The sequence below is a fragment of the Mauremys mutica genome, chromosome 3 (genome assembly GCF_020497125.1).
Source record: "Mauremys mutica isolate MM-2020 ecotype Southern chromosome 3, ASM2049712v1, whole genome shotgun sequence".
Classification (NCBI taxonomy): Eukaryota; Metazoa; Chordata; order Testudines; family Geoemydidae; genus Mauremys; species Mauremys mutica.
Genome location: NC_059074.1, coordinates 145,482,762 through 145,603,997, shown reverse-complemented (window position 1 = coordinate 145,603,997; position 121,236 = coordinate 145,482,762). Strand labels below are relative to the sequence as shown.

The following is a 121,236-nucleotide window of genomic DNA, read 5'->3' as shown; positions in this document are numbered from 1 at the left end:
TGGCTCCCTGTTCAATACCAAATGCAAGATATACAAAGTATTAGTACTGAAAGTCAAAGACGCCCATGGGAGTGGAGCTAACTATCTAAGGGCTTGTCTACATACAAACATGCACTGAAATAACTAACTCCATCACCTCTCCAACTGTGATCATGACCTTCCACAACAGCTATGCTCCATTGGAACAACAAAACCAGGAAAGGCTCTCTCACGAGCAAGGCAATAGTCTAAACCTTACTATCAGTAGAATATACTACTTTCATAAATAAGAATGAACCACAGATCTCAGTACATTCAAAATTATAAATGCAAAATTCATTTCCTTGAATTCCCTCAATAAGCTCTATATATACACACACGCAAATTCAATTATTTATTCAAATTGTTAGTTCTACAAATGGGGACAAAACAGAGAGGGTGCTTTTGGGTGATTTTCTGAACACTTGGGAAATGTTCTGATATTATTGTGATGGGAGATAGATAGAATCACTACAGATATTTCAGAGATGAGCAGATGTTTTAGTGCATGGACCTTTGTTATCTTTTGAAACCCCACAGTAACTTTCTCTTTGCCTCTGATTTCAGAATCCAGTGCTATAATTAAATACACATATTTATTCATTTTATTTTAATCCATTTACCACATGGATCTTATTTTATACAAGGAGTATTAGCTGTTTTTATAGGGAGATTACTCCTGTGATGTGTGTTCTTTGGCTCCGGATGCAAGATGCCACGGATATGACTCAGGAACTAGAAAAAAATCATTTTAGAGATATTTTAAATTTTGCAGCATTGTATTAATAGATGACTTAATAAAAAAGGGCTTTACAAAATCCACATATAAGAATTAATAGGCATACAAGTGACTGACTCTAGAACTGTCCATTAGCTATAATTACTTGTACTTTGTTCTTTGTCTTGTCATTCTGTTGACACCGAGTTCTTGGAAGCAAATTAGAGTCACTTAGTTTAGGGTTCCTGAAATGATTGTTCTTGGCTTTTTTTAACCGCATCAAAAAAAATTAAGCTAAAAAACCCTAAACTGAGCTGCAGTAAAGCAAATAAACAGGGCTGGCCTTACAATTCATGAGGCTGGCTATAATTCATGAGGTTCCAAGGATGGATGGGGCCCTAAGCTGCTAGAAAGGGGAAATCAGGTCATTGGTGGACTTCTCTTCCAGTTCTATTGCTGGGGGAGGCGAAGGGAATCTCTAAAGTAGGTATGTTGTTTCCTTCCCATCCAGTCCTAGGAGGGACAGAGGGATGCCCCATGGATTGCAGAGCTTCGATGAAATGCAGAGGCCCAACTTGTGTTTATGGGCTGGTTTGGCCTGTAAGGACTGAGACCTCTGCACTATTCTTAAATAGATAAAGAAAAACAGTACTTTAGAACCAATATCATTTAAGATCAGGTTCAATTTTTCTTTTTGAAAATTCTTATATTTTGCTCAACTATTGGAGTAAGTCCTCACACAGGCAGTCTCTAAAAGAATGTTTTACACTCTCCTTCAGTATACTTAGCTAGCCAGTAATTTTATACACAACAGCTTAGCTGTTATGTATAAACTATAGTGGGCCAAATTCATCCCTGGTGTAATTCCACTGATGTCAGGGTGGACTTGAGGCCCATTGGCTCTAGCTCTGCAGACAGGACGGTGGGGGGCAAGTGATCCTATAAATTAAGAATTAAAGATTTATTAAATGATCTTGTAATTCCCTCAACATAAACATCAGGAATAAATTACCAGAGAAAACAATTGAAATGCCAGGTATATCTGAGTTCAAGAGGCACCCATCCCATGCTAGAATCCTGTCAGGGCTGGATTTCAGATCAGCAATCACATTGGGCTGGGCTGAGGCAGTACATGGCTGGGAGAACTCCGAGGGCCACTTATATATAACTAGAAATACTACTGATGAGTGCATAGGTGGCACTCTGATACAGTATTAACTTTTCTCTGCAGTGCACTCCTCAGTGCTGTGGAAAGCTCCTGGGGCAGTGGCTAGGGATGGCCTTTGCAGCAGTGCTCTCCTGCAATGAAGTTGCCATGGAGCTTAGAGATCAGCCAACAACTCCTGAGACAATATAGAAACTCACAGGGTACGTTTACAATGTAATTAGACATCTGCAGCTGGCCCATACCAGCTGACTTGGGCTTGTGGGGCAGACATTTGGGCTTGGGCTGGAGACTGGCTTCTGGGACTCTAAGAGCTCAGGCTCTAACCCAAGCCTGAACATCTATACTGCAATTAAACTGCCCCTTAGCCTGAGACCCATTTGCAGTGTAGACATACCCAGTCCTCACAGAGCACTTCTCTGTGGAGAGACCTGGTTTCTGATGGGTCCACTGAGATCTGAACCACCCCCACATTTTGGGATGAAACTTCTCTATGCATTCCACAAGGGCCAAACCTTACCCCAATGGGGAAAAGATTGCAAGGATACTATACAGGGAAAACTTCACAGAGGGCCATTCACTTCAAAGAGCTTTGGATCAGGTTGAGAATTTCCAGTCTATTACAGAGCTTTAGAGTTTAGGAGACAATCTGGGCCTAAATTAGTGGAATCTACCTGATACTGAGGCAGATCCTCACTTGTACAAATTGTCACAAGTCCATTGATGGACCTGTGTCAATTTACACCAACTGAGGATCTGACCCGCTTTCTTTTTTTCCTTTTCTTTTAATAATTTGGACATTTGATTTAATTTTAAGGAAATACACAAACACTAATATAATGAGAAAAAAGAACCATCACAATTGTCATAGTTTATTTTCTAAAACATTTTTCTATAGGAGCAGTGATTAATTCCTGATTTGTCCAGTTTCTGAATGTCCAGCATCTTTGGTAATATTTTCCTTATAGTACAATTTTCTTTTAGGGATAACCCCCACCTACCCAACAATATCTTTTTAACTTTCTTCTATCATATACATACCCCTAATTAGAGAAAGCACTTAACAGCACTGGGAAGATTAGGTCAATGGAAAAGAAGATTTCAGTATAGAAAATCTCCTCAAGTGGATTACTCAGTGAGTCACTGAAGGGGAAAGTTAAAATTGAAGATTATAGATTAATGTGTGGCTGCCCTACATCAAATCTATCATCTGCAGACTTTTTGCTTATACAAGTGAAAAGATTTGGTTGAGCTGGAAAGCTGGGATATGGCAGGTGATAATTTTATTATAAACTTCTTTGTGGCAGAGCTCACAAAGCATATTGAATTTCAGCTAGCAGGTAGAGTATACAGCAACCGTCACACATCCACCTCCCATGAATGAAGACTAATGGTATTCTGCATTGTAAATTGATTTTTTCCCCTAAAAGGAAACTGTTTATAGAAATAGCCATGTACAAGCACAATTGTACACATCACTGCTTGACAATGAAGAATATTTGTTGAGTCAGTTTAAATTAAAGACATTTCCTAAAAAGGAAGTGACAGAACTGCCCACAGTGGATTGAAAGAATCCTTAAAAAATGTGAACAAACATTTAAAAATTGAGCAGTTATTAGCATTAGGTAGCATACATTTTAATGTCAACGTGCTGGGCCAAACTCTGGATTTCTTTACACTCCACACAACTTCAGTGAGGGGTATAGATTAGTACAGTATATACACACACACACACACAAAATAGCCCTAGCGTGAAAGATCCCAGCCTTCTGCAGATTCTGGGAGAGCTACAGAATTTGGGTGTCTGAACCACTGCTTGTTCCATATGGAGTCAAATAAACCCCTTCCCCTGCTACTGAAATGATTTTTGGGAAAAGGTTCTAGTTCCACCCCATCCAGAAACTCCATAGCAGAAGTTTTACTCCCTTCATCATTTTCCCTCCCAAGAGTACTTCAACAGCAGGGGCAATCCGGACTACTGTCAGAATAAAATTTTTTTTTTACAGATTCATTTTTATGACTGAATGGTAATTGTAAGGGTGTCTGTGTCAAGCAGTCTGGTTCATTAAAGTCTCTGTTGTCACAGGATGGTTTAAAGTTACACACAATGATAGGAGAGAATCCCACAAACCCTATTAGAGTGGCTTACCCAGACAGCTATTTCATGGTGGTCTGGAGGCACCTGTTCACACTTAATTGAATCAGCCGAAATTTGACCTTTCCCTGACATCTGTGTTTGCATTCAGAGCACAGGGAGTATCACACTGTTACTGTGTTGAAAAGACCAGTATTGGGCATTTATTTTATTATTTGGATTGCAGGAGCACCCAGGGCATGCTAACTGCATTCCAAACACATACACCGCTATCCTGATATAACACGGTCCTCGGGAGACAAAAAAATCTCACCGTGTTATAGGTGAGACCGCGTTATATCAAACTTGCTTGGCGCCCCCATTCCTTGTTCCCTGACTGCCCCCTCCAGAGACCCCCCATCGCTAATCAACCCCAGGACCCCACCCCCTACCCCATCCCCCTGTCCCCTGACTGCTCCAACCCCTATCCACACCCCCACACCCTCTGACAGGCACTCACCAGCAGCGTCAGGAAGCGGAGCAGCCTGGCCCCAGTCTGCTCCACTCCGCCAGCTCCCAGCGCCACAGCTCTCCGCTTCCCACCGTCGCTGAGTGCGGTGAGATTGGGGAAAGGATGCCTCCATGCACTCACCTGTGGCGGGAAGCGGACCAACATGGCCCCAGCCCACTCCACTTTCCTTGCCCCAGCCTCAGCTGTGTTGCTGAAGGGTGGCTGGGGAAAGGTCCTGCACTCACCTGCGGCGGGAAGCGGATCATCACGGCTGGGAGCTGGCGGAGTGGAGCTGGCTGGGGCTGGGCTGCTCCGCTTCCCACCACCGGTGAGTGTGGGGAGGTTGGGGAAAGGACGCCCCTCATACTCACCTGCGGTGGGAAGCAGAGCGCTGCGGCTGGGAGCTGGCGGAGTGGAGCAGGCTGGGGCCAGGCTGCTCCGCTTCCGCCGCTGCTGGTGAGTGCAGGAGGGATCCCTTCCCCCAAATCCCCTCCCCTGAGTGACACGGCTGGGGCCGGGGTGAAGGAAGCAGAGCGGGCTTCTCCCGGCCCCCCGCTAATCCCCTGGGCCACTCTGGGACTGTGGGCCCCCCAAAAGTGCCCTCCCACAGCTCCTGCCCCCCAGACCCTGTTGGGGGGAAGCCACTGACCACCCCTGAGACCCTCTGCCCCTTATCGAACCCCTCAGCCCCGGCCTGGCTTGGTTCCCTAAACACGCTGCTTAGAGCAGCGTGTCAGAGCTTTACCGCCTTGTATGCGAACCCGCCTTATATCGGGTCGTGTTATATCGGGTTAGAGGTGTACAATGAGACAATCCCTGTCCCCAACAGCATACCATCGAAAAAAGACACACAGTAATAGACAGATGGGCAAACTGTTACAAGGTACATGCCTTATAAACAACTGAGATTTTCCCAACCATGGCCATCCCTTCTTCTCCTCTTTTCAGGTGACTTTATCATCCCCACCCCACCAAAAACTGAGGATAATGCTGCTGGTTGATCAACATTAGCATTTCCAGCAGGGATAGAGTCAGTGGTGGGAGATTTCCCAAACACTGCTGGAGGAGACGGGGGTCATTTAAGCAGGCCGTTTAACATTTCACCTAGTTGTAGTTTGAGCTTGAATGAAAAAAATAATTTCATAAATCAAAAACAATAAAAACTTCTTGTAGCACTGAGGAAGTTGAAGATCAGCATTTAAATTCTAACTTGTCGTGTCATTTTGTCTCCATCTGAATTTTTCTAGGCTACAGCAATTCAGATAAAATAACAACTGACTTGAAGCTTTTCTGCATTTAGAAAATGTTTGGTGATTAAACAAATATATAAACCATCAAGTGTACATGTATATGGATATTAGCCAGGACAGGAAATACCAAGAATAAGGCTATTCTCGTGGTATTTCCAACCCAGCAGATACCATCAAATACTGGAAATCATGGGGAGAAAAAAAAGTCTGTTTTTGCAAGGTTTTTCCACCCCTGCATTCCTGAAGCAGCCTGCCTTCTTAGGGAAGAAAAGAGAGCCATTTCTCTGAGTGATAAAGAGAATGTCAAGTTGGATCAGTTGGCCACAGAAGATGAGATTCACAAAGAGATAGGTGCCTAAATACTTTTGTGAATCCCACCCAGAGCCACTTACTGCACCTCTAAGTAGCCTTTAAAGGGACTAAGGATCTCTAATGTTAGAAAAAATAGAACAAAAACAATAAAAATGTTAGGGTAGCACGTCTGGTGAAGATGCTCTATGCCGACAGGAGAGAGCATTCTGGTTGGCATAAAAACCCCACCTCTGCGTGCGGCATAAGCTATGTCAGCGGGAGAAGCTCTCCCGCTGACATAGCACTGTGCATGCAATTGCCTATGTCATCTAACTTATGTTGCTCTGGGGGGGGTAGGGGATGGAATATTTACACACGTGAGAGACATAAGTTTTGCAGACATAGGTTGTAGCAGTAGCTGTAGCCTTAAATTATTTAAAAAAAAAAGAGTAGGAGGGCAGTAGCCATTTAACTGTTCGTAGTTAAAAAGGTTGTTTCCGAGCCTGACATCTCCCACCTGGCATTCGATGAATTGATAAAGAGCAGTTTAACGAATGGAGTAAAAGTGCAAATGCTTTCAGTGAAGCAACTGTCTCCTTCAGTTGCCCAAACACTGGCCATATATGAAGAACATAGGACTTGCCATACTGTATTATTATGATCACCATAATTTGTATGATCATAGTGCCCGGGGACCCTACTGTGCGAGGCACTGTACAAATAGAACAAAAGGATGGTCCCTGCCCCCTGGAGCTTACAATCTAAGTACTGTATAAGACAAGAGACAACTGATGGATAGACAGATGGGAGAGTATAAGTAAATAATGAGATAATATTGGTCAGCGTGATAGGCAGTGGTCTCTGATCCGCCTATCATGTATTAAATCTAATACCAACTAGCCTATATTCAATACAAGTGGGCATGACCCTCTCTATCTCTGGGATCATTTAAACAAAACGGAACTCTCAGAGAGAGACAATATTATTAATACTTTGCACTTCATAGCATAGTCTTTCCAAGGGGCTCAGAGTGCTTCATAAATATTCATGAACTTAGACTCACAATACTCTTGTGAGGCGGGTAAGTAGCATTATCTCTGTGATGGAGCAAACTACTGTAGAGAGCATAGTAACTCAAGAGGTAGAGCTGTTGAAGGATTAATTAATAAATAGTAGCTAAAACGGTCTGTTATTTGCATTTAAAGCTCATAGTGACTTATATGCTGTATCTCAAGGGGAAGTGAGAGAAGGAGAACCCAATTGCAGGGTGAATTCTGCAGAGTTGGTGTCTTTCTTTTTCCAGTTGCCCATACTTCAAAAAGGAGAGAGTTGGGAATTCTGACCTTAGGGCAATAATTTTGGCAAGGTTTCTCTGGAACTGGAAGAAGCTGCAGTGGTGACCCCTAACTTTCCCCTTGCCAGAGGAAAGTAAGGTGGAAAGTGGAAACACATACACAAATAAGAGAGAGAAGGTGGGAGGGGAAATTTTCAACATCATGGGGAGGTGGATTCAGGAACTTTCTGCTTAGGGCTTAGTCCTTAGTCCTGGTTAGATCTTAAGGTAAGTGTTTCACCCAGATGCCATCTTGCCCTTAAAAGTGGATTTTATGGAAACGGTGATTTTCATAGGATTGGAACATTGTAAATCAAATTAATGTAACACTATTCCTGAATTCTTTCCGCCCTTCCTCCCATCACTGTTTCCGTGTGTCCACAGTCCAAAAGTCCCATGTGACAACTGTAGGGTGTCAATGCACAGTTAACAGGCGGTGAAACAGTCAGACTAAAGATTATACAGGCACCACATAAATCAAGTCAAAAGAAAAGAAAAATATATTGCAACTGAAAATAATCTCCCTGAAGGTAGGGCTGGTCATTCGGGAATTCACCTGGTGTAATGGGCTCTCTGTGTGGTGGGCTGGGGGTAGTGACCCTGTTACACCCTTCTCACAGCTGTTAGCATAAGGGCCAAGTGGTGGAGGGGAAGGCGGCATGGCTGCACTCCTTCTATTCCCAGCTGCTGCAACAGCCCCTGGGAGCCACAGTCTGCTGGTTGCAAGTCCAGTCTCAGAATAGGGAAGGCACAAAGTTGGCGCAGTCACCTGTGCTCTCCCCACTTAGGACCTGTGCCAAAAGGAGCTCAGTTGTACCTGATAATCAATCCTCATGTCTCTGTACTCCATTATTTGTATTCCTGTAGCACCGAGGAGCCCCACAGTGCTGGGTGCTGTACAAACACGAAACGAAAAAGCTGGTGCTGTCTGCAGCCCGATGGCAGAACATCTCTGCAGGAGCTCAATTTCTAACTACTCAGCCAATATGACAGAGCAGTCCCTCTGGGGAGGGAGTGGGAAAAGGTTCAACAGCATGCAAATAGTCCACAGAAAATAAATATTGATTAATAATAAATATTGGTGGCAAGGAGAATGCCTTTGGAGTTGATGGAGGGACAACTCATGGAGAGGACCTCGCTCTCCAATCCCAGATTCAGTTCCCTGTGGATGGGTTTTTGCAGGGTCTGGAGGAAGGCAATAACGCTGCAGCGGTGACACTCCATGGTCATCCCCCTTGTCTGCAGAGAAAAGACAAGGAGCTCTTTTAGTGTTTGATTTCTCTTTGTAATTAGATGTAATGATTCCACGAATGTGAACGTACCCACGGGGGTATACGGTACTCATGGATACATGAATAAAGCAAGTAGGATTTGTCCCAAGGTTTTCATCGTTTGTGAGTCAGCCAGATTCTGTCAGATACTCACATGCAATTCCCACTGGCTTCAATGGAATTCATTTCTAAGTAATTGAAGGCAGAAGTTGGCTCAGTGTTCTTTCATAATGAGAAGTCTGATTCACAAAAATCTACCAGAGTCTGTACTCAAGTACAGTCCATTTCTTGGGAGTTGGGATAAGATTCATGAAGCAGAGGAGACTATATGAAATAAAAAAAAATCACATATAACTTGTACACCCCAGATTGTACAGAGCTCTCGAGGTCCCTTCCAGTCCTATAATTCTATGATTCCTGAAGTTTTTGAGTCTCAAGAACTGCAAATTAAAATAGATTTTTCCCATTTTTCCCATTTTCTTTGAGACAGCCATACAGCCAGAAAAAAAAATCAAGTAGAGAATATTAATGGTGGTACACATCAACAGTCTGCACCAGATCCTCAGATTATGTAAATCAGTATTCATTGATTTCTATGGAGTTATGCTGATTTACATCAGCTGGTGATCCAGCCCATTTCCCCCTTAATTTTAGAGATGAAAATAATCTCCTGTAGCTAAAAAAGTAGATAGAAAACATTAAGTTCTACTTACGTGTAACACATTCAGGGTTACCCAAGAGGTACAGGGTGAATTGCTACCAGCTGCTTATAGTGCAAGGGAGCCTTGTCTGTGCCCTTTGGGGGAACTCACCCAACACCGTCGGCTGCCGGCAACATAAGCACCCCACTTCTGGCTCCGCAAGCCATGCTCTTTCCCTCTACAGGCTAGCAACTTGCACACCCCAGCTCTTAGGCTCTTCCTTGAAGTGGAACAGAGATAACTTGGGCCTAACTTTATGAAGAGAGAGAGAGAGCCTCCAGAGTTCTGCTCCCGTCGCCAGGCACAGGTCCCTCCAACCTATCTGTACACCAGGGCACCAGAATAGGGGGGTCAGAGGGCCATGGTCCCATCACTTTTTACCTGCCTTAAAGGCGAGCGATGGGAGTGGGAGGGGCGGAGAGGAGCAAACAGGGGACGGGGCCTTAGGGGAAGAGGTGGTGCGAGGGTGGGGCTTTTGGGGAAAAGAGGTGGTTTGGGAGGGTAGGGCCACGGTTTGGCTGCCAGTGGCCACCTCACTTCTAGAGAGCTTCTGGCGCTGCTGCACCCCAGGTCACTAGCTTCACCTCAGTTCAACACTCATCTTAGCACACAGCATGTGCATATGTCTATAGTAAAACCCTATAGAACAGGGGTCTCAAAGTCCCGACCAACGGGACATCTGCAGCCCAAGAATTTCCCCAATGTGTCCCGTGGGGCTCCAGCAATTTTGGGGCCATCTCTCCCTTGGCCCCAACTGCTGCCCTGGGCACTCCCCCACTGCACACCCCCGGGCGATTTAAAATGGCCCGAGGCCCCGCCCACCACTGGCAGCACAGCAGAGCTGAGCGGCTTCCTGCGGTTGCTCCACGTGGCTGCTGGCCCCTCCCTGTAGCCCCAGGACAGGGCTGTGCCTCCGCATGCTGCCCCCGCCCCAAGCGCCCCTGCAGCCAATGGGAAGCTGCGGGGGTGGTGCCTGGGGGCAACAGCGTGCAGAGGCCCCCCGGCCCACCCCGCCTTGAAGCCCCAGGTAAGCGCTGCACCCCACCCCCTCCCCACATACCCCCTCCTGCCCCCAAACTCTCTCCCAGAGCCTGCACCCCCTTCCCACACACCTCCTCCCGCCCCCATACTCCCTCCCAGAGCCTGCACTCCCTCCCTCCTGTCCCCAAACTCCCTCCCAGAGCCTGCACCCCTTCCCACAAACCCCCATCCCACCCCTAAACTCCCTCCCAGAGCCTGCACCCCCTTCCCCCACACCTCCTCCCGCCCCCATACTCCCTCCCAGAGCCTGCACCCCCTTCCCCCACACCTCCTCCCGCCCCCATACTCCCTCCCAGAGCCTGCACTCCCTCCCTCCTGTCCCCAAACTCCCTCCCAGAGCCTGCACCCCTTCCCACAAACCCCCATCCCACCTCCAAACTCCCTCCCAGAGCCTGCACTTGTCCTGCATCCCCCACCCCCTGCCCCAGCCCAGAACCTGCACCCAGCACCCAAACTCCATTGCAGAGCCTGCATCTCATAACCCCTCCCCCACCCAAACTCCCTCCCAGAGCCCAACCTCTCACCCCTCTGCACCCAAACTCCCTGCCAGAGCCTGCACCCTGCACCCCAATCCCCTCCCCCAGACCTCTTCCCCGACCCAAACTCCCTCCCAGAGCCTTAGGCAGGTAGGGGGCAGAGTTTTGGGGGAGGCAATTGGGGGGGGCTGGCTCTGGGCAGCATGAGTTACATTATTGGCATGCTGGGAGGATTTGAGGACTGGCACTGGCCCTAAGGTAAACTGAGTTTGAGACCCCTGCTATAGAAGGTTATTTGACAACGCACAAGATAAAGATTCAAATAGAGGTAAGTATAAGGATTGGAAACATACGGTTACAGATGAAAAACATAAAAATGCAATTTAGAGCCAAACTTAATAACAAATTCCTTTCCTGTCTGATTTATCACCCAATGGTCAGTCCACACAGGTCTTGTCCAGTCAAAAGAGCTGGAAAGGATCCACTTTTCATGAGACACTCATGCTGGCAGAGTGTCACTGATGTACTGGATACCATCTTGTGCCTTTCTTTCTCCATTTGTACAGTTCCATATCTTTTGTCTCTTTTCAAAACCAGGGCATTTTGTTTGCTCTGTTGACAGCCCTATTCATGTTCTTGGGCTCATTTATAAAGGCCCAAGCCTGCACCTTGTCTAGACTGTAAACACTTGGTTGGGCTGGGTTAAAAGATGTCAATTGTTCTCACTCTTGATTAAGTCAGCTCTAAGAGCCATCCAGCCCCAGGGGACCAGTTTCACATCCAGCAGTTTTGGAACACAATACTCTACATAGTACATAACTCTTAAAATATTTTCCATACTTATATCCCACAATAACCATGACAGTCAGTGAGTTCTTAGCTTTCGGCAGAGACCACACAGGGCCCCCTTCGGCGAAATATCACAAAGATGGTGATCACAGGGGAAACAGTCCCATTTGGGCATGTCTAGCCAGGCCCTGGGATATAGACTTGTATCTGCTGCCAACATGGGTCACCTGGGTCACATTAAGATTTCTGGCACTTTTAAAATTGCAACTAGAGAGAAGCAATGAGTGAGTGATAGAGCCTTGATTTTGGACTCAGGAAGCCCCCGCCCCTTAAAAAAATATAAAATGAAAAAACACTTATTGGAAACAGATGTACTAACATATCTAATGTTCATATGAAAAGTGAATGGAAGCAGACAAAGCAAGTTAGGTCACAGCTATTCAATTAATTTGCTTACAAAAGACTGCTAATTGCTTTCCTTGGACCCAGTTCTGAAAGTTTAGTGTGCATCCAACTCTGCCATCCTTCACATCATCTTAGTTTTATTTGGCTTTGTGATACATAGAACAACAGTTTGTTATGTTTACAGCAGGATTATTTATATTTGCAATGTCAAAGGACTAATTCCCCTACAGATGGTTTTCTACCTTCTCAAAAAGCAGCAAAGAATCCTGTGGCACCTTATAGACTAACACGTTTTGGAGCATGAGCTTTCGTGGGTGAATACCCACTTCATTGTTTGCATCCGACGAAGTGGGTATTCACCCACGAAAGGTCATGCTCCAAAAGGTCTGTTAGTCTATAAGGTGCCACAGGATTCTTTGCTGCTTTTACAGATTCAGACTAACACGGCTACCCCTCTGATACTTCTCAAAAAAGTAGTCCACCTAAGACCTCCCCCTGGTAACATTTAGGGTATGTCTACATGGGCAGAGTTATACCGCCGGCAGTTACAGCGGCGCTCAGAGAGCGCTGAAGGGAAATCACTGTTGTGTGTTCACACTGTCAGCTGCCTGCACTATAGTGTGTTCACCCTTGTGGCACTTTCAGCGGTATTCAGAGCAGTGCACTCTGGGCAGCTATCCCACAGAGCATCTCTTCCTTTTCTGCTGCTCAGAGTTGTGGGAAGGCGGAGGAGGTCGCAGAACATCCTGGGTCCTGTTCCAATGCCTCGTGATGCATTGCTTTGCATCCCAGCAATCCCTGTGCTTCCGTGCACATTTGGTGTCATCTTTCAACGGTTTGTGTACCGTGTGCTCTGCCTCTTCGGTCTGCTGGCATGGATCCCGCACTGTTGACCAATATGCTGCTCGCTTTCACTAACAAGTCATGAGTGGCAGAGGAGTTATTCCTTAAACTACAAAGGCAAGAGGAGTACAACATCGCCATGTGTAGTAGCTACGACACAAGATTGCTTGTGGAATTCATGGAGGTGCTGACCATAGTGTAACACCGCTTTTGGGCTCAGGGAAACAAGCACTGAGTGGTGGGATCACCTCATGATGCATGGCTGGGATGACAAGCAGTGGCTGCAGAACTTTTAGATGAGGAAAGCCATATTCATGGGACTGTGTGATGAGCTTGCCCCAACCCTGAGGCACAAGAACACAAGAATGAGAGCTGCCCTGTCATTGGAAAAGTGCATGGCAATTGCACTGTGGAAACTGGCTACTCCAGACTGCTATTGATCAGTTGCTAACCAGTTCAGAGTGGGAAAGTTGACCATTGGACTCGTGTTGATGGAATTGTGCAGGGCCATTAATCGCATTGTGCTCTGAAAGACTGTGACTCTGGGCAACATGCGTGACATTGTGGATGGCTTTGCACAAATGGGCTTCCCTAACTGCAGAGGGATGATAGATGGCACCCATATTCCAATTCTAGCACCAGCCCATCTAACCACGGAGTACATTGATCAGAAGGGGTATTTTTGTATGGTTCTCCAAGTGCCTGTGGCTCACCGTGGGCATTTCATGGAAATTAACGCAGGCTGGTCCAGAAAAGTGCGTGACACATGCATCTTTCGGAACATTGGCCTGTTCAGCAAGCTGCTAGCAGAGACTTTCTTCCCAGACCAGAAGATCACCATAGGGGAAGTTGAAATGTCCATTTTGATCCTGGGAGACCCTGTCTACCCGTTAATGCCGTGGCTTATGAAGCCATACATGGGAAACCTTGACAGCAGCAAGGAGCGGTTCAACAACAGGCTGAGCAAGGGAAGAATGACTTTTGAGTGTGCTTTTGGCCATTTAAAGGCCCGCTGGTGCTGCCTATATAGGAGGCTGGACCTGGCCAATGATAATATTCCTATGCTTATAGCTGCATGCTATACACTGCATAATATTTGTGAAGGGAAGGACGAAAGCTTCACTCAGGGCTGGACTGCTACGGCTCAGTGCCTGGAGGCTGAATTTGAACAGCCAGAGACCAGACTATTAGAGGGGCACAGGAGGGGGCCATAAGGATCAGGGATACCTTGAGGCAGCACTTTGAAGCTAAAAGTCACTAACATTTGTTGCTATGCTCAGGAGTGCAATGCTTGTAATAGTAGGAAGTGATTGTGATTGGTGGAGACTATGGACTATGAAGGTTTAAGACAACTGCCTGTTGCTTTGCAGGGCTCTGTTTGCTTTCAATTAATGGAATTGTAGTGGGGTGGTCATCCCGCTCCTTCCCTGAAGGGCTTAAAACAGCCCTAGGAGAGGGCTGTGGCAGGGGAAGAGCTGGGCTGATTGGGGGAAGCAGCCCAATCAGACCACAGCTGGGCCTATAAGAGGGCTGAGGGCCAGAGACTGAGACAGACACTCTCTCTAGTTTCCCTGAGAGAGAAGGACTTGGCTGCCTGGGACCAGAGCAGGGTACCTGAGGTGGAGCAGTGCTGGGGAAGGGCAGAGGGAGCTGGGGAGCTCCAGCCTAGCAAAGCCCCAGGCTGCAGGCTGAGTTAAGGGCCCACAAAGGTACTGGGACTGCAGAGAGGCAGCCTAGATATAGGCAGAGGCAGCTGGTCCAACCCCTCTTGCCAATGATGAGTGGTTTATAGACTGCAGTTTGCCCTGGGGACAGATGATGATGATTGGCAGTAGCCACTGAAGCAAGGTGGGGATAGGAGGTTGGGGGTCCCCTGGGGTGGAGAGGCCCAAATTGCAGGTTACTGCTGGGGACAGAACCCTAACATAGAGGGGTAATGGGGTCTGGAAGGGACACGGGGGCCAGTGACAGGTGAGACATCAGCCGGCAGAGGGCGCTCTGGAGCTGGAAAAGAGCTAATTCCCTGGAGAACCAGCAGGAGGCGCCGTGCTGGTGAGTCTCACCCCATCACAGGAATAAAGATTGCTTTCAAAGCAAAACAATTATTTTATTAAAAAACAACAAAAATACACATCAGCACTGTGGGGGGATGACGGAAAGGAGAGTCCCAGGAGGAGGTGGGGTCCTGGGACAGTCAAAGATTTGTGTATGTCCAGGTATCATATGCAACCTTGTCCTTTGGAGTACAGTGCACTGTGGGTACTGTTCTGCAGAGGGCCGAGTGTAGAGTGCAGTGGATAGTGGGAGTCCGCAGAGCTGGGCTGTGACAGGGCAGGAGTGGAATGCAGTGGGTATAGACTGGAGCCAGGAGGTTGATAAAAGTGTGTTGGCAGTATCTGGGGGTGCATGGGAAAGAGTTCTGTGACAGAGGCATGGAGCTGCTTGGTTTGCAGTGCTAGTAGAGCCCGGAGCACACCATAATGTTTAAAAGCCGCTCCATGGCTTCGTTCTGGCACACCACATTCTCCTTTCGGTTCCTGTTCTTGCTGTCCCACCACTCCTTTGGTTCTTGTTTTTTGGCTGCGGGGCGCATAATGACCTCATGCAGAAAGTCCTCTTCAGTTCTTCTTGGCCGCTTTCTAATTCTGTGCAGCCGTTCAGCTGGTGATAACAAAGAGGGAGGCTGGGCTTCCAAGGTCATATCTGTGAAGCCGAAATGCAACATTTTACAGAAGCAATATTGTTTGCCCACTGATTTAAAACACAGCCACTGTTCACATACCTGTCACTAACTGGCTGACCCCAGGCAAGCACACATGAGCCACAAGACCCCCACAATGGTGAGTAACTGCAGGGCAGAGGAAATCAGTGTTCCAGGACCATACTGTTCACCGGGCATGTGGCTCTTGGGGAGAGCCAGCACTGGGGTGGGAGGGGGCTTATATTCATTCCTGTCCCCACATTGTCCACAGGCTGTGTTCATTTTGGAAGATACGTTGCTGCTGAGGGTGAGCAGGGAATCAAGGGAGACTGTGGCTTCTGCCCTGGCCCTTATGCGGCTCACCTGTGTGCAGCAATGGTCCCCTCTCCAGTGATGGCAGAGTGGTGCAGGAGTTACACTTAATGGGGCATGAAACAAAGCAGCTCTGCCAAAGAACCTGCAGCAGCAGATTGCCCAGTATCTCCATGAGAGTTTTGTGGAGTTCTCTGAGGCAAATTCCTGTGAAGTGAGGGAGCCAATCAACACCCTGTTCCGCCGCTCAGACTAGGCATGTGGTGGTACGCGCATCATACAGATACAAGCCTGCTTTCTGCAACCCTCCTGTCCCTAACAATTCGCTTCAGCAATTCCCAAAATCAAAGCCACTTACCAGGGGCCTCCTCTCCTGTTTGCACTTTGCCAAGCTCCAACAGCTGTGACTGGCTAGCCTCCTCCAGGATAAAGAAGAGCTCCTGGCTGCATGCATCTCTGACCTCTGAGTCATCCTCTGCCTCTGGTCCCCCTCCCCGTTCCTCGTCCAAGATTTCCTCCTTCTGCCTCGGTCCATTCTCGACTGGCACATGAGCCACCGAAGTATCCACAGCTCTTTGTAGAACCAGCAGCTTGTGGGTGCAGCACTGGAGCGGTGGTTTGCCTCCCGTGCCTTGTTGTAGGCTCCTTCACTTTGACCCTGCACTGCAGTGTTTCCTGGTCATGGCCCCTTTCTGTCACGCATCGTGAAATCTGTCTGTAGGTATCCTTCGGCTGGAGCACAGCTGGAACTGGACAGCCTCCTCTCCCCAAATACTGATGAGGTCCAGCATTGCTCCAAGCGGGGGATTGCCTGGTGCGTGGAGCAAGCATGGCCACCTGGAGAGATGTGCCGAGACCACTGCAAGCGTCACCGAGGAAATGGCAAGGGGGCTTTCAAAATTTCCAAGGAATTTAAGGGGTGGGGCTCATGGTTGGTCACCTGAGGGCAGGGCAGTAGAGTTCAAACCATGACCAGAGAGGTGAGAACAAGCATTGTGGGACACCTCCCGGAGGCCAATTACAGCGCTGTAATCAACCAAGATGTCTACACTGGCACCGCAGCGCTGTAGCCCTGGCGCAGAAAGCTGTACAGCTCTCGTTGGGGTGGCTTGTTTTCAGCGCTGCAACTGTGCAGCTTCTGCACACTAAGTGGCTTGGTGGTGTGTACACCTCCGGAATTATGCCATTCAAAGCTGCTTCACTGGCAAGTTTCTGCGCAGTATAGACAAAGCCTTACTAACCTACCTCACATATTCCAGCAGTGACATATTCCCTTGAACCAACTCACATCCCATCTGCCAAAGTATGTTGTATTTCTTTGCCTAGATCTACCCCCCCCACAAAAAAAATGGGCGGCAGGGGTTAAGAGAGGTGTTTTAAACTCAGGTTAGCCAAACCAGATTACAATATCAGTGAAGACACAGCAACTCTGCTTTTAACTCATGTTAGCAGCTGGATTTAAAACCTAAATGTTGCATCTCATTCTTTTCACCTAGTGATAGCTTCCAGCACATGCTAGAGTAAATCTTCCCAATCCTAACCCCTACAGCCAAACTACTTTGCTGACACCTACCAATGCAAATAGTAGAAGGACTATGAAGCTAATTCTCTGCTCAGATCTAGTGTCATGTGTATCTTGAGTCATCCATCACTGCAGTACTAGTTTTCTAGATAGTCTGGGCCTAGTTCTGCATTACCCTGTTCTGTTAGAGGCCTTTTTTTGCCAGTCACTTACTACATAAAAAATGGTAGTTCTCAGCATCCACTTTGTACCGGTATCAGTGGCTACACAAGGGGCAGGGCAGAGCAATGGAAAATCAGGCCCACTATGTACCAAACATTAAAATGGAGCAGCATGAGTTCAAACATCACTGACAATCACTATCAAGCGGAGTGCTCCAAAGGTTGGTCCTGGGGCTGGTTTTGTTCAATATTTTCATTAATGATCTGGAGGGTGGCATGGATTGCACCTTCAGCAGGTTTGCAGATGACACTAAACTGGGAGGAGTGGTAGATATGCTGGAGGGTAGGGACAGGATATAGAGGATCCTAGACAAATTAGAGGATTGGGCCAAAAGAAATCTGATGAGGTTCAACAAAGACAAGTGCAGAGTCTTGCACTTAGGACGGAATAATCCCATGCACTGCTACAGACTAGGGACCGAATGGCTAGGCAGCAGTTCTGCAGAAAAGGACACAGGGGTTACAGTGGACGAGAAGCTGGATATGAGTCGACAGTGTGCCTTTGTTGCCAAGAAGGCTAATGGCATTTTGGGCTGTATAAATAGGGCCATTGCCAGCAGATTGAGGGACGTGATCATTCGCCTCTAGTCAACATTGGTGAGGCCTCATCTGGAGTACTGTGTCCAATTTTGGGCCCCACACTAAAAGGAGGATGTGGACAAATTGGAAAGAGTCCAGCGGAGGGCAACAAAAATTATTAGCGGGCTGGAGCACATAACTTACGAGGAGAAGCTGAGGGAACTGGGACTGTTTAGTCTGCAGAAGAGAAGAATGAGGGGGGATTTAATAGCTGCTTTCAACTACCTGAAAGGGGGTTCCAAAGAGGATGGATCTAGAGTGTTCTCAGTGGTACCAGATGACAGAATAAGGAGTAATGGTCTCAAGCTGCACTGGGAGAAGTTTAGGTTGGATATTAGGAAAAACTTTTTCACTAGGAGGGCGGTGAGGCACTGGAATGGGTTACCTAGGGAGGTGGTGGAATCTCCTTCCTTAGAGGTTTAAAAGGTCAGGCTTGAAAAAGCCCTGGCTAGGATGATTGAGTTGTGGATTGGTACTGCTATGAGCAGGGAGTTGGACTAGAGGACCTTCTGAAGTCCCTTCAAACTCTGATGTTCTATGACAAAGCACATACAAACACTAACCCTAGCTCCAAGTGCCCTACCCTTAGGAACCCTAACCCTAGGGCGGGAAGCCCTACCCATAGGAACTCTAACCCTAGCTCCAAGTGCCCTCCTGATAGGAACCCTAACACTAGCTCCAGGAGCCCTACCCATAGGAACCCTAACCCTAGCTCCAAGTGCCCCACACATAGTAACCCTAACATTAGCTCCAAGTTCCCTAACCATAGGAACCCTAACCCTAGGGAGGGAAGCCCTACCCATAGGAACCCTAACCCTAGGGCGGGAAGCCCTACCCATAGGAAACCTAACCCTAGCTCCAAGTGCCCTACCCATAGGAACCCTAAAACTAGCTCCAAGTGCCCTACCAATAGGACTCCTAACCCTAGCTCCAAGTGCCCTACCCATAGGAACCCCAATCCTAGTTCCAAGTGCCCTACCTATAGGAATCCTAACCCTAGCTCTAAGTGACCTACCCATAGGAACCCTAACCCTAGCTCCAAGTGCCCTATACATAGGAACTGTAACCCTAGGGCGGGAAACGCTACCCATAGGAACCCTAAACCTAGGGAGGTAAGCCCTACCCATAGGAACCCTAACCCTAGGGTGGGAAGCCCTATGCATAGGAACCCTAACCTTAGCTCCAAGTGCCCTACCCATAGGAACCCTAACCCTAGCTCCATGTGTCCTACACATAGGAATGCTAACGCTAGGGCGGGAAGCCCTTCCCACAGGAACCGTAACCCTAGGTCGACAAGCCCTACCCATAGGAACCCTAACCCTATCTCCAAGTGACCTACCCATAGGAACTCTAACTCTAGCTCCAAGTGTCCTACCCATAGGAACCCTAACTCTAGCTCCAAGTGCCCTAACCATAGTAACCCTAACCGTAGGGCTGGAAGCCCTACCCATAGGAACCCTAACCTTAGCTTCAAGTGCCCTAACCATAGGAACCCTAACCCTAACTCCAAATGCCCTACCCATAGGAACCCTAACCCTAGCTCCAAGTGTCCTACCCATATGAACGCTAACCCTAACTCCAAGTGCCCTACCCGTAGGAACCCTAACCCTTGGGCAGGAAGCCCTACTCATAGTAACCCTAACCCTAGGGCGGGGAGCTCTACCCATAGGAAACGTAACCATAGCTCCAAATGCCCTACCCATTGGAACCCTAAGCCTAGCTCCAAGTGCCATACCCATAGGAACCCTAACTCTAGGGCGGAAAGCCCTACCCATAGGAACCCTAACCCTAGGGCGGGAAGCCCTATCCATAGGAACCCTAACCCTAGCTCCAAGTGCCATACCCATAGGAACCCTAACCCTAGGGCGGGAAGCCCTACCCATAGGATCCCTAACCCTAGTTCCAAGTGCCCTTCCCATACGAACGCTAATCCTAGCTCCAAGTGCCCTACCCATAGGAACCCAAACCCTAGGGCAGGAAGCCCTACCCAGAGGAACCCTAACCCTAGGGCCGGAAGCCCTACCTATAGGAACCCTATCCGTAGGGCCGGAAGCCGTACCCATAGGAACTCTAACCCTAGATCCAAGTGCCCCACCCATAGGAACCCTAACCCTAGCTCTAAGTTCCCTATATAAAGGCAGTGGTGAGCTGGAGTCGGTTCCCACTGGTTAACGCGAACTGGTTGTTAAATTTAGAAGCCCTTGTCGAGCCGGTGGTCCCGCGAGGGACAACTGGTTCGAAAATTGTTTTTAAATTTAACAAAAGCCCCAGCAGCTCTCTGCCCTTCCCCCGTCCCCAGCTTATCTCACTCTGCCTGTTCCTCCTCTCCTGAACGCTTCCGAGGCTTCTCCTTCCCCTTCCCGGCTTCCCGCAAATCAGCTGTTAGCACGGGAAGCCTGGGAGTGCTGAGAATGAAGCAGCGGCTTCCCGCAGGTTTGCTGGGGTAGGGAGGTAGGGGTGCGAGGAGGGTTGCAGGCGCTGCACGGCTCCGGACTGGCCCCCGACCCCATCCCCGGGCAGCGCGGCTCCGGCCCGGTCCCGGCCCCGGCCAGCTGAGCGTCCTGACTCCTGCCCCAGCCCCAACCCCGGCCGAGCGGCCCAGCCCGGCCTGGCCCCCATCTCCATGCAGCGCGGTAAGGGGGCAGGTAGCATGGAGGGGGTGTTGGATAGAGGGGAGGGGAGTTGGGGGGGTGGATTAGTGTCGGGGCGGTCAGAGGGCAGGGAACAGGGGGATTGAATGGGGGCAAGGGTCCCGGGGGGGCAGTCAGGAAGGAGCAGGGGTTGGATGGGGCGGCAGGGGGCAGTCAGGGGACAGGGAAGGGGGGTGGATGGGGCAGAGGTCCAGGGGGGGCTGTCAAGGAACGTGGGAGGTTGGATGGGGCAGGAGTCCCAAGGGGGCATGACCCCCTCATGGGGTGAGGAGGAGGGAACTGGTTGTTATAATTTTGGCAGCTCATCACTGTGCACATCGTGACAGCTACAATGTCAGATGAGGCTAGACCGAGCTGGGTAAAACAGAAAGGTGTTTTACAGAAGTGTGCATTTTAAAAATTATGTTAGATCAGAATCCAGTTCAGTTTTTTAAATGTGCTGTAAATCTTACATGTATGCTTGGCAAACCTAAGCTTATTCACAGATCCAGCATGTGCTATTAGGGAAACTTTCATGCTGGGGGAACTTGGAAAAAAGAAACATTTATACATGATGCAACTTATTTTGCCACTAACTTCCTTTACCTTCTGCTTCAGTTGCAAATGTGCATTTGAAGAGATTTCCATCCTCACCCTCCTTTCTGCCTACAATCAAGGTTGCGGCTTTAGATCAGTCTACTCCACGACAGTGCCTCTAGGGAATATCACTCATTCAGCAGTCTAATTACAAGATCAAATAAAAAGAACTGATGGTTAAGATTAGGCACTGGCTATGTGCCTACTTTGTAATGAAAGAGGTGCCATGGCTCAAGCAATTTTTTTACTTTCATAACTGCCATAGCCAGAGGTGCCAGGGCTATGAACTGCCCAGCCTAGAGGTGCTGAGACTCAGCCCTGGCACAACTTAAGCAATGTACATAGCTGTTTAAACAAAATGAGTTGAGTGTTCAGCAAAATGGGCAGGGGATTTATTAAGAGAACATGAAACATAAAAGGATAAGTCAGTAGTAAGACTAGTTGAAAGCTTAACCTGGAGTGAAAAACAACTTTCTAAAAACCACATTACCTTAAAAGCAGCATAAGAGGCTGATTTTTCTTGAAGAGCGTGAGCCAACTGCCTCACAATTTTTATTTATACAACGAAATCACACTTCTGATCAAATGCAAGCTCTGGAAAGGTTGCAAATCCTGGTTTTATGTGAAGCTGCCCTATACAGAGAAAGAGCAAGTCTGTTATAGAAACTCAAAATCCTTCTTCCATATTCCCCATAGTTTCCACACACACTAGTGCTGAGTCAACTGGTAGGTGAAAAGATTAGAACTACTGAGTTCATGAGAGGTTCCACGATGTTGTGGTCTCTCCTCTCTGCATAATAAACTGGCTTTTCCCCTTCCCACACTGCCAGGCTACAAATGGGAGACTCTCAGTATGTAGCCTGGAAGAACTTTCCTGAATAGCCGTGATGAGACAGGAAGGATGGCCTGTGGTTAGGGCACTAGCCTAGGACTTGAGAGCTCAGGGACCAAGTCCTTGCTCCAACAGACTTCTTGTGTGACCTTGGGCAAGTCACGTAGCCTCTCTGGGCCTCAGTTTTCTCTCTGTACAAATGAGGATAATGGCACTGCCCCACTTCACACGGGTGCTGTCAGAAGTACATCAAAGATTATCAGGTGCTCGACTACTGCAGTCAAGGGGACATTTAAATAGCATAGCTAAAGAAGCAAAGGCAGATTCAGTAGCAGATTTAGGGGGTGGGAGTGAAGGAAAGAAAAGCATGCATTTGATGAAATGGGTTTTAGCCCACAAAAGCTTATGCCCAAATAAATTTGTTAGTCTCTAAAGTGCTGCAAGGTCTCCCCATTGTTTTTGCTGATACAGACTAACACCAATGCCATTCTGAAACTAGGAAAGAACTGTTTTTAAAACTAAACTTGTAGCACAGCTGGAATTAGTAGTGATCCTTATTGGACTTTCTGAGGGTGATAAAATATTTGGATCATCCATGGGCTCTATCACTATTTCCTGGCAGACAGATACAACATATATTCCTGAGGTCAGTTCTAGAGAAGCATCTTATAACAACAGTGTTTATGTGAAATTCTGGCCTCATTGAAGCCTATGGTAAAACTCGCATTGACTTCAACGGGGTAAGGATTTTACCCTTTATGTCCATTAGAGGAAAGGATTTTCCTCAGTGTGATCATGCCAGCACACCCTCCCTTCCTTCCTTCATGTGGGGCTCTCCCACCTACTATCAAACCGTAGGCTGCATATTTCCCCCCCATCCTTCCTGTGATGGGATTCACTCCTCCCTGGGGCACCTCCTTCTAACTGCCTGTGGGGACTAGCTCCTTCCAGATCTAATTCCCCTCTTCCGTCATTCATTCATGTGAGCTGCAGCCTTCTTCTCTCTCTGCATGAAACAGGGTGCTCTTTGTGGCTTAGCCTTCCAGCCAGGTCACTACACTCCTCTGCTTCTGGGGTATAGAAGTCCCACTGGGACATCTGTCTCAGACAATCTTCTGTTCCACTACTCAGCCTGTGCCATTTCCCCACTGGTGGGCAGGGGAACCCAGCCCCACCCACTACTCCATCTTCCAGCCCAGGGATCTTACAAGAAGCAGTGAAGATCTGCACTTTCCCAAACCTTGCTGCAGTTTCCCTGGGCTACTTCCTACTTTGTCTTGATTGGGCTCCTCCACCATCCTCGAGGTATGCCCTTACCTCAGAGCCAGGATCACAGACACCAACTTTTGTCATTTCCGGGGGGGTGCTAGACCCCCGTGCCCCCCCTACCTCTTCCTGCACCCACCCCATCTTGTTCTGCCCTGCCCTCACTTTGTGCCCTCCCCTCCAGCACCTCCTGCATGCAACTGAACAGCTGATTGCAGTGGGCAGGAGGCACTGGGAGGAGCTGATCAGCAGGGCCACTGCTGAGCCCTAGAACACCCAGGGAGTCAGCACCTATGGCCAGGATCCCAGAGCCTCTATGCTCCCCCTGGTTCCTTCCTTTTCTTCTCGAAACTCAGAGTGACTGCAAGCCTTCCCCTCACCCAGCTGTGCTTCATCATCATATTAGACCTGAATCCCCCCCACATGGAACATATCACAGGGTTAATTGGCTCTTTCCCTCTTCTCAGGCTGCCTGGGGTAAGCACCTCATCATAATCTCAACTCCCCCAGGGATCCCTGTAAGCCTGGAAAGTATGGGTGGTGGTACATGCACTCTCCCCACCTAGTCCCACAGAGTTCCCCATACAAATGTAATACAGCTGCAGAGTTCCTGTTCCCAGTTTGTCCTGCAGGAGATGATCAGACACTCCATTTTACTCAGTCCTTGCTTGGGGCAACTCCTGTTGAATCTCAAAGTTGCACAAAAGGAAAAACATGGGTTTAAAAGAAAATCCTCAGAATTTAGTCCATCATCAGTGCTAAGGAAGCCAAAGGCAAAAGGCCAGCCTCAATCTCTCCTCAAGCTAATTTTTGGAAACTGGCCAATAGGGAAGAGAATAGCCCAATCTCATTCTTGAACTGTAATCCTTTTGAAGATTTTCCCCTCAGTCAGCTCAGGGAAGAATGCCCCTCCATAATGGAAGGCTGAATAGGCTCATGGAGTTCTTTATCCAACTAAGAGTTGGACTTCAGTTAGGCCCTATCCAACAATTGGTCTAGGCAGGGTTTGATTCCATGCAGTAGTAACTAGAACTAGTTTAAGCCACCACCACCCACCCACAAAAAAATCCCAGAAAGTATTTTTGCACAATTTTGGTTTTTATGCTCTCTCCCTGCCACAATTTTTTCCCTCTCTCTCTCACACTCACACACACTTACAGCAACCAGAATCCCTGCAGCACCATACCCTTCCTCCCCCAAACTCAAACCCCTACAGGGGGGCTGGGGCTTGCAATGTCTTCAAAAGGAAACTTTATTGGCTGTGTCTGTACTGGAGGAATCCTCCCCATCTGAACATGGGTGTTTAAGGCGCCTTTATACTGCTCTGGCCCTTTTATCCAGCACAAAGGGAGCTGGGTGGAGGATAGAACCTCACCCCTCAGCTGCAATTAAAAACTCTTTTCATCTGCATTAGTTTTCTTTTAATTAGCTTAGAAAGACTTGACCTTTTAGTAAAACTTCTATCTACTTTTAACTTTGGGGAGACTAACATTTAATTAAAGATAATGGGGCTGACTCTGTCTCTTGCATGACTCATTTTCCACTAATGTTGCTCCATGCAGAGGACAATCAGCCCTCCGGTTGCCAATCCTCCAGGATTGTCCTGGAGTCTCCAGGAATTAAAAAGTAATCTTTAATTAGAGAAGTCATGTGATGAAAACTCCAGGAATACACTCATCCAAAACTGACAAGCCTAAATCAGGCCCAATATTTCATGTGAGAGCTATGTATTTAATCACAAAGAGACAAGGGAATTTAAACATTTATTCTTTATTGTATTGCTCAGAGTATCTATGCAATTTATGTATGTAGTGTAGTTAAGGATCCACATTTCCCAAAACATCACATTGCAGCACAGTCTCTTTACACACTGTGAGTAATCAGTGCCTTCTTTAAAAGGTGACAATCAGATGCAAGTTTAAGCATTTCTGGTAGTAAATGAAGGAAAAAGCTAAGTTATCAATACATATTTTTTCACACTCAAAAATACAGTTTACAGAGGACCGCCAATGAAGTCAAGCAACTACTTTGATGATACTCTATCTGTAAATGTAGACTGCAGGAAAAAAAAAAAAAAGCCAAATAAGCACAAAAATATATATTTTAACTTTTAAAATAATTTAAACACAGTAATATTTTGCTTGTGTTACCTGTGTTTACAACCTATTGTCTATGATCTGATCTATAGATATAGGGCCAGAACCTTAGCACCTGAGGCTCTGACCCATATTTAAACTGAATCACCCCAATTTGTTCATATTTGGACACAGAGCAATTGTTTAACACTGAAGAACTAGTTACAGTGCAGCTAAAAGAAGTAGTACTAATTTAAACAATTTAAGATTCTAGAAAGAATCTTAGATGTAACACAATGTTGAAATAGTTAATATTTATTCTTCACCTCATAAGTCTCTAGTTGATGCTTACAGATGGATTACTCAAAAACCACTGAAGGTCAGTTAAGCTAATGGTCACAAGTAGTATTATTATCCCCAAACAACATTTCTTAATTTTTTGATAACTAATACTGGTATCTGAAAGATATTTGTATGGTTGCTGAAAACTTTTATTAAAATGTATCCTCCTGCTACAAGATATTTACCATACTTAAAAAAAACCCCAAAAAACAAAAAAACATTAAAAACATAAAAAAATATTTTTAAGATTTTTAGAAAACCCAAACAACTGCAAATACAGCTGATCTTTTAATATATATATTCTTCAGTTTTTTTTTTAAATGTATCATTTACAAAGAGGCAAAAAAGTACAACAGTCCTAGGATTTATTTTTGTCCATTACATTGAGGACTTCATCCAGAAGTGAGGGTCCCAGGTCAAGCTGCAATGAAAGAAGTGAGCCTGCAAGATCTGACAGGGATTCTTCTGACTTAGTCTCTGCCTTGGTTAGTTCACATGAGAGATGACTGTCATCAAGTAAGTCAACTGTTTGCCAATCAGTGCACTGTTCAGAAAGGCTGGATGAATGACTCTCTCTGCCATTAGTATAATGCAATCCAGAACTATTTGGCTCCCATAGGATGTCATCTTTGTACATTTCCCCATTCTCCAACTGTTTGCTTTTCTCCTGCAATTTTTCTTCCATTACTGGCTCACAACTAAGCCTTGGATTCTTTGATGGCCCAAAGGAGTCCCGCTTCGAATTAAATGTCACTGGTGACAATAAGGGCAACACAAGAGCTTGAGAACCACCAATGGCAGGAAGCGAGATGGCATTTTTGAGCACGGGTGAAGGAGTTTCTGTAAACATGGAGTCACAGGTGCTGTTTGCCCTTAAGAACTCATTATGTCCACCAAACTGACCAACTCTTGGTGTTCCCTCGTTCCCAGGTAACAGCTCATAATTTCCTTGCAGAAATGAAATGTCCCCAAAAACATCATGTTGTCCCTCTTTCCCAATGTGTATGGTGTGGCGAAAGTCTCCGAGTGGTGGACTGATCATATCAGGAGACAAAATATCCCTTAATTTGAATTTCTTCCCTTTCTTAGTATTGGCAGCTTTCAGGTAGATGGGTGTCTTAGCTGGCATTTTGTTTGCAGATTTTAAGGTGGTTTGTTTTATAAGGGATGAAAAAAACCCAAAAACCACTTATAAGAATTAGCGATTCTTCTCCAGCAGACTTTCAATGTTATCGTTGTCCCATTATTGACTTGGATGCTTCTCACACACGGGGTCCATTTCTTCTGGGAAAGAGAATCTGGGAATTAAGAGAGCTGAAGAACCCCAACGTAGAGCCTTCCAAGTTTAAGCATACAACCGTCCTTCAGGTGAGGAGTTAGTGACCAAGTACTCTATTACTTCCAAAACCTGAGAAAACCTGTATGGGAAACAAAGCAGTTTATTAGCTTACTCTTCATGGTTCACTCAGCCTTGCTTTTACAAAAACGATTAGTAATGGTACTGACAGTTCCAGCCTACAGATTAGCTTTATGATGTTGCTTCCCTTCATTAAGCAGGATAAAAGGCTTTAGTCTAACAAGGGCTAGCTAACCTCTTCCTAACTTCATAGTTTTTTGAAGTCGGAGTTCCTTAGACACGGTTGCTGAGCACAGTTCACTTGGTAAACTCACTATCTCTGTTTCTCTCTCACTCTGTCAGTCATCTTCAATCTGTAGAGGCAGCGATGATATTCAAAGGTTTCTACATTGACATTTAAAAGAAAAAAAACCCCTCAAACTTTTTAAACAAAACCCCACACACTTTAACAGAGGCTTATACACATTACGATTTAGACAGGTCTGAGAAAGTTCAAAGTTAGACTTGTATAGCCAAGATTTTCAAAAAATGGTGTCAAAGGCACCACTGTAAGCTCTCTAGTGTAGCCGCTCTAAGTCGACGGGAGAGGGGTCTCCTGTCGGCAACTCCAGCCCCAGCGAGTGGCGGTAGCTATGTTGGTGTGAGAAACTTTCCCACCGACATAGCATTGTCCATACCAACACTTACATCGGCATAAGTTACGTTGCTCAGGAGGGTGGCCAATTCACACCCATGAGTGACATAACTATGACAACTTAAGATGTAGTGTAGCCATGGAGCCTAGATTTAGGTTCCTACCCCCATACTGAAGCATCTAAATAAGATACCTGATTTTCAAGAGCGTTAGGCACCCATCACCTCTCACTGCTTCCCACCCCCTCCCCACCCCAAAGAAAAGGAAAGAGTCAGATCATTTATTTAGAAGCTTAAGTGTAGGCCCTCTTTTGCTTTCCCAAAAGGTCAAAATGTTAGCAAGTTATGCACAACTGAAAAGATCTTAGAATGGAAACTCCCACCTCAGCCTTAACTACAGTTGTCATTAGCACTTCAATTATAATTAAGTTCAAAAAATTGCACATTTGAAACAAAATCACAGCACATAAGGAAGTACAGAAAGTGTTTAAAAACATATCCCAGGTTAAAGTCTACTGAAGCCAATAGAATTAGGCTACAGGTTCTAACAGCAACATTAATTCAGTCAGGCTGCATACTATCTGCAGTCCATTAGATTTATTTACTAAAATGAGCATTAGAAATAAAGCTATATGGTTAAGAACAGAAAACATCATTTATGTGCAAGGTGGTCAAGTTCACTTTAATATTTTTTATTTCTTGGCTTTCTGGGTGTGATTTTAAAGCCAGTCCTCCAGTTTTTACAGGCAAAATTTTACATCCACAATTAGCTGCGCCTAGTATTCATTCAGGAAGGAGCAAAATTGTGGGAGTAATTCACTGTTGGTGCCAAACACCACAAGCAAGATTGGCCCAGCGTGAAAGTCAGCCCTCAGCAAGATTTACCTTTTTGACTTATTGCGATTCAGTTTCCTAGTGTGCACTTTTAGGAACTAAGTGCCTAGTTAAAAACTCTTAGCCAGTGACTTCTAACATGCACTGGAAAAGTGACCTTCATATCCCTCCCTTGGCTTCCCTTTCTCCATCATATAAAACGTCAGCTACGTGTCCTCCCTTCCAAAGAACTTTATGACCCTTCCTCACCCAACCTCATCTCTCATTCAGGATGATTGGCCCATGATGCCAGCCTCTGCAGCCCTGCTGTAAGAAGACTAAGGGAGCGGATCTGTGATAGCAGAGCTGCAGAGAACTCCTGGAGCTGCTGCAGGGCCCGGGACAATGCATCCCTGCAGGCAGAGGCGAAGTAGGGGTTTGTGGGTCCCTAGGCCAGAGCAAGTGGGGCCCCTTCCCTACCCCTTCCACCTGCATTCCCCCGGCGCGCCTGCAGGGGAGGAGTGGGGTTGGGCTACAGGGGCTTCCCCCACTTCCCGGCAGGAGCGCCGGGCGGACAGAGCAGGGCAAGCCAAAGCGGGGGCACCCATTTTGCTGGTGCTCTTGGGCATGGGCCCCATTGGCCCATGGCTAATCCGCCACTGCCTGCAGACACAAGGTAGGGCTGAGGGAAAGGAAGACCTCCCCAGTCCTAGTGGGGCAGACCAGAGACCCCTGGCCAGGGCTGTGAGGAGGAGAACAACAGTAACGATCCTCCCTCCAGCCATGGTGGAGACCACCGAGTGCAGTGGTTGAATGGCTCAGTCCACAGGCAGGAACTGTTCAGGAACACCCCATGGCCACACGCTCATCCTCCCTTCTGGCAGTCCTGACCTGGGGCGGGGTGGGTGTCTCTGCTTTGCCAGGCCATGACCACATACTGTCCTGCACCTTGTGCCTCAGTGTCTTGGGCCCCTGCTGTTGGCGCTAGTAGCCCCCTGCAGCCCCGCTGTTGGCATTGCTCTATCCATTCCCGCCCACCCCCCCCAATTTACAGCAACTGTAAAAATAAAAATAGTTTAAAAAATTCTTAACGGTGAAAAATGCAATACTAATAGTTAAGATAGAAGTCCCGGATTCTGCCAAAGCTATACATAGCACCATATGGTCCTGGTCCATCACTAAGGCACAATAAACAGGTAAAATAAATAGATAAAAAGGGCACAAATAAACTTAATAAAAAAAGGTGAAAAAGGATCGCCTTCAAATTAAAAATAAAACAACAACAAAAATCCCTCCCCGGCATACTTTGAAAAGAGATGAGGCCTGAGACATTTCAGCCTCAATGACCCATTTTCAGTATTTGATTCAGTTATAACCCTGTTTTCACACAAGCAGTTTTACCTTCTATTCTTTGCTACCAAGCAAAGATTTATAATGCTGTCTCAGACTCCTTTCAGCAGTCTCATCAACCCAGTACACAGTCAGCATAAGCCTCCCTCATGCAGCCTAAAATTTTCAATGGATGCCTCAGTTTATACCCCAGCCAGCACTTCACAAACAGTTACAAGCTAGTTTTTGAGGACTAGGGCTATTAGGCAGAGGTAAATACATAAGGTAAAGGCAGATTCCCATCTCCACCCCCAGCAAGGCCAGAGGCAATTCCCTGGTGAGATGGGATTTCTATTAGAGCAGTGGTTTTCAACCTGGGGCCCACAGACTATATCTAAGATTTCCAAAGGGGTCCGCAAATGAAAAAAAACTTTGAAAACCACTGTATAAGTGATCTCTTTTGGGGGCTCCATCTTTCAAATTTATGTCTGGTTAATAGGTGTTAGCGCTGTTCTACATACAAAGTTGCACCAGTTTAACAAGATCGACACATCACCACACCTTTAGTTCCACCAGTGCAACTTCTGGGTTCAGACCAAGCCTTAAATCTGAAGTCTCACCACCAAACTGCTGGGAGGAAGATGTCTCCTGCAAGGGAGAGGGTCTCCACTATTTTGCCCCTACCCTTGGAGCCTTCTCTCCTCTGATTAACTCCAGTGCATACCTCTGTTGCTGCTCAGAGCTTTCCCAAGGAGAAGCAATATACATTTGACATCTTCAGTTTCACTGCTGCTCACAGGGTTCTGAACAGCGGCAGTCAAAAGTGACCAGAACCATGTTAACTTCACTCTGATGCTGCTTGGCAAAGCTAAAAGCAATGAATTGGTGCATCTGCCAACTCAACAAAATGACACTGCATTGAGCCTGCATCAGTTTACATTTCGGAGGTGCTCTTAATTTACATAGGAGTTAGAAACATACAAAATAATCTACAAAACTGCAGAATTTAACAGGACAATCACTGTACTTGCCTTGTAGATTTGTCACTTAGTCACCAAATGAACGTATTTTTCAAGCCCTGACAAGACACTCTGTCCTGAATTTAAAAAACAAGGAGATGCATTAGGTACTAGACTAGTATTCAGATATTCTCCTGTTTGTCAACACTAACAAGAATATGCATTGATAGGGTCCTCAATTAGCACAATGGCAAACTCCCTTGAAAAGCTGGATGCTCAAAATACATACAGAATATATTTTATGCTGCTTACAAACCCAAAGGCCAATAGAGTAATCATGTAAGACAGAAAGGGGTTCTACAGAAAATGCAAACCAGATCAGAGGCTCTGGTGCAGCTACAACCCAGGGCTGGCCAATCATGGCTGAAGTCAGGGCAAACTAGTCAGTACAGTGTAGACAAGCCCTTAGTTACTTAATTAAGAACTTACCATCTCTTATCTTTGAAATCCCATCTAGATTTCTGTATCTGTAGCAGGCAGCAGGCCCTGGAAAATATGAGAGAAGGACATATATGTCTGTTTCCTGGAAAAGACCCCTTAACTTCTGTGTTTATATAGCCCCAAATCCCTTCTGAGTAGCTCCAACCAAATCAGTTGGTACTGTTTAGCTCTTTTGTTGCTCCCTGCTAAAGAGTTTGCATCCTTTTGATTCAGGCCACAGATTTAATTACTCCATTAAAGATTCAGGCCAATTCACACACCAGTTCAGTTCAAGTGATTTACCCTAACTCTGCTCAACCCAGCCCTTTTAGATTAAATTTACCCATTCTGTCCCCGTTTAACTCAAAAGAAACTGTAAACAAAAAAAAGAAAAACAAACCACATAAATACATGAGAAAAAAAATCACACTTCCTGCTCCCCATTGGACATATATTTGTCTTTAACAGGGAATGCATGGAAAGCTTCAAATATTTGATGTCACAGTGAGCTGGAGGGAGTATAACAGGAACTGGTTCATTTTCAGGAACACTTTCCTCTCCACTTCCCTTCCCAAAGGTGTGAAACACTTCTTATATGGATTCTGTCCCTAAATGTTTTCATTTCCTGTAGTTAGATTCCCTCAATTTAATGAAACGTTAGATGAAAAGTATGCCAGCAATGTTTAGACAGGTGGTGAAGATAGCTGAACTGCAAGGATAGGCTAGAAAAGATGGAACTTCGAGTCCCTGACTCTAGATATCTTCCATTCCTCCTATGTCTACTCTCCCCACAGAGTCCCCTCTTATGTTGAAGATGAAAATAAATATCAAACTTTTGGAAAAATCATTCAGCTATTTGCATCTTTAACTCTTGCAGCCTTTCCCCCGTGGAAAACCCCCTCACACAAATCAAACCCCACTGGATAAAAGCACCTTAGTTGCTTCTACTAAAATGCACAACAATGAGATAAAGTTGCCATTATAATGGTCATACTAAAATTTGAGTTACCCACCCCACTGAAATGGATGGGGTAATTCACACATCTAGGAGCTATTATTTTAGTCTTTCAATCAGCAATCTTAAAACAGCCTTGCACTTACTAACACTTGAAAGGATATCTCTGAAATCAGAAGGGTGTAGCACAATGCCTGTTCCCACCTCTCTGGCCACTGGTTTGAACTCTACTGGCCTGCTCTCAGGTGACCAACCGTCAGCCCCACCCCATACATTCCTTTGCAAATCTGAAAGTCCCCTTCCTGTTTGCTTGGTGATGCATGCAGTGGTCTCGGCGCATCTTTCCAGGTGGCCATGCCTGCTCCATACAATCCCCCGCTTGGAGCAATGCTGAGCTGCTAGACCTCATTGGCATTTGGGGAGTGGAGGCAGTGCAGTCACAGCTGCGCTCCAGCCATAGGAATTATGATACCTACGGACAGATTTCTAGATGCATGATAGGAAAGGGCCACGACCTGGACACACTACAGGGCAGGGTCAAAGTGAAGGAGCTGCGGAACGCCTACCACACGGCGTGGGAAGCAAACCGCCGCTCTGGTACTGCGCCCACGAGCTGCTGGTTCTACAAAGAGCTGGACGTGATACTCGGTGGTAACCCCACCTCCACTGCAAAGTCCCCTGTGGATACTTCATTGGCTCACGTTCCAGTCGAGAGTGGACCGAGCCAGGAGGAGGGGGATGAAGAGAGGGAGGGGGAAAACCAGAGGCAGAGGATGACTCAGAGGCCAGAGATGCATGCAGTCAGGAGCTTTTTTCTACCCCGGAGGAGCCTAGCCAGTCACAGCAGTCGGCTCTTGGCAAAGCGCAAACAGGAGAGGAGGCCCCTGATAAGTGGATCTGATTTTGGGAATTGCTGAAGCGAGTTGTTGGGGGCAGGAGGGTTGCAGAAAGCAGGCTTGTCTCCCACTTCATGCCTAGTTTGAGCGGCGGGACAGGCTGTTGATACAGTCCCTCACTTCACGGGAATCTCCCTCAGAGATCTCCAGGAAACTCTTGTGGAGACACTGGGCAATCCGCTCCCGCAGGTTCCTCGGCCCCATTAACGGTAACTTTCCTGCGCCACTGTGTGTGGGTGGGTGGAACCATTGCTGCACACAGGCGAGCCACATAGGGGCCAGGGTGGAAGCCGCAGGCTTGGAGAAGACCCTCCTTTGATTCCCTGCTCACCCTCAGCAGCGAGGTATCTTCCATAATGACCACCTCCTGTGGAAAGTGTGGGGACAGGAATGATTATCGGCACCCCCCTACAGTGCTGGCTCTCCCCAAGTGCCCAAGAGCCACATGCTCAGTGTACACCAGGGTCCATGAACAGTGATTTACCCTGCCCCTGTGGCTACTCACCATTTTGGGGGTCTTGTAACTTATGTGTGCTTGCTTGGGGTCAGCCAGTTAGTGACAGGTGTGTGAATACTGGCTGTGTTTTAAAGCACTGAAACAGTGTTGTCTGTGTTGCAAACAATACTGCTTCTGTAAAATGTTGCATATAAAACTTCACAGAGATGACCTTGGGAGCCCAGCCTTCCTCTTTGTTATCGGCAGCAGAATGGTTGCAAAGAATTAGGAAGTGTCCAAGAAGAACTAAGGAGGACTTTATGCGTGAGGTTATGATGCACTCCACCGCTGAGAAAAAGGAATTGAAGGAGTGGCGGGACAGCAAGAAGAGGGAACGAAAGGAGAATGCGGCACACCAGAAAGAAGCCACGGAGCGGCTCTTAACAGTTATGGAGTGCCAGACACGCTCCAGGTGATATTAGCTCTTCAAACCGAGCAGCTCCGCGCCCGTTTCCCCCCTGCAGCCGCTGTGGCAAAAAAACCCCTCTTTCCCATGTGCCCCCTCCACACCACCAACACACTCTTATCAACCTCCTGGCTCCACTCTCTACCTGCAGCATTCCACTCCTCCCCCCTCACAGTCCAGCAGTGTGGACTCCCACTACCCACTGCACTCAACTCCCATCCCTCTGCAGTTTGGCCCTGCTGAAGTACAGCACCCGCTGTATCGTACTCTGAAAGAGAAGGTGGATATAATCCCTGGACATACACAAATCTGTAGCCGTCCCAGGACCTCTCCTCCTCTTGAGACCTTCCATTTCCCCCACCCCCCTCCCTGCTGATGAATTTTTTCGTTTGACTCTCTCCTCTGGTTGTCTTTCAATAAAAGAATTGTGTTTGTTTGAAAGCAGTCTTTAGTCTATTAAGTGAAAGCAAAAAGAGCACTGCAAAGCAACATACAATTAGGTTAAGGCCCCTTCTTGCACCATGTGCAACAATCACTTCCAAGCATTACAAGCACTGCAATCCCAAGCATAGCAACAAATATTAGTGGCTCTCAGCTTCAAATTGCTGCCTCAAAGCATCCCTGATCCTTACGGCCCCACGCTATGCCCTTCTAATAGCCCTGGTCTCCGGCTGTTCAAACTCAGCCTCCAGGCACCGAGCTTCTGCGGTCCAGCCCTGAATGAAGCTTTCACTCTTCCTTTCATAAATATTATGGAGCGTACAGCATACAGCTATAAGCATAGGAATATTGTCATTGGTCATGTCCAGCTTCCCATACAGGCATCACCAGCAGGCTTTTAAACGGCCAAATGCACACTCTACAGTCATTCTGCACTTGCTCAGCCTGTTGAACCGCCTTTGCTGTTGTCAAGTTGCCCAGTGTATGGCTTCATAAGCCACGGCATTAAGGGGTAGGCAGGGTCTCCCAGGATCACAATAGGCATTTCGACTTCCCCTACGGTGATCTTCGGGTCCGGGAAGAAGCTTCTTGAACAGGCTAGTGTTCCAAAAGATGTGTGCGTCATGCACCTTTCTGGACCAGCCTGCGTTCATGTTTGTGAAATGCCTACAGTGATCCACAAGCACCTGGAGAACCATTGAGAAATACCCCTTGTGATTAATGTACTCGGTGGCTAGGTGGTCTGGTGCCAGAATTGGAATGTGCCTGTCATCTATCACCCCTCCGCAGTTAGGTAAGCCCATCTGTGAAAAGCCATCCACAATCTCACACATGTTGCCCAGAGTCACGGTCTTTCAAAGCAGGATGCGATTAATGGTCCTGAACGCTTCCGTCAACATGACTCCAACGGTTGACTTTCCCACTCCAAACTGGTTAGCGGCCAATCAGTAGCAGTCTGGAGTAGCCAGCTTCCACAGTGCAATTGCCATGCGCTTTTCCAATGACAGGGCAGCTCTCATTCTCATGTTCTCATGCAGGGCTGGGGTGAGCTCATGAATGTGCTCACAGTCCCATGAATGTGGCTTTCCTCATCCGAAAGTTCTGCAGCCACTGCTCGTCATCCCAGACGTGCATCACAATGTGATCCCACCACTCAGTGCTTGTTTCCCTGAGCCCAAAAGTGGCGTTCCACTGTGGTCAGCACCTCTGTGAATGCCACAAGTGTTCTCGTGTCATAGCTACTACGTGTGGCAAGATCAATGACGCACTCCTCTTGCCTTTGTAGTTTAAGGAATAAATACACTGCCACTCGTGACGTGTTGGTCAGTGCAAACAGCATATTGGTCAACAGCTCGGGATCTATTCCTGCAGCCAGAAAGAGGCAGGGCAGGGTGCAAAGTACACAAACTGTTGAAAGATGGTGCCAAATGCGGACAGAAGCACAGAGATTGCTGGGATGTGAAGCAATTCATCACGGGGCATTAGGACAGGACCCAGGATGTCCTGCAACCCCTTCCACCTTCCCACAAGTCTTAGCAGCAAAAGAGAAAGAGGTGCTCTGTGGGATAGCTGCCCAGAGTGCACGGCTCCAAATAGCACCGCAAGTGTCAACACGCTATTGTGCAGGCAGCTGTCCGTGAACACACAACAGCGGTTTTCCTTCGGCGCTCTCTGAGCGGCGCTCTAACTTTTCCAGTGTAGACGTGCCCTAAGTGACTACACAACAGAGGGGATGTACTGCTTTAACCCTAAGTGACTACACAAGGTGCAAGGTAGCAAAGAATTAGGCTTTTGTCTCTTTAAGAAATATTTACCAAAAAGAAGTCCTACTGTTGCTGACACTCTTTGAGCTCCAGCACTGTTAGGTCTTGTCTAGAAACAGAAGTTGCGTGGGTTTAACTAAAGGTGTGATGTTACACCAATTTAGTTAAACCAATGCTGTTTTGTGGGGGGACACGCCACATCAGTTTAAATCTGGCCTCCCTTGGTTTAGGCTTGCCTCACAAAGTTGCATCAAGCAACTCTGTGGAACATTACACTTTTAATTAAACCGGTGCAACTTTGTGTACAAATGAGGCCTTAGTACCTTACAGTAGCTCTAACATAGGTGCTGTGGCAGCCATTTTCAGCACTGTGTTGATTAGACTTGCTGTGATACTGAAAATGGCTGCTGGAGCCAGAGAGCTATCTGTGCTTGGGCCTCCAAAAGTTGCTCTCACTGGGGAACTGAAGGATCAGCAACAGTGACAATTAAAAATAAATCCTTAGTTTAGATCAGTGTTTCTCAACTGGTGGGTCAGGACCTCTGGGGAACATGAATGGCTGTCCTGGTGGTCATGAGGTGTTGAAAATTTTATTCCAGTCTAAAGCAAAGAAAAAAATCTTGCTCCCTGCACACCCTTACCTATCAAGCACCAGTATTCTCTATCACACTCTCAAAACACTTGCACAGATCAATGACATTTTTTACTCTTACTTTTATAGTAAATGTAAGGGGAACAAGTCTTTCTTTTTTAAAGCTTCAAATAAGTGATTAGCAACCTGAAAAGACTTAGAAACACGGGTGTTGAGAAAGTTTTAAGGCCCAAATACACACTTTGTATAGGTATAAGTGACAAAACAAAGTGAAAGCCAATGGAAAACAAGACAATTTGTACGGACCCTATTCATGGGTAAGAGTGAACCTCCTCTCTGTGTTGTAGGTCTTCCCTTCCCCAAAAACTAAAGTAGAAAAGATAAATCACCATGGGTGGGAAGGTGGTGAAGTCTTGCACTGAATAAAAAACTCTGCTCTCACGCAGACTTCAATGAGTAGATCTACACAGCAATTGGGAGGTGTGATTCCCAGCTTGGGTAGACAGACTCATGCTAGCTCAACTTGAACTAACACACTAAAAACAGCAGTGTGGACATTGCGGCACTTGCTTGCACTCGACAGCTCTCACTAGCCGACTAAGTCCAACCCCTTGGGTTCGAGTTCAGGTGGTTAGTCCGAGCTCTCACTAATGCTGCACCGTCCACATTGCTATTTTTAGCATGAGTCTGTTTACCTGTGCTGAGAATCACAGCTCCCAGCTGCAGTGTAGACAAGCCCGATAAGGTTTTTGAGCAAAACCAAGCTCTTTTACTTGAGTTCTGCACCGTTTCCCCAAATATGACATTATAAATCATCCATGTATAATTCAATACAGGTTGTTAAAGAATTTAAATTATTCTTCATTTTTGTTTTAGATCATCATATGGAAGAGAACCCAACAGAATGAAAACAAAGTGTTAAAAAATGGGCCCAATCTTGCGTTCCCAACGCATGATTTCAATGAGAGTTACATGTGCAAGCAACACCGGACTGGGGTTACTGCATGTTGGGTGGTCCATTTCTCATACAAGTGAAAGACACATGTCAGACACTGCCTTTCTAGCTGGGGCATGTCATTGTCACCTATCACTTGCCTCTGACTTTGCTGATATGAATGCACCATGCCAGAGAGTAATGCAATTCTTGCTGCTTCCTTTTGGAATCTGTTTGCTGACAGTAAACATGACTTGGTAAAGAGTCCTCCATAGAAGTCATGTCTCATTAACTTATATGTCTGATATATAATGTACCTGGTATATCTTTTTCTGGAAAGAACCACTTAAATATTTATGCTCCGAGTACCTGGTATTGCTTTGAAAAACAGTTATGCTTCAGATACTGCTTTGCAAAAGCAGCCTAATTTCAAATAGTTAAATATGCTAGGACCTTATTCAATGTTTGGCAAGAACAATAAGGTACAAAGAATGAAATACTTGAGTGTGGCAGCAGCACCATTATAATTAAGATTGGAACTAGCTCATTAACAGCTGATTTTTCTAAAGCTCTAGAATCTACAGGCTCTCTCAGATTGTCTTGGAAAATGAACTACATTTTGAGAGTCTGATGTAGGATAAGTGGTCCAAATTGGAGGTTGTTGGAGCAACTGGTTCCTGAGATGCAGCCCCCTAAAAATCTGTTTTTTATAAAAAAGTGTATGAATTCCATGTGAGCCCAAGTACTATGGCTCTGATTATTCCCAAACTTACCACACCAGCTTGAGACTGATCTCAGCTAGTGTCCATCAACCACTGTCCCTTTGGGGGAGCAATATTTCAAAAGTTATGCAGGATAAAAGTTACATCTCACAGTGTGGCTCCAGTCAACTTGATAAACCAGAATTTGCACATGTGCAGCATGAGTTCTGTCAAGACAGCTTTGCAGGCAGCCTGGAATTAAGGTAGCGGTCAAGGACTGAATCTAAGCAGCACCTATCCGTGAGCTTTCTAGGAGTATATTACTTTCTGCCTGCATTCTGTAGGGTCTCCTTCAGGAAGTTTTGTCCTGAGAACAAAGTTTAAACTCTGGTAAAAGCTGATGCTTCAAAGTGCTCCAATATCCACATGAATACCCAGATTTTACTTTTGAAGTACTGTCAAGGAAAATTGCATTAATTAACAGATGGAGGATGAAAGTCTGGTAAACAGCAGCGTAATGTAATCATGACATGCTCCTCACCCATTTCCTGAAGAATAGGATTGAATGTGATAAGAGGAAAGCAAGTAGTTGTGTCTCATCTATATTAACAGGAAAGGTCATGAGGTTGCCAAATCAGGTTATTATAAGTAACTTTTGGCTTGTTTTTGTGGCATGGGGCAGTTGTTTTCATGCAGTTGTGTGGCCTGCATTTTTTCCTGCTTGCCTGTGGGGAAGCTTAGAAACAACAACAACAAAAACCCACCAAACAAATAAACTGCCCCCCTCTCCCTTTTTTGAGGTTTTCACAAATTTTTTGGGGCCAATCAGGCTTGGTTTTACGTGGCACAGGTCCCAAAAACTCTGCAAAGGTCTCTCTCACATGAGAAGGAACATGGGGCCCCACAGAGACAGTCTTCCAATCCCACAAATTCCAGAAACTTCTTGTGAGGGCATCAGCCTCTCAGTGCTGCTTCTCTGGTCCAAGCTGCAAGAAATTCATGTGGCCAACTGGGGAAAAATACCATGGAGTGACTGGGATGGAGCCGCCCTGGATCCACCAGATACCTTCTGGCTGCAGAGTAAACTTAGGTTTTGATTTATACTGCAGCAGTCACTGTAAAAATTTCCACACGTTGCTCTGACAGAGCATTTCTAAAACTGATCTACAATACTCCTACTATATTAAATCTTGTGCCTCTTTTAAGCATAAACTGCCAAGAATAATCATGCCAAGTTGGGCAGACACAACTTGAGGAACAAATATTCCCTGTGAATTAGAACAAGACCAAAAACCATAAATTTTCATTTTTAATCCAAGGCAGAATTTGAACCTGAAGGTGAAAGACTCACACAGTAGCCCACTGTAGGTAAGCCCTCTGATATCAGATTTATTGTATTTTTTCTTTCATGTCCTCCTCCACCACACACATTCTATGATTCTTTGTTCATACAGAAAAATATACTTAGTAAAGTCAACAAAAATCTTTCCAGAGGAAACTGTCATTATATATAAACTAGATTTATTGGATAATTAATAATATACTTCACTGTATGTGTGTATGTCACACACACACACACACACACACACTCTTAACACCTTTCTAGATAACTTGATTGTACAAGTTTGACTGTCACAAGAATACTAATAAACTCATGGTTTCTATGTATTACTATAAGGACTCTGGATAGTTGCTGAATTTTCTTTTCCAGAACCCAATTAAATTTTTTGAAAATACTGTGTGGGATTTACTTTTATGTAAACTTACTCAAAATACAAGAATACTGATCATTTGGTATTTTTGAGTAGTTTTAAATGAATTTGATTTATTTACCTTAAAAAAAAAATCATTCCCCAATCTTGAGCTTTTCACCACCCACATGAGAGTGCAACATTCACCCTTCTATAGAGATGGTCTAATCCTCCCATATCACCTGTTTCCCTCAGAGTCCAATGTTGAGGACCAAAGTTAAATATTTAATAAAAAAAATGAAATTATAGGCATTTCGAAATCCTGCAGCTGTACTCTCGTAGAATGCCCTTTCAAACAATTCAAAACACTCTGAATAAAGCACATTAGAAGTAAAGCTTTTATTAGCAGCACAGCAGTTAACATATATACAACATTCACTGGATTTCAAAATTAACCTTCATAAATTCACACCTCTTAAAGCTACTGTTTCAGTGAGCTTATCAACTCAGGAAGTCAGCATTTCAGTGGGTCACATCTGGAAAAATTTCTATGCGAACAGAAAGACTAAAAACCTCATTTTAAAATGAAAGCTAAACTTGCAATATACAAATATTGAGAATACCAAAAATCCAGAGAGACCCTCAATCTGCACTATACTTTGGCTCTTCCAACATGTGTACATCAAGTGTCTTTACTTATTATTTCAGTAATACGTATAGACTGGTGTGTTTTTATTGCTTGATTAAACCAATTTTAACACTATTCTGGTGGAATGCCCTTCATACTTGAGGATATTTACTTCTCCCATGTGGGAGAAGATATGGAAAGCTTTCTTGTGTGTTTTTTTCATGTATTGGAGCACTGCTGTTGGACTTTCTATTGTAAGTCCCGAATTTCATAATTGCTTAGCAATAATCATTCGCTCCCTGATGAAACTTGGCATACAAAAAGTCTCAGGGCACAAAAATGTTTTATCAATTTTGAAACCACCTTAGTTCATATTAAATATTGTACACTGCACAGTGCTAAAGTAACAAGTGTCTCTTAACAGGAAATACATTGTATGCTCTAGTTTCCCTAAGTATTTTGTTAGTAAGTTTTACAATTAAGTGTTAGGTGTAAATAATGTTAGGGTCAGCAGCTGCTTCTCAACTACTGTGCACACAGGGACACTTTTCCAAACTCATTTTGCTAGCTTGAAAGACCAATGAAGTTCCTTTGGGGTCCTTAAGCCCATTTCTGATTTCACTCAGTTAGAAGTTAACTGTTGAAACCAATGGAATTACATCAACGTACAATTGGTGTAAGTGAAATCAAAATCACGCCTCGTTTTCCCTTCACTCCAATTAAAGCAGGCTGGACCCTTAAGATGTTGATGTATTATGTAACTCCACATCATCCAGTGCACTCTTGCAAAAGCAAAGAATAATTTTAATAACACTGCTGCTCCTGCAAGTAGTGGGCCTGGTCCTCTTACACAATTTTAACTCTAGTGACTTGGATGGAGTTTTTCCTGACTTCCACAAGGATAATGACATTACAAGTGTGTTCCCAAGAGGAGCAGTGCAGTAACTGACTGAGGATGCATCAATTTACCATGTGCCTACTAGGGGGATGCTACAGACAGCAACAGCAGAAGCACAGACACAATCCATACAGATAGGTTTGTCCTACAGGCAAGAGGGAAAATTTGGCATATTTTATAGAATCATCAATTCCAAGGCCAGAAGGGACTATTGTGATCATCCAGTCTGACCTCCTGTATAGCACAGGCCATAGAGCTTGACTAAAATAATTCCCACAGCAAATTTTTTAAAGAAACATCCAATCCTGAATTAAAAATTGTCGGTGGTGAAGAATCAACCACAACCCTTGGTAAGTTGTTCCAATGGTTAATTACTCCCTGTAAAAAAATTTACACTTTATCTCCAGTCTGAATTTGTCTAACTTCAACTTCCAGCCATTGGATTGTGTTTCTCTGCTAGACTGAAGAACCCATTAGTAAATATTTGCTCCCCATGTAGATACGTATAGACTGTAATCAAATCACCCCATAACCTCCTCTTTGCTAAACTAAATAGTGTCAAAGAGCTCGATCTGTTACCATAAGGCAGGGGTTGGGCAAACTACGGCGTGTGGGCCAGATCCGGCACATAAGGGTTTTGGATCCAACCCACAGGATTGACACCCCCATGGCACCCCGTGCTGCTCCTGGAAATGGCCAGCACCACGTCCCTGTGGCCCCTGGGGGAGGGGAGGGAGCAGAGGGTTCTGTCCGCTGCCCTCGCCTGCAGGCACCATCTCCCGCAGCTCCCATTGGCCGGGAATGGGAACCGCAGCCAATGGGAGCTTCGGGTGAGGTACCCGCAGGCGAGGGCAGTGCACAGAGCCCTCTGCCTCTTCCTCCCACAGGGGCCACAGAGACTTGGTGCTGGCTGCTTCCGGGAGCAGCGCGGGGCCAGGACAGGCAGGGAGCCTGACCTGGCCGGGGTGCGTGCCACTGCCACCCCAGAGCCGCTCCAGGTAAGCGGCACTGGGCCAGAGCCCGCACCCCGAACCCCTCCTGCAACCCGCACTCCAACCTCATCCTGCACCCTGCACCCCTTGTCCTGAGCTCCTTCCTGCACACTGCACCCCCTCCCACACCCTGCACTCCCAGCCCCAGCCCTACATTCATGGCCCTGCATGCAATTTCCCCACCCAGATGTGGTCCTTGGACCAAAAAGTTTGCCCACCCCTGCCATAAGACATGTTTTTAATCCTTTAATCATTCTCGTAGCTTTTCTCTGAACCGTTTCCAGTTTATCAGCACCCTTCTTGTATTGCGGACACCAGAACTAGACACTGTATTCAAGTACTATTTACACCAGAGCCAAATACAGAGGTAAAATAGGCTCTCTACTCCTACTTAAGAGTCCCTTCTTTATGCATCCAAGGATGTCATTAGCCCTTTTGGCCACAGTGTCACACAAAGCTCATGTTCAGCTGATTATCCACCCCAACCCCCAAATCTTTTTCAGAATCCTATGCAAAATTTTAGTCTTATGCAAAACTTAAACCCATGACCTTCAAACTCTGGATCTGGTTAACACCTACACCATCACTCACATATAATACCCTCTTTAAAAATGTCTCTACTCTTCCGGTCATCAGGCACTTTCCTTTGCTCCTGCAGTTTCAAGACAGAGCTTAGCTCTAACCTCATCAGAAAACTGAGCCTTGTGTCGAACTGAATTAGTGCAAAATTCAAAACAGCAACAGTATCTGAAGTGAAAAAACAGAAGATTTGTACCAGAATTTGTTTCCACCATGAATATTATGACTAATGTTAAAGAATATCCTGTACTTTTAAATATTTTATATTTAGACAGACTTCTACTGTTTTGGGGAAAGTAGGACGTTTAGGAAGCTGTCCTTAAGACATTTCACAGTGCATAAATAACTCTGAGGAGAATAAGGTCTCTATTCAGCTACTGCACAACAGAACTAACCAGCAACATTAGTGCAGTCCATGGTATTCCATCTTAATAATCATTCCCATAATCTATTAATATTAAGAGTTGGTAATTCAATAATTGAGTTATTTCTGCACTACAAGTCAGGATTCTAGGCAGAGCTATTCCTCACCCCACCCCTCCCCTTTAGGACATTAAAATGCCCAGTGTTTCAAAGATTTACCAGACACCAACTAACCAGGTCACTAAGAAAAATAAGGTGAGGCCAGCAGCAAAGCTGAGAGGGACAATGCCTTTGTGAGACGCTCAACTAACACTCCACTTCCTTTCCTGGCGGCGGAAATCCCAGCAACTTCTCCTTCAAGGACCTTGCTCAGAAATTCTAGCTTCAGTAGAACAGTTAAGTCCCTGATATATTTTGAAGTCATTATTTTAAAACTGAAACTTAAGACTAGGCCCCCAGGAGTTGCAGAGCCTCATTGGCAGCTAACAAAGAAAGGGGCTAGGCAACAGAACAAAGCAACCAGAGGAGAGGTGGTTTCCTCTTTAGTCTTCAGCTTCAGAGAAACAAGAAAGGAGAATGTCTCCTGCTCTGATGCCTTCCACCAAGTTCTCTTCTGATTATACCTACCCTCAGCTGAACCCCCATTCTCTCCAAGCTGCTGAACACCTTTTGAAGTCTGCAGGATGGTGGCCCTGACTGCCCAGCCATTAGGAGATGTGGCTACATGGAGCAAGGGGCTTGAGTGGGAAAAGATTGGGGAGTATTTCCTCCTTTCTTGTTGACATCCTGCTGTCAGCAGTGAGAATTCACAGTGCACCTCAGAGTGGATCATCAGCCCCTCTCTTTCCCTGGGGAGGCTCGCTGAGGGCAACCCTGCCTTTGGGGGCCTTCACTCATAGAGATGGCCCTCAACTTGCATTTGTACAATATTCAGCAGCCTTTGAGAAGTCTGTTTAGACTTGGCGGGTCTGACAAGCTTATTTATGTTCACCAGGCTCTGAAGGGAAACATAAAGCCGCACACATTTAGAAGGAAGCCCGAATGAGCTGCCCTTAGCTGTGAGGGGACACCACTGAGTCTTTTAAGATTCATGAGGGAGGAAAGGAAGGTTTGGGTTGGGGTATGACAAACAATGAGATTCTTAAGGATCTAAGGGTGATGCTACTGAATTAGGGCTTATGCCTTTACCCATGTGGAGGCCTCAACTTCTGCACACTTCCGAAGGTTGGAATCACATGGACTTCAAGAGGTCTGCAGGCAGAAAGGATGGAAACAGCCACTGATGTGTTGCTCCCTCTCCCAGCTATTATGATCATTCTATTCATCCCTTTGCCTCCTACAGATCTCCTGAGATCAAAGGAGGAAACCCCCATCCAGCCCACGTCTACATGAAAGGTGCATCCCTCTTGCAGAACATAGGAAACCAGCAGGAAAGAAAGCGAGTGTCCCTGCTCTCTCCCTAACTCAAGTCCACTTTTCTTCCTAGTCTCATGTTAAGGCTATTTACAGGGATAAAGGAAATTTAAGGCAAAAACAAAAAACAAAACAAACAACCCTTTTTAGGGTAAGCTTATGGTGGAGAGTACATATCAATAATTTAAGGATTTTAATCCTTACCAAAAATCAATGCAGTCATCAAGAAAAAACAACAATGACCAACATCCCATCCACCCCATCCATTAAAAAGGTCTGGAAATCTAGAACAAAGTTTCATCTTTCAAGAAACTGAAGTATCTGAATGCATGGAGGAAATTCACAGTTAAGGTACTTATACAACCAATGCTGCCCCCACAGTGATAACTTAAGGAAATCCATAACAAAGAGTTTTATCTCACCAGTGACCACAGAACACTAATCTTTACTATAGGAGGGTTGTGCTGACACAGGCCTTGTCTACACTGGCAAGTTGGCTGCCAAGCCACTTAGTGTGCAGAAACAGTGCAGTTGCAGCGCTGTAAAAAAAACAAAAAAAACAAACGACACGCACACACCCTGACGAGAGGCGTACAGCTTTCTGCGCTGGAGGTACAGCACTGCGGTGCCAGTGTAGACACCCTGGTCGATTACAGCACTGCAACTGGCCTCCGGAAGGTGTCCCACAATGCTTGTTCTTGCCAGTCATCGGTCTGAACTCTACTGCCCTGCCCTCAGGTGACCAACCGTGAGCCCCACCGTTAAATTCCTTGGGAATTTTGAAAGTCCCCTTCCTGTTTGCTCGGTGACGTGTGCAGTGGTCTCAGCGCATCTTTCCAGGTGACCATGCCTGCTCCACACACCAGGCGATCTCCTGCTTGGAGCAGTGCTGAGCTGCTGGACCTCATCGGCATTTGGGGAGAGAAGGCTGTGCAGTCCCAGTGCACAGTACAGTCCTGGAACATGGATTTCCCCGCCCCCTGCAGTTACTGACCAATTTGGGGGTCGTGTGGCTCATGTGTGTTAGCCTGGGGTCAGCCAGTTAGTGACAGGTATGTGAATAGCGGCTGTGTTTTAAATCAGTGGTCTCTGTGTTGCAAACAATACTGCTTCTGTAAAATGTTGCATTTTGGCTTCACAGATATGACCTTGGGAGCCCAGCCTCCCTCCCTCCCTCACCGACTGAACAGCTGAGCAGAATTAGAAAGTAGCCATGAAGAACTGAAGAGGATTTTCTGTGTGATGTCATGATGCACTCCGCGGCCGAAAAACAAGAACTGAAGGAGTGGCAGGACAGCGAGAAGAGGGACCGAAAAGAGAATGCAGCGTGCCAGAACAAAGCTGCTCTTAAATGTTATGGAGCGTCAAGTGGACATGCTCCAGGTGCTAATAATAGCACTGCAAACCAAGCAGCTCCACGCCCGCCCTCCTCTGAAGCTGCTGTTGCAAAACTCTTTTCTATGCGCCCCCAGACACCGCCAAACACACTCTTATCAACCTCCTGGCTCCAGTCTGTACCCGCTGCATTCCACTCCTGCCCCATCACAGTCCTGCTCTGCGGACTCCCAGTACCTACTGCACTCAACAGCCGTCCCTCGGCAGTTTAGCCCTGCTGAAGTACAGTACATGCTGCACTGTACCCCAAAGGACAAGGTTGCATATGATACCTGGACATACACAAATCTTTAACCCCACCTCCTCCGTTCCCCCCACAGTGCTGATGTGGTTTTTTTGTTTGTCTCTCACCTTCGGTTGTTGCTTTTGAATAAAAGAATAGTTTTGGTTTGAAAGAAATCTTTATTCCATTAATTGAAAGGAAACAGAGCCCTGCAAAGCAACAGGCAATTGTCTTAAACCTTCATAGTCCATCGTCTTCACCAATCACAATCATCTCCTAGCATTACAAGCACTACACTCCTGACATAGCAACAAATATTACTGACTTTTAGCTTCAAATTGCAGCCTCAAGGCATCCCTGATCCTTATGGCCCTGCGCTGCGCCCCTGTAATAGCCCTGGTTTCTGGCTGTTCAAATTCAGCCTCCAGGCGCTGTGCCTCAGTGGTCCAGCCCTGAGTGAAGCTTTCAGCCTTCCCTTCACAAATATTATGGAGTGTATAGCATGCGGCGAAAAAGAACTAAACTAAAAGAACTAAAAAAAAGCCACCGTGGCTTAACAACCTTGTAAAAGAAGCAGTGAGAGATAAAAAGGCATCTTGTAAAAAGTGGAAGTCAAATCCTAGTGAGGCAAATAGAAAGGAGCATAAACACGGCCAAATTAAGTGTAAAAATGTAATAAGAAAAGCCAAAAAGGAGTCTGAAGAACAGCTAGTCAAAAACTCAAAAGGTAACAACAAAATGTTTTTTAAGTACATCAGAAGCAGGAAGCCTGCTAAACAACCAGTGGCGTCCCTGGACAATCGAGATAAAAAAGGAGCACTTAAAGACGATAAAGGCATTGTGGAGAAACTAAATGAATTCTTTGCTTCAGTCTTCATGGCTGAGGATGTTAGGGAGATTCCTAAACCTGAGTCATCCTTTGTAGGTGATAAATCTGAGGAATTGTAACAGATTAACAGTAACAAGTCACTGAGACCAGATTTGGTGGCCCCTAGTTCTTATATTATGGGAACAAGTAAATAATTTTTCCTTATTCACTCTCCACACCATTCATGATTTTATATACCTCTACCATATCCCCCCCATAGTCTCCTCTTTTCCAAGCTGAAAAGTCCTAGCCTCTTTAATCTCTCCCATATGGAACCCGTTCCAAACCCCTAATCATTTTAGTTGCCCTTCTCTGAACCTTGTCTAATGAAGACCACATCTATACGCAGTATTCAAGATGTGGGCGTACCATGGATTTATATAAGGGCAATAAAGTATTTTCCGTCTTATTCTCTATCCCTTATTGAATGATTCCTAACATCCTGTTTGCTTTTCTGACTACTGCTGCACACTGCATGGACGTCTTCAGAGAACTATCCACAAAGACTCCAAGATCTCTTCCCCGATTAGTTGAAGCTAAATTAGCCCCCATCATACTGCATGTATAATTGGGGTTATTTTTTCCAATGTGCATTAATTTACATTTATTCACATTAAATTTCATTTGCCATTTTGTTGCCCAATCACTTAGTTTTGTGAGATCTTTTTGAAGTTCTTCACAGTCTGCTTTGGTCTTAACTATCTTGAGCAGCTTCGTATCGTCTGCAAATTTTGCCACCTCACTGTTTACCCCTTTCTCCAGATCATGTATGATAAGTGGAATAGGATTGGTCCTAGGACTGACCCTTGGGGAACACCACTAGTCACCCCTCATTGTCACACAGCGCACAGTCAACCTGTGGAACTCCTTGCCTGAGGAGGTTGTGAAGGCTAGAACTATAACAGGGTTTAAAAGAGAACTAGATAAATTCATGGAGGTTAAGTCCATTAATGGTTATTAGTCAGGATGGGTAAGGAATGGTGTCCCTAGCCTCTGTTTGTCAGAGGGTGGAGATGGATGACAGGAGAGAGATCACTTGATTATTATCTGTTAGGTTCACTCCCTCTGGGGCACCTGGCATTGGCCACTGTCAGTAGACAGGATACTGGGCTGGATGGATCTTTGGTCTGACCTAGCATGATCTTTCTTATGTTCTTATGGCTATAAGCATAGGACTATCAGCAACAGCCAGATTCAGCCTCCCATTTGGGAAGCGCCAGTGGGCCTTTAAATGCCCAAAAGCACACACAGTCATTCTGCACTTGCTCAGCCTGTTGTTGAACTGCTCCTTGCTGCTGTCAAGGTTTCCCATGTCTGGCTTCATAAGTCATGGCATTAAGGGGTAGGCAGGGTCTCCCAGGATCACAATGGGCATTTCAACTTCCCCTACGGTGATCTTCTGGTCCAGGAAGAAAGTCCCTGCTAGCAGCTTCCTGAACAGGCCAGTGTTCTGAAAGATGTGTGCGTCATGAACCTTTCTGGACCAGTCTATGTTAATGTCTATGAAACGCCCATGGTGATCCACAAGGACCTGGAGAACTAAAGAGAAATACCCCTTCTGATTAATGTACTCAGTAGTTAGACAGTCTGGTGACAGAATTGGAATATGGGTGCCATCTATCGCCCCTCCGCAGTTAGGGAAGCCCATTTGTGCAAGGCCATCCACAATGTCATGCATGTTGCCCACAGTCTTTCGGAGCAGGATGCGATTAATGGCCCCACACACTTCCAACAACACAAGTCCAACGGTCGATACTCATTAGTGACCAATCTGTAGCAGTCTGGAATAACCAGCTTCCACAGTGCAATTGCCACGTGCTTCTCCAACAGCAGGGCATCTCTCATTCTCGTGTCCTTGCGCTGAAGAGCTGGAGCGAGCTCATCACAGTCTCATGAATGTGGCTTTCCTCATCCGAAAGTTCTGCAGCCACTGCTCGTCATTCCAGACGTGAATGATGATGTGATCCCACCACTCAGTGCTTGTTTCCCAAGCCCAAGACTGGCGTTCCACTGTGGTCAGCACCCCGGAATGCCACAAGCAATCTCGTGTCGTAGCTACTACGCGTGGCAAGATCAATGTTGAACTCCTCTTGCCTTTGTAGTTTAAGGAATAACTCCTCTGCCACTCGTGACATGTTAGTGAGAGCAAGCAGCATATTGGTCAACAGTGCAGGGATCCATTCCTGCAGACCAAAGAGGCAGAGCGTGCAGTATAAAAAACGTTGAAAGATGGTGCCAAATGTGGACAGAAGCACAGGGATTGCCCGGATGCGAAGTAACGCATCACAGGGCTTTGGGACAGGACCCAGGATGCCCCGTGGTCCCCTCTGCATTCCCATAACTCTTAGCGGCAGAAAAGGAAGAGATGCTCTGTGGGATAGCTGCCCAGAGTGCACCACTCCAAATACCACTGCAAGTGCCACAAATGTGAACATGCTATTGCGCAGGCAGCTGACAGTGTGAACACACAAAAGCGGTTTCCGTCCAGCGCTCTCTGAGCGGTGATGTAACTGCCAGCGATATAACTCTGCCAGCGTAGACACACTCTCAGTGCTTTGTGATCATACACAGTACATGGAATAAACCTACTGCACAAATTCCTATTTAGACAAAAACCATAGAGGAGGCAATCAGTCCAGTTCGCCTATAAAGGGCTCCAAGAAGCTAGGTGCCAACAAATATCTCAATGTCAAATTCCTAGGTCCAGATCACGATATTGCCCTTACCTGAAAAGATCAAAACTTGGGATGTGGTGTCACTATGAGACTTGGTACCAGAAGTAGAGGGAACTAATTATAAAACCAATGCTCCATAGCATACATTTTTAGTTCATCACCTGCAGGCTGCACAATTTCCTGGCTCTTTAATAATATTTTTTGGTTGTCTAATGTCCTTGTAAGGCTTTTTACCTGGAACTTATTAATATGGATAAACTTCCCTTCACCTTAACTTTCTTTTGTCTGGAAATTATTGAAATGTCTAACAGTAAGATGCTTAGCTGAGCTCAAAACAAGACAATTTTCTAATTAAGAAAAAAAGATATTTGCAAAACATTTTTAAAATACAGGACAAAATAGCAAATTTGTAAAAGCCACTTATTCAAATTCACTGGCTCTTCTCTGGATAGTCAAAAGGACTACTGTGAAGAGTGAAAGGGTAACACGCCTTAACATGGTCAGAGGAAAATCTCACTCAAAGTAAGTGAATTTAAGTGCTCAACTTGAGGTAGCCAGTTTTAAAAAGTTTGGCTTTAGTCTTCACCTAAATTAAATAATCTTTTTTTAGCAAAAAGACAGCACAAGGTTCTCAAATTTTGTCAATCACAGACACTCTCAACTTATAAAACGTCAAAATTGATTTGACCATGTACTTTCCATAACTAATGTCTTTGTGCTGTTTTAATGGAATGGATTTATCATGGGAAATTAAGAAAAGATTCCTCTCAAACTTTTAGCATGTAGAGTGTTGAGAGACATTCTTACATCATTTGAATTCTCAGGGTCTGTCTACAATTTAAATGCTGTAGCAGTACAGCTGCACCACTGCAGCGCTTCAGTGTAGACACTACCAATGCCGATGGAAGGGGTTCTCCTGGCAGCGTAGGTAATTCACCTTCCAGAGAGGCGGTAGCTAGGTCGATGAAAGAACTCTTCCATCAACCTAGCGCTGTCTACAAGAGGACTTAGCTCAGCTTAACAACGCAGCTCAGGAGTGTGGATTTTTCATACTCCTGCCCGGGATCGTTAAACCAACCTAATTTGCCATTGTAGACCAGGCCTGAGTGACAGGCTAATGATAGCAGATGATTTAAATATTTTGATACATTTCAAATTAGCTGAGGTTAAGTTATTGAAATTACATTTCAAGATGATGTGAGTCTTTATAAACAACACTCTCAAACTGCCGTTTACCTTGAGTTGTGCACCAATATAATTTTCCAATTATAGCAACTGTATTTTAGGCTGGAGATGCTTTGGGAGCTCATTAACCCAAGAACTACACACTGAAAATTCTATGACAGACAACCCCTAGTATTGCATATCAAAGAAACACTTTCAATCATGTGACTGACTTTGCCATTTTAGATAAACATCTTTAACCCCAAGTTGAAAACCCCCTCCTCCATACAGAGTACGATAAATACAGCTTCCTTCACGTTACGGTACTTATGGTCAGGTGATTATTTCTTACAGCATGTATTATAGGTGGTACAGGTAGTGCTGCCTTTTCTTCAGGTTGGCCAACACTTTCCATTAGATGACCCTGCTTTCAGTTGCTTATAACTTTGCCAATCTGTAGCCATGTGGGTTGAAATTTTCCAGCCAGGTGGTTGCCTAAGGCTGAATATTTTGGGATAATTTGAGCTAAAATGGTTGAGCCATTTCTGGTGAGTATTTGCTTCAGGTTGGGAGGCTGTCTAAGCCAATGCATCATCAAGGATCTAAAACCTATCCTGAAGGACGATCCCTCACTCTCACTGACCTCGGGAGACAGGCCAGTCCTCACTTACAGACAGCCCCCCAACCTGAAGCAAATACTCACCAGCAACTACACACCACACAACAAAAACACTAACCCAGGAACCAATCCCTGCAACAAACCCTGATGCCAACTCTGTCTGCATATCTATTCAAGGAACACTATCATAGGACCTAACCACATCAGCCACACCACCAGGGGCTTGTTCACCTGCAAATCTACCAATGTGATATACGCCATCATGTGCCAGCAACGCCCCTCGGCCATGTACACTGGCCAAACTGGACAGTCTCTACGCAAAAGAATAAATGGACACAAATCAGACATCAAGAATTGTAACATTCAAAAATCAGTGGGAGAACACTTCAATCTCCCTGGTCACTCAATACAGACCTGAAAGTGGCAATTCTTCAACAAAAAAACCCTCAAAAACAGACTCCAATGAGAAACTGCAGAACTGGAATTAATTTGCAAACTGGATACCATCAAATTAGGCCTGAATAAAGACTGGGAGTGGATGGGTCACTACAAAAAATAATTTTCCCCTCTGCTGATACTCACACCTTCTTGTCAACTGTTGGAAATGGGCGACGTCCACCTTGATTGCATTGGCCTCCTTAGCACTACAGAAGTAATTTTCCCTCTCTTGATATTCACCCCTTCCTGTTAACTGTTGAGAATAGGCCACTTCCACCTTAACTGAATTAGCCTCGTTAGCACTGACCCCCCACTTCGTAAGGCAACTCCCATCTTTTCATGTGCTGTAATATTTATACTGCTTTCTGTGTTTTTCACTCCATGCATCTGATGAAGTGGGTTTTAGCCCATAAAAGCTTATGCCCAAATAACTTTGTTAGTCTCTAAGGTGCCACAAGGACTCCTCCTTGTTTTTGCTGATACAGACTAACACAGTTACCATCCTGAAATATATCATTAATGTGATCATGCATACACATAAGGAGGCCAAATAAAGGTTGCACAGACAATCTTAATTCTGACATTTCCTAACTCAGGGGTAGCCAATTATTTTTTTGTCAAGGTCCAAACTTTTTGGTCAGGCCTTAGTACAGTCAAGGACAAGACTCCAGAGAAACATTTTTCACACCGCAGTAAGTGTACACTACAAAATTAAGTCAACTTAAGTTAGGTCGACATACAGCCACTGCAGTAATTATTATGGTTTTTTATGTCCACACTACACCCCTCTGTCAGTGGAGCGTGTCCTCACAAACTTAACTGACAGTGTGGGGCACTCGCAGCCCAGAGCCCTGCCACCCCAGGGCTCAAGTGGTCAGCCCTGCCTGTACATCGCCTGTTGCTGCCTTTGACAGTCCAACTTGTCAGCTGTAGGGCTGAGAGCTCGGGCATTTAAAGGAAGAAACAGGCAATGTTAGCGTAAGTAAATAGGGCTGTCAAGTGATTAATCGCAATTAATTTTTTTAATCACACTGCTAAAGAATAATAGAATACCATTTACATATTTTGAATGTATTCTACATTTTCAAATATATTGCTTTCAATTACCATAAAGAATACAAAATGTACCGTGCACACATTATATTATTTTTATTACAAATATTTGCACAGTAAAAAACAGAAGAAATAATATTTTTCAATTCACTTAATACAAATAATGTAGTGCAATCTCTTTATCATGAAAATTCAACTTACAAATGTAGAATTATGTACAAAAAATAACTGCACTCAAAAATAAAACAATGTAAAACTTAAGAGCCTACAAGTCCACTCAGTCCTACTTCTTGTTCACTTACTTGCTCAGACAAACAAGTTTGTTTACATGTGCAGGAGATAATGCTGCCCGCTTCTTGTTTACAATATCACCTGAAAGCGACAACAGGTGTTTGCATGGCACTGTTGTAGCTGGCGTCGCAACATATTTACGTGCCAGATGCGCTAAATATTCATATGTCCCTTCATCTTCAAACACCATTACAGAGGACATGTATCCATGCTAATGACAGGTTCTGCTCGATAACGATCCAAAGCAATGCGGACCGATGCATGTTTATTTTTATCATCTGAGTCAGCTGCCACCAGCAGGTGGTTAATTTTCTTTTTTTGGTTGTTCAGTTCTGTAGTTTCCACATCGGAGTGTTGTTCTTTTAAGACATCTGAAAGCATGCTCCAAACCTCGTCCTTCTCAGATTCTGGAAGGCACTTCAGATTCTTAAACCTTGGTTCGAGTGCTGTAGCTATCTTTAGAAATCTCAGATTGGTACCTTCTTTGCGTTTTTGTCAAATCTGAAGAGAAAGTGTTCTTAAAACAAAGAACGTGCTGGGGCACCATCCGAGATTGTTATAACATGAAATGTATGGCAGAATGCAGGTAAAACACAGAGCAGGAGACATACAATTCTCCCCCAAGGAGTTCAGTCACAAATGTAATTAATGCATTTTTTTTAAAACGAGTGTCATCAACATGGAAGTATGTCCTCTGGAATGGTGGCTGAAACATGAAGGAGCATACAAATGTTTAGCATATCTGGCATGTAAATACCTTGCAATGCAGGTTACAAAAGTACCCTGCAAATGCCTGTTCTCACTTTCGGGTGACATTGTAAATAAGAAGCGGGCAGCATTATGGCCCGTAAATGTAAACAAACTTGTTTGTCTTAGCGATTGGCTGAACAAGAAGTAGGACTGAGTGGACATGTAGGCTCTAAAGTTTTATATTGTTTGGTTTTTGAGTGCAGTTATACAACAACAACAAAAATTCTACATTTGTAAGTTCCACTGTCAAAATACTCGTATGAGGTGAATTGAAAACTACTATTTCTTTATAATTTTTACAGTTCAAATATTTGTAATAAAAATGATAATATAAAGTGAGCACTGTACACTTTGTATTCTGTGTTGTAATTGAAAATGTAGAAAAACATCCAAAAATATTTAATAAATATCAATTGGTATTCTATTGTTAACAGTGTGATTAAAAGTGCAATTAACAGTGATTAATTTTTTTAATCATGATTAATTTTTGAGTTAATCGTGTGAGTTAACTGCCATTAATCGACAGCTCTATAGGTAAATAAAAAGATTTCATGCTCCCTTCAAAAGTGTCTGGTGGTCTGCATTTGGTCCACGGTCCGCCTATTGACTATCCCTGTCCTAATGTATTGACTTTGCCAATTTAACATTCTTTGAATGTAGTTTGTGTGTAGTCTCTACACACACACATTTGATGTTAATACTGACATTGTAACAACAGCTAGAATGCTAGGATATTTCTTTTGCAGTACTACAGGAGGAAGTTATAACAATACTTGTAGAGTGTTGCAGTCTTTCCCTGCAAATGTGAAGTGTGGGTGGGTGGGAGGAGGCGAGAGAATGAGATATTTTAGGGCTCAATTCTAATTATGTATGCAAAACGCCCATTAATTTAAATGGGAGTTAAATCCTTCTTTAGTCTGCAGAATTGGTCCCTAAAATGTATTTCCTTCCTTCGACATTGTTCAGCTGCATACAGATTCTCTTTTCGTATTTTCAGTGAATTTTTCAAACACAATTCAAAGATTTAAATTTTAATGGATATATTTTCTGCTAGGCAAAGGCATCACTTAAAGTATTTAAAATTATGAAAACACTGCTACAGATTTAGTACATGCCACTCCACAATTTCCTTCAAAGTCTCCTTCAAAGACTCCTGCAACGTCACAAAAGTATTGTCCTGGCATTCCAGCTGCTATTTCAATGCCAACATTAACATTAGGAAATGTGTATAGTCTTCTTCCAACGTAAAGCCCTAGAGTAGTTTCAAGGTAAGATGATATACAGAAGTCTTGAGATCAATAAAAATAAATGTTTACTTTTTAAATTACTTAACATTAGACAAAAGATGGCTGTTGTTTGCAGTAAAACTACTAGTTTTGCACTGGTTTATCCTGTTTGTTAATTTTCATCTCCTATGCAGATCCTTTTAGATCCATTAGTACTTCTGATACCGTTGGCCAGAGGTGGTTGAGTAATAACTATCAAATAATTGTTTAACGAAGAAGGTTGCAAATTTTTAGAATGAAATTAAAGTGAATTTTGTTTTTTTAATTGACCACCCAACTCTACCATTAAATCTGTGCTTTTGTTGATATGGCTGTGGACCCTACGCACAAGTGAGAACGGAGATGGCTTGGGAGATTCCAGGGACAGGTCTAGGGTCTTCTGTACTTTGTTTCAAAGCATTGCCCCTGAAATGCATATTGCAATGTACTCTGCGTCAGTGAAGGTGGATCAAATCCTGCCAACTGGGAAAGGTGCATATAGGAACATAGTATTGCCATAAAACCAGTGCTCTGTCTAGTCTGGTATCTTGTCTCTGACAACGGGCTCTTCTATTCACTCTATCTAGCCTCTCTATATCATTCATTTTGTATGCCTTTAAAAAGGAAACCAATATTTGCTATATCTCTTTTAGGTAGGATGACCAGAATTGAACACTGTGCTCCACGTGAGGGAGTACCACTGATTTATACAAAATCAATACTAGTAGGGTGCAAAAGGAATGGAATGGAATGGAAAACAATGTTCAAAATATTATAATGAAGAACCCACGTGTGCAGGAAGTGGTGGCCCGGCCCATGCCGCTTCCCACAGCTCCCATTGGCCGGGAACAGCGAACCGTGGCCACTGGGAGCTGTGAGCGGCAGTACCTGCGGACACTCAAGTAAACAAAGTGTCTCGTGGCCCGCCAGGGGCTTACCCTGCACAAGCCACAAACCAAGTTTGGGAACCCCTGATCTACACACCCATCACTGAAAGATGTTGCCAAACTGCAGGAAGTGTCTTTGGTCACAATGTATCACACCCTCTTGAACTGTGGTTATTCTTCCAGGGTCCTATTCCAAAAAGCCATGAGCAAACAGGCAGCCAAGTTAAACTGATCAAAGGTAGTAAACTTTTGCATCAATCCTCTGCAAGCTTGAATATACAAACACCTCACATGTAGGACAAACAATCACATTATCCTCTCAATGTCACTTGCATTCTGGCCATCCAATTCTCTCATTGTTTAATAAGTGTCAGGGCCAAGAGAAAACAATCTAAAGGCCAAAAGAGCTGGAAAAAAGAATGAGACAAAAGGTAGGGGCTGTCAAAAGGAACTTACATATATTCAACTATCTATACATATAAAATTGCACCAATAGCCCTTCTTTCTTACTATATGGGGCATGCACACAAGAGCTGAGATAACTTTTCTTCACAAAGATAAGCATAACCAAGGATGGAGACAGAGCTAGCTGAGGGTATATTATGCCTTTCTCCCCCATCATCCCCCCAACTTCCATGACTAGGCACTGCTGTATTTAAAAAAAACGAAGGGCAGAATCCGGTGGCATTTTCCCCTTCCTTCTGCCCCCCTCCCCCACTCCGACATATGCAGAGTTTGTTTTCTTAGGCTTTTTGTTTTTAATTCCTTGTGATTACATTAACCGGTATCTTAATTCTCTCAACAAATTCAGCCAGATTTGTATTCACATTTAGAATAATATTATCATGGTTGGTTCATTGCCATCATACAGGTTTTGTAAAATTAAGAAGATTTATACTGGTACAGATATAGTTTGAAACTGAAAAGGGAGATGTCAATAATGTATAGTTGTTATACAAGACAGAAATAGAGTCCTATGGTTGGGAGACATTATATAGAAAAATTCAACAACACTGTAATCCCCAAAAGAGAGTATATCAACCGTACCTGAAAACAAAGATGGTAAACTGATACCAAACACTACTTGCCACGGTCAATGAATCATTAGAAGCAGTGGCAATAGGTAGTCTGAGCATGCTGCTGTTACTTAATAACTGGTGTGCCAAATTGAAAACAGAATGTTGGCGTATTTGGAATGTGCACCTTGAAGAGTACAGGGGAAAAAAAAGTGACACAAATCTCTGTCTAATCTTTGCCTGTGTTACAGGTTTCGTTTGTCCACCCCAGAGAATAAATGGAATTAAAGTCATTTTAGGAAACTAAATCAAACCATATTTAGCTACAGCAGTTAACTTGAGTTAATGGTAGATTTAGAAGGTTTCTCTCAAATATTCAAAGATGTATGAAAAGCATTTAAAGAGATGTTCATATAAACGGGTTGATTCTACTCTTGTAGTAGACCCATACACAATACTGAGAGATACACATATAGATGGAGACAGGAGCAGTGGAACTGCCCTAAAAGTGAGGGTGCTACAGGCAACTGAACAATGGCTCCATCCCCCTGCGTTGCACCCCCCCACTGCCCTTTCTCTCTGAACCCCCAACCTCACACCACCCCCTCCCCCAAGGCCCCGCCCCATGCTGCCTCTTCCCCCAAGACCCCGCCCCCAGTTGCTCCTCTCTGCCTCCACTCTCCATTGTTCACCCTTACGGCCAGTAAAAAGTAGGAGGAACATGGCCCCCTGCACCCTCCTCCCCCCTGTTCCAACACCCTTGGATGGAGAGAAGAATAATAGTTGTTTTTTGAGCACAGTATGTTTTCTTAATGTTTTGTTGAATACAGTTAGAAAGGTCAGATTTACCAAGAATCAGAATCAAGAATGACATTAAAAAGTCTTTGTAAGATCCAAATAGCTAGCTATGTGACCTCTACAATATTCTTTCATAATCAAGGATATTTAAAAAGGCATCTATGTTTTACTTCATTTAAAATCTCTTTCTTAGTGAGAAAAATCTAATAGTGCTGCCACACAAGTCAAGGATGCATCAACATATCCTACTTAGGGAAATATTAAACAAAATTACCCAAGATAGTTAAGTCCAAAGCCGACTGCAAAGAGTTACACAGGGATCTCACAAAACTGGGTGATTGGGCAAGAAAATGGTAGATGAAATACAATATTGATAAATGCAAAGTAATGCACACTGGAAAACATAATCGCAACTACACATAAAAAATGATGGGGCCTAAATTAGCTGTTACCACTCAAGAAAGCGATCTTCTGGTCATCATGGATAGTTCTCTGAAAGCATGGGCCCAATGCACAGCAGCAGTCAAAAGAAGATGAACACAATGTTAGGAACCATTAGGAAAGAGATAGATAAGACAGAAAATATCGTGTCACTATATGAATCCATGGTATGCCCACACCTTGAATACCATGGGCAGTTCTACTCACCCAGTCTCAAAAACAGATATAGTAAAATTGGAACAAGTATAAACAAGGGCAATAAAAATGATTTGGAGTATGGAACAGCTTCCATACAAGGAGAGATTAAAAAGACTGGTACTGTTTAGCTTAGAAAAGAAATGACTAAGAGGGATATGATAGATGTCTATAAAATCATAAACGATATGGAGAAAGTGTTATTTACTCCTTCACATAACACAAGAACTAGGGGTCATGCAATGAAGTCAACAGGCAGCAATTTTAAAACAAACATAAGGAAGTATTTCTTCACACAACACACAGTCAATCTGTGGAACTTGTTTCTAGGGGATACTGTGAAGGCCAAAAGTATAACTGGGTTAAAAAAAGAATTAGATAAGTTCATGGAGGATAGGTCCATCAATGGCTGTTAGACAAGATGGTCAGGGATGCCACCCCATGCTTTGGGTGTCCCTAAACCTCTGACTGCCAGAAATTGAGACTGGACGATAGGGGATGGATCATTTGATAATTGCCCTGTTCTGTTCATTCCCTCTGAAGCACCCGACAGCGGCCAATGTCCGAAGACAGGATACTGAGCTAGACTGACCACTGGTCTGACCCATCATGGCTGTTCTTACTATATTTTTAAAAAGACAAGAATAAACATTTGGAAAAAACAAAAAAAAAACAATAACCAAACTAAAATTAAAATATTTATATGCCCTCAGCATCATCGTCCCTGAGCATCTCCCAAGTACCAAAGAAATAATCAACTGTCTCTTACAACCCCTCTTGTAGCAGACCCTGTCATGTGAATCAGTCACTTCCTTTCAACATTGAACAAGGAACTTTACTAGAATAATGGCTCTTCAGTGAAGCACAGGCCGGTGATGGACCGAAGAGCTTAAACCTAAAGTCTTCTCTAGCACCTCTTCCTCCCACGGGTTATTAGCGATCTAAAGCAGTAGTTCTCATATCCTCACAGGTGTCTTTGGTTGCCTTCCCAGGTAGATCAAGAGAAAAGCGAGTACTGAGAGAGTTAGTTTTACAACTGCCTTGGAAGAATTCTCAGCTGGTGAATCAGGGCCGGATTAAACTTTTGTGGGCCTGGCGCCAAACATATTTGTGGGCCCCCATGGGGGCAATGGAGCATGGCACAGAGGGTTCAGTCCCCAGAGCAAGGGGCCAGCCAGGGGCAAGGCATGGAAGGGGCGGCCCTGCTCTGCCCAGCGCGAGGGCACTATTTACAAACCGGCAGTTGCCAGATGCACAATGGCCCACCCGGCCCTGTGCTGCCAGCATGCCCCTTCCTGTTGGGGGTGGGCCCATGTTGTGCCATAGAGCCCCCCCCCCCAATTCCCTATGGCCAAAGCCCCCCGGAGCCTCTATACCCAGGTCCCCCCCAGACCCTGTCACAAATGTACAGTGCCCTGCACAACACCTCAACTGCTCAGCACCCCACACAGAACCCCCACTCCCTAGTTCCTCAACACACAGATCTTCCCCACCCCGTCAAAGCCCAGCACCCTCCCCCAGACCCTTGAAGACCCATTCCCCCATGCCCTGCCTCCTGGCCCACGCACTGGCCCTGCTGGGAGGCGACTGGAATTGCCAGGCTCAGCAGCCAGCGTCCTGGAGTGGGGAATCACTCCGGCCCCTTGGAAGTGGCGTGATCAGCTAGGCCAGGGCCTGCCCCTGCCCCACCCGGGCTCCCTCAGGACCCACTTGCCTGGAAGGGCTCAGCCAAGCCCCCCCACCCCTCCATTCCTCCCCCCAACCAGCCAAGACTGGCCAAGCTTCTGCATCAGTCCCAGGCGACTCAGCTCCGGGGAGACCGGTGGAGCCCCATAGGTGGTGGAAAGCAGAGACTGCCTGGAGCCAGCGGTGCACTGGGCTCTGGCCAGGAGGCAGAGAGAGAAGCTGGCAGGTGTGGCCAGGGGGTGGAGAGGAGGCCTCGGCCGGCCGAGAAGAGCAAGTGGTGTGCAGGGGGTGGGGGGGAGCCAGCGGGCTAGTGGGATCTCAGGGCACAGTGCAAACAGAACAGGCCAGGGCCCCTTCTGAACATGTGCCTGGCTCCATGGCGTCACTGGCGCCATTGTAAACCCAGCACTGCTGGTGATAGTGGCAGGGAACCTCCTTTGATCCCCCTTATTGGGTAGTGCAAGAAGGAGGAGGAAAGTCTTATGATGTGGAGAAAGTGGATAAGGAAAAGTTATTTACTTATTCCCATAATACAAGAACTAGGGGTCACCCAATTAAATTAATAGGCAGCAGGTTTAAAACAAATAAAAGGAAGTTCTTCTTCACGCAGCGCACAGTCAACTTGTGGAACTCCTTACCTGAGGAGGTTGTGAAGGCTAGGACTATAACAATGTTTAAAAGAGAACTGGATAAATTCATGGTGGTGAAGTCCATAAATGGTTATTAGCCACGATGGATAAGGAATGGTGTCCCTAGCCTCTGTTTATCAGAGGATGGAGATGGATGGCAGGAAAGAGATCACTTGATCACTGCCTATTAGGTCCACTCCCTCTGGGGCACCTGGCACTGGCCACTGTCGGTAGACAGATACTGGGCTAGATGGACCTTTAGACTGACTCGGTATGGCCGTTCTTATGTTCAAAATTCTTCATAATTAAAATTACATATGAAAAAATCCAAAATTTGAATGTTAAGATTGCAAAGTCAAGTTGAGAAGTTAGGAAATGCCAGGATTAAAGTTTCCTGTGCAACCTTAATTCAGCCCCCTTGTGCGTACACATTATGACAGTGGTACTCGACACTACATAGGAAGTCTGTGGCAGCTTAGGAATAGAACCCAGCTCTCCTGACCCAGTACCTTAAAATAAGAAAATATCTTCTCTCTTTTTGAAACCTCTGGCCTCATTCATTGTGCACCGAATGAGGTGAAGTCCTGTGGTGAAAAGTAGTATGAGATTATGTTATGACTGATGGGCTCACAGCAAATATGCACAAAGGAATCAAATTAAGGTAACACAAACAACCTTAATGCTGGCATTTCCTAACTTTTGCAACCTTAACATTCTTTTAATCTAATTTTGGTATTTAAACTTCCCAGATTTTTTAAAAGCCAACAAGCAATTCACATGGAACAATATTAACATTCTTTAGTCAGATTGTTTTAAATTGTTTGTTACTGTTAACATTTCACACCAATGTCTAATTAACATTTAGGAAAAAGAATGTCGTGATTAAAGATTCAATGCCTCAGTTCTGCCATTAAGATGTAAGAGCTCATAATACGCATGCTCTGTTTTGCTGGAAGGTTTCTCTTGGATGTCAATGAAGGTCAGACTTGATATTTCAAATATTTCTCAGATAAAAACAAAAAAAAAGTCCAACAACTCCTGCCTTTTAGGCCTTCTTTATAAACCATAAAAAGCACAGAATGAGTGAACAAACCCAGTTTAAAAAAAAATGCTTTGCATGTTACCTTTAAAATATTTTTACTGCCATAAAAGTACATCTGGACAGCTTCTGTGAAGCTTGGGTGAGTCAAACTCAGTCTGGATGACTTCAGCTTGTAATCAGCAATTTTATCTCTACAGAAGGTCAGTCATTATTTGCAACGGCATAGAATCACAGAAAAGATCACTTGTATCACCCACTCTGACCCGTAGCAAGATAACTGCCTGCATCACTTCATCTAATGTCTTATCTAAACTTTTTCTGCAAAGAGAATGCCTTCACTACCTCCTCTGATAGCAATCTAGGTAGTTAAATAGAATTTCTGAACTTTTCCAATTAAATATAAGCATACAACATTAATGCAACATTAAGAGCGTATAGTTAAGCATCTACATTTCATACAATGTAAAAGTTAAGGTTGAACACACACCCTTAACTCTATCCCACTGCATGCATTGTCATTCTATCTTTAAAGTTATGAGGCTGCATAATATTTCTGAACAATATATTATAGCAGCTTTTTCTACGACCTCAGGCAAAGATGTAGCATATACCTTCAATAACATGATCACTGTATACATGCAAGAAGGTAAAATTTAGGTTGAGCATTCAACCATAACTTTTGCATTCCTGGACTTTTGGGTGCTTGAATGTGCAGTCCTAGCAAATGTAGGTTTTTGCATATCATTTCCGAGACTTTTAAGAAAAAAGTTCCAACTCACCAACACCACCAAAGGCAAAGGTTGCCTATAAATGTCATTAGTAATCTGTGGACTCAAATAGTATTAGTGTGAAAATGAATGCTCAGCTTGCAATACCTGGGCATTTGTTCCATGGCAGCATAAGTTCCTCTTATCACCCTGGCCAGCTCTCTATCTCCCTGTTATTTTTGTATACTAACTCAATCTCTATTGTTTTGCAAACCTCACTGATACTTGAGTTATTTCCAAAACCACAAAAATATCACTATTGTTTGCCTAATCCAAGATTGCTTCTGTTATACCTGATTCCTGTAGGAGTCCCATGTTGGATTAATACCATTTTATTAATGAGCTTAATACTATTTTAAATTCAATGCAAGATTTTGGAGGTAATGATTACCTCAAGTAGGGCATCCAAAAATACAATTAATACTACATTAAATAAAGGAGTAGGTCCATTGCAAAGCATACTGAAACGGATTCACATGTTGGGGGTATATCTTCACTATAGAGTTGGTACATGGGTTAGCCTAGCCTGGCGTGAGCATTCCCACAGCAAAGGCACATTTGTGTTATTGTGTCCTCCCTCATGCTGTCTTCGTTGCAGAGCTAACTTGGGGTCTTATTTGAGTGTTGCCCCTAATCTCTCTCCCGTCCACACAAAAACCCCTTTCACCTGAGTTTTGCAGTGCTTAAATTCTGGCTTAGCTGGAAGAGTGGGTTAGACCTCAAGGGCTGCTTTCACTTGGGCTGGTAACTCATCCACTTTTCAGTGAGGATGCAGGAAAAGTCACTTGAGGGCAGATAGTTCTCCTCTGCATGTCCCTGCCCCCCTGTACCCAGAAGCAAAGACAAGTTCTTCCACTATTCACTGGGAAAGAATCAGAGTGGCACCATTTACCGGAGCACATGCCCCATAAGTCCTAGCAACACACTCGAGTGGTACACCAGTGAGGACGCAGTAATTTTGTGGTGGGCTTTGCAGAGTGACTGCTCACACCTGGGCTATGCTAAGCAGGATGACAATACCCAGAGTTAACTCTGCAGTGAAGATGTGCCCTTGTAAGACCACTCTAAAGGAAGTAGAGTGACTCTATTCAGGATAACCTGCGGAACCCCCAGAATAGGACACTGGCTGTTTCAAGTGCAATGTAAGGGGAAAAAAATCTTGCTGCATTTTTTCACTACTTTACGTTTGCATCACTCGCTGTGAAATTAGATCAAATTCTGCAGTAGCACAAACACTGTGCTTCTGCTGTGCAGTGGAGTCAGGATATGAAGAGGCAACAGAGTGGACTCTACTGTCCCAGTGCAGCAGCAGTTCTACTCATGGCAGAATGGGAGTGTGGTGGACGCATGGACTGTGAGTCTATGAATTCTCTTGATCCTTTGGAATACAATCTCATTGAAAAGGAGAAATAAAAGGAGAACTAGAGCGAGCCAGGAAGGTGCTCTGAACTCGGTAACAAGACATGAAGAGAAACTCTCCTTTTAACACCCTGTACAAAACCCCTACTCAAGACTTGGGATGGGGACCAGGATTTCACCCATAAGACAGACATTTTATTTGAAAGAGATTATTAGGTATGTTGCTCTGGTTTATAGAGAAAAACTGAGAACAGTTTTGTTTGCCAAACCTATGGCGTTACTTGGTCACAGCAGAGCTGATACAAGTGGTTTGGAAGAGTTTTAAACAGTTCTTTGGAGCTAGATTGCATCATTTAGCCACATCACTTGAAGGCCTAGTGCAGAGCCACAATGCCCCAGGGAAAGCTTGGGTTGAGATTGCACTTTAAAAGATAATTCTCCCCTCTTCTTTCCCCAGGCTGCAAACTCCAGACCCTTCTCCTCCCGGTGCATTTGGCCAGCTTTGAAGACTGGTATGGGGGGCGGGGCCATGGCTATGTTTCCCCTCACTTTTGGGGGTGATGTGTACTTTTGACAGTGCACAAGTGAACTCTCGCTGAGTTCATGAGAGTGAGGATGGTACTTTTCCTTGATCTGTGCAGAGGATGGACCCTGTGAAGCCTCCTCTCCCTACACTGCTCACCCATACTAGGGGCAGGGAAAATCTGGCTCTTTACTATTTTTCTGGAGAGACAAACAAAAACCTGTTTAAGAACAATGTATTCCAGCATATTCCAATGCAGAAACAAATGCTCAAATCAAAGAATATTTTGGCTGTATATATCTACTTCATTCACTTTCCAGAATACCAGTGCTGTAATGCTACTTGTAACATGCTGCTGTGAGAACATAAATCTAAATGTGAACTCAGTAAAAAACTAGGCCCTTCACAACACACTTTAAAAATAAAATCCTTGCAACATAGTAATCACTTGACTGTATACATGTTTATATTTCTGCAGTCACCCATGTGACATATTGGGTTCCAATATTGTGTTTTCCTGTGAAGAATGCACAAAATCCTGCTCTTTGAGATTCACTGAGCACCACAACTCCTTTATTGGTACCATGTTTCTAAAAATTCTACATGAAGCACATTCATTTTATAAGAATGGTCTCATTAAGATTTCAAATGGAAGATGGGTTTTAGGAATCATCCATTTTAGGTTTTCAATTGTTTTTAAATTCATGCTTTTAATTGTTTATTCAAACATATTGTCCCCTACATACCTCTATCCACATTTAGCAAGGAATAATGGCCCACTTAAATGATTGGTGACAATGGAGCAATTTCCCAAATGCTTACAAAGAAAAATAAAAGCTCATGCTCATTTTATAAATATTAAGATTCTAAATAGTTTTAAAGCACAACTACAATCTACAGGGGTTCTCAGACTTTTGTACTGGTGACCCCTTTCACACAGCAAGCCTCTGAGTTAAATATATAAACACGTGTTTATATATTTAACTCCATTATAAATGCTGGAGACAAAGCGGGCTTTGGGGTGGAGGCTGACAGCTCGCGACCCCTCATGTAATATCCTTGCAATCCCCTGAAAGGTCCTGACCCCCAGTTTGAGAACCCCTGATCTACAGTGATGGACTCTTCCACTAATTGCTTCCTAGATTTGGGACTTTATTTTCATGTGATTTTTTTTTCCCAAAAAATCTTAGCTCGGCTTTACTTTTAGATAGCATCCCAATAAAACCCCTTTGGTGAGTTCCTTACAATCTCTGTCAGATAACCAGTATTACACTGTACTATGGGCTCTCTTTTCTGCGGACTACTCTACTTTGATGCATTCAAGTCACAGCTACGTAGCTATTCAGAAATGCAGCATTCAAGTAGATATTTATTTTTAAACCGACCCATCCAGAACTGCACTGCAAAAATGACATCCTGCCAAAAACAAAAAATCCCAACACCACTCTGTTTTTATTCAAATATGTGACTCTGAAATAGGAAATGAAACTAGGTATCACCTTTAGTAATAAATTGCATCAATTCTATTTGTCTGTCTGGATGCTAATTTTTTAAGTCACTGAAATTGACAGCTTTTTTAAAAAATTCACTCAGACAGTAGCCAAGCTGTTTCAGTACAACTGTCTTAAGTTGCCAAGTGTTATGGCAAAACACACTGCATCTTGACTCCTGTAATCGGCTCTTGAGAGAGCAGAGTAAAAAACCTGTGATGCTTATGGCAGCTCCACGCCCAGAATTTTGCCCATTCTGTGCACACAGAAGCCCAGAATAGAAGAACCACGCTGCGCTAGGTAGATCCCAGAGCAGAATTTTGCCAGTTGTTCCCTATGGAGAACAAAGTATCAGCCAAGATGCACGGGGGGGGGGGCGAATTGTGCCCGTTTCATGCACATGCTGCAGAATATTGGAGCAGAGATGTGCAAGGTGGGTGTTTATTGGAGCAAAATTGGACCCGTTTCACGGGGAGAGGGAAAGCGGAAAATCTGAGCCCTGACGGCTCTGGGAGGGAGCAGAATCGTATCTGTTTTGCACGGAAGAAGGAGAACAGAATCACTAGTCGCATTGCACTGGGCAGCCCTGAGCGCAGAGCTGGCTCGCCCTGCACACCCCTAGCAGAACACTGGAGTCCTGCTGCATGGGGCGGATCCGGGCACAGGGTTGTGCTCGCTGAACATGCCCAGGGGAAGCCGGATACCCGAGGGGCGATGCCCCGAACAGCTCAGAGCAGACCTGTGCCCCGCTCGCGCCTTGGGGGGTGCTGCTCCCCGGGGCTTAGGCTTTACAAACCCGCCCTTCCGCCGCTTGCAGCCCAACACAGGAAATCTCCACATCATGCAAGGGAAAGACAACACCCGCTGCCTGCAAACCACCTGCCTGCCAGGCCAGGCGGCTCAGGCAGGGGCTGGGGCCGCAGATCTTTGTACGCAGCAACTTACAGGCTTCCCAGGGCGTCTGCTCCTTCCCCCGGCTGCGCGGCTCGCTGGCTGCTCCTCCTGCAAGCAAGGCCGCCTGTGAGGAGTTGGCTCTGTCTGGGCTGGCAGCCGCAGCAGCCTCGAGGAGGGGGAGGGGGAGCAGCAGCTGGTTGGGGCGCAGAGACGCCTCTCCCGTGACTCAGAGGCAACAGCAGCACCTGTGACCGCCTGTCACCCGGCAGCTCCCTCCCCTGCGCGCCCTCCCCCTCCTCTGGGCTGGTGCATTGGATGGAAAACGCCTTACCCTGCTCCTTGCTCGTCCCCAGAGGTTGCAGGCGAGAAAGCAGCAGCAGCAGCGTCCACAGGCTGTTGCAAGCCTGATGTCTGCAGCAGGTCCTGCGTGTGGCCAGCGCTTCCCTCGGGAGCCCGGGTGTCTGCTCACACCGGCACCGCTCAGGGCTAAGCCCACGTGCTTGCAGAGGGCTGGACTGGGCGCTAGGCAGTTCTCTGGTGTGAGGCAAACTGCAGCTGAACTGAAAACCTTGCAGAGGCTAGGGCTGGCTGGAATACACTCAAGACACACTTGATTTTTAAATATATATATATCTTGATGGCTAGTTTGCGCACAGCATTATAGAGGCACTAACTGCTCCCTAGTTAAAGCGGCGTCTGCACTAATGCCAGGCATTAAAAAAAAATCAGATGAGCTCTCCCCCCAAAAAATCATGATTGGCTGGGGAAAATGAGTTTGAAAGCACATTTGGGGTTCTTTCCATTTGCCGCTCATTTTTTGATCCTTTACAGTTCAGGATTGCAAGCTTTTCTCTGCAACTCGGAGGGTTGGGGAGACTTTTTGTCTTAAAGGAGAGGCAAGATTTTGCAGGGAGTGCCGTGACTCCAGGAGCTAGGATTTTAAGAGAAAACTCCCAAACATGGCAAGAATTGGCAAGGGAGCTCAGGCTTTTGCAATGCCCAAAGATATAAACACATCATACATGCTATAGAGAGACACTTCTCTGTCTGTTAGGAGTTCTCACAACCAAAATCATTTTGAACACCAGATTTAAAATTAAACTGTCCATCTATTTGATGAAAGTGAAAATGCTTTAAGCAGAATGTTAAAGAACTAATAAAATAGTTGTTGGCAATCCAGCCGATTATGGGATAGGAAGCCCATAAATACTAAACTGATGTTAATATTTTTACAAGTGCCAGAGTTAATCCTGATAGAGACCCCAGCATTGTTTGGCTTCTTCCAATGATATCCTCCCAGAAGTTATTGTTGGCAGCTACCTGAACTTAACACAACTCTTCTGACAGTTTTACTAAAGGTTCATTTTTCAAAATGTTACATTTGGCACAGACACGCAAGCACTGCATGTGAATTGATAGAAAATATTAAATATGTTACAGACCTTACACAAAGATATTTTTATAAATATTTACACAGTTTTCATTATGCATGGTATTTTTATAAGTATAAATGCTAGATATATACCCAGTACGTATACTTCTCCCCTCTATTGTCAGTGGCTGTTAAGCACTTTACTTCAGGGCAATTGGGAGTAATTCCTTTTACAGTTTATATAAATTCAGTGTCACAGGACTGAGAAAGCATTTTCACTCCGTGGCCCTGATTTTGGAATGTTCAACATGCAGGTGGACTGCTGCACCCTCACAGAGGCCCTACGAGGGCTATGGATGGGCACAGCCATCCAACCACACATAATGCGTAGAGTTAAGGCCCTGATCCTGCAATTTTCATCATTCCCCTCAAAAAAACCCTACCACCTTTCAAATAAAGTCTCTCACACTCAGTGCTGAAGTTCATTTTTTTGGGTAAACTTTATAAAACCCCCTTCAGCAAGTACCGTAGGGGGGGAAGCAGGTTTCACTTGTTAAAGGAAAACTGCAGTGATTGATTCTCATCGATTGAAGAAGTAAACACTAGTCTTCAGTATATAACTGAATTTCCACACTTTTCTTTTTAAATACATTCTTGTCACACTTATGTTACTGTGAATTGTTCTGGTGTCTGAGTGATCACCATCTTAATGGCCTGCTGTAGTGATTTGCTCTGAACTCAGTCCCATTTAAACCAGAGAGAATCTGTAAGATGTCTTGAATGGCATCAAGTGCTGTATTGACGTTACTGGAATCAACCCATGCTCTTTGACTCCAGCCCACAGAGAGATAGGGCAGAATACAACTCTATTATTTGTTACAAAGTGCTTCTCCGGAGATGAATACATGGGAGGCTGGAGGCTTTCATGTTTGTTTTATAATAAGTGGAGTTATTTTGTTATAAAAGTTTGTGTATAATAGTATTCATGATAGGAAATGCTATTGGTGAGTTCAAGGGCTTTCCATTCCACTTACTGTTTTCATTTGTGTATAATTATTTTTTTTTAATGTTTAGACAAACACACTCCATGTTTGGTTTCACACCCAGGAGGTGAATTTGCTTCCTCAGTTGGACTGCTGACAGTTTGGGGTTTTGTGCAGGAAGTTATTTCCCTTGCTACTCTTTGTGTGGTGGGGCCTCCCAGCTACAATGAGAGTATCAACTCGGCAGCTGGAACTAGAGCATGGTCCCACTGCTGCTGGAGAATTGGAATGGCTCTATGCCCTGGGAGCCCTTAGTAGTAGTGGCATGACCAGAACATGCAGTATTTCAGTGATTCTTAGTTGCTCCAACAGCCTACATAAATTGAGAGCAGCTTCTGGGCTGCTCTCAACATAAACAGGGGGCCAGGCATAGACTGTGGGTACCACAAAGTTGTCTTACAGTGGTCTTTGTCACATCATCTCCATTCACACCCTGAGAACAGTTTGGGAAGAATAGTGAATAGGACCCACTGTCTGAAAAACACAAGTATCTCCTGTGCAGCAAATTGAAACTTTCAGGCCCCAAGTAATGCTACTTACAAAAAATATATTTTTTTTTCTTAGCTCAATATTACCCCAACTGTTATGGGATACAGGAGTTGCCAGTTAGGTTTCTTGATGGAATGGATTTCCACCTCACCCCAAAAGGGAAAAAAAAGAATCCTTTATTAAATGCTTACTTCTGTGAGTCCCTTTCTAACTTCTGCAATGTTCACATCAGGCTTTGCGATTGTTATGTTTGCCAGACTGCACTTATGCATTATCTGTTTTTAAGCTGACTACTGTTGAGACTGTGCTTTCATTCTAAAGACCCTGTTATAAGCCACTTAAAGGTATCTTTGGGATTCAAGTTTGTCATGCTACTTATTAGTTCACAGGTGAAATCTGTGTCGGCAGTAGTTTGAAGAAAATCCAGCCAACCATTTTTGAGGACTGGATAGTCAAATAGACACAGGTGCATTTGACTGCCAATATTTAACAAGGGCTCCTGCAAAAATTTGTTTCAGTCATGGGACACATCCCAGCCCCTTTGAATGCCTTCATTGGCTTCTTGTCTCTTTGATCATTAGATTCAAGATCCTCACTTTCCAGGATCTGCACAAGCTCACTCTCACCTATATCGTTGACTTAGTGTTATTGTGCTCCTGTGATATGGCACATTTGTCCAAGTCCTCTTCTCTTACTGCTCCCTTTCTCTTCTCCATCGCTCAGCTATACAGTCTTTCATATTGTCCCCTAAGTTTGGATCATTCTCTCACCGCTTGTCCATGAAGTAACTCTCTCCTTCTTCAAGCCCATTTCTGTTAGGAATCCCATTCATCCTACTTTCCTTATACGCTTATCCTTACCATTCCCCAACTCATTCCAGTATCCTCCTGATTTTAGAGTTAGATTGTTAGCTCTTCATGATGGGGAATCCTTTATCTATCCTGTAATGTGCCAGGCACAACTATAGAGATATATAAGTAGTAATACTGCTTAGATCATATTATGAAGAAATAAAGGATTAATAGTGCAAAAAAAAAGTCCTGCTCAGATGTATACAAGCTTATAGAAAAGCAGTTTAAAACATAATACACAATTCAACTTGTTTGTATAGTCTTACTGGAGGAGTAGTTTAATAGAAAATGCATTTTCCCCCTACTGTAGGGTATACATATCAGAGGAAGAATCAAGGTTGCTAGGGAAACCTGAATTCCTAGTTTCTCAATTCCTGTGTAATTAAAATCTCAACATTAACACTGTATAATAACATACAGCTACTTGTAAATGGATTGCAAAGTAGGAGTGGAAATGCCTGTCCCATTCCCACCAAGGATTTATGCTTTCTCTCTATAATTTAAAGCTTTCATAGGTAGGAACTTGTGCTGGAGTTGAAAGGTTGGTCTTAGTTAAAGTTCCTAATTGACATTAGGCATACTAGTCCCAATTCAGATCAGTACTTAAATCCCACTTCTAGTATGTCATATGGCAATTATAATGGATTTATATGTGCCCCATTGAAGTCAATGGCACTTTAGCATTTATTTCACTGGGAGCGGGAGCAGGCACTTAGTAAGCACAAAACTTAAATGTAATTTGCAAACTGATTCCTTTGTGTTTTGAAATTGTCAGTTTCAAAGCCATAAATTGACAAGGCATGAACAAGGGCTTTATGGTCATTAAACTTTGCAGTGGTCCTCAACCTTTTCGTCTGGCGTGCGCCAGACAAAGGACCATGGCGGCGGTGGAGCATCCGCTGAAATGCCGCCGAATTTCTGCGGCATTTCGGCGTCACCGCCTCTCGATGACATCGCTTGTCAGCGGCAAGCGGCGTCATTGAGAGGCGTCGCCGCCGAAATGCCGCAGAAATTCGGTGGCATTTCGGCGGATGCTCCACCACTGGCCAGGATGCGGGTGCATTTAGATGCCCCGCGGGCTCCATGGCGCCCACGGGCACTGCGTTGGGGACCCCTGCATTAAAGTATACCCCTTTACACCTATCTACACCTAAAAAACTTGGGTTGACCTAGCTACATCGCTCAGGGTGTGAAAAATGCACATCCCAAGAGATGTAGTTAAGCCAGTCTAAATCCTGGTATAGACAATGCTAGGTCAATGGAAGAATTCTTCCATCAACCTAGTTCCTGCCTCTTGAGGGGATGGATTAACTACAGTGATGAAAAAAACCCCTTCTGTCACTGTAGCAACTGTCTACACTACGGCGGTACAGCGCACAGTGTAAACTCAAGAAGTTGAGAGTTTAAAGGTAATGTAAATGCTTTTCACAAAGAGCTTTGGTCATAAATAAGGAAGTTAGACTCCAAGCCTACAATATTTTTCAAAAGCCATTTAATACTGTTTCACAGTGCACTCAAAAGGTTACATTCTGGAATACATTTGCTAGATAATATATAGTAATATGTTTGATTATGTCTCCTCCCACCTTTTTACAATCCAAGTGGATTACTGAAGGTACATAGATCTCCAGTAATTCATCTTCTCTCACCATTTGTTCATACCACGTCAATACAATGCCCAGGGGTTACATAACACAATTTCATGGAAATGATTATACAGTTCTTGGAAGGAGACTTTTTTGAATTTTTTAAAGTTTTCTTTAGCCTGTTGGCCACAGATTATTTCAGTAACTGCTGCTTTGGGAATTTCTATAAATAAAATCACTAGCAGGCTGAGCAGTGGAACTTTTCTACTGATTTTTAAAAAAAAGAGAAAATACTTCTGCTTTTCATCTAAATTCTTTATATCGCTGAAATCATTAAAAGAAGAAAGTCCAAAGAAATGTGGTTAGCTTTGACTAAAAGTCTCCCACTGGGATATTTAACAGAATATGTAGAGAACAGTATTGAAAGTCTTTTTATAATAATTGGAACCTATTTTTTTAGAATCTGATATTGTTATTTCTGATGTCCAGTCTCTTGTTTAGCTTGAACGTGATCCTCCTCTTCAGTGTTAAAACTACAGATGTGCGAGAGAGAAAGACTAATTCACCCCTTGTTTGAAAGGGGGATTGTTTTGTTTTTAGAGATGTTCACCTTATTTATGGTGTCTGAATCATAACATTGATATGCAAGTGCTGTGCAATTTACTCTGGCTTTTGCTATTCTATCTAGGGTCCAATGTCAGCAAGTGGACCTTCAGAGGCCCTCGATCCCTGCTCCATTGAGTCACTTTGATAGCAAACACTGCCCCAAAAGTGGATGGTGCTGACCAGGGTGGGAGCACTGTTAAGCTCGCCACGGTATGTGCTAATTCACACACATCCACAGGCAGCCTTTGGATCTCCAATAGCAAGCTCAGACTGCCTTTCTCTGCAGTGCTCTTGGAAGAGGGATGCAAACTGAATACGTTCGTGCCAGCTGGGGAAGGAATCAAGGTCACTGTATATATTAAACCAACAGATTCAACTCAATAAGCTTTTGTTTTTAGTAAAGACAATTAATGGTTATTGTCTGCTAAGCTTTGAAGGAGAAAAATAAAATGTTAATTCATGGGTAAGGGATATGGCAATTGTTAAGAAGTGCACATGGAATGTATGGGGGAAGACAGAGAATAAATATTGTAATGTTGATGAAAACTGCTAAGCTTATAAACAAGAAGAAAGCCAAATTCTAACTGGAACATTCTCACTTGTTGTCTTGCTCCATACAAAAATTGCCATCAGCTTTAAACATTAGGGGCTAATCCTGGAAGTTGCCAAGTACCCTTCACTCCATTTGACTACAGTGGGAATTGAGATCACTCAGCATCTTGAAGTATCAGGCTCTTTGCCATCTTTGATGTAGAGTCTGACGATACTGAATAAAAATATTCTTGGGGGTAGCCTGCAATTATATAGTATGAGCTCATTTTTTCAGTATAAAATGTGAGTTGAAACCATTCATAACTGCCAGGCAATATTACAACAGGCAAGTCCAGTTTTTCATTGCATGGGAAAAGCACTAACAAGCTTTAATAAGCTTCAAAAATAGCTGCCACATCAACAAAATTGTGATTGTGCTTGGTTTTCTAATGTGAGTACCTGTTCAGCAGACATCACTTAAACAATAGAATCAGAATAGCTCAGGGAATGTAAAACAGCTACTTTATTTGTCAGCTGCACACCCATTGTTTTCAGTCAGAGCCAGCAGAGCAGCTTCAGCTGTACATTCCTGGGAAGTGAATAATATCAGTGGAGATTACACTGCAGTATCACATCTATTACTAGCACATTATAAAGATTGAATATAACCTAATTAGGAAATGCTGCAGTCTGCTGGGTGTGGACTTGGGCTGGTAGTCATTTTACATGACCTCTACTTATTGAAAATGGGAGTTCACAGAGGATAAAGCAAAGGTTCTAACCCAGATCTCAGTCTTGAGTCTAGATTTCACAAATACATTCCTCAGACGATTACCACTTACTTAAGACAGTGCTGTGCCCTACATTTTACTTGTATGAAACCCCATTGCAAATAGCAGCATGAGCCAAGTTTGGACAACTTCTTATGTTTTATTCAATGCAGATGAATGCAAAATTCTGTCTTAACAAGCTCAGTTTTTCTGAGTCAGCCAGAATTCCCCCTGGGGTGTCCTAGGAAGCACATGTTGCAGCAGTTGTCTTGCCACCCTAGCAATGGGTTGTGTTCCCTCAACATTGCCTGTTAACACCTTCACTATATCCCAGCTGACCAGTAGACAGGTAGCAGGGTTGTGGTCTCCCCATTGTCCTCCCTCAACCTTTCAGGTAGCCATGGAAGCACTGGGGTGTGGTGTGGTGTGGTGTGGTGGGGCAGCATCTGCACTCCAGTATGAGATCATGCCTAGCACCTGTGCAGGTCAGGACCTACCACAATCTGACCCTAAGTTTCTTTGTTCCATCATCATTATTTCACCTGCCTTCTGACAGGAATGGTAAATACTTTATTAAATGAACTGAAAGATCTTCTCTTTTCTTTGCAGCTTCTCTAAGGTCCTGTCTTCAATGAAGAAGTGAAGGGGCAATCTCCTCAGGAATGTGGCCTTCCTCACATCGATGTTCTGAAGCCACTGCTGATTTCTCCCACATCTGCATGATGTCCCACCACTCTTTGCTTGTAGTCCTACTCCAGAGCTTCTGGTCAGTGTAGGGGGATCCCACGGCTATTAAAGCTGCATCAGCTGTCTCCACTTCTCCATCTCTGCATGCATCCTGCAGAATCCTCTTAGCAAGGTATGTCACTGCCTTCTCAGAACAACAAACCAGTGCCAAAATGCCCTCCAATGTGTGTCATGACCTGCATTGATCTAATGTTTCTGAAAGAAGAATTGCATTAATGCCAACTGCTGGAACAGGTCATCCTTCTGAGTTGGATCCAGGACTTGCCACTGGCTGGAACAGAGGCTGAAACCAAGAATCTAGACTGTGCCAATCCAGAAGGAGAGAGTTTACTTTACTGACTTGGCGGGCTAAGAGCACGTCCACACAGGGGCCCAGAAAGGACAGATAAGTTGTCCCATGACACAAAAGAATTCAGATTGGCACAGTTTATTGTAGCGCTAAGAACAATGGTATGTGCTCCCAGAAGTCCTAGCGCCTTACACAAATACGGATGCGCTCAAGTATGGCTTTGCATTTTGGCTGTCCACACCCAAGTTAGGCTGACCCAGGCCTCCCATATGGATGTCAATCATGCAAGTTCCCTGAAGTTACGACATACCCGAATGACCTACTCCAAAACCCATGCAAACAATTTAAAGACCTCCCATTGTTTTCAGTGGGCTTTGGATCATGGCCTATGTGTTGTAGGTCTGATTCTAATCTCATATTGGTACAAAAATCAGGAATAACTTGGTCACCAGAGTTACACTAATGAAAAAAGGGGGGAAAATCAGAATCAGGCCTCTGTATCTTTTCCTAAAATGCTCTTTGACTTCTTATAATAGTGCTTATTGAATCATAACTTGTATTCCTCCAACAGCTGTGACAATACACTGAAAGGGGAAAAAAATCTTCCAATCAGCGTAATACGACTTTGGTCACAAACTTGTGCTCAACCAGGGTTCTGTGTCAACAGATCCTCTAAATAAAATGCAGAATGAATGAAAATTACCTTTCTGTACTACAGTCCTATGAATATTATAAAAAGCATTTTAAGTTTTAGGTTGAAACCAATAAAAGTGATAAAACTAACTTGAAGCAATATTTCACTGCTCGTTTTAATAAATAAAAGCACTGAAAAGAACTTTTTGGAATTTAATTTGTTTTCAATTTTTCTGTTAGATTATGTCCTCATATTCATGGGCAAGAACATGAGAATGGCTATACTGCCTCAGACCAATGGTCCACCTAGCTCAATATCCTGTCTTCTGACAGTGGCCAGTGGCAGGTGCTTCAGAGGGAATGAACAGAACAGGCAATTCGTCCAGTGATCCATCCCCTGTCATCCACTCCCCGCTTCTGGCAAGCAGAGGCTAGAGACACTCAGAGCATGGTGTTGCTCTGACTTAAGAATACTGCTAGAGATTGCATTTTTGCATCATATAGCTTTTTTGTGTGTCAAGAAAGAGCATTCACTGGTCTCAAAGTGATTACAGGGGGAAAAATTTGGAGGAAAAATGCTCTGAACATTTTTAATGTTTTTAACTGATAAAACTGCAATATATAGCTTGACATTGAGTCCATCTACTAAAATCAACAGTGAATTTCAAGGCGTTAACACCGGGAATCAGAAACCCTCATCGTATCAGTTTTCCAAGGTGATTTGTTTGAAATGTACACACTGGTTACTGTTATGTTTTTAACCAGTATTTCTGTTACAAATGAAGACGTACCTTCTATCTGGCTAAGTATTGTGATAAACAGTATGTGATTAAAATACTGAGCAAGTTGCACAGATGATGACAAGGTAGCATGGAAAAATAAATCCATTCACCTTGGGGGAATAGGAAGTTTTTCCCAGACAAGAGCATCACCACCTGCAGAATCTAAGCTTCCATTCAAAGTCCAAAGTACACACACACAGATCGTATCCTGGAACAAACATTTGGAAACTGTTCAGCCTAGTCTTTACAAATGTGTTAAATACCTATAGTTAGTCAGCAATTAATTAATTTGAGGTAAAAAGCTTTAGTGTAGACAAGCCCCAAGATAGGAAAGGCCCCACTGAAGTCAATGGGAGTTTTACCTGCATAAGACTTACAGGTCATGCTCAGATCCTCACAGTACAGGATTTGAGATTGGAGAGTCACCGGATATTTCAAAACCTCACATATCCTTAGAGAAGTCATTTGTTGCAAGTGTCCTCTTTAGTAATCCAATATTACAAGACCACATATTTTAGTGAAGAGAGAGATTTGTATTAATATTTAAACATTAGTCATGCTGCTGAATGACATAACTAGCATTTCTTAATTGATCACAAGACTTAAGGCTTTGCTTGTCTACATGGCCCTACAGTTTGGACTATAGGGATGCAAATTGCTGTGCACACTGCTCACTATGCTAGTAACTCCCTCATGCGAATGCTGCTGGCATGAACTAAAACGGTACCCAGTTCGTGTTAATGTAGTCATTTTTGAAAGAGGTATTGTATTTCTATTGGTGTGCAACTACCAGTTTTACTAATTAAGTGGCAGGACAAGATCAGCAACCGCCTTTGTCAGCACTGGTTTGGTTTCAGCAGCTTTCTTGGTATGGACATATTATTAGAATGGAAGACCAACAAATTACGAAGCGAGTTTGCCAAGGAATGCCACTACATGGCCAGTGATCATGTGAATGCCAAAAGCTTTGGTGATATGATAAGATCACCAGTGATGGACAAAAATGGAATATCTGGTCAGAACATCTTAAGGACCAAGCCAGAGATGGAGATGAGTGACACTCGATTTACAAGGAGGCTATGTGCCCTTGGGATTTATCATGTTGATCATGCCAGTTTTACATATGTCACATTGGCAGATGTTTTAGAAATGTATCCCATAATGTCAGGTTGTTTGGTGTTGGCTAAAAGAGTGGCAACATCCTCATGCCGTCTACAACTTGAAGGAAAAGATGCATCACTGAAAAAGAAAATTACAGAGAAGATTCCACTCAATTCCCTAAAGGATTTTTTCAGAAGAAGAAAAAAGTTTCTTATTCTGAGTTTATTCACAGTGAATCAGCTCCTGCAGTCCTTACTCAGGGTGGGATCATTTCCCTCAGGAGATGCGTGCACAGAAATGCACAGATAATTATTCTTATACGAATAAAAGAATTCTCTAGTTTTGAAAATGTCCATTGGGCATGGCTGGAGAAGTCTGTACCTGGGGGAAGACCCCATTTCTGTTAGGCCTAAGTTTTTAGATTCACCTTAGTTTGTCTCTGCTCTCCATTGTATAGTGTTTGTTTTGTAAATGAGTCCAAATTTATGAAGTCTTTCGTGAGGATAGCCATTCAGTTCTGATTCATGACATCTTACAGTAGTTTCATATTGGTTAATAATACCTACTCTATATGGGTCTGTGTTTCCAAGTTGTGAAATACCACAGGCATTGATGAATAATAGGACAGATTTCCAGGAACACAAACTACACTCTTTCAGAGTACAGACCCTTCTGCAAATAATACTTCTGGAATATTTGGTGACAGGACCACAGCTTCCATTCCTGACCCCGCCCCACCAAAAACAAGGGGGCCAAGTTGCAGGGGCTCCCATGCTTTTAAATTGCAATGTATGCAAGACAGATTAATGTGAGAGTTAATAGTTACTAGTTTAAAGTCTGGTCCTGGAAAGCCTAACTAGTGGGTGTACTGCTTACTGCAGTGGACTAATCGTGGTAGCTAAATACTGTGATCTTGAGCCAAGCCCACTGAAGTCAATGGAAAGACTCTCTGACTTCAATGGGCTTTGGATCTGGCAACATGCCTGGTAATGTTTGCAAACTTGGAACTGTAAACTGGCATATTATTTATATCCAATTTTAAATTATGCTGCTATTTAGAATAAATCAAGCTCTGCAAGATTAAACAAATAGGGAAGTTCATTTCCAAAGGCACAGTCTCTTAAAGGTGAACTGGAAATGAAAATGTAAATGCCACCTATTATAGTAGTGTGCTGAAAGGTACCACAAAAACCAGACTACAATAGTAATTCAGTGTGTAAACAAACTAAACTTCACAATCCTTTTTAATCCCTGTGAAGTTGTGCCAGTTCCTCCGTGATGCTCCAAAGGGCACAGTTACCAGAGTGACATTTTATATGTGGGGCACTTCTCAAAATTCCTTTAGTATGAGGTAAGAAGAGACTGGGTTTCTTCACCTCAGGAAGAATTACTATTTATTGACCTGAAGAGCAAATATTGACCAAGACAATATTACCTTAAAGCTCAATAATTACTTCCATGGGAATAACCCAGCAAAGGGGCAGGAAACACTGAGCTTCTTGTGGCATTTCCAGTCATGGTAGTTATCTATCTTGCCCCCCTGTAGAATGGGCAATAGATGTGACATCAAATGACCATTATAGGTTATAGAAGAAGACTGAAGTACTCCCTACAATCGGTCAAATTCCACTCAGCTTCAGGGGGAGGTAGGGATGAAGAAAGGGGTTCCCCTTTGATATTCTCCCCCTCACACACGCACATCCCAGTACAGCTCTCTGGATCTGTGCTGTCATGGGAACTCTTCTCTTCCCCTGGCGCCATTTTTCAGCTTCTCTCTTATCATTGAAATCTGTATTTTCAAACAAACATAAATATAGCCTCAGTGGAGCTGCCTGGAGGGGTTTGATCTGTAGAGAGCAGGCAACATCACATTGCATCTCTTCTGTCTACCACACCCTCCCATCACCACCACAAAAATCTAATCCCCACAAGTCATAAACCAAGATTCCTACCTCTGCCTCTCTCCCCAAGGTATTTGGTATAATTAGCATTCCCCACTGTGTCTACATTCCTTATTTAGTGCCTAGTGTTCCATTACTTGTTATCCATTAAGAAGGTAACATGCATCATTTGATTAGTTTATAGGTGGGCTTCAAAAATAATCATACAAAGGATCATATTCTGTGATGTAAGTGTTTGATTTTTCATCATGACTAGATCATTGTGGGGTAATATCTCTTAAAAATAAGCTTTGTCTTGTGTTTTTCCAAAACATATGTCCTTTTCCTCTTGAAACATAGGTGGCCATGCTAATGACAGCGTGATTGGTAATGATATATATACTATGGGTCTCATCCACTCTACAAGACTCTGATGTGTATCTCTGAAGGGGAGACTGGGTGCCAGCTGATGTACAAGTTAAACACAACAACTATGGAAAAAATAATGAGAAATTATTACCACTACTGCCATTAACGAGTCCCCACATCACAAGAGGATTCTCCCCACACCATGTGGGGGACTGGATCTGTAGGCACACCACAGATTTATCAGATTGAAGAACTGGTCCCAGGAAGTTTGGAACTTGACCAGAGATCAGAACTGTGGCTTTGGTTTGTGCCTATTTCCCCTTATTGCATGTACTGCACTTGTAGTGACAATGTAAAGGAAAACATTTATAATGATGCAAATCAGGAATAATTCCACAGATATTAGTGGAGTTACATTAGTGTAAGATGACTACACTAGTGAAGGGAGGAGGGATAGGTCAGTGGTTTGTGCATTGGCCTGCTAAACCCAGGGTTGTGAGTTCAATCCTTGAGGGGGGCCATTTGGGGATTGGTCCTGCTTTGAGCAGAGGGTTAGACTAGATGATCTCCTGAGGTCCCTTCCAACCCTAATATTCTATAAGTAAGAGGTAATATTTGGACCCTAAAGATTTATAAGAAACTTTTGTATGAGTATGATATTTATTTTCTCTATGTTGGTTGATACTTAAATTCAGTATAAAGGGCAACTTGCAGGTTCAAGACCAACAGTTCAACCTGGTAGCAATTGCTTAATGTCTATTTGCACTTTTCCAAAAACATATGGCTAGATTCTACTCTATCTCATGCTGGTGTAAATGCAACAAAGTTAGTACAGATTTAGAGAGAACAGAGTTTATTAAGAAGAGAATTTGGCCATTTTTGTTTAAAAACAATTTCCTAGTGCAGCAAGATAGGCACCTAAGTCCCTTTGTGGATCTAAGAGCCTAAACCTAAGTCCAAAATGTAGATTCTCAAACCTGGGATCAAGTCCCTACTCCTCTTAGGGAGAGTGGAGATCAGCCCTTGAGTCTCCCAGATCCTGGGTGAGTGCTCTAACCACTGAGCTATTGGGTACAAGAGGGGTATCCAACACCACTACAGCCTCCATTTTTTGGAAAGAAAAGATCTTAAGACAGATTGGCCCTAACTCCAGAAAGGGTTCAGGGCAGTGAACCCCAACTGGAGAAAGATGCCTCCCTCAGACTTGGAGTTAGGGCCAGGCTATCCCCCCTGGTTAGCATTTCCTGCTGGTTAGTTAAGGTGGCTTCCCACTCAGCATGCTGGAATTGGTTAATCCCACTCTTTGGCTCCTATTTCTCCCTATTGTAAAGGGAGCCTGAGCTCCTAACTCAGGACCATGGATTCTACTGTATGGCAGAGCACCTAAAGGTAGAGATTGCAACACTTAGCCTAAATCCCCTGCTCTTGAGACAATCGTAAGAGTCAAGCTTCAAATAAGCATAAACTATATTTTAGAATTTTGTCTCCTTAAAACATACTTCCCCCTAGTGTATCACAGAAAGGGCTTGATTTTTTCCTCCCTGTAACAGTCAGGCAGTTCTAGATAGAAAACCTAACACTGGACTTGGAAAGACACTGATGTTTTCATACATAGGAGAGATAATCCGGAGCAGATGATAATTCATTGCATGAGAGTGCTAACGTGTTAATCCAGCTGCTTTGAGAAGCTGGAAGTGCTTACTGGGATTCCCAATTACAGTCTGAGCTCTGTTTCTCTCAGCCTTGATGTGCAGATTAATATGGGAGCATGAAATGTAGAGAATTCTTACTACATTCAGAATGGTTTCTCTCTGAAAAAGGGCACTTCAGCCAAGTTCAGAATTTGCAGCATACAATACTTGCTCTAGGAAGAAATACAGTGATTACATGTTGTATTTATGGGGCCTACTTATCTTCTCCTTTTGGCTTGCTCTAGGTTTTCCCTTTGGTAGGGGATAGTGAATAAAGTGCAGTATCGGGAGCTGCCTTAAATGTTTTTCCTACCTCTTTTGCCATGCTTGCCTCTAATCTGCTTAGAGAGATGGAGCTCCCCAATGCTGAGAGCCAGCCAAAAATAGAAATGCTTCTTCCTGACTGCAAGCGTTTCTTGGGGAACACTTGTGAGAACACACACAAAGGTATGAGTTACCATTACTTTACTTTTTTTTTCCCCCCCCAATTTGGAAAACTTCAGACCCAGCTATGGTTTGCTATGCAGAGGAATGACTCCTTGGCAGTTTGGACTTCACGGTCTCCAAGTTGTTTGATTGCAATAACTTACTGTACATCTAGAAGTTTAAATATTGAAAACTATCTACATACATTACATTTTAGTGAGGTTTTTTTGTCTCCTGTTTCTCCTGATGTGTTCTGTTTGTTTTACTGGCTATAGCTAAAAGGCTATACCAGCATCCAACTAGCTTAACCCCCAATATTTGAGAAGATTGGTGCGGGTGGGTTTTTTAATAGGAAAAAATGCTGAGGAGAAATTCTTAAATGTTTGTTTAGTAACACTTTTCTTACCTGACCTAGAGAGCAAGAAGTGAGCTATGATCATGGGATAGTCTAGCATGAATCTGAACTGTATAGGGTCACTTATGGTCAAAGAGAGGTGAAAACATTATTCTATAACAGAGTTTTGATTATATTACCTGTTCAGTAAGTAAGGTTCTGAGAAGGAATTTTACATTTAAAAAGTGTTGTTTTTTTGTTGTTGTTTACATGGTGCTTTACAACAACGGAATCATCTACCATTCCCAGTTGTTAATACAACTGGATTGCCACTCCAGATGAAAGATCTGGTCAGGGCATGAGGAGGCAGCTGTTCCTCTGCCTATTGCACATGTAGTGGGGGATATAAGCAGCAGCAACAGGACTTTGATGAGCAGCCCAGCAGAACATTTTCAAAAATGCCCTTGCTTAAACACAGTCACTCAGCTGTTACAGTAAATACCTATGTCCTCATGTAAGACCTTAATCCTGCTAGCATTTACACACACGTTTAACTTGAAGCACGTGTGTAAGTGTGTGTAGCATCAGAATCCAAGATTCCAACCTGGAGCTATTGTGAGCATAGGAGGTGGTGTAGGAAAGAAGAGGGCAGATGGAGACCAGGGCAGAGTTATGGAAGGCTTTGAAGGCAAGGACAAGTTTTAAGAGCAACATTAGAATAAATTAAGACTCACAATGTAGAGTTAGGATTGAAAGCTAAATCTATGTTCAGCCTTAGGGCTTAAATGTGACCCCTTTATATCGAATGAATTATTTGTAAACTAATATAATGCAAACTCCCATACACTAAGTATATGATTTTACACACACACACACACACACACAATCTTTAGACTTGGTTTCATTGCTTAAAGGCATCAATGAGGTTTACAGAACATATTCATTTATCCATAGTTTGAATTTACCAATCCGGGGAAGAGACTGGAGCTGGTCACTCACTCTTCTCCCTTGTTTTGTTCTCTGTAGATTTTCGGGAACTGTACATGTAGTGAGACATCCTCCTGGATGCTACTGAAGTGTTAACCCCCTTCTATCCCCCCCTTCTTCCTTTCCAAATTTTGTCCTCACAAAGCCAAGAAAGAAAGGATTTTCCACTTCTTCTGCCTTGCACTTGACACATCTCTGCAATTTAGTCTTCTACAAAATTAAGGGGAATCTCAAACATGGATTTCTCATAGCTAAAGATGTGCTTGTCTAGTATTCAGTGGGTCCATAGATAAGAAATACATAAAGCTGTGTATTCATGTACGACACACTGCTCATTTTCTTGTCAGATTGGCATATAAGACTGGCTACGGGTGCAGTCTTCAGACCTAAGCTTTTGGAATATATATTTTTACTACATTCTTGTGATCATGCATTATTGTTTACACAGTCTTGGTCTATTACAGTATCCATATCATTTTAACTTTTCAGTCCATGAGGGGTTCCTTATGTATTATTTTCTGGAAATAACACTGCATAGGAAGAGATTAACATTATAAGGGTAAATCATCTTTTGCCAAGACTGTAAATTCCAAATAATTTAGCCAATTTGTTTGACTAAGAAATGCCATGTCTAAAATAATATCATCATTTATAAACCATCACCTCCTTTTCTAACCAAGAAGCTCAAGGTTCTACACAAGTCGATTAGAACTGGTCAGAAAAATAGATGGATTACTCTAATTAAAACATTATAAGCACCTACTTTGCTATTCATATGGAATGTAGTATTGTTGTCTCCCTTTCACTGCATTGCCAACCCCAACCATCCAAAAATCGTGAATCAGGTCCCACAGAAGAGATTTTAAAAAATAATATATTTTGTGGTTCCTTTTATTTGCCTTCAACTTATTGGGACATTAGGGGATATGTTTTCAAGCTTTTCTCTGCAACCATGAGGACTAACAGCTTTCCTTTTGTTAAGCATCAAAGCGGAGAGTCATATTCACATGACTCCAGGAACTGGGGCTTTAAAAAAACCCACCAAATTTCATAGGACTCAAAATAAAATGGCAAGAATATTATTTGTAATTATTGCAAATATCCACTTTACACATCTCAGTAATACTACCAAACTAACTAATAGATACTGTATCATTTAACAATCAAAGTTCACGACAGAGACATCTATCCTTCAGGGTGAGACAGGCCATGGGGAAAACTACGAGAGAGTTAAGGTACCTGTTCACAGGTCAATATAATTCTAATTTGCATGACAATTATCAGTTGAAATTAATATCAAGCTCCAAGACAAAGTTAGGAGAAACCAGCTGCAGAACACACACTGCAGAAGTCATTCCTTCCTTACATGTCCCCTTATACTATTAAAAAAAACCAACCAAAAACAGGCTCTCTTACTTCAGAGGAGTTGTTACCACTCTCAATCCAAAGGAAGCTAACAGAGTTTGATGGCAGACAGTATTTTGGACCAGGTGAAGAGGCTTCTGAGTGCTGCTGTTTATACCCCCACACACCTGGTGCTAGGCATGCATCATCCCATTGCAATGAATGGGGAACTGCTTAGTTCTAAGTTTGCTGCTTTTGTTTGGTTTATTCTTTTTCTTATTTATTGTGTTTGTTTGTTCGTGAGTGACTGGTGACGGGGGCCTCTACTTTTATTTGGCATGGGGAAGTTAAGGTGGTAAATTATTTTTAATGACTAAAACAAAACAAAAGCACATTCATTTTCCCCTGAGCTCCCCTCCCCCGACCCCAAGAAAGAAAAAAAAAGAAAAAGAAAAAGAAAAACAAGTGTGTGTGTGTGTTGAACTATGGTTCAGGAAATCATATGGCAAAGTAAAAGTGGCTGACAGACTGAAACCAGGAGAGGGGTTAAGGGTGGCAAAGAAGCCCAGGGACAATAAGGCTGGTTTTCACTGCTAGGCAAGTCACTGTAGGGTAGATCTTGTAGTGTAGTTAGGTCTTATTTCAGGATTCAATCCTGAAGGCATTCTCTAAACCAGATCTTTATAATGGGTGGAAACTTTCATAAATATTACTTGAACTTTTTGTGACCTGCCACCTAGACTGTGATATGTCTCATTATAAAACCAGAATTTGATATGCCTTTCACCTGATACATGTCAAGAAATTCAGCAGATCTCTCTTATCATAAGGGCATTCGGCTGTGCCCTTTTAAAAAGACATCTATACATTATAAAATCAATGAAATATATAGTACTTACAATTTTATCAGTTGGCACACATTTGCTACACTATGTCAGTAAGTAATTATACACCAGCTTATTAACAATAGCCAAAATCATAACAAAAGTTTGACTTTGTAACTTTAATGTTATTTAAAAATAAACTAGATATTGAATTTTCTTTTAGCTCTAATATATTGAGCAGTACCAGATGTTCAAAAATCATGAGTTAAGCCCCACAATCATTAGATTTGCTGAAAATCATGAGATTTTAATAAATAAATGTGTTCTTTTTATTAACCTTTTAGTTTTCGAGCCTTTCAGATACACTCAGGTTACATTTTCAAACTTTTCTCTGAAACCAAGAGGTCTAGAAGCTTACTTTCAAAAGAAAAAAAAGGAAAGCTGAGATTCTTAGATAGTGGCTTTAACAGAAACAGCTCAAGATGTGATAAAATAGCACGAGCTGACAACGCTATTTCCATTGTGACATCTTTAATCCTTCTGTTTGCCTGCCCTTGCTCCTGCCAGCCATACACAGGCAAAACTGAGACGACATGGGATGAAGACATCCCTTTGCCCATTGAAATAATTCTACACAGTTGAAAAAAGAATAATTCTACAACTGTATTGACTAGATCGCACAGTGTCTGGAAAACTGTCCCAAGATCAATGTCTAGACTTGAGAGAGGAGATTGTCTTTTAAAAATTGGATCATGTGCTATTGCTTGTACTCTAAAATGTAGGGTATGTTGACATTGCAGCTCGGAGGTGTAATTCCCAGCTCAGGTAAATGTACATGCACCTGCTTTGCAGCCTGAAAATAGCAGTGTGACCATTAGCTGCCCAATTACATACCTAGGATCTTGGACCTTGTACTCGGGCGGATAACTTGAGCTGTGCCACCAGGGCCGTACTGCTATTTTTAATGCACTAACTCAAGCAAAGCTGGTGTGTGTAAGTCCTCCTGAGCTAGGAATCACACCTCCTACTTGCAGTGTAGACATAGCCATAGAGTAAAGGCTGGAGTGGGGCAAGAGGTAATTGAGTAGAAAGAGCATCAAAAAGCAAAAAAGACTTTTTCAGCTCACCATTTTTACATGAAATAATACAAACAAATAGCTTGCTATCAAAACAGGCAGAGTGAGCTAGGACTGCCCCCTTTTCACATTTTCCAGCAACAAAAATACTTGTAGTACTTTATGGTTTCTGCAAATATTTGTAAACTCCCCAATTTTGAGAAAGATAATTCAATAACTCAAAAGCAGATGTGACATCTACTTGACAGTATATTACTTTCCAGCAGTTGCTACATCTAAAACTAATTCAATATGGAATGAGACTTGCCTGCTATCACAATCCCTACATTTCAGACATATTTGGCGGTCTGACTTAGTGAATTATGAATGAATGTATGGGACAGAGTCTATTTTTATTGTAGATCAAAACCAGGAAGAGTTTCAGCATTTGTAGAAATTTTAACTAATTTTTTTCTGATAACTCAGCGCCTGATTTGAAGACCATTGAAATAGATGGAAAGATTCCCATTGACTTCAACAGCTTTTGGCTCAGGCTTTCAATGCTTAAATTCCTTACTCACAGATTGTCAATTCTCTTTCTTCTATGAGGGTACAGAGATCTTAACTTATTATAAACAAGTGAAATAAATCATAGACAGAAATTCCTTTAACAGCAGAATTTTGTTTTTCTCTTTTTTATGTTAACATTTTATAATCCTGAACTTGTACATGTATTTAAAAAAATATTTTATACCATCTTTAGAGTTGAAAAGAATATTTTCAGGGTCTATAAAACAGCTACAGTATACAAATTGTTTTGTTCCCACACCATCCAGACAGAATCATTAACACCAGACAGGAGCCAGAACCATAACTCTTGATACAAACATCCCCAAGATTTTGTAGAAGTCTAGATCCAAATTTTGCAGCTCTGGCCCAACTCTTACTGAAACTAGCCATTGAATCCAAATTATGATTTATTTTGAGTTTACTCTGGGATGTCAGTTTTACCCATTCTCATTTCACAGCTTAGATACAGTACTGCTCACCAGAGAGTGTTTGAATATGTCTACTTCCCTTCTACTGGTGGGTTGTTTCTTTTACATTGTGCAAAATAAGTGTAATATAATTTAACAGAATATTTCTCTCTCTGCAGTGAGGCCCAACACCCATTCTGACATAGGCCTGAATTCTGCAAGGAGCTACACAGGTCAACTCCCCGTGACTTTGTTGTGGCTTGTAGCAGGGTGCTTACCTGGGCTTAAAGGGCTTAAAACAGCGCTGGGCGAGGGCTGTGCCCAGAAAAGCAGCTACTAGGCAGAGAGATTAACTAGGTATCTGGAGTGGAGCAGGGCTGGGGAAAGGCCAAGAGAGCTAGAGAGCTCCGGCCTAGGAAAGCCCCAGGCTGCAGCCTGGTAAGGCATATTAGGTACTGGGTTGCAGGGGCAACCCATGGGTAGCCAGAGGCAGCAGGTCCAAGCCCCTTTGCCTGTGATGAGTGGCTTATACTGCAGCCTGTCCCAGTGAATGGGGGCTAGATGGAGACTGGGTAGTAGCCAAGACTGAGGTGAACTGGGGATAGTGGGTGAGGGTTCCCCTGGGAGGGAGAGACCCAGAACTGTGGGGGTATTGCCAGGGGCAGCACCCAGTTAAAGGGGCACCAGGGTCCTGGGAAGGACACGGGGCCAGCAAGCAGCAGCGGGACACTCGCCAACAAAGGGTGCTCCGGAGGCTGGATGAGCTAATTTTCCAAGACAACCAGCAGGAGGCGCTGCAGCGGTGAGTCCTGCACGCTTACAGGGCTCTATGCACACTCATGGTTCTATCTACCCAGAGCTCTTTTTAAGACCATAGTCATTCTTACATGTCTAAAACTGCAAGCACACAAATATCTAAGCAGACCTGGAAAACCTATTTTCTAATGGTGAAATCCCGGCTCCACTGAATTCCATGGGAGGTTTTGCCATTGATTTCAATAAGGTCAGAATTTTAGCTCAAATATTCAGCCCTCCACCTAGACAGGCACTCCACCTCCCCACTCATGTTTAAGTTATCCCACAAATGCTTTCCGATTCTCTCTTCACTTTTACATGCTCTCTTGGAGAGTATGGCCAAGCATTTGTAAGAACTGCTGAGCCACTGGGCCAGACTCTAATCTAACTTACATGGATGTAAAACTGCCACAACTCCACCAAAGTTAATGGAGTTACTTAGGCCTGTCCTTAGGATTTATGGGGCCCTATGCAGTATTATTAAACTGGTGCCCCTGTGCCTGATGGCAGCCCAGGCTCGCAGCCCAGGGGATGGGGGAAGGGACGAGGCAGCAAAGGATACTGAGATGTCCAGCCTGCCTCACGGCGGCGGCGAGTCACAGTTTCCCACAGAGACCCCTGTACCCTCTCCCTCATACAGAATGCGCGGCGCTGGTGCATTCAGCTCTGTGAATACAGTCCCTGCCTAAGGACACTGCAGCGCGCACTGGGTGTGCAGGAGCTGACCCGCTCTTACCTGCTGTCATGGGTGGTGGGTGAAGCTGCCGCTTGTGGAGGCTAGCTCCCCAGCCCACCTCTTCTGCCTGTGGCTCTGCCCATACTCCAATCCTGCTCCGCCCCAGGCTCCACCCCACTCCAGCCAGGCCCCACCCGCTCCCCACTGTCTCCATCCTCTCTTCCCTCCCGCACCCTGCTCTCCCCCTTCCAGCCAAATCCCTGAACCCAAATGAAGCAAATGACATTAGAAAGAAATTGCAGAAGAGTGTTTTTTTCAAAAGAAAATGGAGTATGTTTTCCACTGCATCCCAGATGGTGAAGACTGGACATGCAGAAGGTGCCTAATTAAAAGCACTAAACTTGGGAATAAAAAATGTTAGTCACAGGTATTTTGATATACCCTAAATTTTGTCAAGGATTTCTTTGCAAAAACTTTGTAGTAAGGGCAAGTCAGCTGTCCTGCTGAATACAACATTAAATATTATGGAATACATGATGCAGCTCTTCTTTGTTTTACATTTTCTTAATCAGTATTTCTAAGCTGATTTTATATTTTAAATGTACTCTTAAGCTTTCATAAAGTAAGCATTCCAGATTACTACATATTTAACTCACTGAAACAACTACATTATTTTAAATTAATCAGTAACAAAGGTTTAGTGTGTTCATAACAATATTAATTGCTTTTAGAAAAAGGGAACACTAATTTACTTTGTGTGATCTCCATAACAATAGTTTATGAAATTTCACCAACTTTAAAAAATATGTTTCCAAAGATTTTAGGCATAACAAAGGATTTTATATCTTACTGAGGTACTGATTTTGCTAGAGGGTTATCTTAAAACTAGTTCATTAAATAGAAGTAAAGAAAGGGAAACTTGTTTGTCCAGCTATCTGGAAGGAAAGGGGTATTGTCCTCTCTTCACAGGGTCGGCTCAGGCTTTTTTGCTGCCCCAAGTGGTGAAGAAAACAACAACAACAACAACAAAAATGCGCTGCTTCATTCCTTGGCGGCAATTTGGCGGTGGGTCCTTTGCTCCGAGAAGGACTGATGGACCCGCTGCCGAATTGCCGATGAAGACCCGGACGTGCCGCCCCTTCCCATTGGCTGCCCCAAGCACCTGCTTTGATTGCTGGTGCCTGGAGCCGGCCTCGTCTCTTCAACATGGGGGGAAGGGAGAAAGGGATGAACAGAAAGGACAGGAAAACTTTGGAAGCAAGTTTTTTGTACTATAGTAATTAAAATTAAAATATGTGGTTTAGATAAGGGTGGTCTTTTGAAGGATTTATTTAAAAAAACTATATGTCTGAAGATCCAAGCATTTAAGTTTAAAGATGAATACTCAGATTGTGCATCTAAAAATCTATGCAAGGATTTTGTAGAGATGTAATTTTATAATCTTCAGCAATCTTCTAATGAAATATTTTTAAAGCAAATTTTAAACTAAGGTCCTGTAGACTAACATGTTCTGAGTAAACATTACAGTTACTAGATCCCCTCTGGAGGAAGACTCACCAGGCTGGAGCAGCTAGCTGTAGGAGCCTGCAGGAAGGGTCCAAACAGGGGTAGGAAGAGGTGAGATGGTGGACACTAAGACCCAGGGGTTCCCCAAATTTTCAGGTGCCCTACGCAGCCGCATATGTTGCATATGCCTAAGGATGGCCCTGGAGTTACTCCAGAATTACATCAGTGTAAATTAAATCAGAATCTGTCTTAGTGCATTACAACACTTCGTTAGTTAGTAATTATTAATTATTATCTGGAAATAAGGCATACATTTTTAACAGTGAGGATCATTGTTGGATTCTCCATCACTGACAATTTTTAAATCAAGATGGGATTTAAAAAAAATGTTTTAGTTCAAAAGGAATTATTTTGGGGAAGTTCTCTGGCCTGTGTTGTACAGGAGGTCAGGCAAAATGATCACAATGGTCCCTTCTGGCCTTGCAATTTATGCATCTATGAATTATTCACAGCTACTCTTCTATTTTGGATCAGATATCTATTCTGGCTTTCAAAAAGTGGAAGAAATCCATCTAAATTGTACTTATGGGGAACAATTCATCTTAAAAGTACAATGGTAACTGGGTTTGAACTTTTAAAGTATGAAACAGACAATTTGTCCACTAGGCCAGAGGTGCTGGAACAATTTGTATCATCGGGGTGCTGAGAACTATTGGACCAAACTGTAAACCCTGTATATGATGGAAACCACTTCAAGCCAAGGGGTGCGGCAGCAACCCCAGCACTCCTAGTTCCAGCCCCTATGCACTAGCCTATACATTGCTAAGTTAATCAAAATAGCTAGAGATAGGTGTAACTTTGGCCACCAGTGGGCTTTTGTAATTATGTAATTAAAAAATCCTATTGGAAAGCATGACTAAAGAAGTAAAAATCTAATGGTACAATTAAAATGTGTATGAACAGTTGGAAACAGGGACTAAAGGTCACACCATATACTATTGGCAGGATAATTATTAGTAATAATACTTAGCATATGCATATTCAGAGCAGTGGACAGTCTAACTAATCAGTCCTCACAATGCATCTGTTGAGATAAATACTTTTATTTCTGTTTTACAGGTGGGGAAACTGGAAGAGAAAGATGAATGGATTTTCCAATGACCAGACTGAAGTAGCAGCAGAGTCAAGATTATAGCTCAAAATCTCCAGGCCACACTGCCTTCCCACTAATGTGCAATCCATTACCTTTTATTTATATAATATAGTAAATGTGCATGAAGTTTATCATGAGTAAATTGTATTAAACAGTAAGACTTGGATTTAGTCTATAATTCTTTGTATTTGACTTATCTGACCTTGAAATGTTTGAAGCCTGATTCTCCACTGACTTGCACCTTGTATGATCATTTACACCTGGGCAAGATGAGGTTAAATTGCCACCAAATCAGAATGGAATCATTTTAGACTTACACAGCCTTTACTTTGCACAGGTGAAAAATGCTGAAGCAATGTGCAAGGCAGTGGAGAATCAGGTCCTTGGATATGGACTCCTTATACCCTAATTACAACCTATGGTATTATTAAATGCCCCAAAACTTTGTTAACTTAGGGCTGGTCTCCCCGGGAGGGTGGGAGGGGGTAGATTGATCTAAGTTACGTAACTTTGTAGCTGAAGTTGACGTACTTAGCTCAACTTACTGTAGTGTCTTCACCGCAGTAAGTTGACTGCTGCCGCTCCCCCGCCTCCGCCTCTTGCCAAGCTGGAGTACAGGAGTCAATGGGAGAGTGCTTGGGGGTCGATTTATCGCGTCTAGACTAGACGCGATAAATCGATCCCCGCTGGATCAATCACTGCCCGCTGATCCGGCAGGTAGTGTAGACATACCCTTAGAGTTACAGTTGCCCAATGGTGCCTACGGCCTTTCCAGAGTGTACAACGTGACATATATCTTAACTCCATATTTCCTGGGTTTTCAGGGGTTTAGGTATATGTCACTTCTCAAAAAAACTTTAAGTTTTCCCTCTTTGAGTGATGCCAAACATGTCAATAACACACCTACTAGCACTCCACCCTGTGAGGATAATGTAGAACACAGACAACAGAGCACATGATCACTGTAGGACAAAGTCCAACACCTCTTAGCCTCTGCCCTGAATCTGAGTTTTGCCTAGAGCAATCTGTAGCTGGCCTATACTAAAACACTGAGCCTATTCCACGCAACTCACCCCGCTCCAGACTTGCTAAATGTCATCTCCCCTCCACCCTTGTCCTATGGATTCCTTCCGAGACATTGCCTTCACTTATTGGTCACTAAGTCCTGGAGACTGCTGTCACGTAGGCTATCAGACTGCTGACAAGCTACATGGAAAGAAGACACCCTTGTACACTTCTGACTCAGCCTGAAAACACAGTGCTGAAATAAGGCCTACCTGATCCCTTCAGAGACGGGTCTACCTCTCTCATATCACACCACAGCTTTGCCAAGTTGCTCCAACTTTCAGTACAGCTACACATAGAACAGTGAATGCAGCTGGGTTGCATGCAGACAAATGCTGGAATTCAAATCTGTGGAATATGCCGCAAAAATGGCACATTCCCTTAGTCCTTCTTTGTGTCTATTTATTATAGATTCATAGATATTAAGGCCAGAAGGGACCATTAGATCATCTAGTTTGATTTCCTGAACAACACAGGCCAGAGAATTTCATCCAATTACTCCTGCATTGAGCCTAATAACTTGTGTTTGACTAAAGCATATCTTGCAGAGAGGCATTCAGTCTTGATCCTTAGACATAAAAAGATGGAGATCTCTCTTCTTCCCTTGGTACTTAGTTATCCTCTGCACCCTCCTTACTGAACCATTCCCAGTGGCTTTTGCCAGCTCCAGGGGGACAGAGTTACAGCTGCATTGCAGGGGTGATACCCTAGCTTTTATTTCCAGCTTGTTAGAGGTTTAATTTGAGCTGTTGGCCACATTCTGGAAAGGCATGAGGCTACACTGGGCAACCATAACTCTGTTTACAGCACTTAATTTCCTTATTTTAAAAAAAATAATTTCTTGGCATCCCACGTACCACAGCCCAGGTCTCCTCTCCATTGCCCCAGGCTCCTTGGCAATGATTACCCTGGCCACAGAATGCACTGGCTGCATGATCGTCCCTTCATTTCCCTAGTATTATCTTCTCATCTGCCCTCTCTCTGCCTGTTCAGAACAACCTCGTCCTTTCTCCTCAGCTTTCCTCCCCACAGAGGGGCAGGCGTCAGCATGGGACCAGCAGTTTGAGGAGCTGTAGAGGGGATGTAGGCTGAGTGCAGGGATTAGCATGGAGATATTTTCTAAAGGGGGTGATAGACATGAGAGGGGCATGGATGTAGGGGATTTGGGGGAGACAGAAATGAAGCCCCTTAACACTCCCCACTGCACATCTAACACCCTGCTTTCTTTCCCACTTTTCCCTATACTATTCCAATTCTCCCTCATATTCCTTGCCACTGCTCTGAACCACCCATATCCCCTAAAACTCCTCAGAGACTTCCATCACTGCTGTGACACTGTCCCAACTTCTCCCTCCATCATGCCTATAGCTCTGACTATCCCCACACTCAGACTAGCTCCACCCTCCTCCTTGTCACTCCATGCCCCTGGCAAGCTTGGAGGGATGGTGGGACTGTGAGGAGTGCATGTACCAACTGGAGTCAGGGAGAGGCAGGAGACTGGAGATGCAGAGTCCCCACCCCAATTCTGGGTCTAGTGTACAAGGAAGAGGCGTGACTATTTGCAGCATAGGAGGCTCGAAGAGGTGTGAAGTGGCCCATTCCTCTCAATGTGGTGATCTCAGCTGAATGAGACCCGCCCCCTGAAGATGGATGCAGCCTGAAATAATAGCTCTGAAATGTGTGAGCTATTTCATTCATCTCAGTGACTGCTCTCATCCTCCCACTCCCTCTGGCCTTTAGTATCTCAGCTCACATATAGTGGGGCAGGGAGCTTGCTCACATGGGGTGGTCAAGGAGAGGGGCAGAGCGCTCCCCAAACCCTGGTCCACATATGGGAGGTCCCTGCCTTCTCTGGGGCTGGAGGTCACTGGTCCCCCCCCTCTTTGTGTGAAGTGTGTCCCCTTCTGGCTCCCAGCCATTGCCCTGAGAAATGGGGCTATGAATGGAAAGCATCTCACCTCACCATTGAGGTTGGCGACTACAAGGGGAGCAAGGAAGGGGAAGAGATAGGAGGCTTCAAACAGGCAGAATATGGGGCAGACAACACCCCCCAATTTCTCCAGTCCCCCATGTTTCCTAGCTATGCACCAAAAAAGTTATGTTATAAACAGCTAGAGTTAGGGGGCTATATATCAGGAACCCCTTAAGTGACCCAGTAACCTGCTTTCCTTTGATCACAGTCAGTTCCATTGTTCAGGAAAAATCATCTCACTATCATGCCTGTCTTCTTCCTTCTGTTTCATTTGTACTAATTTATTTGACAATATTTCTACAGTAAAATCAGAGTCCACATTTGGATTTTTGAGCACTTTGAACAATATCACTCTTAAACCACAAATTTTGGTCTCAGGGCAAAACTTCCAAAATGAGCCCCTGCAGAATGCAAGGAGTGTGCACAAGATACATTCTGTGAAACACTCAAGGGTAATAGGGTTCAAACTCACAGTGTATGGGTGCCACTTGAGTTCAATGATCACAGCCTCTCACCATGAGCCCTCCAGTTACAACAGCCTCTTACTTCAACAGAGCCCTAGTCTTTCTGCAAGTACATATTTTAGGGGGTATATCTCAGGAACCCCTAGATAAAATGACCCTAAATTTGGAGTACGTACTCTACCCAACACCTCCATGAGGCGCAACAAATTTGAGTCAGCATCTGGATTTTAGAACACTTAGAACCATCCACCTTTAAACAGAAAGTGATGCTCAACCTTAACTAAAGCAAATCTACCACTCTGCTATAATATTGTAAATAAAAACAAGATTTCCCCTCCATTTTAGCCATAAATACCCCCCAATAAATAAGGCACATGTTAAGAAGAATTTGAATGTAATGTTAGAGTGCTTAGACCTGTGTGAAAACCTAAAGGGCTAAATTTTAAAAACTCAGGTCCTAAACTGCTCACAGCTCCAAAGGAAAAAAAAAAAGCTGCAAGACAAATTCTGTGTAACACTAAGGTACTTAAAAAAATATATACCCATTTTCACATGCATTTACCTGATTTGAGTACACAAATGCATTTGTGTGTGCATATAAGAATACTTTCTACAGGCATAATCTAGAACTTAAGTTTTGAAAATTTGGCCCCAAAAGTATAAAATTCCAGAGCACAAATCATTGTCACTTTGTATCTTGTGTAAACCTTTCCAACAGTGTCAAGCCGATATAAAATGCTACTATTCTGACTTGGCAGTATTTTACAATCATTTTGCACTGTGGTATCTGACTATCAAAGGAGCAGTGACTTACTTGGCTCCTCTATGCTTGGTATTATAAGGGAAATCTCTATGATGGATCACACCTGATCCTGTACAGCTAGCAACTGAATTTCTTTCTTTTTATAATGTGACTCAGATCACTTTTGTGACTTTCAGTGTCTGAGCTCAGTTTCTGTATATCCCTGTCTGTCACTCTCAAAGACTATATAAGTTCTCAGCAATTAAATAATGTTCTTCATAGCTAAAATTCTCCATCTTTCAGTACCTGGGCAAGGAATTAAAACAAAGTAAATGAATCTCTCTTCCTTAAAACACCAAGTAAACTTTCTAGTGTTTTGCTTGAATTTTGACTTAAATTAAGGAAAGAGAACATAATCAGTTACTTATTTTTTTTAAAAATAGTAACTTGAGAGAATTGATACACTGAGCCATGTCTCAATACAAATAGTTCCTGACCTACCATAAATTATGATTGTTCATTTTTCACTTTGCCTAAGTGACTGCAGCAACTCAAACCTTATTTGTTTTCATTGTTATTTATGACAATTACATTTTAGACAACTTAGTTCATTTAATTTAAAGTCCCATCCCATTTAATGAAATACAGTATCTGGCACTTCTACTGCAAAATCCATTAAACATTTCCAGATTAGATTCTAACTTGTCTAGTGTATTTGCCTAGCAGAGTACAGTGAATCTTTGTGCTGTGTTAGTGGGCTGAGCTGCTGGACGAGACCAGGCTTTCTGACGATAGAGAATTTTCATATGAATTGCATACTATGAGATTGAGAGACACGGAACTTGCATGAAATCAGAGGAATATACTACATATTTTTACTGACTAACCCATGTCACTTCGATTACACTATGGATTGAGATGAAAAAAACCCTGCTCAACCCCCCCCCCAAAACCCTTAGGAATTGTAGTTGTTTTTTGGAGGAATTCTTAGAGACCAGACATTGGTGGCCTCTGAAAATAAGAACTAAAGTGAGGTCTTTTTGTATGCTTCACGTTTATTATTTGTTAAGCACCCACTGATAAACCTAGGACTTGTATTGGGGGTCAATGGGCCCTCTGGGATTCAATAGGGAATCCACTGGGACCAGAAACACCACTTTATTTAATGACATGCTCCCAAAGGTAGGGTGGGGAGAAAGGAAGAAGCCAGAAAGGATTAACAAGGCACAGATGCTTCCAGACCTCTGTTCTGACCATGGAAGAAGAGACGGCAGCTGTGCTTGGCCCAGGTTCCAGGCAGGGAGAGCAGGTGGATTGTGTTTTAATAAGAAGCGCTTAGAAAGTAGGAGGTCGGAAAGAAACTCTCTAAGCAAAATGTTCACCTGGTAGTGTGACTAGTCTTTTTTCCCCCTCTTATGCATATTCTGAGATGAATAGAGACAGAAATAGTGACTAAGAAAGGTTCAGCTGTCTGAAACCCTGCAGGTCTCCTTTATAGGAATCTGTGTCTGTTGTTAAGTACTTAAATAAAAAATCAACCTGGAAAGGTAGTTTTGTTTTGTTTTTTGTTTGTTTTCCTTCAGTTTTGAAAACACCAAGAAAAATGGTGTCTCTCTCTGAACTTGTTTTGGCACAAAGCGAGAGCCACCTGTAGCTTTATAGCCGGTACAAAAGTAGAGAGAATTCCCATTCCGAGGAGTTCACAAACTAAGGGCAGGTCTTCACTACGGAGCTAAACTGGCGCTGCTGCAATCGATGCAGCAGCATCGATTTAGTGGATCTAGTGAAGACACGCTCAATTGATGGGAGAGCACTCTTCCATCAATCTGTGTACTCCACCTCAACAAGAAGCGGAAGCAATGTTGGCAGGAGAGTGTCTCCCGTCAACATAGCGTAGTGTGGACCACGCGGTAAGTAGATCTAAGCTATGTTTGACTTTAATTACGCTATGAACGTAACTCAAATTGTGTAGCTTAGATTGACCGGCAGCAGTAGTGTAGACCAGGCATAAGAGCCCTGCACCAATCATGCACTGGAAGACGCCATGTTAGTTCAGGGTGGATTTGTTTTGTTTGTTTAAATTGTTTTTCTTCTCCTTTTGTAATATTGGGCAGGAGATGGGATCTGACTTTTGTGGGTTAGTGTCTGTGGACCTTCCAGCAGAAGTGGGTCTCTAGGAAGAATTTGCATGAGGAGAAGGTAGATTCTGTTGCACTGTGACTGTTAGTTTGTTCCATGCTGGGGGCGGGGCGGGAGGGGGGCAGAAGGACTGTATGGAAGTAGCCCCAAAAGAGGAGAGAAAGAAAGGAGAAGAGATATATAAGGATACAAGTAAATACCTTTTTATACATGGAGAAGGGGAACTGTGAAGCATTCTAGTCAGAAGTTCTATAGCAAAGCAGAAAGACAGATTAGTTTTAGTGACAGAACTGTTTTCCTTACTCTAATAAGGTTCCTTGTTCAGTGTTAGAAGAAAGTGACTGACTCTTTACCAACGCAACAGGGCATGGAGTCAAAAGCTGACATTTTTAAGCAGCATAAGTGAGTGCTAAGAACTGCACAGAAGAAGCCATTTGCAATGTACAACAACCAGTTTTATTAGCCTGCAAAACTCAGGAACAATGCTGCATTTTCCTTCACACCATCTACTGGGGCTTTGTCTATTAACTATTTATATTTCTTTTTTATAGAACACGTTTGTAACAGTAACAAAAAGAGAATGCTAAAGTGCAATGCACTGCATGACTGTCAGCATGCTAAACCCACGGAAAGGCCTGAGTGGAATTAGAGTTTACATACATTTTGAATCACAGTGACGCTTAACACTGTGCATGGAAAAGTACGAGTCAATCCACTGGCATGATGTGTAGTGTGAACTCATGGGAATGCAAGTCCCCAGCAAGAAAGTAATGGAAACCTGGTGCAAAAGGAGCAAAGACATTTTCATGGGAGAAAAGAGATGTACTGCAAAAAATTCCTTTAAACCCCACTTATAGTTTTATGGTCAGAAATGTGGTAAAAGGGAGAATGCAAGATTGAAGTGTGCCCATCCACTGGAGACATGCACAGGAAGTGTAAGGACAAAAGTTGCTCTAGAAGCATGTCTGTTGTAGCAAAGGAATGAGGCAATGTCTGCTTCCTAGGATCTGTGTCTAAAGATGGCATTCTTGAACAGGCTTGAACTGTTAATCTCAAGTCTGCAGTATTACTGTTGTTTAAATCCAAAACTGATTAAGGGGCACAGATGACTGTGATTCTGGGTAGGGCTCAACAGCCCAGTGTGACTAGGGTTGCCAGGCATCAGGTTTTTGACTGGAATGCCTGGTCAAAAAGGGATCCTGGCGGCGGTACTGACCGGGCCATTAAAAGTCCGGTCAGTGGGGCAGCAGGGCTAAGGCAGGCTCCCTGCCTGCCCTGGCTCCATGCGGCTCCCGTAAGCGGCTGGCTTTTCCCTCCAGCTCCTAGGCGGAGGTGCAGCCACAGTGGGTCCCGCATTGCCCCCGCCCTGAGCACCGGCTCCGCAGCTTCCTTTGGCCAGGAACCGTGACCGATGGGAGCTGCGGGCGCGGCGCCTATGGACGGGGTCAGTGCGCACCGCAAATTGCTGCCCGGCCATACCTCTGCCTAGGAGCCAGAGGGACATGCTGGCCACTACCAGGAGCCGCCTGAACTGCCACCCGAAGCCCGCATCCCGAACCCCCTCCTGCACCCCAACCCCCTGTCCCAGCCCTGACCCACCTCCCACACCCAAACTCCCTTCCAGATCCCATACCCAAACTCTCTCCCACAGCCCGTACCTAGAGACCGAAAGAGGTGGCTGTGCCACAGCATTCAGCACAGTGACAAGAGTGCCAATCCTGCTGTTTCCCACAATGAAAGAACTGGGTGAGGTGGAGAAGAATGGCATAACAGAACACATTTCTGAATGGATAGTGATGTGCCCTTACGGTGCCTGTATTTGCTTTTTTAAAAGTACATCCATATCTGCACAGACTTATAGAAATGCAGTGAATGAGGGAAAGGTATATTTTCCTCTTTGTGTAAGAGAGAATCTCCAAGTTAACTGGTCCAGTAATGATCACCTCACTAAGGACTTCTCTATACCACAATTTAATCTTTTTCTAACATGTTAGTTGTGACATGAATGTAAATCGAGTCTGGATAAGGAGCAAACGTCTCTGCTGGTTGCAGGGCCGGCTCCAGACCCCAGCGCACCAAGCGTGCGCTTGGGGCGGCATTTTGCCGGGAGGGCGGCAGGCGGCTCCGGCGGACCTTCCACAGTCATGCCTACGGGAGGTCCATCGGAGCCGCGGGACGAGCGGCTCGGGTGGACCTCCCGCAGGCATGACTGCGGATGCTCCACCGGAGCCGCGGGACCGGCGACCGCCAGTGCGCCCCCTGTGGCGTGCCACCGTGCTTGGGGCAGCCAAATTCCTAGAGCCGCCTCTGGCTGGTTGCATATAACCGTAGTGTCCAGCCAAGGATTAGAGATTTCTGGTACACTTGTGATATTGAAAGCTGTGCTTTCTTAAAGGATGTTATCAAAGTTGTTGGCTTGGCCCTGGCACTGTTGAGTGGAACTGAGTAGAATCTCTGCCAGGCCTTGCCTACACTGTGGTTTGTAACTAGGTTAATAATCTTGTGAGCTCAGTTACACACTATAGTGTAGATACAGCTGGGGTATTCTGTCAAGCTTTAATCTGCCATGACTCTTCTAGGCTGGCAGTTTTTATAATGCTCTTTGGAAGAGATTGCTCTCATTATCACGAGCCCCTAGAAATCTTCCAAAGTAAATGATTGAGATTCTGGAAGGAGTGGCAATTAATACGGATGACATTTTTGTCTCTGGGAAATCAGAAGAACATAATGAGGTTAAAACAAATCCTGATGACAACTAAGGTTGCTGGACCAAAACTAAAGAGAAAAATATATTTGAGGACAAATCCAACTTCTACTCTTAGGGCACACCACTAATAAAGGCAGCTTCAGAAAAAGTCAAAGTCATAGTTGAAATGCCACCACCTAAAAACATATAGAAATCCACACAGTTCCTCAGTAGGATATAAATTTTATTCAAACCTGACTTCAAAAGGCCAAGCTATTTATAAACCTACTTAAAACAGATGGGGATAAATCACAGGGATATGCTTTTGAGGATCTAAAGCATCTATTGACCTCCTCATAATGTTTCCAAGTCTACAGTCACTTCAGCAGCTGCGGTCTTATTGAGTTGCTACTTTACTTAAATGAAGATGATCAGAAGCTGGCAACACATTGTTTCAGATGGCTTTCGAACAAAACTAGAATGCCCCAATAGAAAGACAGAATATTTGGTGAGCATGTGGGCGTGCAAGATGCTTGCAGATTTTGCAAGATCTTGATAACATCCTGCTTGTGACAGACCACAAGCCACTTTTACCATTAATAAACATTAAAACCCCAGACAAGCATGCCCTTAGATGACAGATAATAGACTACTCCCTAGGGAAATTCCTTGTGGCAGTTGTGCATGAGGCGGAATGTAACAGCTGCCTAACAGCTGCACAATACGCAGTAATTTAGGGGTGAAAGTGAAGAATATTGAACCTTCATATATGCAGAATGGCATTAGAGTACTGGAGTTAGAATCTGGCCAGGACAGTTGATCAACAGCCTACTTAAAAAAAAAACAACCCACCAACAAAGCCGTGCACATTTTAAGAACAAATGGTTAATATCTTGGTTTTACATCTCCTTCTAAAGGTGGCAGCTCAGTGCCATCTGAGCGTTGCCCCAGCACCATGTCTAAGTATAGAATCAGATTGCTAACTGAAATACCAACACCACTTCCTGCAATGTCTAGAAACCAAAGTCTACCCTGGTGTAAAAAGGTACACTTTTTGGTCTGAACTTAATCACAGGACTCCCATCTTTAACTTGAGATCAGATGGGGCAAGGGTGCAAAATGACCATACCCTTTCCATTTGACTTTTACTCCTTAAGAAAATTCAAGGTTTTAAATGGGACTTACCTACATACATGTTCCTGAGAATAGCATAATATGTTATGTAATGAAAGTGAAGAGCAGCGGGAAGAGTAACATGTGCCTCCCACATGGACATGTGAGCTACATTAATTTTTTCCATGAATAGCAAAAAACATGTCCAAGAAACATAATGAAGGAATGTGTCATCCTGTTAACGACTCCAATAACTTTTGACAAGACGATTTTTTATAAGTTACTCTAGACAAAGCTATTAAAACGGCTGAAATGACTACAGACGTGGTCAAACAGGAACTCCTCAAAGGGGTATCTTTGCTTTGCTGTCCCGTAGGTTCCTTCAGTGAAATAAAACTAAACTGCACAGACACATTCATTAGCAGTCGATCAAACATAGTAATAGGCATATCATGCCTTTCAGCCATATTATAAATGTGAAACTGTGTATTGCACTACAGAGTAAACTAGAATAAGCAAACCAGTCACATATCTGTAAAAGGATGGCAGACGCTAAGGCCCAGAATCTCAAAGGTATTTAAGATGCCTATTTTCCATTGGCATAAGATCCTGCATAATGATACACAGCTCATCTAAATCATCTTGCTGTCAGGTGTCTGAACTCTGAAAAAGATGCAGGTTAATTACAGCTGAGTCATAGTGACAGATGCATCTTGTTATATATAACAAGAATGTAAGCGGGGTTGGAATGTCTTTCCTTCACTGAGATAGAGAGAATGAGGGAGTGGCACAGAGGAGGTCCTCTATGGAAAGTCTAAGGAACAGCCAAGCTTGGGAAGAAAGCCTAGATTGAGGTTTGTGTTTTGTTTTATCGTTTTGAGTTACCAATAAAGGGGATCAGTCTGGACTATATACAGAGTATATAGAATTTGTTCCCAGCACGGTGAGAACTTCACCAGCTAGCCATTCCTTGTAGCAAAATTGTACTGATCATCTGAGAGATGATCAATCAGTTTATAACTGATAACTCAATAAGCCATTCAACAGAATAATACAATGTCCTTTAGACTACAATACATTAGTGTACAGTACGTTTCTAGGTCCGCACACCCTCTGTGCTGTACGTTGAAAGAAGACTTCTTTAATGCTATCTAGTGTCCTGAAAGGGAAATGCAAGTGATTTTAAAGTTCTGGCAATATCAGCTTTAATCAGCACAGCTGTCTAGTGTCATTTTCTGAAAGTCAAGAAAATTCAGTGGCATTTCCTATTTATGGCTCAATGCACGGCTCGTTGCACCAATGGAGCAGAGTTCACAATCCCCAAAGAAAAGTGAGTTCCTTTTAGTTGTCAGAACTGTGCTATCATATAAACTTATACGCACCCTACAACTCATGGAACTACAAAATGGGTTATCTAACACAGATTTTGACTAATCCTATGATAGTATCACTTGTTTCACTGTTTTTTTCTGGGGGGAAAATTCATTGTTATATATGAAAAGCAGAGTTCACTATAAATATTATATACAGATATAAAAAAAACCCTTCAATAATGTCAATTATCTTATAGCAAGCGGATTGATGGTATAGGGCACTGGTATGAGTATATGGCAGCTTTTCACTCTGACATTGCCTGTTTTAGTCTATTCCAGATTGATGGTGGCTGAAAATTATCACTATTTAGTGGCCTATGTCAAATGAGTTTGTGGTCTTAGCTCAGGTTTACTGAACCTATGTTTAAAAGCCACCATCTCAGCTGAAACGCTTGCTGGCACCCTTAGCAGAGAGGACAAGGATTATATCAATACAGAGAATGAACTTTTTTCTTTTTTTAACTCTCCAGATGCTCCCACCAACTCAGAGTTAAGGCATATTAGCGAGGTAGTATAGTGTAATAGCTGGTTGGGGAAATTTCACAGGATTCAAAATTCATTGAAGTTTTGCGGTTCTAGTTTTTTTTTAAAAAACACCTGTACAGAGTAGGGAATCTTGCAGTGGCACTGCCTTTGCTGCGCTAGAACTGTGGGTAAAAATCATCCGCATCAAGAGATGTCAAACTCATGCACATTGAACTCTAAATTCACGTATAAATATTTTTACTTAAGAAACGTAGGATAGTTACAGTTTCTCTAAACCAGCATATACTGAAAAAATGTTCAGAAGAGTTCTTACACAGGAAAACGTGCATGATGTGTGGAGGATGGGTTTGGTTTTGCATTATCTTATAGCATTATTGAAAACTTCAAATGCTTCCAAAAAGCACACAACCTAACAATAATGCAATAAACTTGTTCTTAATTATATGGGTCTCCTGGCTATTTTCAAGCATCTACTTTTTTTGTTTTTACAGTGCTGGAAGGAATGTGGACAACAGCCAAAGCTCTCCGGCCAGAGTCTAATACTTCACTACATTTACATGTCATTGAAATACTAACAGATAGGAAGCAACTTTTACCAGACCAAGTTGCACCTATTACAATTAATGCTGTTTAGTAACTATTATTGTTATAATTGATGATAAAGGGAGAACTTTTACAAGTATTTGATAGGTTTAAATACCAAGGAAGGAGAGAAGTTTTTTAGGGCACTTGATTGATTGAATACCATCAGAGAGAGATCATATTTGAGTTAATTAATTAAAATAGAAAGGGTGTTTAGAATACGAGCCTGTGGCATTCTCTAATTAAACTAATAATTAGCCAGGAGAAAATGGAGATGCCAAGGGGGTTGATAAACTAGTCTGAAAACCTGGTACAAGAACCTTGTATAGAACAAAAAAGGGAATATAACTTCTTTGTCCAAAATTCAGCTGAGGAGAAGCCATTTTGTTTGGGGAAGGCAGTAGCTGACTCCTACCTGTATTCATCCACTGATATGAGCAAATAACTTTTGGTCTGGTCCATGTCTCTCAAATGCAGACTGGTGGGTTAGAACACAGTTCAAATGTACTGCCAAGGTGACAGACAACTGTAAGGAAAGGAGGCAGAGAAATAAGCTTACTGAGTGGTGGTGTGACTGAGAGTATCATTGTCCATGTACTATTCAAGAGATTGCCTTCAGGTCTAAAATGGGACTAGGAGGACGGTCACACCTAAACAGTACAAACAAGGAGCACACTACCTGAAAGGGGGGAAGCCAACTTCATGGGCTGAAACAGCTGGTTCTGGCAGACGGAAGTAGAGAACCTGTTGCAGTGGTACTAAGCCACATGTGCTATAACAGTGAACAAACCCTGTTTTACTTAAAGTGTTTACCCTACCTCACGAGGCTCTTCGCCAGGCCTTAAATGAGATGATTTCTTACTGCTTCCCTTTGGCTTACTCTGATTTCCTCCGTTTTTGAAAACTTTATTTTTAAAAAGATACTTTGGACATAGGTTGTTACTGGGGCAACAACAGCAGCTTTTCCATTGGGACAAAGACAGTAAACTTCTGATGCCTTTTTGAGAAGCAGAAGCAAGTCAATGTGGTCTGGAACACTTACTTGGTCTGTCGAGGGAGAACAGGGTTATCCTTCTGAATAGGTGACACTAGCTGCAGGCAGTTGGATGCACCGGTGGAGGGCTGGTGCTCAAGAGGGTTGGCAGAAAGGAAAGCTCTGGATTACAGGGTATTACAAGGACAGCGCTCCTGCCGACAAAGTGCTGTTCACACCAGCGTTGTTGTTGACAAAACTTTTGTCTTTCGGGGTGTGTTTTTTTAACATCTCCGAATGACAAAAGTTTTGTCTTTCATTTGCCAGTGTAGACAAAGCCTTAGGCAGTTTTGTGCTGCCTTAGTGCCACAAAATAACTTCAGAACTGTCCTACGGGTGAGGATGCAGCTCCTGACAACAAGGAATAATTGGGTGGCATATAGCCAGTGTAGCAAATTCTATACTGCCCACTCCCCTCCATTGGCATTACAGGGCAGAGAGGGATCAAGTGCATGGTATGTGGCTGATCTTGGGCTGCAGTAGCTAGGTAGTTTACAGAGGAGCAGCTGAAAATCTGTCCCACAACATGGTGCCAGTTCTTGATAGAAAGAATCATGTCCAGTCTCCTTCCACCAGAGGAAAGATTGGTGTCCCATGGGCCCAGATCCTCAGAGATATTTGGGAACCTAACTTGCATTGAAATCAATAGGAGTTAGAGTTATTTAGGAGCCTGAGGATCTGGGCCATAGGAACTTGAAGGAGTAAAAAGGGAGTAATAAAAACAAAATATAGTAATGACATTTATTACTAACAAACACTCTAAATCAGACTGTACAAATCCAGTTTAACCCAACCAAGGACTGGCAGAACAAGCAGCAGCTTTGCCTTGCAACGGACATGGTTTAAAGAAAGTGCTCTTTGGTAGTCTTCTCCGCGGGAGACAACACAATTACAGAGAAGACAAGCTAGCGAAGCTCAGCTTTCAAACAACGTAACTACTCCACAGCAGCCACTTGCAGCTACAATTTGCCTCATATTTCTACTGTATTTTTCTGTTTCAACCAAAATTAAAGTAGTGTGTGTGGAGGGGAGTAGGGAATAATTCCAAACTTGTAAACACGTTGAAATTTTTTTTTAAAAGTGCTAAAAAAAATTATTTAGCATACAAAATTAGGGGTGTGCATTTTAAAAAATGAAATTACCAAATGGATTGTCATTTTTCTGCTTCTGACATGGAAGCTGGGCAGTGAGTAGTAATTTCATACCAAGATAATATTACAGCTTAGAGATCTGAACACTTCAAGTGTACAAAGTTGAAGGTAATTTGAAAGGACATGTGGAGTTTATGCTAGCAGAGGCATAGAGGGAGGCTCATTTTCTTGTCAAAAACAGGAGTGTAACTTAGACATTTCAAGTTATGTAGGACCAAGGGCCCACAAAAAAAAAAAATCTCCTTCCAAACCTTGTGACATCTGCTAGTGTGAGGAAATCTCACCTTACTTGAACAATGTGACCAAGAAATTCAGAGTGAGATCTTGAATGCAACCTCCAGCTCTGGTGATGATGTCTTTGTCTCAAAAAGAAAGGGATTTGGGGATGTGTTGATGGTAGTATTTTCTTCTTTAACAAAAAACAGGCAAAGGAATTGAAACTTCACCTTTTCACAGATTCCAAGGTCAGAAGGAACCTTTGTCATCATCCAGTCTGACCTCCTGTATAGCAAAGGCCATAGAACTTCCCCAGAATAATTCACATAGCAGATCTTTTAGAAAAACATCCAATCTTCATTTTAAAATTGTCAGAGATGAAGAATCTATCATAACCCTTGGTAAATTGTTCCAATGGTTAATTACTCTCAGTGTTAAAAATTTACAACTTATTTTCAGTCTGAATTTGTCTAGCTTCAACTTCCAGCCATTGGATCGTGTTATACCTTTCTCTGCTAGATTGAAGAGCCCATTATTAAATATTTGTTCACATGTTGATACTTATAGACTGTAATCAAATCACCTCTTAACTTTGTCTTTGTTAAGCTAAATAGATTGAGCTTCTTGAGACTGTCACTACAAGGCATGTTTTCTAATCCTTTAATTACCAAAGAAAACTCTCCAGTCTCTTTGTATTTCTGATCTCCATTCTGAATAAGCAAAAAGCACTCCATTCTGAGATGGACGCTGCAGACACTTAGCATACCCAGTAAGAATTTAGGATTTTTTTTTTTTTAAAAAGTGCCCTGGAAAGATCTAAGTGTGTGTGGGCCTAGCACAGCAGAATCACAGCTCTGACGTAAAGGACATCCGTGAGCATGTGCAAGATTGGCAACTATTGAGCATGTGCAAAAACATGTCCAGGCAAAGACCTGACAGCCAATAGTGTAGTACTGCTGAGCATGTGCAGTAGTGGGCGGGGTCCTGTTGTGTTCTGGGAAGTGGGCAGGCACAAGCCCACCCACAGCTAAAAGCCCGCTCCCCCAGCCTAAGGGGAGGAGCTACTGAACCCAGGACACAAATGAGTATGGGGGACAACAAAAGAAAAAACAGAAACAGGCATGAGGGTCAAAGGGTTAAAGGTAGGGAACCTGAAGGGGAACCGATCAGAGAACCTGACAGCACCTCGAAGCTGTCAAGGGAGCCAGCGGACGCAGCCCAGAGGAACTCTGCCCAGATACGTGAACAGAGAGAGGAATGGAAATAGGCCCCACAGTCGCAGAGCACCCCGTTGGCCAACATCCTCTCCCTGGTGTTATAGATGGCCACTTTGGCCATCGCTAGGAGGAAGCTGATGAGGAGGTCTCGTGACTTCGGGGGTGTGCATAAACGAGAAGGTGCGGGGAGAAGTGCAGCCAGAACAACAAAAGTAGGTCCAGGAGGAGCTGGAAAAGAGGCTGCAACCTGGCACACAGGACCAGCTCTAGGCACCAGCAAAGCAAGCATGTGCTTGGGGCGGCACATTTCCAGGGGCGGCATTCTGGCCATCCTTTTTTTTTTTTTGAAAAATCCACCAATGTACGAAAAAAAATAATGCATGAAGATCAAAAAAATCACTTTCTTCATGCTGTAGGAACAGTACTGCTTTATCTGGTGGGTGGCCCATGAATTTGGCTGAAATTTACCTTTTGCCTGAGTGTGTATATGAAACAGGAGGGTGAGGAACTGTATTGTATAAGGAACCAGTAACTTACAAATAAAAAACACAGTTTATCTATAGAAATATCATAATTTATTTTCTGGGAAATTCTTTCACCACATCTGGATTGGGGAATCCTTAAGAGCAAATCACAGGTGTTCCTATGACTTCACCGAAGTTGGAAAATTCTTCCTCTGGATGCTATTAATTGCCCATACAACAGATCCTATTCTGTTGAATGTGTAGTGTATTGAAGGTTGACTAAGTCTTACTCTTTCAACACAAAGTGAAAATATGGAGTCTGTGAATGAAAAGGAATTGTTTGTATTGATATGGAAAGTTGAGAGTATAACTTAAAAAGTCTTAGATTAGCTTGTGTCTACTTATAGGAGAGAAGCAGCTGATAAATGTTGGAACTGGAGTTCAAATGCATTTCAGCAACTAGCTTCATTCCTCCCTTGGAGGCAGCTCCTCTTTCTTGCTTTCTTTCTTGGGATCCCAGTCTCTTAGCTAGTCCCAGGAGGAGTATATTTACCTGTACTTTACAGATGGGAAAACTGAGGTTCTGGAAATGGCCTCTGCTTATGCAATCATTGAGAGCAGCTGGGTGCTCAGCACTTCCGAGAAGAGGTACGTGTTTCCAGTTGTATATCCAAAATCAAAGATCCTTTTTTAAAATCTAATTGACTGGTTCAAGTGACTGAAACAGCAAGTCAGTCTCAGAAGAAAGCTTTCAAAGCAAATTCTCTGAATACTGTGCTTACCACTATACCTAATCCACTAGATTATAGTGCCTAGAAAACAAGCCACATTACCTCTCTCTGTATTACTCTTCCTATGCCTTTGACAATTGAGGAAGTTTTGATTGGGACTGAATGTCACAGCTATTCCCTTCACGTATATAATATGTCAGACCATAAGCCTGGATATAAACACACCAAAATTTTGTGAAAGTAAAGGCTCTAGATTTGAACTCCGTGGTTTAGGCCCATCTACTTTATTTTCACACACACAAATATCCCCCTTTCTCCCCAAATCAAAAACCAAACTCCCGCCCCCCTCCCACCCCACAAAAGCAAAACACCCATAGGAAACACTTGTATTCAATGAAAAATCCAATGATTAAAAAATACACAGGAGAAAGGGGGATAATACAAAACATTTTCTAATTGACAAACTGTTATCAACAGAGTAGTCCTAAGTAGACTTACATGCAGGTATTGCATTATCTAACTGTAAATTAATATTGGTAAGTAACCAAAACTATGAATAATGTAAATCAGTTTGACATTTTCCTGGTATGGCTGTAGCTTAAGCAGCTATTTGTCTTTCAAACCTGTCTGTTATCAGGCCTAGAGGATGACTAGATGTGTGTGTACACTCACCCACACCCCTTTCTGATGCATGTATTACATACTATTACAAATGGAGGCTGTTAGAGAGGAATGTCTCAAATACCCATCCTTTGTAGATATGTTTTTATTGTGGAACTAGAGTTTGCACCCACACTGCCAGTCAACCATTCTCCAATATGCAATGATGAACAATCCAGAGTGAAAAAAATACACCATAGCTCCTAAATCTGGCCATGCATAGAAAACAATTGTACTGTATGCGCGCAGCAGCCAAAATAATCCTCAAAAGAGTCTGCAATTAACTTCATTTTTTTGAGTTAGACATTGCTGCATTCACACAGTGTTTTTTAATCAGAAACAAAAAGCATCATATAAAGTCCTGCGATAGCCCCCTTCTTGAATGTTGTTAGCAAGCTGAATGTTGAGAAATGCTAATTACCCAAAGCGCAGGAAGGGAAGCAGTTTAATGGAGCTAGCTCATTCTGTAAACAAAGTTGTGTATCTTGGATTCCACAGCAACTGCATTGGAAGCATCCTTTGAACTATGGGAGATAATAAGTGATAAACCATCTCAGTGAGCAAGAAACAATGCTGCAGTTCAAAAATTGTTTATCAGACTAATATAACTCAACATAAATTGCCACAAGCCAGGATGGTTTTTTTTAGCTTTGTCAGTATTTATTATTTGGGATCTCACTGTAGCACTCTGGATCCTGCTCAATTCCCAACTGGATTATTCAGACTCCTGTTCCAAGGCTCAGTGCAGAAAGAGCAATTTCAAGGAGGCCTGTTTGCTCACAATTAGAATTATTTGCCCAATTACAATCAGTTAGACTGTTTAATCACCAGTTTAAAAAAAGGACAGGTTACAGATAACTCAAAAGAGAGGGAGCCCACAATAAACACGTCAAGGTTTTCCCCTGTCTCACAGAAGCCCTCTTCTGTTTCCTGATTTAGATTGGAGCAGGGAGAGCAGGGTCTAGTTGGGTTTTACTATTTTAACTTCCACATATAGTTTTTCTTTCTCCTCAGTTGCTCAACTAGGAACTCTCTGCCCCTTCTCCAGGACTCTCACGAAATTTACCAGGAAGCATCAGCTTTATGGACGTGCTATAAGCCAAATTAAGATCACTGTGCTGCATCAGTTGCTTGCCGCTCTAGTTTAAATTCGTTGTTCCCTTCTGACTGCAGGTTAACAGACATCATTCCAGACTTTAACTAATACCAGTTTTTAAAAGCTGGCCTCAAGTCGCCCAACGGGCAGGTTCTGTACATTGTACATTGTATGCAGTCCTGCATCAGGGGTGATGCAGAGCTGCCATACTCTATGGGAACAGCAATTCCTCCTCTTGTTGTAGGCATGCAAACAGGGGCGGCTCTAGGTTTTTGGCCGCCCCAAGCAGTCATGTCCGGGAGGCGCCCCCGAGCCGCGGGAGCAGCGGACCTCCCGCGGGCATGACTGCGGAGGGTCCGCTGGTCGCGCGGCTCGGCTGGACCTCCCGCAGCTGCGGGCGGTTCGCAGGTCCGGCGGCTCCGGTTGAGCTGCCGCAGTCATGCCTGCGGGAGGTCCACTGGAGCCGCCGGCCAGGCGTCCCCTCCGCAGTCATGCCTGCGGCAGGTCCGCTGCTCCCGGGGCTCCGGTGGACCTCCCGCAGGCATGACTGCGGCAGGTCCGCCAGCCCAGCCTGCCGCCCCCCCCCGGGAAAGGGCCGCCCCAGGCAGGTGCTTGCCCCGCTGGGCTCTGGAGCCGGCCCTGCATGCAAAGGGAATATGTACAAATACACACCACAGGCTGGTTTCTATTTCACTTGGGATGACACAGTGTGATCTCTCTGTGTTGTCAGTCAGCTCTTATGCCCTCCCACTTTGGGGTGGATTGTACTATTTTAAGTACTTATATGGCCCACACTGCTGTAGTATCTTGACACCTCACAATCTTTAATGTGTTTATCCCTATTTTCCAGATAGGGAATTAAGGCAGAAAGAGGCTAAGTCACTTGCTCAAGCTAACACAGAAAGTCTGTGGTAGAGGAGGGATTTGAATACACATCTCCCAACACCTAGACTAGTGCCTTAACCACTGGACCATCCTTCCTCTTGTGTGCCCAGGGTAGGGTGACCAGATGTCCCGATTTTATAGGGACAGTCCCGATTTTTGGCTCTTCTTCTTACATAGGCTCCTATTACCTCCCACTCCCTGTCCCGATTTTTCACATTTGCTGTCTGGTCACCCTAGCCCAGGGCTACTAAGAGAGGAGCAGTCCTTGTGTTCCCTTGAGTGCTGAGATTGCTATTCTGCCTGATGCTTGTGGGGTGAATTCAAAGGCAAGAGGTTTCTTGTGTTCTCTCCCTACACCCCCATCCCGCCCCCCATGTACCCATGCAAGGCACAATCTTACTCTCAGTTAACATAGCATTTCAGTGTGATCCAAGCTGTTCTATGCAGTGACGTGAAAGTCTGACTACTTCACCTCAAACAAGGCAAAACCTATAAGGAATCTAAATATTTTGATGACCGGCTCTACCCAGAATGTTGGCAAACTTCCACCTCCCCGCCGCCCCCTAAAAAGCTCTGGAAACAAAACATTTTTAGAATTCCCCAAAGAACCTTCTTATGCAAGGGCTAAATTTATTAACAATTTGTGTAGGAGAAATGTTGCCAATCACATGGTTCAGTGGTCAGAAAAAAAATATGATGGCAGTGTTGTTTTGGCTCAATCTTTGGCACATTTTGTTATTGGGATATATATTCTCACAGTGAAACTTTTAGGCCATAGGGCTGGCAGGCTTCTCCCCAGCACACATAAATATATTAACTGCGTAGGCCTTCTCCACTGCCAAGAGTTTCTTTATCCTGCTCTGTAGATGAAAGGATGAGGAAGCTACGGCTCTGCTTTGTATCTTTCTATGCAGGCAAATGTCTCCTTTATCACCAAGAAATACACAAAGATTCAGATGCTGGGGCCTTTCAGGAGGCATTCTGCCCCTTCCAGAGAAAATGTCGGCTGGTGCTCCTGCTGAGATGATCTAGCACAGCACTGCACCTTAACAGAAGGCTGGGAGTGGTTGTGCTGAAACTCAAGTCACAGCCCAGCACTGCGGGCAGTCAGCAGCTGGCTGCAAACCTCATGACCACTGGAGGCAGACAGGCAGTCATTGAGTGCTGAACAATCCTGAGCGGCTGTGATACTGGCCTGTGAGCCTATATTCAGGTGTTGTCAATTACTTAACAAAAAGAAAAATCTAGCAAGTAGAGTCACAGCCTTTAGGCCTGATCTGGATTTCAAACCCCACAGTTAAAAGGGCCCAAATTTTCAAAAGCCACTAGTGACTCTGAATGCCCAACTTGAGACACCTGGAAGGAGTGTGACTTTCAGAAGGTGGGTGCTTAGCCCTTCCTGAAAATCAGGCCATTTGAGGTGTCTTAAATTTGGGCACCTAAAGACATTGGCTACTTTTGAAAACACGGGTCAGCATATTTGGTTCAGTCCATTATAAAGTCAGTGGCATCTGGAACATTTAAATCCAGATACAGGTTTGAATTGCAATCACCCTTACGTTTCAGGGAGTCCTAATTCATGTCCATCTTGCATAGTAGCTGGGACATCTGGTGCAAATTCAGCTCTAATTCTTCAGCCTTTAGTTTGGTGAGTAGCCATTTGACTTTAGTGGGATACTTGCATCTGCAAGTTCTATTCCGCATGAGTAAGGATAATAGAATCGGGCCCATTAATGGCAAAATAGTAATCAATAATGTTTTAATCCTAAGAGTCTAAATGTTCAGAAGCTAGTCAGGTGTATGCAGTGCCAACAGTGCGCTTTTTCTTGTGCATTATAGAGGGAGACAGCCCACGCCTGCCCCAAAGAGTTTAAATCTAAGATGACTTACAATGAGAGAAATGCTTTGGAAAAAAGCTTTGCAAGTTTCTCCTTCCTCTGCTGTAGGTTTAGCTTTAGTTAGAACTGTTCATTCACATCAGCTTAGCTGAAAAACAGCTTCCCATTTCCACAGCATTAGTTTAAAAAATAATATAGAAGAGGGAAAGGACATACCTGGTTTCAAAACAACTAAAATTCTGAAATGGAAATAAACATACAGCTACTGTAGCTGCAGCATTAATAACAACTGTCTTTACCTCAACAAGGGGTTAGTTAAGATTTGAAAGCATTTAAAAGAATATATTGAAGTGCTGCATTCTCACTTAAATAAACAAGTATCCTAAAGATCATTTGATCTTTGGAATATTTCATGTCAGTCCATCTTCCCATCAACTGTATATCTCTGCTAGAGTGGCTAAAATTCCCTTACGTAAGGATGTCTCTCCACCCAAAACCGGTGCAAAAGGCTATGTGGACATTCTGGTTTGGGTGTCTTATTTGCTTTAGTTTAAAGCTGTTCCTAAGTGATGTAAGCTAAACTGAAATCAGCCTGGTTTTAACCAAAATCAGTGTCCACACAGCCTTTTGCATGAGTTCAACTCAACAGGTTTAGAATAACACCTGTTGTTAAACTGGTGCAACTCCAGGTGTAGGCATCCTGACCTCTTTTGGCTGAGAGGTTTGTTCTTAAATATGGAATCTGTATTAAAAACGGTGGGTCTGATCCTGCGGTTATTGAAGCCAATGGACTTCAATAGCAGCGAGACTGGGCCCAATCCATACCAAGAAGAAAAGTGTCGGTAGAACTAACTCTTACGCGTCTTAAAAAAAAACCCTTCTGTAAGCTGCAAGGAAGAGAGCCTATTCTCAGAATAAGGTTTCATTAATGACAAAGCATCATTTAGTTCCACATACTCTTCAACACTTTTTGTATTTAATTCTGGTTCTGCACATAAGCTTTAATGGGCACAGGATCAGACCTTTAATGGTAAAGCTCCCACTGACTTCATTGACGGAGGATCAAGCCCTACCAGAGCTTTATTACTTGAGTAGGAAAGAGAATATCCTGAAAGGTGCCCCAGGAAAAGGGAATGGGAAAGTAAGTGTAAATAAAGGACGAGTCTGGGCAGACCCACAAGAAATATTTAACATTCCTTGCTCTCCACAAAGGGCAGGTCAAGGAAAGGGAATGAGTGGTTGGGATGGAGCACATGCCACAAATATTTTTCAAATACTGTTCAGCACAGTATATCTGGTCACATAAACATCCACAACAAATAGAATGAGTTTGTTCTAGAATGTGGCAAACCTTCTGGGTAATTGTATATATGCAGGATTGGGTGAAACTATGTAGAGAAGCCACAGAAGTTGAATTCACGGCTGTATGTTGAACAGACAGACACAAACACTGAAAGCTGTATCCTGAGCACCAGATGTTTTCAAAATTGAGCAGTTGCAGTACATCTTGCAAGAGTCCCAGTCAAAACAATATCTATAGCCATGTAATAGGTGCACGTATAAACCCCAAAGGGGTTTTCAAGAGTCAAAATTGAAAAATGTCAGAAAACCTTAATGGCAAATGAAAATGACAGATATATTGAGCCAGATGCTGATCTTCGTTACAACACTGTGAAATCCAGAGCATCTCCACAGATGTCAAAATTCTGACCCATTGTACAATTTAGACTAAATAAAATCAACAGGCCTGATTCTGATATCACTTATACTGGTGTAAATCAGAACTAATTCCCCTGAAATCGATGTGGGTGCAGGAGTATAAAACTGATGTGAGATCAGAAAAAAAATTATAATTCTGTTTATGCTGAAATTCAAGACACACAAACATTTTTAATAGTAGTTTGGCTAAAATGTGTTTCCAACAAGCTGAGAAAACCAATTCAGTAGGAGCGAACATGCTTTTGCCATTTAAATGCTTCTGTCACTATTGCTATTCACCAGCAGGCCTCCCCCATGCATTGGGGAGCCTCTCACTGCCTGCATTGCAATACATGCATATTGGAAACAGCTGCACTTTACTAAGGAAACCACTTTAAAAAAAATGTAAACTGCACTGTGCAAACAGTGGCATGGGAAAGAGTAGAACAGCAGCATATAGCTCAGTGGTTCTGAAACTTTTTTACTGGTGACCCCTTTCACACAGCAAGCCTCTGAGTGCAAACCTCCCTTATAAATTAAAAAACACATTTTTTATATTTAACACTATTATAAATGCTGAAGGCAAAGTGGGGCTTGGGGGTGGAGGCTGACAGTTCATGACCCCTCACATAATAACCTTGCGACCCCCTGAGGGTCACAACCCCCAGTTTGAGAACCCCTGATGTATCTGAAAAAGCAGAGTACTTAACAAGGACAAAGTTAAATCAGAAAAGCTATGATCAGGATGCCTTGTATAGATGCTATCAGATAGCATATTCAGGTACCAATCACGTGATTCAGGGTATTCCAACATAGCAGACTCAAAACTCCATGAATTTACATTAATAAATAACCATGTAGTTTTCTCATCTGTTTAGGAGGCAGCCTTTGCTCTCCTGTTCCCATAGAACAAACAGGACGGTCATGTCAAATAACCACTGAGTCTTTGGAGAGGATGCCATGGTCATCCATATAGAGGCCTTTTGGGCCTGTATGTTGCTCTCCAGTCTACTCTGGTCCCCTTGGCACCACGGCTTCTGCAGACCTGTGCTTCCAGAGGCATCACCAATTAGCCACTTCTCTGGAATCCCCCTGTAGAGTATAAGGAATAGGCTGGTTTCTCTTCAAATAATTTGTAAGCCCTCTACTGGTGCTCACTGGGTTCTATATTTTAGAGGCCACCAGAAACCAGAGAGAGTGGCAGTATGTAGCTAGGTAGGCAGGCCTTGCACATTCACGCAGAGTTAGTAAAACAATTATTTTGGACCCAACTGTGCCCTGGTGGCTTCTTCATATTATTTTTATTGTGTAAAGATCAAAAAGACACCACACTGTCTATAGAGGAACTCAACATCACAGGAAGTGGGGTGGGGGGAGGGTGGAACTCTAATATAATTAATTTAGTAACTTCCTCAAAGTGTGCTGGGGAGATGCTGCTGCAAAACCATCAGCAATTAGCACCTTCTTGTGAATGTTCATTTCTTCTGTTAAGGTGCAGTGCTGTGCTAGATCATCTCAGCAGGAGCACCAGCCGGCATTTTCTCTGGAAGGGGCAGAATGCCTCCTGAAAGGCCCCAGCATGCAAAGGGAGCCCAAACTCTGTTACAAGGGTGTAGAATGCTCTTCCTTGTGGGCTGGCTCCTGCACTGGAAGGCAGAGCCATGGTTCTATGTCTCTGGAGCCCCTTGAGCTCCTAGGAAAGTAGGGAAGGGTGCGCTGAGCATTTGGACTAGAATTCTTCCCACCTCTTAAGAGGATCATGCAAGAATGAAGTATCAGAGGGGTAGCCGTGTTAGTCTGGAACTGTAAAAGCAACAAAGAATCCTGTGGCACCTTATAGACTAACAGACGTTTTGCAGCATGAGCTTTCGTGGGTGAATACCCACTTCTTCAGATGCAAGTGAATGATTGCAAGAATGAAGGAGGCTTCTTAGCCTCCTTCCTTTCCACAGCCATGTAGCTGAATCTGACCCTAGCATGGCATTAATGGCCTATTCCTGTTTACCACATTCATCCATGTGCTATCTGAGCGCCCTACAGAAAGGTGATAGCTCTAGGATAGTATGGGTTAGCTATAGTACCTGTTTTTCCTTTAGTTAGCTCCAGCAGATATTTCCTTTTGTGTGCAGTTTAAAGCAGCTTACTAGTTAGAGTGGTTGGTGATTTAGGGATAGATGAACTTCCTGGAGTTCCGTGTTTTGTGAACCTTGGGAACTATTTTTGTGGAGATTGGAGGGTTCAGAAATCTTGCTGGAGTTCATGAACTTGATCTTCCTGTAACTGAAACCCATGTTTTAGTCAAGGGTGATTCAATATTTAAAATAAACGTTTTCCTTGCTAACGGGAAAGCCTGTTCTATGTATAAGGGATAGAATAACACCCTCCCAAAACCCATGTGGCAAAAGTGGGTGGCCTGTACACTAAATGCACACACACACAAAATCAATTTTCTAATTAGAATATTTTTCTTCACCCCTCTCTTTTTTGTCTCACCGTCTGTCTCCTTTCTCCCTGCCTGATCTCTTATCCTGTTGCACATGACTTTTCAATTTATTTTTTTAGTTTCAGTCACCTTTCTGTTCCCCTCCCCCTGCAGTTTCCTTTAAACAGAAGGTGAACCCTGTAATGTTAGAGTTCAGATCAAATTTCAAACCTACCATCTTTGTGGGATCATATGTCCAATCTTGAACTGTTGACATAAACATGATAATAAATTTAGGCTTAAATCCATCCAGCTCATAACCTGAATTAGCATCAGCACCTGGTGTACTGAGTACTGGGTATCTCCACAGAGAGGTCAGGGTAAGAGATCCTCTCCACCTCAGGCTGCAAAGTGACTGTGGAGGTGCTCTGCCACTGCAGTCTTAAGTCGCCCCAGCAATCCTAATATCCTACGGGTTGATAGGGGATCCTTCAGCAGAGACTGAGTTATGCACTGTGCAGGGTGTGCTTAAACCCTGAATAGCCCCTATGCGTCCTGCAGCCCTCTTGCACAATGGAACTTCATTGATTTCCTTCGCCAAGGGCTCTTTCATCTTGCAAGGATGTTCCACTCTCAAACTATATCTGGAATTCCCATCAACACCAGTGGAAATTCCACTCACAGATCAAGGGCAGTACAATCCTAACATGCACAGTCATCGTCCAAAGACAGTTTTGTACCAATTTTGGTTTATAAAGTCACAGAATTATCCATCATCTAAAGGAGATAAATCATTAAAAACATGCTAGGACTTTAGGCAGGAAAATGTAAATTACCGGGTATGACAGAGTCTGCTCCAGATCAAGTTCTTTCCTTTGATCTTTGGAAAGATGGTTATTAACTAGCAGGGTCAATGCTAAGACTTTTGCTGGAAAATATGCACTTCTCAGCCACCCACATAACAAATAGTCACTAATCCATTTTACTGCCCAAGGCAACCTCATGGACAGAGGTCTTCAGGTGATCTGGGTAACATAATCAGCGTAGGAACAAATTGACTATAAACAATGACAATGGTCATTTTGCAGAACACCATTAGGACCAAATTTTTTAAAACTTGAATAAAATAGGCTAAATTCTGCTAAGTTACCTGGGTGAAAACCCGCTGACTTCAACAGGAATTACACCTGTGTAAGGATCCACCCACACTATAGCAACTAGCAGGCTGGAGGAGGAGGTTACAACGTGGTAGACTCCCGAGTTAAACCAAGTTTTGAGCTTGCAGTGTTGGTAGAAATGAATGATGCTCATTGGGCTCACAGTACAGCCCTGATAAAGTGCAAAGACTCTCACTGGAGTCAGCGTGAGTGCCACGCATATAATGGAGGGCGGGCGAGGGCTAGGGCTCTAAGGCTGTTCTGAAGTTCAGAACAGGTTGTCCCATCTATATGGCATATGACTTATGTCTGAAATAGTGGAGGACGACCATATTACAACTGGGTCCCACAATACACTTGCTGCTTTAATGCAGACCAGACCAAAACGAGGGGAGATTTTGGCTCTGTCTCTTTTACATCCAGCAGCAAGTTAAATCTGTTAATCTTTCCCTCCATTGTGAGTGACATGCATGCCATATAATTTATTGGCAGCATTTTACTTTCAACATGGGACAATACGTTTGTTTGCACCATTTGGCCCATGAAAGCAAAACCAGCCTATTTAAAGGGAGACCTTCAAAGTATCAGACTATGAGAAGAAGCCACAGTGCTGCCTACTTTCTACTCCCCGCCAGAGGCACTATGGGTATGTCCACACTGCAATTAAAAACTCATGGCTGGCCTATGCCAGCTGACCCAGGCTTGCAGAGCTTGGGCTGCTTCATTGAAATGTAGACATCCAGCCTCAGGTTGGAGCCCAGGGTCTAGGATCCTGTGAGGGTCCCAGAGCCAGGGCTGGCTCCAGGCACCAGCTCAGCAAGCAGGTGCTTGGGGTGGCCAAGGGGAAGGGGTGGCACATCGGGCTCTTCGGCGGCAGGTCCCCTGGTCCCTCTCAGAGGGAAGGACCTGCCGCCGAATTGCCGCCGAAGAAGAAAGCGGCGCAGTGGAACTGCCACCGATCGTGGTTCCCCCATCTCCCCGCCGCTTTGGGCGGCAAAAACCCTGGAGCCGGCCCTGCCCAGAGCTCAGGCTGCAGCCCAAACTGGAACATCTACACTGAAGTTAAACAGCCTCGTAGCCCAAGCCCTGCAAGCCCAAGCCAGCTGGCATGAGCCAGCCAGGGTGTCTAATTGCAGAGATACCCTGAGAGGGAACAGTCTACCATGCTGGGGGTGAAAGGCAGTGATTGTGCCTGGCCTATAGGTGAGAAGTATGCAAGGGAAGTTTCATCCCTTGCATTTCTCATCTACGCGCTCCTTCAAGGACTGGAAAAAATGTGGCCCAAAGTAATCAGGCCTGACATTTAATTTATTCTGTGTTATGGACTGGCTGTTCAGAAAATCACAGGCAAGTCATCTTGCCTAACTAAAGTGATTTAGCTGCAAAGCTATCCAGACCAAGAAAAAAAAACCCAGCACATTCAAAAAATACATAACTGATAAAATGGGAGTGAGAACTGCCTATCTGCTCATGCAAACA

At 43.8% G+C, this 121,236-nt stretch overlaps 1 protein-coding gene and 1 long non-coding RNA gene across 8 annotated transcripts; both read right to left on the bottom strand.

The window, feature by feature from the left end:
- Positions 1-21,460: 21,460 nt before the first annotated feature.
- Positions 21,461-23,908, bottom strand: LOC123367533. Its single transcript, XR_006578516.1, has 3 exons — positions 23,838-23,908; positions 21,939-22,081; positions 21,461-21,592 (listed from the first exon to the last, which is right to left on the bottom strand). It is a non-coding gene; the product is annotated as an uncharacterized LOC123367533 (long non-coding RNA).
- A 1,412-nt stretch (positions 23,909-25,320) lies between these two features.
- CDC42EP3 (CDC42 effector protein 3) lies at positions 25,321-85,720 on the bottom strand. Of its 7 annotated transcripts, none has more exons than XM_045008547.1 (3): positions 68,082-68,222; positions 31,544-31,600; positions 25,321-27,381 (listed from the first exon to the last, which is right to left on the bottom strand). In XM_045008547.1, exon 3 carries the CDS (start codon positions 27,090-27,092, stop codon positions 26,322-26,324), a length of 771 nt encoding a protein of 256 aa, XP_044864482.1. In that variant the 5' UTR covers positions 27,093-27,381; positions 31,544-31,600; positions 68,082-68,222; the 3' UTR covers positions 25,321-26,321. The 7 variants fall into 7 exon arrangements, 4 of the variants coding, with proteins under 4 accessions (XP_044864482.1, XP_044864479.1, XP_044864480.1 ...); XM_045008544.1 differs by lacking the exon at positions 68,082-68,222 and adding an exon at positions 67,802-67,973; XR_006577708.1 differs by lacking the exons at positions 25,321-27,381; positions 68,082-68,222 and adding exons at positions 31,126-31,191; positions 85,654-85,720.
- Between the last annotated feature and the right edge of the window lie 35,516 nt (positions 85,721-121,236).

What these genes read in the sequence shown, in the direction of transcription:
- CDC42EP3 (XM_045008547.1), bottom strand. Translation starts at nt 27,092, where the DNA reads ATGCCAGCTAAGACACCCATCTACCTGAAAGCTGCCAATACTAAGAAA.